This window comes from Cinclus cinclus, chromosome 3, assembly GCF_963662255.1.
Source record: "Cinclus cinclus chromosome 3, bCinCin1.1, whole genome shotgun sequence".
Classification (NCBI taxonomy): Eukaryota; Metazoa; Chordata; class Aves; order Passeriformes; family Cinclidae; genus Cinclus; species Cinclus cinclus.
This window is the reverse complement of record NC_085048.1, coordinates 5,843,084-5,964,897: the sequence shown is the minus strand read 5'-3', so window position 1 is coordinate 5,964,897 and position 121,814 is coordinate 5,843,084. Positions and strand designations below refer to the sequence as shown.

The 121,814-nt window shown below is 43.8% G+C and overlaps 7 protein-coding genes across 11 annotated transcripts; 5 read left to right on the top strand and 2 right to left on the bottom strand.

Annotated features, from left to right (window-relative positions):
* Positions 1-31,069: 31,069 nt before the first annotated feature.
* On the top strand, positions 31,070-72,601 carry ADGRF5 (adhesion G protein-coupled receptor F5). 5 transcript variants are annotated; one of them, XM_062489649.1, is made up of 24 exons: positions 31,071-31,451; positions 43,539-43,613; positions 45,921-46,029; positions 47,712-47,863; positions 49,194-49,321; positions 51,443-51,503; positions 52,061-52,225; positions 53,660-53,839; positions 54,207-54,334; positions 54,787-54,845; positions 55,527-55,669; positions 56,509-56,715; positions 58,362-58,595; positions 60,044-60,208; positions 60,340-60,555; positions 60,810-61,028; positions 62,215-62,367; positions 63,593-63,789; positions 64,367-64,546; positions 65,966-67,330; positions 68,262-68,303; positions 68,403-68,462; positions 70,299-70,383; positions 71,216-72,599. In XM_062489649.1, the coding sequence occupies exons 5-24, from the start codon at positions 49,220-49,222 to the stop codon at positions 71,293-71,295; spliced, it is 4,041 nt and encodes a 1,346-aa protein (XP_062345633.1). In that variant the 5' UTR covers positions 31,071-31,451; positions 43,539-43,613; positions 45,921-46,029; positions 47,712-47,863; positions 49,194-49,219; the 3' UTR covers positions 71,296-72,599. The 5 variants fall into 5 exon arrangements, with proteins under 5 accessions (XP_062345631.1, XP_062345632.1, XP_062345630.1 ...); XM_062489647.1 differs by lacking the exon at positions 51,443-51,503 and having other exon boundaries at positions 31,070-31,451; positions 71,216-72,601; XM_062489648.1 differs by lacking the exons at positions 43,539-43,613; positions 51,443-51,503 and having other exon boundaries at positions 31,070-31,451; positions 45,965-46,029; positions 71,216-72,601.
* Positions 72,602-73,008: 407 nt separating this feature from the next.
* On the bottom strand, positions 73,009-86,462 carry MEP1A (meprin A subunit alpha). The gene is made up of 14 exons (XM_062489650.1): positions 85,896-86,462; positions 85,787-85,811; positions 85,649-85,696; positions 84,971-85,011; positions 84,783-84,861; positions 84,336-84,453; positions 82,997-83,172; positions 81,075-81,296; positions 79,990-80,139; positions 77,203-77,418; positions 75,859-76,317; positions 74,298-74,468; positions 73,547-73,754; positions 73,009-73,179 (listed from the first exon to the last, which is right to left on the bottom strand). The coding sequence occupies exons 1-14, from the start codon at positions 85,962-85,964 to the stop codon at positions 73,032-73,034; spliced, it is 2,130 nt and encodes a 709-aa protein (XP_062345634.1). The 5' UTR covers positions 85,965-86,462; the 3' UTR covers positions 73,009-73,031.
* A 2,624-nt stretch (positions 86,463-89,086) lies between these two features.
* Positions 89,087-90,067, top strand: LOC134041582 (taste receptor type 2 member 9-like). Its single transcript, XM_062488426.1, has one exon. The coding sequence runs from the start codon at positions 89,087-89,089 to the stop codon at positions 90,065-90,067; it is 981 nt and encodes a 326-aa protein (XP_062344410.1).
* Positions 90,068-94,327: 4,260 nt separating this feature from the next.
* On the top strand, positions 94,328-95,300 carry LOC134041581 (taste receptor type 2 member 9-like). The gene has a single exon (XM_062488425.1). It carries the CDS (start codon positions 94,328-94,330, stop codon positions 95,279-95,281), a length of 954 nt encoding a protein of 317 aa, XP_062344409.1. The 3' UTR covers positions 95,282-95,300.
* Positions 95,301-99,242: 3,942 nt separating this feature from the next.
* LOC134041580 (taste receptor type 2 member 40-like) lies at positions 99,243-100,196 on the top strand. Its single transcript, XM_062488422.1, has one exon. The coding sequence runs from the start codon at positions 99,243-99,245 to the stop codon at positions 100,194-100,196; it is 954 nt and encodes a 317-aa protein (XP_062344406.1).
* A 9,375-nt stretch (positions 100,197-109,571) lies between these two features.
* Positions 109,572-110,534, top strand: LOC134041579 (taste receptor type 2 member 7-like). The gene has a single exon (XM_062488421.1). It carries the CDS (start codon positions 109,572-109,574, stop codon positions 110,532-110,534), a length of 963 nt encoding a protein of 320 aa, XP_062344405.1.
* Positions 110,535-113,041: 2,507 nt separating this feature from the next.
* ANKRD66 (ankyrin repeat domain 66) lies at positions 113,042-120,744 on the bottom strand. Its single transcript, XM_062488420.1, has 4 exons — positions 120,665-120,744; positions 119,156-119,316; positions 117,607-117,835; positions 113,042-113,222 (listed from the first exon to the last, which is right to left on the bottom strand). Exons 1-4 carry the CDS (start codon positions 120,742-120,744, stop codon positions 113,042-113,044), a joined length of 651 nt encoding a protein of 216 aa, XP_062344404.1.
* Positions 120,745-121,814: the final 1,070 nt, after the last annotated feature.

Genomic DNA, 121,814 nt, shown 5'->3' with positions numbered 1-121,814 from the left:
CTCAGTGGCAATGAAACACTTAGCTCTTGGTGCCTGCAGTTCTGAGGTGGAACCCAAAATCACCCTATTGGCAAGAGGTGTTGGGACCAGTGGTGGTTAATCCGCCTGGGCAAAAGATTGGTAAGGGGAGGGAAGGTATGCAATTCTGGGCTCAATCAATAGTTGGCTTTAAATTATCCTTAGCAGGTTCTTGGAGCAAGTCCAGCTGGGAAGTTAAAAATTGTCCTTTTCTGGTGGTCCAGGTTCTCCCACGTAAACACATGGGTTGTAAGCACTACAGCCATCATGCCACCCTCCCAGGGAACCACCAACCCCACCCTGCAGCTGTGCTTCCTGTCCTGGCAGCCACCCACATTATCTGATGAGCTTTGAAGATAAAGCAAGAAGAAGAACAATCCTGGGAAGAGGATTTAGCCAGCTGAAGAGACACCAAGCTGGTGGTAGTGTGGAGGTGCCTTGGCCTGGAGCTGCTGAGGAGGCACAAGGAAGCTGTTTGTCCCTGGGTTGTTCAGATGCATTTAATTCATCTTGATGGCAGGTTGTGGAACAGGCCAAGACCTGGGCAATCCTTGGCTCTGTGTGCTGTGCACACTTCCATGGTTTCTTTATTTGATTGTACTTGGATACTGACCTTTTCCCTGGCTCTGTCATTTCGGATTTCTTACTTTTTGTTGTATGCATATGTATATGTGTGTACAGTATATTGATTTATTATATATTTATCTATACATTATATATTTAGGTATACTACAGAAATATTTTAATATATTGTGCTATTTCTATATTTACATTTTTTCTATATTGTTACGATGTATTTTTATAGATGTATAGTATATAAATATCTTCTGGCTCTGGGGGTGTGTAGGGAAAAATATCTGAGAGCAGCTGAGCTCCAGGTACAGGCAGGGTATTTCCTGGCAGCGTGGGTGGTGTGAGGAGCCACAAGCCCTGTGCCCCCACCCTTCCTATGAGCCAGCTCTCTTAAGCCTTAAGAAAATAAACCAGGCAGGTGGGATCAATGGGTTCATGACCTGGAGGCATAACTCCATGGGAGCAGAGATTGTTCCTGTTCTCATCTTTGTCTTATTCAAGGCATCGTGGGCAATGCACAAACTGTGATGTGCAGCTCGAACGGGTGAAATCTTTGGCTAAAAAGGTAAAGGTGTGAATATAAAGATCTTTATAAATGTATGTAATATGCATAAAAATGCATTGTATACAAAATCTGCATTGCAAATGTACTTGTAGGTGAGAGGTCGGTTTGCCCCTCAATCACGGTGTTTGAAGGGTGGGATTTGGGTGCTGGGGTGGCAGTCCTGGGTGGTAGAGCCTGTGAAATCAGAGGGCACAAGGAGGCGTGATGAAGGCACAGCCTCCTCTGCCTGCTGTGGGTATCCTGCTTCAGAGCAGAGACCAAAATTTCTGGGGTGGGTTGCACAAAACATTTACTGCCCCCAGCACTGCTTGCTGGGCTGGGATATGAGGTGTGCATATCACATTTACCCTTAGGGTGACAGTGTTTGCTGGGACAAAGCCCTCCAGAGATGCCTCCAGCATGGCCTGGCATCGTCAGGATGGGCTGGCTCTGCTGATCGGGGCCTTTTAATTCCTCCAGTACAAATGAGCATTGGGTTGTATTTTTAAATTCTCTTTTCTTTTTTCCCCCCATGAATTGCAGGTGCTCTCTGCAGAAGAGCAAGACATTTTGTGCACTTTCCTTCTACCTTAGCCGAATTGGAGTTTATCCTAATGGGGAATTAATTGCAACCCTCTGGGTGTGGCTGCTTACATCCCGGTTGGAAAAGCACCCCGGGGTCTTCAGAGAGGTCACTCACCCCTCTGGCTCCTCGTATTTCAGCCAGTTCTCTGTGGATTGCAGCCGTGTCTGTGTAGGAGGGATGGTCTCTGCAGCCTTTGTGTGAACAACTTGTGGGGAGATGCTGAGGGTGTCCTGGGGGCTCAGTGTGGGGTGTGGGGTTATTGTGGGATGTGGAGGATATTGGGGGGTCTGTGCCCATCACTGGGGACACAGGGCCAAGCTGTGCAGTGTGGGGGAGGGAGGCAGGTTGGTACAGGCACAGCTCACTCCAAAATCCTCTCCTGGCATGCCCTGGCCACAAGCTTTACACCGTGAAGGGTTTGCAGCTGTTTTTTTCTCCTCTTGGAGTTTGCTCCTGAGAATGCCTTGAGGGGAAAAGTTTCCAGGGCAACTGTTAGGAAATGGGAAGATGGAAGAGAAATAAGAATTATCATATGTGTATTCATTAAGTACCTGCCTGATGGCAACCCCTGAGGTGTTTATCACACTCTTTAGGATGTGGCTGCTGCTTCTCTGTGTGAGCATCCATGAGCTTTATAGTTTCTTTTGGGGTATTCTAATTTAATTTTCTTTACTTTCTGGGGTGGAGGAAGCTGGGTGGATAATGGAGGACCTGGTTGTTGTGGAAGCCATGGGTGTTTCTGGCAGCTCACAGTTGTTGCACGGTGCCCCTTGTAGTCAATGCACGCTTGTGTCTCTGCCCCTGCTCCCCAGTTTCTGCTCCCTTGGCTGCTGAAGGAGCTTCACCTGTCTGCTCTCTGCTCTTTATGGATAAGATTGACTTTGCCTGGCTTTAATTTGAACACAGTAATCTATAAGCATGCTGGTCTCAAAATACATTTCTCAGGAGCTTCTGCCAGGACCTGTCAGGCTCAGTGAGAAACTGGGACTGGGGCAGGATGTTAATCTGCCTGATTTTGTTTCTGGCAGCTCTGATCTTTCCAGGCTAATACTTGGCAAGAATGATAGTAGCTAAACTACCGATATTCCAGGGTACCTCAATAGCTGATGAATGCTTTTTGTAGCTTCTTCTCTTACTGATAATTTATTTTAAGAATAACAAGATGTCTTACCACTCTCCCTGGTGAGCAGAGTTCCAGGTGCTTTTCTACTGATGGCAGTGTTACTGTCATTTTGCAGATGGCGAAACTTGAAGGACAGAGATCAAACTCCCCATAAGCAAACTGATCAGAAAAAAATTCAGGGTGAAATTCAGAGAAAAGTTGTGCCCCAACAGCTCCAGTACCAGCCTGATTTGAGGAGCATATGGGTGAGATTTGGGGTGTAATGATCCTCAGCAAAAGGAGAAGGATGGAGGCAATGTTCCCAAGCCATGCTTTCCATTAATTAATTTGCCCTTTAAATGAGATTTTAGAGCTGGGAATAAATCTATGGCCATGCTGTCTCCCTGGTTAGATCTTTTGCCTTCCTCTTGCCCTCCCTCAGCAAGTGCAGCTGGGAGGAAGGTCCAGCTCCAGAGCTGAGACAACAGGCCTGTCCTCTGTCTTCAGTCCCTGTCCCTCCCAGAGAAAACCACTCCTTGCCTTTTCCCCCGACCTGTCCTGTCTCCCCAGAGCAGGGATTCTCCTTCTCTCTGCCCTGTGCAAGGGACATGGCAGTGATGCCCAAAGAAAGACACAAAATTGGGGCATGGAGCAATTTGGCTTTGTAAAGCAAAGTAACCCTATGGGGCCAGGAAACTCATACCTGAAAATCATAACTGTCCACAAGTGGTGAAAACCCAAGTATTTCTTCCTTTTGTGTTTTTTCTCCTTTTCTTCCTTTCCTAAGGACCTTCCCCTGCACCTGGCCATCATTTCTGTGGCAGGAAGATGGTGGAGCAGGGATTGGAACTGATGGGAAGAGGATGCACTGATGCCTTCTTCCAGGAGAGGTGGCATCTCGAAATGGCTTTGTGGGCAGGGAGCACCCACCTGCTCCCTGGATGGGCCCTGCAAGCAGGCTGGCAGCCTGTGAGTTGTCCTGAGCTGAAATCAGGCTTGGGAAACACCCAAAAATTCAGCAGTCTGGACAGTAAAGATGAATTAACCCACCCACATTAGTCACATCCCCTAAGGAGGTGCAACAATGGGATTGCAATCCTTTACCCTACCCTTGCTGTTCCCATCTTATAAAATTTCCTTTTGAAAAATGCCATTTAAACTTTAAAATGGTTTTCTCTTTTTTTTTCTCTCACCTCTGTTTTCATCTGCTTGAATACATGGGAAGTTTCTTTTAATTAAATATATACATGGACAGATAATCCTGTTTTGTTCAAGTGTCAATATGGTCCTTTAGCTAAACTGAATATTTTCCCTGCCTGATAATTATCCTCCCCTGGCTGTCCCTTGGCTCCTTCCCAGAGGTATTTGAAGACTGTGATCCCATTCCCTAGCTTGTTTTTAATTTCTCTGTGCTCAGGTCAGGTTTTCTCAGGGTTTTGTGTCATGCCTGGGCATTTAAAAGCTTCCCATTTTGCTGCTGCTGCTGTGGACCTTGGTCCTCCTTGGTACATCCAACGCATGGAGACAGCCACATGCCATCAGCACATGTCACTGATAAAAGCTGAAATAACACCCACCTCTGCACTAACCTTGGATCTTGCAGAATCAGAAAAACACAGAATGGTTTGGGTTGGAAGGAACATTAAAGCTGCCACCCCCTTGTCCCAGCCCCCTTCCACTATCCCAGGTTGCTCCAAGCCCCATCCAGCCTGGCCTTGAACAATTCCAGGCATGGGGCAGCTTCTCTTGGCAACCTGTGCCAGGGCTCCACCACCCTCACAGTGAAGAACTTCTTAATAACTAATCTAAATTTCTGCTCTTTTAGTTTAAAACCCTGCCCTTTTGTCCTATCATCATCTGCCCCTGTAAAAAGTCACTCTCCCTCTTTATTATAAACCCCCTTCAAACACAAAAGGTCACAGTGAGGTTTCCCTGGAGCCTTCTCTTCTCCAGGCTGAGAAGACCCTGATTGTCCTCACGCTAGTGGCAATTGCAGCCAGGCTCTGGTGATGCTGAGTTTGTGAGCTTTGCCCTTGTGAAAGCAGGAGCCTTCCTTGCTATGGGTTTGCTTTCACTGTGCCTCCATCAATCACCTTGTCTGGACTAATCCAGCCTTCCCCTCCTCTAACTTTCTGTGATTGTGATAAATAATTTATGTAACAGGCTGAAACAGGGTTTGTTGCCTGGTATAAAGTGCACAGGCTTCTGCAAAATATCCCTTGGTCTTGCTCTTAGCCTAGAAATAGGGACTTTAATACAATAAACATGTAGTTGCCCCAGCTCTTCTCCCTCCTGCAGTGACACAAAGTGGCTGTGACACTTGCTCAGCAAATGCAGCTACTCAGTCATGCCATGAGCATGAGGGATGAAGAGCCAAAGAGTCGAATCAACGAGATTTTCTGCATCTGGCAGGGAAATAAAAGGTGGTCTGGCAAGAACCAAATTCTGCAGGCCCCTGGCAGACACAACCTTTGAACTCATGAGTGTGGGCACGAGCTGTGGAAGAAGCTTACTGTGTCCCTAGGACACCTGAGCAATTCCATGTTGGGGCTAAAAGAAACTCTTTTGATGGCAAAATTAAAAATAAACCTAGGTTTTGCGCACCTCGTACTGGAAGACCCTCAAATCATTACTTATGTTTTCCACTCCCTTTGTCTTGCTCTGTTCTCCCCTGCTCTGTGCCCTACATCTGCATCCCTGAGGCCTTCAGAGTGGAAGGATGAGGAGTGGAAGGGCTGGGAGGGGCTGCTTTCCTGCATCCATTCCCTAGGTGGTGCACTCCTGTACACAATCCCCATGGGTGAGTGATGCCAGCAGTGCCCTGCTGCCATGGATGGCCCTGTGGGTCTTGGACTGAGCTTGGCACCCTGATCCATAGGTGTTCTGTCCCATTCTAGACGGTTGTGAAGGAACCAAACTAGGATGGCAACCAGATTTCAGACGAAAAGATGTGTGTTAGTGGAAGAGGCAGTGATACAGCACCTGGTGTGCATCCTAAAAGAGCTCTTTTGACACACTTGCCCTAAGGTACAAAAACCACGGGGGACTCGACCCTCCAGTTTGGGGTTTGGGTGTTTGAAGATGTAAAAACATTCTCCCTAAGGCAGCAAACCCTCCCTTTGGGGTTAGCACCTCTGACACTGCCCAAGGAGGTCGTGGCATCTCGCTCTCTGGAGGCATTCCGAACCCACCAGGATGCATTCGTGTGTCAGCTGCTCCAGGTGACCCTACCTTGGCAGGGGGGCCAGCCTGGGTCCAGGTCTGGGACCTCCCCAGAGGTCCCTCCCAACCCTGACAATTCTGTGATTCTGCACTCAGTGCTGCCCTGGGGTGGTGTCCCCAGGCCAGGTCCTATCTCCCTTCTCAAGTGTCACCCACTGGGGTCTCCATACAAAACCCACGGGACCATGTTTCAAACTCCAGGAGCATTTCCCAGTCAGACTCATTGGTTAGTTGCCAAAAAAAATAGATAAAAAATCCACCACTGCCATTAGATGGCAAACCTGCACTGAGAGGGGATGAACAAACCCAGGGACACTCCATGACAGGCAAGTCACCTGAAATAACCCCTCATTTGTCTGGAGTCCCAGTAGCTCCTGGAAAATGAGCTGCAAGATCATCACTGTGGCGTCAGCACTGGCTGATGCAGCACTGTTAATTATAGAGCTGGGGCTCAAGCAAGCACAGCACATTTAACATCTCTTAGGTAAGGCATGAGAGCTGCTGGCTCTCCCAGAGCTCCTCCATGCTGGAGGTGACAGCAGGATGCCATCAAGAGCTGCCCCACCACGGGGGTGGTCCCATGGTCAGTGCATGGATTTACACCCTGCTGCTCCAAGGGTGGTTTGGGCTCACAGTCCAGCCTTTAATGCTGGAGCAATAAATTGCAGGTGGTTTTCGGAGGAAGGCCAGATGCTCTCCACTGGCAGCTCCAGCAGGAGGGAGGGAAGGGGTGATGGTGTGCATTAAGGTTTGCAGCACCCATCCTCTGTGTCATTAATTTACTTGTTTTTCCTGAGGCCTGGATAAACAGTAGAAGGTGTTATTTTCAGCACTGAAATGCTGGCATCTTACACCTCGTGTTTCTGAATGTGCAGCCATTTCCTTCCAGAGGGGAATTCCTCTGAAAATACAAAGAAATACATATTTTGACCAGAGTAAGCAGTTACTTTCCTGCACTTCTTGGACTTTTCTGGAGCATCTGGGAAGCTGGTGTTACCACATTAAAGCTGCTCTACAGACTCCCCATCCTCAGGCTCCAGAAAACCTGCATGGCCAGGGACACTAAAGCACCTGAAATTCCTCATTCAATTCCTCATTCGAGGCCAGGGACACTCCCTGTCCAATACACTCCCAGCACTGCCAGCCTGGGCACCAGTTCCAGGCTGGAGTCCATGAAGGTTAAGTGGTCCTTTTTAGAAAAGGTCCTGTTGTCACATAGAACAAAGGGTAATGTTTTAAAACCAAAAGAGGGTAGATTTAGACCACCCTCTTTTTACCATCAGGGTAGTTAAACACTGGAATAGGCTGATCAGAGAGGTGGTGGATGCCCCATCCCTGGAAAACATTCAAGACCATGTTGGGTGGGACTTTGAGCAACCTGGTCCTGTTAAAGATCCTGCTCAGGGGGTTGGACTAGATGACCTTTAAAGATCCCTTCCAGTCCAAACCATTCTATGATTCTGTGATCTCTGAAAGGGCTGAGTGGGATTTGCAGAATCTCCTTGTGGGATGTAGGTGCTCAAGTTCCACACCAAGGACCTGCCCTTGCTCTCAGCTGGGATGATGGTGCAGGGCCATGTGGTGTTTTGGAGGAGATTCATGCCCATTGCTGCAGTGAGCAGGGAAGGGATGCTGGAGAGGGTCCCCAGCATCCTCCAGCTTGGGACTTGGGTCCCCACGGGGTTTTGCTGGGCATTTCAAAGGAGCTCAAAGCCCAGCACATCACCACATCCCTTCCCACTGTTTCCCAGTGGCTCTTGGCAGTGATGGAGCTGGTTAATGGGTTCAACTGGAGAGTTTGATATTTAATTCACTTCCACAGTCAGCAGAGGCTGGAGAGGTGACTCAACAAGGTCTCGCCCTGGTTCAGCTAGGAAAATCACATCCTGTTCTTTTAGCTGGAAAAACACTTGGCCACAAACACATGTCATCATGTTGTACATGGAGGCATCTGCTCCTCACCCAGGCTGGAGTCACCTCCCCTGACCCCTACGATGAAGAGACAAAAACTGTCACCATCCCATGGGCTCTTTATTGATGTGCACAACTGCCCGGGCTGCTGCAGTTTCAAAGGCTGACCCTTATGGTGCTCAGAACTTTGAAGCAACCCACCCTGTGCCTGGGATTGGTCTCAGTCCATCTCACTCCAGTGACAGGTCTGGGTTTGTGCCTGTCCACATGTGTGACTGCACATCCCCACCACAACTGGTTTAAGGAATCTGAGGAAATGAGCACAAAACCATTGAGCTGTACTGATTTTGTGTCACTGCCAGGTTTTGCACTCAGCTTGGGAGCCAAGGAGATAAAATACAGTTCATTTTGTTGATGCCAGTGAGGTTTAAAACTCAAGACAAATTAATTGCATCTGTATTTTATGATCGAAAGGCAATTTTGTGAAGCATTTGTTAAAGATGCCACTTAAGGAGGAATTTCCTAACTGCACAAGTTAATAACTTTAAAACTGCTACTCAGGCTCCCTGCAAATGGGGCTTTGCGCTGCAAATCTCTTTGAGGCTCATAATTCAATCCTATTTAAAAGCAAATTTTCTTAGATTTAGAGCAATGAATATTTAAATACTACCAGTTGAACAATTTTCAATTTTGAGATCATTTCACAGCTAGGAGAGTTTATAGCATTCGGTTACTCCGCCTGCTTCAGTGTCTGAATTGATCTGAACCTTCACTGACTCTTAAGCAGCTTAAACAACTATAAAGGGTTAGAGTAGTTTAAAGGGTTAGGATAGTTTAAGCAGAATATCGTGTTTTCAGGGCTTTGGTTAAAGAAATGGGAGTTCATAAGCTGTCAAGATGAGCAGCTCCAGAAGAAGGACATGACAAGCTTTGCCAGAAAAACTTTCTGAAGCACTTGGCATACTCTCTGCCTTCAAACCTTGTCTGGTTTACTTTTTTCCTGAGAATAAATAAAGAAAAAGTAAGTGAAAGGAGCATGTTGAACATTGACACAAAATGCAGAACATAGGCAAAGTGTTTGGGAAATGCTGTGAAGGTGGGTTTGCACTGACAGCAGCCTTGTTTCGCTCCCTGTATTTGACACTTCTTCAGTACAAGCCACTTCAAAACACAGTAATACTCTGAAAAGCAGCAATGAAAAAAAACACACGAGCTTCACTGTGCTCATGTTTAACCCCTCTGATATCAGATACATGCAAATTAAAAACTGAAAGATGGAGCTTTTAAAAACTCTGTTGTGAGCCCAAGCCAGATCTGCACAAGCTTTTGGCCAGGGTGATTATTTCAGATGGGAAAACAGACAAGGGGAGAAGGAGGATTTGATGGGGGGTTTTTTGGTAAGAGGTATTTATGCCACTCCTAGCCATAGAAATGGCCTCTGTGCCCATTATAATTTATTCCTTTTGACTAAAATCCATGCATATGCCAGTATGGTTGCTCCATCTGTACTGTTAATGCTGGACTATGCAAAAAAAAACAAATCGGGTTTTGTTGGAAACAAGAGGCAGCTGAGGCAGAGGGAAGGCCCCTTAGCTTGGCATGTCACAGAAGAATGAACATGGGGAATCTATTTCCAGGAGTTTCTCTAACTGCACTGGCATCAGGACAGCATCTGTGCTCCCTCCTCCTGTGCCACACCTGTGCCACAAAAGCAAGGTGAGAAACAGTGCAGCTGAGGTGAGCTGCAAAGGCTCTGCCAGGGCTGTCTCTGCTGCAGTTGTTTTACATCAGCCAGAGGGTTATAGGAATGGGACAGGGCTGATGTACCAGGCTGCACCATGTCCCAGTCTCCTATGGTCCTGTCCCTGCCTCCAGAAGCAGATTTCTGGGAAATGCATAACCACAGGCGATATAATTTCCTCTGCAACCCCTCCTGTCTCAGTCTGTTTGTGGCCTGGGGAGAGCCTGCAGCTCCTGGGCTCTCTGGGTGCTGGGTCACCCTCTGTGGGTTTCTCTCCTGTGACCTCCCAGGGTTCTCTGGAGAAAACAGGACAAGCTCTTGCTATCCAAAACTTCTGTGTCAGACCTTGTACCAAACACTGGTTGATTTGTCTGTTTTGAGCCTGGCAACCCCAGCTGATGCCCTTATACATCTATTTATTTATTTTTATTTGTCATTGGCTGAAGCACTGAACAGCCTGTCCTCTCCCAGTTCCATAAGCCTCACCATGTTTTCACCCACCTCTTTTCGAGGACAAGAAGCCCTGACCTACTCATGTTTGATCATCCCCACAACCCTTCTTGGAACTTCTCCCCTTCTGCCCATGGTGAGCTGTGATGATGGATGAGGCAGGGCCACTTCCACATCATGATTATATCCTGACAGCATTATTGCTGCAGAAGAAAATGCCAGCCTGGACCAAATATCCCCTCTGAGGGTATTGCCAGGGTTTTTATCAGGGATGGGATATTTAGCATCACCACCACAGGATCCAGGCAATCACTCAACTGGAAAAATAACTCAGGTGCTGTGTAATGAGATCTGACAGAAATGTAGCAGTAAATTATTTAATTACTCAGCCTGTTTCAGTGATGGTGCCAGGGTGGATGCAGTGGTGCTGTGTCACTGCTGCTGATAGCAACATCCTCCTGTAGCCCAGCAGCATGCCTGGGACAAGCCTGTGGCTTGTGACCTCTCATCTCACCATAAATATACTCCAGAAGTGAATTATACTATTTAGAGTGGGTTTATTAATGATATAGCAGATGTGTGTGTGTGTGTATACACTCAATTATTCCTTACACTGAGGGCCTCAGCAATTCCATTACTTCCGTCTTCTTCCTCAGCACCATTTCTCTTTTCCTCCCTCCCAAACTACTCCTGTCTCTTTCCATCTTATCTCCATACTCTCTTAGAATACTTTTTTTCAACAATAACATCACTGTCCAATGCTATGATATTCCCACCAGTTCCTACTTTTTCCAGTTTCTCTGTAGACACACACAAAAGATCTGGGTTGGTTTTGGTTTTTTTTTCAGAGCAAGGACTCAGCACTTCCAGGAACTGGGTGTCTTCAACAAGCTGCAATATTGGTATGTGTTGTTTTAAAAGCATCCCGCCCTTACTTTAACTAACTTTTAATATGTTCCAGAACTGGGTGTTCTGAGACATGTTTCTTCATGGGTTTGGCCTCTGGGTTAGGGTTAGAGCACCAGGATGTGCTGATCTGGCAGGATTTTGTGCCCCCTTGGAAGCTGGCAAGTGGCAGATCCCCTTTTTGTCCACAGCACTTTGCAAGAATATTTGGAAGAAAATAACTTCTGCATCACCAGCATTAGGACATATCCTGCATTGCCTGGGGTTTCTGGTTTGTGAAGCATCTTTTGAGACAAGCCAACAAAAGACTTACCGCATGACAGAACACACCAGCCGGTTTCATCATCCCTAAAGCTTTCCAGGAAACCCCGACTCAGAAATTCATGCTCCTCTTCCCTCACCCCGCCCTGGACCAGCAGTGGTCAGGCTTGGGAGTCAGAGACGTCGTCACAGAAATGAGTCAGAAAATGCAGGAATTTGGGAAGGGGGATTCTTTATGATGGTTTTGCAAGCAGATCACCTCCTGCTTGTCTGGAGCGATTCCCAGCGTCTCTCCAAAGGGTTTTCGCCCTCTGGAGGCTGACATTAGCAAATCAAATGAAAAATGTAAAGAGAAAGAAAGTTCAAACCTTACTTACATTTGCAGAAACGCAGCCCCCATCAGAATTAATATGCAAAGAGCTGGTGAGCTCCAAAGTGCTTGCACTGAAAAGCTGGGCACAGACTCATGGCAATAACAGAATCACAGAATGGTTTGGCTGGAAGGGACCCTAAAGATCAGCTCATTCCAACCTCTCTGCCATGGGCAGGGACACCTTCCACTGTCCCAGGTTGCTCCAAGCCCCGTCCTACCTGGCCTTGGATAATTCCAGCGATGGGGAATCCACAGCTCCTCTCACTAGCCCATGCTGCCAGGGCCTTGCCACCCTCACCAGGAAGAGTTTCCTCCTAATAATCAATCTAAATTTCTCTTTGTTTATTTTAAAACCATCTCTCCTTGCCCTATCACTATCTGCCCCTGTAAAAAGGCACTCTCCCTCTTTTCCATAGGCACTGGAAGGGGCAAAAAGGTAACACTGAAAACATAAGCTCAGGCTTGTTTTGCACTAGGCTTGGTTTAGCCATATTTACTTATCTGTCTTACTTTATTTCCCTATGTATTTCTGCCATTGCTTCATCCCTGTTCCCTGAAGACTGTGACAACCTCCTCATGTTCCTATGAAGTTTTCTTCACAGCCTCTTCATATCCTTTGTGAAACTGGGCACAGCTCAGCCTCACGAGTCCCAGGAGAACAGAGAGAGGGCTGTGCATGGAGGCACAGTGCCAGGAACATGCCCTGTGGAGGCTGATGTCCAGGCACGGGTGATCTGATTCAGTGAGCTGGAGGCAGAGACACAGAACATTCCCTCCCAACCCTGTTCCCATGTAGAACACCCTGAAATTTGTGTTTGCTGTCTTCCAGCCAGCCCAGGTCCCTGCACTTCTGCCAAAAAAACAGCTGGAAGCCAGAAGCGTGAACAATAGCTAGCACCTAGCTCCTACCAGAGACAGGAATTCCCATGGGTGATGGCACGTTAGGAGCCTATATAGGAATGATGCTGCTAAACATATTTTTGGATAGAATTTTTTGTCTAGAGCATTATTGGAGGATAAACCTTTTAGCTGTGTGTGTTGGAATAGTACACACTATAGGAGGATAGATTTAAATTAGATAGAAGAGCTTTACAATTATTATGGTGGAACAGATTGCCCAAATAAGTTGTAGATGCCCGATCCCTGGAGGTGTTTAATGCCAGGTTGGACAGGGCTCTGAGGAAACTGATTTAGTTGAAGATATCCCTGCTCATTGCAGGGATCTTGGACAAAATGACCTTTAAATGTCTCTTCCAACCTAAACCATTCTATAATTATGTAACACAAAGAACCTAAGAGAAGTGAGGGGTACCAAGGATTATCAGATTTCCACAGCCTCAGAAGATTTTGCCCTTTGCTTCTGACACCTTCTTTCCTTTCACACACAAGAAGGAAATTCCCACCCATGATCTGTACACATCAAGAGCTCAGAAAGTTCCCATATTCCACCAATATGTCACAGTTCTACACCACCACCCATGGCTGGGAGAGAAGGGGTGCAACACCATGAAGCAGCACCCTCTAACCCTGCTCATCTTAATTCCCAGTCTTGACAAGGTGCCCACCTCCACCTCAGGAACATCTGTCCCTTCTGCATGGGGTCAGCTCTACCCTGCACGGCTCGTGAAGGGAAAGGCACACATCTTGTCCAAAGGGAAAAACAAAGACTGTGGGAAAACCAGGTCCAGATGGGAGAGGGATCATAAGGAGAACCTAGATGGGATTTTCCACATTCTTGGTCCTTGATCCAGAGAAGTCACAAAGGTTTACTCAGTGGCAACTGTCCAGTCCTGCAGACCAGGCCTGGGCTGGCAATTAACTTCTCCATGGGGCTGACCAGACTCCCCATTTCTGAGCTGGTCGAGGTTCTGCACTGCTGCCAGTACAAGGTCCACAGGTCCGTCAGTCACCCACAGGCTGCTCTGGGCCAAGAGCTCATCACTGTCCAGGGCCACACCAGCCACCATGGCTCCCTGGGGCCAGCACCAACAAGCCTGTGCAGGGCTCAGCTCAACAGGCTTTGGTTTTTTTCTTGGTCCCTCAGACCTGAACCCACATAACTAAGATTTCAGCACTCTGAGTCTTTCTACAGGACTTGACATGACATTCTTCAATGTCCAGGAGAGAATGTTCCAATGCTTAGATAGGTCTGAACTTGGCATAAAGTATTCTACAAGGCTAGCCAAAAGAAAATATTAACTTGCAGCTCCCTCTGTCTCAATAAAAAAGCAAGACCATATCCTGCTGTGCATTATCAGGGTTATTCTGTCCTGATGCCCATCTTAGGAGGTCTGAGGGCAGTTTTGGCAGGTTTGTTCCCTGGATGAGGCACTGGTTGTGGGAGCAAGCTGAGAGACAATCCCCCCCTATTTTCAAGGCTATTATATTGTGTCCATGAACCAAGTTAGATTTTAGCAAAGGAGAAGGACATGTCATCCCACAGCAGTGGGACAAAACTGAGTCAGGAGACACTTGTCACAAAACCCCCAACAGTTCTGAGTACCACGGACAACATCAAGAGCAGGACAACATCAGTTTGTTGCACTACCTGTGCAGCCCAGCACCTTCTCATTCCATAAACACCATTCCCAGCTCCTGGAGGCAGGAAATTGCTTAATAATTTAAAACTGTGCTCTAGAACAGAGGTAAACACACTTTGGTGGAGGAGTGGAGGTACATTCCAGTGCTGGGGTACATCTGGTGTCTGCTGAGCTTGTCATATCTAAGCAAAAGCCAGCAGGGGCATAGTTACAGTGTGTGGTGAGAGGGGATAGTCACAGGGGTGTGATCACTGCTGCAGATTTGGGGCCAGCTTTGCCAGTGCTTTGCACAGAGCCCAGGAAGGCGCCAGCGTTGTTTTGCATTCTGTCTGCAGGGCTGGGATTTGTACAGCTGAGCAAGTTTTAATGTGATGTTTTCCGAGGCAAGAGACGTGGAAGCCTAAAGTGCCGCTATTAAAAAACTCCAGTCCAAGCTGTGGCACATCTTAAATAAGCAATAAAGATGCAAGAGCAAGTCAGTACCAAATAGCAATTCCACTGTAAGATCACAGAGCCATGACCAGGCATAATCTGTTTTTTTATGCATGCTAAAGTAATTGGAAATTTGCCTTGTGCTTGTTCTTCATCTTATTAAAGAACTTGGTGCTATGAGGACATATGGGGTCATTTCCAATGTTTTTAGTGCTCTGCACAATTTCTTGGCCGGGGTTCACATTGTTCCAGTAAACAGTTACCTGGTTGTTTACTGGAAAAGCCAGGATTCCAGGCCTTCTTTGGAGGATGATTTAATCATCTTACACACCATTTTGCACTTGGATAAGCAGGTCAACAACCAAGGCTCGAGCCAACAACAGGGTCTGCTGTACCTTTACCTCCTGCCTCAAGCAGCATTGGTATGCAGGAGCAAGGAACCCAGGGAGTACACACGCATGGCTGGGTTTCTGCAGCTCTAGCATGTTTCCTCATGCCTGATGTGCACATGCCATATTAGCAAAATATGAACATTTGACTCAGCCTTGCCTGCACTGGACATGAGTTGGAAGCCCAGCAAGTAAACAAACCCGTAAGTCATCCTCCAGCCAGACTGCCAAGAGGCTCTTCAATACCCAGGCAGAATTCAATGGGTGCCACTCTGCCAGGCTGTATTTGCAGCCTGCCACTAATGGGGAAAAATCATCACCATCGAGCTCTCCTTTGGTTCATCTCAGCACATACAGACAGCTGATCCTGCAGGCTAATTCCCAGCTAGCCCAGTCACAGGAGAAGGAAAGGGAAGCTCACTTCAGATGCAGCAGCACAACCCTGCCTTGCTCAGCGCATGGTGACTCACGAGGCAGAATTGCACCATCTCAGCGTGACATCTGTGGGTTACACCAGACACAGACATGCCACGTGATGTTCAGCACATTTCAGGAAGCAGCTGGTGCCTCTGCTTAGCCCCAGAAAATGACTTTTGGCATGGTCATGCTGAGGACTGTGTAGTGCCTGGTCGAGTCATCACCCACTGGGTAGTCACGTGTGTATCTGTGAATGATAATTATAATCAAACTGGTGGAAAGTTCTCAGCTATAAAGTTCTTTGCCTGTGGAAGAAGAAGAGGAATTAGGCCTATGTGAGTCACTAAATCCAAACCCGGGGCAAAAACAAAAAATATTTTTTCCCATATCTAAGCTGCCTCTGACCTATTACCACTTTACAGCTGTCCCTATCTGTCCACCGTGAAAGCTGAGTGAAGACTGCTGCCTTCCTGGAATCATGGGATTCTAGAATGGTTTGAGTTGGAGAGGACCTTAAAGATCATCTAGTTCCAACTCTCCTGCCAAAGGCAGGGAACAGCTACCCCGGCTGCCATCACTCCTTGGCTGGGAGCTGCAAAAGTCAATACAGTTGGGCAAAAGCATTTTTTTTTTTAATATTTCAGCCACACCTGCCATTCTGCAGTCTCGGTACATCACACATGTGCTGTTTGTCAGCCCCATGAGTGGGGCACATATGGCACATATCCCACTACTTGAGAAAGAACAGGGACAGGAGGAAAATGGCATACCAAAGGTACAAAGGGTGATGGTGAAGAAAAGAGAAATGCAAAAGAAGCTATGAAAGATGGGAGCAATAAAAGAGACTCTCTCTAGAAAGCTACAGCAGAGTTCAACAAGATGATGGTACATGTCCCTCTGGGTTCATTAACCACTAATAGGATTTATGAGAAGGATTTGTCACAGTCTCAGGAGTATTTAGGAAAATAAAAAAAAATCTGGAAAAAATCTTACACCCTATAAAGAGCTATCCTTTCTAATGAACACTTAATGCTTGTTAAGAGTGACGGAAATAAAAGGAGCCAAGTGGGAGAAGAGCAAGCTCCAGTTTAAGATGAAGACCTTGAGGTGTGTGAGGACCTGGAGTCCTTGGCTTACACAGGTATTTAGGGTAAGGTACCCTGAGCACCTGTCCTGGCCCCCAGCCACCACTTGGTGCCTCACAGGTGGAACTTGGAGCTCGTATCTCTGTCTCTGATGCTCATGAACATCTCAATAATCCTTGATAGCTTCAGTAAAACAAAGCAACAGAGCTTCCACTGATTATTTTTTTTTTTTTAATGTGGGTGCTGCAAATCACGGGCCAGTCTCAAGGCAAGAAAGATCACATCCAGTTGCAGGGAATGCCACAAGAATGGACCCAAATCCTGCACTGTAGCAGGGACAGTCTAAAAGAGCTGCTGGGGATCCAGGAGTGCTCACCCTTGCTTGGGTAGTGAAACGTCAGGCAAGAACCTACCTGAAATAAGCAGTGCCACTAAACCCAACACTGGGGACGTTTGGGTGGTTGCTGTTGCACCCTGGCTCCTCCACAGAGAGAAGCTCCTGGAGGTTTTCTTCTGGACTTTAGGAGTCTTAAACACAAATCAATTAAGTAATGCCTGAGGCATTTTCAATATCCTGTGCAAAGCCGCTCTGAAAATCCCCAGGTTTGAACACGAGGTGGCAGGCTGGCCCCGAGATGGGGAGCAGCCAAGGCAGCAGAAATGCCAGAAACGGTCCTGTGTCACCACAGAAAGTTGGTGACACGGAAGCTCAGCTTCTTCTTGCCACCTCTGAGAGAAGAGAGAAAGGGTACAAGGTTCCTGTGTGTCTTGGAGTGTCTTAGGGGGAAGAGTATGAGCTGAATGACCACATACGGTGAAAAGATGTGAAAAGATCTTGCCTAAAATCACCTCCAGCTTGGGAGGACGATGACTGAGGGAGAGGTGCCCACTGTGTGGTCATGGGGATGATGGGATGCTGCCTGGAAACTAGGTATTGGCAGCACCCTCAGCTTGCCCACTTTAGTGGTTTGGCTCCCAGGGCTTGGGGTCAGACTGGAGATGGCACTGCCAAGAGCTGATCCCAATATTTGGACCTGCCTCATACATAGGGGTGTCCAATAGCACTAGAGGAAACAACACCAAGTTATGCCAAGGGAGATTTAGATTGGATATCAGGAAAAAAATTCTGCAGGGAAAGGGTGACCAAGCATTGGAACAGGCTGCACAGGGAAGTGGTGGATTCAGCATCCTTAGAAATGTTCAAAAGGCACAAGGATGTAGTGCTTAGGGACGTGGTTTAGTGTTGGTCAGTGGTGGCAGTGCTGGGTTAATGGTTGGATTAGTGACTTTAGCAATCTTTTCCAACCTTAAGGATTCTATGGATTTGTCTGGTCACCACTGGGCTGTTCCTAAGTCTGATTACCTTGACCTCCACCTTGATCCTGACCCTGACTCTGACCCTGCCCCTGCCCTGCAAACTGACTTTGCAGTTTGGCCTTAGACCTGCCTCATCACCTCAACTTGCCTGAGGAGTTGGACTCTTGACTGAACCTGGCCTTCAAACCTGCACCAAACCTGCACCAGCCACTTTGGCAGGGGAGAAATGAGGGCCAGGATGCTTCCCACCAGGCACTGGAGCAGGAACATGCCCACACGGAACACAGAACTCCCAGAGGAGAAGAAGCTGCCATGGTTCATGGGGCTCCTTGTCCTGCAGTTTATTCACAGGGTAATTTAGATTATACTGCAAGGAGTGCAAGCACGGTGGGACTGTGAAAGAACAGTCTAATCCACCGCAGCTGCTGGAGTAGGAGACCGGAGCTCTGCCTTTGACTCTGGTGTTGGCACCTGAACACATGGCACTCACGGCTTGATGCTCCTCCTCCCTCTTGTCAGCTGAGAGCATCCCCAGTTCATTAAGCAGATTAGCACCCAGCTCCGTGTGAGGTCGTTAGGAGGTGCCAGGCACACGAGTGAAACTTCTCAAAAGCTTCACCGGAGGGAACAATCCAAGGAAATCCCAGTGCTGGAGAGCTCCATTTTGCCCCAACAGAAGGGAATTCAATTAAGGGCTGATTTGATTTGTGTAGCTCAGAGTAACGCCAGCTGACTGGGTGTTGGATGTATTTTTGGCGCTGCATCAGCCATAAATACCGCGAATTGCTTTAAGCAGGCTAGAACAAACACACTGGACCAAGCCCATCCCTGGCTGCCAGCTGCAGAGTCAGGGCGGGCAGCAGAGGCAGAACTGCCCATGGAGGACTGATGTGTGACTCAGTGTGGGTTCCTCCCCACACACCGCTCTGTGGCAGGAGACTCTGCAGATTTTGGCTGTGCTAGGTCTGTCCTTCCCTCGGCTGCAGCTCATCCTTCCAGCTCTGCACTCCGTGTGAACCTCAGAGACCTGTGCAGCATGTCGCATTCGAAGCCCACCTTCCCACTTCCAGAGCTTTTGATCTCCAGAGCTTTTTTTGCCTCTCTGGGGACACTGAGATAAGGACAGTCACCAGTTAAGATCAAGCTTTGCAGAAGTGATTCGGTATCCTGTGCAACTCATTATCTTCCTGTTAACATTTTTCTTTTCTTCCTTTGAAAACCCAGTGTTTGTAAAATCAACTGATTCATCCTTTGCCAGGGCACCAGTGCCCAGTTTGGTTTCCTTCTCCCAGGTTTCTGACTGGGATGACTCAAAATGGGTGGTTTCTTACTGATCCACCCCATCTGAGCCCACCTATTAAATCCTATTAACCACTGGCTGCCCTAAAGCCTGGGTAACTCACCCTCCCTGTGGGTGCATAAGGAATTTTATCTCTTGCATTCCAAGAGCTGCTGTGCTCATAAAATGAATGAGAACTTTCCTCCCAGAAAACAAGAATCCCTGCACAGCTGTGCTGCTGCATAAACGCAAATCCGCTCACTCAACTTCCACAGGCACCTTGTCTGTCCCCAGGGTCCCAAAGGTGCTTATGGACTTGCAGCACAAGATAAACTTCAGTTCCTGCTCACGTTGGGAATAGAAGAGCTGTATGCAGCTTCCCAGGAGCAGGATGAGACCTGAAGGCACATCCAGAGCTGCTGCTTGCTCACTGCAGATAGTGCAGGGCATGTGGAGCAGCCCTGGGAAGCAAGGAGCAAGCATCACTCAGAGACTGGCACGAAAAGATGTTCATTAATTCCCTCAAAACTTCCCATATGCATGGGGAGTTAGACGGTCCTTCTTGATGGAAAGCTCATTTGCAGTACAAAGCAGTTCCCTGGGCTGACAGTGTGAAGTGCTTTCTCATTTGCTCAGGGAGCAAAATGGAATTACACAGCTCCCAAAGGGAGGAACGAGCTGATTTAAAAGGATTTGCCCTTCACATCTGAAGAAAGTCACTGGAGCTGTGCCTGAGGTCCCATGATGAGTATCTATGCAAACATCTTGCAGGTCTGAATACAAGGATTTCTTGGTAGCACTGGGCAAAATTCCTCCCTAAATACAATATTTAAATGGGAAGATACAAATTTTCTGCTGAAACCACTCAAGCAAAGAAAATTCATGTGGGTGAGTTCACTGGACTTTATTTCCTCTCCTCTGTTTGACACATGGGGGTTGAATGGAACTCCTCACACTCTTATAACCATGTCCGTTTCTTGTCCCTGACCAGTGGCATCTCGACCATCTGCCACTTTGCTTCATCCTGACGCAGTGGCTACAAAAACCAGCTCAGAAAACATCCCCAAGGTTGCCAGCCAGCTCCATGGGCTGAATCCACTGCTTCAGCAGGGCATTCTCTGGGTGCCAGGGAAGGGGAGAACAAAAGGAGCAAGAGCAGCCAGGCTCACTTACAGCAGTGATAACCTGCTAGGGCAACTTGACTGGAGCATGTCATGCAGTCCTGATGGGGCTTATACCAGCTAAAAACTCAGCTTAAAACTGGGACAGGGATCCAGGAAGGACTGAGCAATGAATGTGCTGTTTGGAAGAGCTGTGTCTCCCAAGGACTTTGAATATTGTTGGTAATTTACTGCTCCCAATGTCTTAGTTCTCCCCATTAGAAAGGATGGCTGGAGTTGTCTGGAAAATTTTGAGGCTGGTACAAAAATCTCAGGATTTCTGCAGCAGTTCTAACATAAAAGTAGTCAGACAACTTGCTAGACAACTACAGCTAAACCTATCATTTTCAATGCTTGGCAAAGACTGCACTTTAGTATTAAATAAATATTCCATTCTTGGAAACATTTCCCTTTAAAACAAGTAGGCTGGATAAAAGGCTTCCCTGACTCTCCCTACCACAAAAAAAAAAAAAAGAAAAAAAAAAGAAAAAAAAAAAGGCTAGATTTATTTTCTTGCTCAGCCAGCAATGCTGCTGGACACCCATGCCTCAGGTTTTCCTTCCTGCCGCTGTCCTGTCTGCTTATCAGAGAGTATCACCTGTTTACTCAAGACAAGACAAACAAAATTTGCTCATCTGAAGCCTCTCAGAGACATCCTACAAGCATGCTTTGTAGCTGAAACTGGACAACCCACAACTAAAAGGGGCATGCAGCTCAGGCTGGTCACATTTGCCATGTTTTGATCTGCACTGATGTGGATTTCTAAGCAGAGCTGAAGAGAAAGCTGGGCTGTGCTCCACCTGGAGCAGCTAACTGTAAAGCTTCAGAGCAGAAGGAGGAAGCAAAAGCTGCTCTTCCCATCAAGGTCAGGGGGGACCGTCCACCTGACCTTGATTTTTGGCCATGGGAGTGGACATTGTGGCCATGTGTGCACAGATTGGTGCTGCCCAGATAAACAATCATTAGCTGGTAGTGCTGTGTGGTCCTCGGCAGGACTAAAGCCGGCAGCAGGGAGAGGCTGTGCTCTGAGCCTGAGTGTGCTGAGCTGGATGCTGTGGAAAGAATCTGGGGAAAGGAGAGAGAGCAGGGAATGTGCCACATCCACCCAACCATGTTCCCCTAATCCACATCCCCTTCACCTGCTGCCACTGGCACAGCCTCACCCCTGAGAGACCCTTCCAAGGGGTGTCGGGGGACAGAACGTGTCCTCTGCATTCCTCACTGGGGTTAGGACAGGGACAGTGCTTTCAAGTGCAGACCGGTCCCAATAAATTTATCTTGCCAGCTTCCCTTTCGTAACAGGAAGGATAACGGGCAAACAATAAATGCAGGAAATGTGTGACTGACCCAGACAAAGGTAGAAGGTTTGCTCTGCATCAACCTTGTGTCCAGATGGGAACAAGGAGAAAAGCCAGTGCTGGGAGCTTGTGAGTCTTCCTCATGACTCATGGACTTTTTTAGCTGAGAAATGTTAGTTTGTCACAAATGGAGTGTTGTGGAAATGTGCCTGGCTCCACAAATCTATGGATGGAATACGGACAGCATTACACATGCTAGAAACCAGCTGGAAAAGATGAGATAAATCATCCGCACCCCTGGATAAAGGCTCTGCTTCAGCCCCAGTATCATTTATCAGATAATTAAAGGCTTTTTTATTTAAAAATATTTTCCTTATATTTCCTTCTCTTAGAGACCCTATTAGAGATTCTCATGTAAAGTCCCAGAGTGGGATATATGCTTTACAGTATGTGAAGAATTTCAGCTGGAGACAAAATCCAGCTTTCACCCACCTCTAATTTCAACTATATTCAGTCTCCATTCCCCAGTCCTTTTGACAGATTGGATAGTCCAAAAAATTGGGCTGAGAGAGAGCCTGTGAGGTATCAGCCCTTCTAAGGATCAGGATGTTCAGGGATGTGGGATTGAGGAGGAAGAATCCCAGAGGAGGAGCTCCACCTGTCAGTCCACAGGTGTAATAGTCCTCTCTATCCACCGTTGTCAGCGAAGGATTCTTCTGGTGCCAGTGAAGTTATGGTGGTGCAAAAGTGGAATGAGAGAAAATTCAAGCTAAATATTTCTGTCCTTTCTGTTCAACTGGGACCAGTAAGAAGGTCAAACCCATGCCCAATGTCAGCTGAGTTTGCTGAATGCCCTCTGTAAGCTAGGATTGGGGTTTATTTTCATATACACAGTCCACTGTTGATATTTTTAATCCATTTGTGTGCTAATCATTAAGAAAGAACCACCTTTGTGTGGCACTGAAAAAAGGGCCAGGTGTGTTGGTTAATAAACACAGAGACCTTTTAAATCCATAAATGGCATTTTTGGGATACATTAACATGACTGTTTGGTATTGTCCTGTTCTGTGTTCCTCTTTTTCTCTTGGACAGGTTTTTGGGATGTGCAGTGAGAATTTTCTGTCCAGATCTGTTCTGTACTGAGCCACAATCCCACAGGCTTCCCAGTCACTTCTAGAAGTGAGTTCTGAAAGGCTATTGGGGGAAAATAAGTCTGGAAGGAGCAGCCCAGGATATTTGGCTTGGCCAGGATCAGGATCAGTCTGTAATCTACATAAATGACTCCATGCATAGATGACACTTGGATCTGGTGAAGCTCCTGAGGAAGAGACTTTCAAAAAGCTGTAAAGTTGAACATGGATTTATCCAAATAAGTACTGAGCAGGCAGAGGTGTCTATAGACTTGGGCAATGGCTGATAAGGACTTTCAGAGAAATCAAGAGTGGTATCATTGATAAGGGACACAGAACTTGGCACCTGAAGTGACAAATAGGTACTGACATCCCTACAGGCACTTAGTTTTGGCCAGGGAATTGGTTTTTTTGAAAAGCACAAGCACATTCCAGCCAAAGCTGTTGTTGGACACAGCACCTCACCCCCACACCTGTTTTACTCAGAAATACCAACACAGTGCAGTCCCAGCAGATCCAAGAGATGTGAACGAGTCTGCACTACCGTCCTTATCTGGCCCAAACCCTTTCAGGTTCTGTTTCAGCAACCCCTACATCAGCTCTGCATGGGTGGCAGAGATGCCAAGCTTAGCCTAAGGGATCAGACTGGTATGACTCCATACCACAGAGGTGTTTTTGGTGCTGGCAAATGAGAGAAGGGCCAAACAAAAGCCAAACTTTGGTCTCAGATCTGGGAAACTGAGTTGCAAATCAGGATTGTGCATGACATTTGACCCCCTTAGCATTTACTCCTTTGTTCTCTCATACTGAGATGAGTATTTTCCTTGCTAAGAAACTAAATTTTTCATTGTTCTGATCTGTATTTTCCTACTGATCACTTTCCTCTTTTTCTTTCTTTTTCATCAAAAAAGCATGGCAAACTAAAGCCATTAGTGCAAACGAGGCCCCCACAAGGGGAAAAGCTTCCAAGTGGTGCTGCTGAGAGAAGGATCCTGTATCTAGCAAGACCTAGTAAGTGATTTGGTACTCAAATACCTGGTCTACATCACTTTGTTCTTCCTTTAGCTGGATCTGATCCCCAAGGCAACCAGTCCATCTAATGTGTAAAGGACACAGAACTGAGGGCAAAGTGTTATAGTAGGAGAAGGTGCTCAGAAATTAGGTGCTGCCTCTTGAGATGTTTGGTTTAGGTAACTTTGAGTTTTGCCCTGTAACTGCATCTCTATGCACTGAAATACCCCCAGTAGTCAATTCCTATAGATTCATACGTTTAAGGACAACTGTTGTGGTTCTGACAACACTAATTTAGGAAGCATTTATCCCACTTTGTTCCTCTGAGTCTTCCCTCCGCCCAAGGTCAGCCCTGCAAGGGTACAGCTGTGTAACCAGGGATCACACTGCTGGGCAGACAGCCAAGGTGTGAGGAATAGCTGGGAGACACCTCACTGGGAACCCTGCTTTGGACTGGAGCCACATTTATGTTTTCCCTCAGTCCTTGGCCAAGCCACATTTTATGTCTGCATGTTCCCTGCCTTTTACCCTGCTAATCCCAACAGGGAATCGCTGCAATGACCTCCCGGTTTCACCTTGGACCTGCAGCTTTGCTGTAGGCTCATTTGGTGAGATTGAGGCCTAACCTGGTCAGCAGAGGCCAGGTGCCATGGTGCTGTGCCCATCAGTGAGGGCACATGTGGAGCATCCAGCTTCTTCTGCTCCCTGGCACTGGGTCTTTCCTTCCCTTGTGGGTTAAGCATCTGCACAGGCTGCTGTAGTCCAAGTTCTAGGTCTCTTGGAAGGTGTCTTTGCCTTTTCATTGGTTTGTCTGAGGATTTGTCAGTTGAAACTTCCTTGGGAACGTGCTGTTGCAAGTCAACCAGGAGATCTCCTGGAGATTCCATGCCAATGGAACTCTTGGTGGTTCTGATCTGCAGTAGAATTCAGTTTCTTATGGCTCATCTATCTTGAGTAAAAATCAGCAAACGGACTCATGAACATCACGGATTGGGTGCAAAGCGAAGCCTCTTGGTGGAAGTTTATCCAACACAAACATGCCAGCACAAAATTCTAGCAGGTGGTCCCCTCTTGGGGGGAGTAGGAGTGGCTCTTGTCAGCATTCTCTTGATAAGCAGCTAAATTGTACCAGATTCCTTCCACTCTGTGAAGAAAATAAACTTTACCCTTCCTTATTGCTCTTACAGGAAGAGTTTCTTCATTTCATAGAGCTATAAGCAAACAAGGAAATCTGTTAGAAGATGGAATTCAAGTGAACTGCCTCTTCACCTCTAGTATGCAGATAAAAATCTGCTTAAATGCTCCTCCAGTGGAGCCAGGGTGCCTTTATCTGCTGCTCTGGCTCCAGGCTCATTGCTGCGCCCCATATTCTGGTTAGTGGCCTGGGTGTCTCTCTCCAGAGTCCTTAGGGTGCAGGAGCATTTGGGACTCTTCAGCAATCTCCCACCTGCTTAGCACAGAACTGTAAAAATAAAAAGTTGTTTTATGAACCACAGAAGTAAGGAATTTCCCCCCACATTTCTATTCAACACCTTCTACTGCAAGATCTTGGAGTCCCAGCAAATTTCCTACAATATTCACCATGGCAAGTCAAGCCTCCTCACCTTCCCTAGACTCTGCTTTAGTTCTTCTGTGTCCTCTCTAAGGCTCTGTTCCCAATTCTCTCCTGCATTTCCAACAGACCTATCCCTTACCTCCCAACGGAGCCTCCAATTAATTTGTGTACTTTCCATCCCTTCTTAACACCATCACTCAACCCCCATGACTCCTGCCTGGTTCTGTCTGGCAGCTGGCCCAACAGCTGTCTTCACCATGTAGTTGGCAAACACTTTGCTGTGTTTGACTATCTGGACAGCTTTACAAGCTGCTCAGCAACCAAATGAAACATATTTGTCCTTTAGGTGTTTGTTCTTTAGCCCCACCCTGAGAAGAAACATGTAGGTATTTATTAACTTTGAGATTACACTAAATAGCAAAATGTCTGTGTGGTGCTGCATCCCCCACTCCCTCTTGGAGTTCACCATGGTCTCAGAAATACTCATTAAAACTCAGCCTTGACAAATAGCCCCTGGGCTCAGCTGCTCTGAGCTTATCTGAAACACTGTCTGCTCCTAGGAGCTTGTGCTGGCTAAGGAGCCCCCTGGGAACTTAGTTTTCTTACCTCAATAACCACCCAGATGGAACATTTTTGGTTTTGAACTTTCAGAGAAAGTTACCGACCTGAATTGTGGCCAAGATGGAAAACTACTGTGACCAAAAGCAGCTCTGTTGTGACTCTCTAAACAGTGGTCCAAAGTGACACTTTCTGAGCTCTCCAGGACTACAGAGGGCTTAGACCAGCACTTCCCTCTGAGTGGTGCCTCTCTGAGCTACACAACTCCCAGGCTGGATATACCTGGGGGACCACAGCTGAATGACAGTGACAGGTCCTGAGCTGAGATCCCCACTCCTTGAGACTCAACCCTTCACCCACTGAGAAGGTACAAAGGCTTCTGGCATAAGTATTTCCCTGAAATCAGGGAATTTTCACAGGTATGTACCTTGTACACCCTCCTTTAGGTCTGTGTATTTGTGAGTGTGAATATGCAAACACGCTGTGAATGCTGCTCTCTTAGATGTTTAAGCACTTCAGATTTGCAAATACGTTAGGCCTATAAGTGAGTTACTGTTGTGTCTGTAGAAAATTCTATATTAATGTTTTTGTTAAATTGTTTAAATTAAGCTGTAGACAAGGTGCTGCTAAATTTCAGTGCTGTTAAACCTTTTAGGCCTAAACTGTTGGTCAAGTCCAGAGCTTAATTTAGAAAGGGGATCTACTCTGAACCTTGCGACTCAATGGGAAGGTCTTCCTTAGTCCTATCCTTACCCTTTTCCTCCACACAGACTCCCCATCAGCCTCCATGTAGATAATTTTGGGAATTTCAGGTTTAGATTGATTGATTTTTGGTTCTAGTTTGCTTTTTCTCTGTGTGCTTTAGCCAGAGGTCTGTGCTTTGCCTAGACATTTTCTATGCAAAAGAGTAATTGCCCTGATGAATCAATGGACTATTTATTTATTTATACATACAGACTCTCTCCAAGTTGGAATTCATAAATATTTTCTGAATTTGCCTTTCTTTGTGCTTGATTACCTCTAGTCATCCATGTGACTCCAAAGCTCCCATGGAGGGATCTGACCTCCATGGACATTTGGTGTATTGGACATTTGGGGCAGAGGGGTGACTGGAAAGCAGCTGTATGACCAGAATGTTCTTAACCAGCATGATCCACAAAGATGTTCTGACTAGGTCAAAAGGTCTATTTTCACTGGAAAGGATATGCAAATCTAAATATATACACAATGCCCTGATGTGTACTGCAGTCAGTGTGATAGGAATCAGATGTGGTTGCATAGCCCATGTTCTTTCATCTTGGAGACTCTCACAGATAGCTAATCACTTCTTCTTCATATTCTAAGCTTGCAAAACACTTTGAGGACCTGCCCAAGGTATTGTACCCAAATCTCATAGATGACAGTTGCTTCAGAGCAAGGATTTTAAAGGCACGTCTTCCTAGACAAGGTTCTTTCCCCAACACTTACCTATGCTTCCTCTCTCCTGTAAATAAATCAATACTGGGTAAATTGAGTACTGAGTGAAAGGACATGAAAACATAAGGAAAGGCAGTACACACATGATCTATCTCCCCACTTTTGTGCCTGTCATGGGGACAAGATGAGAAGAAGAGTTCATGGAACTATCTCCCTATGCCCTCCCACCCTTTACCCCAGGAGAGCAGCACCCTTTTTTGAATCACAGTTGAGCACATTAACTTCCCCACCATGTTGGACTATGTGCCATATCGATCAGACTTCAAAAGAAAGGTGTCGGCCTTGAAAGCAATCCCAGATAAATTCTTCATGTTTATGAGGTGCTCCCATGCCAAAGACTGTGCACCACTGAAGCTTAACACATCAAGAGATTCCCTGCCTGCCCAGCCTAAGTCCTGCAGGTTCTGCTTGACTCCAGCACCAGGAGATACCGTCTTCCCTCCATCTCCATGTTCATCTCACTGGTGGCATCTCCTGGATGATGACAATATTCTTCCATCTCCTTCTTCTGGTGTCTGCTCTTGCACACATGGTGTCTACCCTGAGCCTTCTCCCTTTGACACGTCAGGACCAGAACCATTCCTTGTGAGCACATCCTATTTGTGTATCTTCAGCTACTACTTGTCCCATTGTCTTGGAGCTCAGGGTCTTTATACCTTCAACACAAAGGTACCCTCCTGGCAGCTGGGTTTCTCTGTGTTGTTACTATTAATTCCATTAATTACATTTATGAGCCGATAATTACAATAATAAGTGGGAATTCCACATTGCATTGAAGCCCCATGTTATGTAGGATACAGCTTTTCAGAGCTCTCCACACCCAAGCCTCTAGGGTGATGATCACTTCTGCTTGGTAGTGCACCATTAAAAAAGCATTTCCTTCATTGTCCATTGTCAGATGAAACGATGGGAAAATAGGCCATTGCCTGCACCCATCCATTTTAAACAGGGCCCAGATAACCCAGAGGAAGCTGCTTGAAGTTTCAGAAAGGGATGGGTGGGTTTTGCTTTGTGGGAAGGGACTCAGAAATCCCTGGAGGAATTACAGCATGTATTCTGCTAGGGAAATCCAACAATCGAATGAGCACAAAGGCTACCAGTAACAGGCGTTTTCCACTTCCTTGATTGGCTTTCACAGAAGCTCAATGAGTTCTCCATGAAGTCCCTGCTTTGGCCTGGGTCTCTGCACTGGGATTTCCAATCAGCTACGAAAGCCCTTGGTTGCCTATTGTCAATAACTGCTTTTAGCAGATGAAGCTTTTCATAACCTCAGACAAAACGTGTTGTTAAAACCACAGACTACTGAGGCAGCCAGAGCCCTAATTTAATAATAAAAGAGCTCAGTAAGTCTAAAGGCTGAAAGAGTAAGTGCTTTGTTAAGGATGTCATGTAGCTGTATCTCTATCTGAGCCAAATGATGAAGAAAAATGAAGGAAAGCAGACAGCTGTTATACAAAAATGACAAGTATTAGTGAACCACATGGAGGTTTATATGTTTGATTGATTGCCTGGATTATGAGAAATATGGACCTTTGCTTTTAAATTAAATTTCTCAGCTTCAGTTTCCCACATTTTCTTTGTGCTTTTCTTTTTTTTCCCTAGAAGATTAAATATCTGTTTATCTTTTTGGCCATTCACATGTAGATGGTTGCATTACACATTACTGTAGTGATCATCCTGGTATGATGAAATTCATGCAAGTGTGGTAACTAGCCTAAAAAATCCTCATTATAAACCCAAATCACTTCAACCTAAAAGAAACCCATAAAGCTGAGTAATGACAGTGTACAACTGAAGTACTCTGAATACCCAAATTTGTTGTTCTGTCACTGCAATGAATTCCTGGTGCTTCAGGAAAAAAAAAAGTCATCTTCAGAGATATTGTTTATGAACATAAATAGTCTCAGTTGACCACTGGCTGCAGGGAGACAGTGCAGGGCATGTTTCTTCTTTTGGTGTGAGACCATGCAGCCTTCAGCACTAGAGTCAGTTCTAAATATATTCTTCAAGTCAGATGTATAATGAGACATTTCATTACTTCCTTCCTTCTCAGCACTTTACAGCAAAATGAGTGAGGATTTGCTCCCCCCGCTATGAGCAAAGGTAAGTTCTTTGGCATCTGCAGGATCACGAGGACAACTGAAATATCCTTTATTGTCCACGTGCACATTGGAGCGTTGCTAGCCATGACATTCCTTGATGACAGGAAAAGCTTGTGATAAAGCAAAATACCTGCTATATCTTCTTTCTAGTGCCCCATGGCAATAATGATTTATATTGGATATAGATAGTGCAATGCCCCAGATATAGAGGCTGCTGTTAAATAGAAGGAAATATGGATCCCACTCACTAATCAAAAGCACATAAAGACGGGGTGTGTTGCCCAGGCTCCCTCTCTGTCTCTTTCTGTCCTGCTCTGTTGCTAGAAAAAGTACATGTCAGTGAGCATGTGGGTAAGGTGTATTCAGCAGTAAAATGTCCAAATGTCCATTCTTGCTTTTGCAGTATGATCTAGACCAGGTAGAGTAACTTAAAAGTGATCCTGAGTGGAGATATCAGGTTGCTAAAATAAATTCTTGCTGTGTGCAGAAAGAAAGGTGGTATTATGTGCAGAATCTAGAGTGTCTGATGCAATTTGCCATTTAAAGACATCCTCAGAAATATGGTCCAGAAACACCCCATTCAGACCCTGAAACACAGAGGGACAAGGTGTTGTCATCTACTTGTACTGTCAAGAGGAAGAAGCTGATACCTCTCATCAGAGATGAGAGATGCCACAGGCCATCTGAAGGGTTGGTGTCAGGCCATGGGACTGCAGTTACCTTGCAAGAACATCAGAGATGGTGCAAAGCCAGGAGAGACAACAACAAAGAACACGTTGTCCAGGAAAGTGGTGGAGGGCCTTAAGAGATGTGGATGTGGTGCTTAGGGACACGGTTTAGCACTGGGCTTGGCAATGCAGCATTAATGGTTGGACTCCATCATCTTAGAGGTCTTATCCAACCAAAATTCTTTCATGATTCTGCGATTCTAAGGAAGCCATTACAGTGTCCTTCATTAATCAGCATAACCAGGACTGAGCTGTGGGGCACCTTCACCACCTTCCAGGGATGCAGTCATTTGGCTAATGCTTGAAAAACCCACTCTAACAGCCCCAGCTGGAGGCTAAAGGACTTGCACAGCACAGTTTATGGGCTATTCCAGGAAAAGTTGTTCTTGATGCATGAGCCTGCCCAGATTTCTTCTGCACCTTGACAAGGAGCCCTTGTGGCACAACTGCATTGCTGGGGTGCTGCTGAACACAGACTCCATGTGGAACGGCTCTCCATTATTGCTCTGCAGAGTATCTCAGCACCTCTTGGACTTTCACCATAGCTGGAAATCTGAGGTGCAGCTGTAGGGTCCAGATTATTCAACATAGTGAAAACTGAGACTCTCAGAATAGTTTACCCTGAGTTAAAAAACAAACAAACAAACAAACAAACAAACAAAAAAGAAATTTCTTTTACTTCCACATCCCTGATGACCAAGAAAGTGTTCTACTCATCTTGAAATCACACTCCCCAGAAGCTCTGTTAGCACCCCCACCCAAGTGTCCCTTACATCCACTTTCCCCCCTACAGCAGGAAATCGCTTAGAAAATATTTCCAGGTTCCTTCCTGGCCAGAGGTCACCTCCGTGTTTCGGAGCAGCAGGAATCACCATGTTCTCTGACACAACAAACGGAGGAGGAAGACCTGTCCTGCCCTTCCAGCTTTCAAGCTTGTGCTTTTTAGCTGCAACTCCACCCTGCACTGGTGGAGAAGGGATCAGTTCCCACTGATCGCAGGAAAGGGAGGTCACGGGGTTTGCGTGATTAAATCACCACAAGCCAAAAGGTTCTCTCTCTCACTCACAGGCTGTTTAATTTGTTCTGAAAAGAAAAGCAAAAGAACAAAACAAACCCCTAGCCCAAGAAACAACAGCACACAGGGAAAAGCAGGTGTGTCTGGAGATCTGGAAAAACAAAGGACAGAGCTGAGGGAGGAGGTGACACGTGGATGGGAAGTTTCCATCTCAGCACAAGAGGACAAGTTTGGAAAAGACTTGGACAGGACCAGCACTTGTTGCCCTACAGGTATGGATGCTGTGTGTGAAATGTGGCATTGCTTTAACACTCTGGGGCAGGCAAGGGTGGCTTGATGGAATTTTTGGGTCCGGATTCTGACGGTGTGTTACGAACTTTGCATCACCAGTAAACCTGCTGCAGGTTTCTGCCAGGGAACTGCAATCGGCACAGGTTTCATTTTGTGGTCATCAGTTGGCAGTTTTCTGTAGGAAGCTTTTGGCTGTTCAGGGTATGAATTAAGCCATTCAAGATCCTGACAAAGTGCTACTGCCTGTTCACTTGGCTAGTGATTGCCAATAGAGGTTATGACTGTTTTAGTTTAAGCTTGGGGCTGCAGAGGTAAAGAGGGACGTACACGGAAATGCTGTGCTAATCCTCATTGCATTTATTACCTCCTAAGTTGTACTGCAGAGTTTCAGAGGAAAATAGTCAACTACAATAGCATTTAGAATTTTTTCCCCACTTTGTTTTGTACTTGCAGTGGCTGGAATTTGCAACACGGATGCAGACACTGTATTTTGTTAGCTGTACAGAATGGTGGGTTTGTTTCTTTTACAAGCAATCTCCTTTCAGTTTCATATTAGGTGAAACTTTCTGACAGGGGAGAGGGACTTGGGGCACCCATGGCCACAGGCTGAGAAACTGCTGTATACTGTCTTTGAGCATCACATTCATTTTGTTTCCATTCTTTTCTATCTGTGTTTTCAGCTGCTTAAGTGAAAGCAAATTTTATGGTGTTGTGCTGGAGTGATGCTGCCAGTGTTCATTGTCAGGGGTGATACAGGCAGGTTTTTGATGCTTTCACCTCTGTTGATGTCTATATCCCCAAAAATTCTGCTCCATTTCCAAACATCCCTGGTACAGCAGTATCCATTTTGCTTAAATGGTCATGATTCAGATAAAAAGTAGCACTGTGGTGTGACCCTGTACAACCTTGTTCCTCTCTCCCCATCATGGGAAAGTGATGCTCACTTACGTGCACAAGGAGCTTTTGGATTTGGGGGAGAAAGTTGTTATTGTTTGAGTGCTGTAACTCACACTTTCAGTGAGAGTTTTAGGAGGCAATGAACTTGTGACAAGTGAGGGAATAGCAAGGCAAGGGATGTTATGAATTTGAAAGCCTGAGGCTCCATTTCTCCTGCTTTCATCACTTGCTGTTGCATGATGAAAATGGTATTTCACAACCCAGAGATTTTCCTCTCACCCAGAAAATTCCTCATCTGTTTCTGTCATTTAACCTGTCCAGTAATGTCTGGCAACATTACAGAATGAAATTATATTTAAAGAAATTTAAGGGCAAATCTTTAACACCTGGATAACAGTGACACTTATATCAGTGATGGGTCAGCCAGCTCAGCAGGAACCTGCTGTGACTATTTGGCATCTGTCACTATTTAACTTCCCTAAATTTCTCTGAGTTTGCCTCGGGTGATCCAGGTTTAAAAAACAAACAAAGAGAACATACGTAGGCACTGGGAAGATATCTTTGTCCTGATCTTCTTGGTTATTTTTATTTTTTTAACACCTCTTAGGTAGGCTTAATAAAGCAGTTCTCCAACTTCTGAATTGGAGACGTGGGAAATTCCTCAAACTAGGCAGAGCTTCCTCTCATTGTTATAACACAAAAGACCAGTACAGCCTTTACTAGAGTTCCTTTTTTTAACCCATTCATCTTGACCAAGAAACCTACCTGCTCAGGGCTGTGATTCAGTTTGTCAGAAGACAGCAGAGAAGCATGGAAGTGAATTGCATCATCCATAAGGACATGATTATTTTGGGGTTGTAGTGTGCTTGAAACTGAAATGGTTTGCTGCTGGAATTAATCTCAGCCTTCTGCAAGAATCATGGCTTTTTAAGATCAAATGGGATGAATCTAAAGTAAAACCAAACTCATTGCATAAAGCCATTTCCAGTTTTCTGTGAAACAGTTTCTAAGGGCTGTGATCTTCAATTGATATTCATGAGCAGATCTGCCCCAACTGCATGTTTATACAGAGTTTATTTCTCAAATGATCCTGCATGGGGGCAGTTACCGCCCATGGGTTAATCTGATCCTGCACCTGCCCTGCTGGTAAGGAGCAGCAGCTGTCCCCCTTATCTGTGCTGGGCAGCATCCTGAGAGGACTGAGCCAGCACTGGGTGAGGGCAGGAACTGTGGGGCTGTGATAGTGGCCCTGAACTGGTTGTATTAAGAATGTGGATGAGATGGAATGCTCAGGGTGGGTGTGTAGGTACAGGTAAAAGGGGAAAGAGTTAGCAAAAGATTTGCAATGGCTTGTTTTCTCTGATGGATAAATAATCAATTCCTAATTTGTTTGGTTGGGGTTTTTTTAGAAAATAGGAGTTCCTGCAGAAGAGATAATTCACTGTAGCAGTTGTCTAGTAATTAAATTGCTATATTTGCATGTTATAATGCTGTACCAGTGGACTTTGTTAAGGAGTTTTTGACTACATTTGCAGCCTATTCCAAGGGCTTATCTGCTGTTGATGGTGGCCTGGAAGAAATTTCCCTCTCCCAGCCATCCCATGACATGACATGAATGTTGTAGCCTTAATCCACCATGTCTACACACAGTTTATATATTTTCTAGAAATTTCTGTTTATTCCTGTGGAAGTCTGCAATGAATTCTGCCCCAAAACCTTCTCCTCTCCATCATAATTCCCATTTGAGCAATCCAAACAAGATGGGTGTGCTGCGATTGAATTAACTTTCCTCATAACGTTCTTTCTTTTGGATTTGTAGCTGAAACAGTGTTGATACCATATGAATGTTTTGGCTGTTGCTGAGCTGTGGTTTGAGAGCCTCAAGGCTTTCCCTTTCTTCCTACTGACTCTGTAGTGAGTGGGATGAGGGTTGGGAGGGATTACAACAAGAAAAGCTGACCTGAATTCACAAAAAGGATGTTTCAAACCATATAATATCATGTTCAGCAACAAAAAAAATAGTGGTGGAAGTCAGGGTTATCTTCCAGAACCACCCTTGCTTGGACATTTTTCTGGATATACATTTGCTTGTCGGAGGTAGTGAAGGATTGCCTTCACATTATTTTTTTTTCCTTCCATCTTTATTTCCTTATTAACCTTTATTTATCTCAATGCATTAGTTTTTTGCACTTTTTCTCATCCTATTCTCTCCTCCATCCCTGACAGATGGGCAGTAAGTGAGTGGCTTAGTGAGTGATTGTGTGGGTGTTTACCTTCAGACCAGGGTCAGCCCACAGCAACATGGGATGTAGCACACCCTTCAGACACCTTCCAGTGGAATACTTTTAAATAAACAGAATTTTTTTTCCCAGCCCTGGAAAAAAACCTTTAAACTCCCTTGTGTCATCTCCATTGGCTGATTTATACAACCTAATACTTGTTTCAGGAAGACCTCAAAGTTCATCTAATATCCTATTCCTGGCATTGAATTTCTTCATTCTGGATGAAAAGGGAGCCACATCTCATTTAGTTTCTAGGTACTTCCACAAGTCTTGCTTTATCTGATCATTAGTGCAATCACTGATGGGTTTTTCCTGCCCCAGGATCTCTCTAAGCACCCTGTGAAGCAGAAACAGCAAATATCTTCCTTGTTTGGCAGCAGAGAACTGAGGCACACAGATAGTTGGGGTCTGCTTACGTGGCTGGCTGTTGCCAACTCAGGGTCTGCTTAAACTCACCTCAACAGGACAGGGAATGCTGTGGCAGTCAGGTTTGAGGGTGCTTGTGAGCAGCAGAGCTGTGTGCATACCCTATTTAAATCTTAATATGAAATATTAATTTCCAAATGCCTTCCCTCAAAACATAATAGAACTGTGATCAAGTATGTAATTTACTGTCCTCGGAAATTCCTCAAAACGACAGAGCTTCCCCCAATTGTTCCTGCACAGAGGAAAAGCTCTACTAGAGTTCCTGCCTCAGCTCTGTCCTGTGAGCACAGGTTTGGCCCTCCATGACTGTTAGGCTGAGTGTGTGAAAGCCATCTTCATTCCGAATATGTCCCTACGTGCCTTAAGACAGGCTATTCACAGAATGCCCCTTGCCCCTGAAATTGTTTTACTGTGCCTCCTTGAGAGAGAAATCCTTTAAATCCCTGCACATTGTCCCAGAATTTGGGCTGGCTGATCCTAGGCCTGAGATCTGGATGAGCCTGTGCATGCCTCAAGTGTCTCTGGCAATAAAATGAGACTGATGGCACTTCCTTCCTTCCTTCCTTCCTCTTGTTATCCATCCTGGTTCAAGTCTATGGCTTAAAGGGTTCAACTGCTGTTCATGAACACTGTCTCTTATTTCGGTTAGAACACACAGCATGTAAAATCATAGAAGCACAGAATGCTCATCTCATACCAACCCTTTCCATGGGCAGGGACACCTTCCGCTAGCCCAGGTTGCTCCAAGCCCCATGCAGCCTGGCCTTGGACACTTCCAGGGATGGGGCAGCCACAGCTTCTCTGGGCACCCTGTGCCAGGGCCTCACCACCCACAGTGGGAAGAATTTCTTCCTAATAATTAATCTAAACCCATCCTCTGTTAGTTTAAAGCCATCCCCCCTTTGTCTTGTTGCTCCAGCCCTTCTGTTGGCCCTTTAGGCACTGGAAGGAGCTCTAAGGCCTCCCTGGAGCCTTCTCTTCTTGAGGATGAACAGCGCCAGATCTCTCAGCCTGTCCTTACAGGGGCTCACCTTCTGTGTTATTATTGAAAATCTGTTTTAAAAGATCACTGCCCTTTTCCTAAACACCTTGTTTCTGGACAGCCTTGCAATGGTTCTTCCAGCACTGTTCTAGCATCATAGTACTAAACTTGGCAAATGGTGGATCCTTCTGACAGCAGTTAATGGAAACTTCCCTTGTCTCTAATGGAAATGCAGGTGCTTTTGGGGGTGTTGAATCAAAGGAGGTTCCTACTGAAGCAAGACTTAGATTTCCTGTAGAGTCAGCAGAAACACAAAGGCCTCAGAAAACTTCTTGTGGGAGATACCACCAAAGTTCAGCACCAGCTTCATCCCATTGAGCTGTGGGATGGGGGAGCTGGAAGGGAACAGGAGAACTTTCCTGTTCTTGAAATGTGCATTTCATTTTAGGCCGTGCTAGAATTAGGAGAAGCAGTGTCACAGCACCAGGGCAGGGTGCGTTAACCCTGAGGCCATCGGTCAGGTCATGGCTCCCCTCCATCGGCCTGAACTCTCCTTTTTCCCTAAATGAGGAGCCCAGGCTGTGCTGCTGACTGGGAACAGCCCCTGGCCCACTCTGTTCTTTGAAGGTTCCTGTGAGCCTTGGCATTAGCATTGGCTGAGACAGGGAACATGGCTAATTATGGACTAGTCCTCCTAAAACAAGGCAGGAAGAGACCTCAACAGTTCATCTACTCAGGCCCTACATCTCATGGCAGGTGCTTGTTTAAGCTCTCCGAAGGCACCCTGTGGCTGGAGAAATGCCATTCCTTGGTGTTGTATCTCATGAGCAAACCTGCCATCAGGTGTAACTTGTCCTTGCATTGCTGTGTTTTTATGCCACATGAATCCAGCAAGCACCACAGGGGTTCACAAGTCTGGATCATCCCTGGTCTCAGTCTGAGGATAAACATGTCTAAAGTCTACTATTCCTTAAAATCTTGCCAACACTAGTAAAACAAACTAGTCCCATCTGTGTTGATGATACTGTGGCTTGATCTCACACCTGTTGCCAAAGATGAAAGTATAAGAGTTCTGATAATTTTGAAAATATTATAGACAGGTGCAGCCTTCCCAGAAGCTCAGTGGTAGCACTATTTAGCCTTTCTGAGTTCTCTTGTGCTCTAGAAGGTAGATCAGTACAAAAATAGTAAGGCTGGAAGTGAAATCAGTGGAACAAAATATAAATAACTATTTTTTTTTGCTCAGGATTTATTATTAGAGAAAGCAATTAAGAGATAGGGACAACAGAGGTCTGCCTTCACTGGTTCGAGGGATTTCCCTCCATTTATATAGTTCTGTGTGCAAAAGGTGGATGCTATTTTGTACTTCCATCTTTCTGTTGCTAGGTGTGACAAGCCAGGCCCTCAGACAGGAACCCCCCTCTGTCCAGAGCAGGATTGTACAAACTCCAAAAGGCTGACACCTACACAACTTACAGGAGCTTCCTACACAGCCAGCTGCAGTAATAACAGGAAAAAAAATCAAGAGGTTAATAAAATAAAATGAGCAGGAAGCATGCAGTCATCAGACTTTCTAGTTCTTTAGTCTGTAGAATAACCCATGTCTGGCCTGACTCAGGGACCCAATCCAAAACTCATTGCAGCCCATAGAAATTCCACTGCAATGCATATTGTTTTACTCTTCACTACATTGATATGGGAGTACCTGGGAAGTTCCTTCTTCCCCAGTACTCCCACAGTGCTGAGCTTCAAATATCTTGCAGTGTTACTTCTCACTGTGAATTAGGCCCACACTCCTCTGCAGATGCTTCAAAAAGCATAAGGAGAAGAAGAGAAGGTTCATGGGTACATCCCTTCTTCCATCTCAGTCATCAGAGGTGAGCTGGTGTGTGCTTTTCCACAGTCTTTCCAAACATGTGGTACCCAGCTGCATACAAAGGGCTGAAATAGGAGGGTGGAATTAATTGACTAGCACTTTTAAAAAAATTTTTTCTTTGTTCCTATTCTACAAAACTCCTACATGAAGGTCAAGGAGGAAGCCTTAACTGGAATAGAGAAAAGCCTGAGTGGAAGTGAGAAAGAACTGCCATGAAGAAGACAAGAACTGGGCAGGGCTTTATTTTTCCAGTAAAGTGCTGATTTAAATGCCATTTCACTTTGATTGCAGCTATCACTGTTTTCAGTCTGGCATATTAACCTGCCATGTGGCATGGGGAATGCTCATCCCTTTACTTATCAGTGCCATGACATCTGTTTGCACAAAACCAACAACAATAACAATTGCCCCTCTATTCCTCCAGAAAACGAAACCTCTGCTCATGCCGAGATATCCTTGAGCATCCCATCAAACTCAGCCCCCTGCACCTTGCTAGGCACAGAGCTGGAATAACACAGTTCCACAAACATCACAGAGAAAGCATGCCATAGCTTGTTTACTGCCTGTTTGAATCCTTATCACCAAGCTGTTCAGTTTTGTGTCCTTGATTAATTTCTGTTTATTTTATTTTTGTTCTTATTCAGATGTGTTATCTAAGGTCAGTGCAACTTCCCCTGTCCCCCCTTTCCCTTTCAGCCAACTCTCCCATGAAATATTGTTGTGCCTGGGTGTGTGTTTCTTAAAGTCATTGTGTGTTTTCTGTCTGAAACAAACATTGTCTGATCATCCAACTTATTACGCACTACCCAAAGGTCATGCTTTATGCAGAGAAAGGAAAGCTCTTCTGTTGTAGCTGAGGAATAACAAACTGGACAGGCACTGAAAACATGGCTTTAGCCCCAGAGTTCAAAACTCTGGGAAAATGTTCCATAGTTGTTTGCAAATGGTAACCAGGGTTCAGCTGCTGCAGGCTACTGGGCAGCCATGGAGCCAAACTGCCCTGTGCCAGCTGCAAATCTCTCCCTTAACACCTTCTAACCTCTAGCAGTTTCTGGTTCCTCTCTCCAGGCATCCTTCACCTCCACAGATCTCACAGCACCATAGATCTTTCATCCAAAATACCTAGAGGGAGGCAGAGTTGTTTAAGCCACAGGAAGTTGCTGGCATGGGGGTAACTGAGCTTAACTATGTTCCAAAAAAAAATACCGCCAAAGTGGAAAGATGTAGAACAAGTACCAAAGAGGCAGGAGGACTGCTGTGCTAAAATGGCATAGGACTCTTCATCCTCAACAGCTGATGAGGAATGTAAAAGTGACATATGTGGTACAAGGCCATGGAAGAATTTGTGCTATCTACTTTGACAATTAAAGATCAAACTTAACCATAGTGAGTGGTAGATTCAACGTAAGCGAAGGAATTCAGACCTCCTGGCTCCTGCAAATTATGTATTCTTCATGTTCTTGTAGGTTTTCCTATAATTTACTTCATTTTTGTCAGTTCAATAGGCCATTAGGGCTGTTAAACACCAATGACCTGCCTTTGCCTCCAGTAATCTCTGTAGCTCTGATAGCCAGAAGTGGAAAGAACATTCTGAACATGAGCTGCTGCAAACTTACTTCATTTTTGTAAAACTCTTCCCAAGGGCCTCTGCTATAGCCCTTGTTGGATAAGAACCAACTGGGCTAGGGAATCTTTGGATCCAACCGAGGGCAAATCTGTTCATGACATTAAGCAACCAGCGCCCATTAGAAAGGATGGAGAATGGCCTGTCAGTGTGAACAAAGGAGTAAAAAGCACAGAATTGAAGGCTTTTACAGTGAGGCTTTAAAGCAGAATATGGCTACCCAAACACACAGGGAGCTCTTGGCTTCAGTGGCCCAGGACATGTCTCACAGCCAGAGCAGAGGGCCAAGAAGTGAGGCTGTGGACTAATACCTCACAAAGCACAGCTGATTGAAGACGTGCTGCACCTGCAAGGTTGTTTGTTTTCCTCCTCCTGCTGATGCCAAAGGTGTATTCATCTCCATTTCAGCACAAGAGGGCCCAATTTCCCAGACACAGCATGTAGAAAGGTTACAGCCAACAGGAATAAAACACTTCTATGTGGTATAGCTACATGGGGATAACTCTGTGTCTTCTAAAACAGAACTGTTTGTTTCCACTTCTGCATTTATAACCCCTTACCAAAGAAGCCACTCCAGGGTGGGTGTAACTTTACATCCCCTCATCAGTTATTTTTAGACATTGACAAGATCCCCCTCTGCCTTTCCTTTTCTGGGCTAAGCAGGTCTCTCAGCCTCTCCTGGTATGACAGATGCTTCAACTCCTTAGTAATCTTCATGGCTCTTTGCTGGACCCCCCATGTCTCTCTTGTACTGGGGAGTTTAGGAGCTGGATATTGTGCTTAAGATGCATCCAGAATCAGTAAAACTTCTTTTTCTTAAGTCATAACATCAAATGAGAAATGTTGTCAGAAAGATTCTAGAAAGAAGACATAACTGGCAGGATAAGAAAGGCTTACAAATGTGTCTGCCTGTAAGAAACAGAGTTGGTGAGTCAGACAGAAGGATAAAGTGGAATAGGTCAGGTCCCTCTGGGTGAACAGAGGTTACCTGAGATGAGGAACCCAAGTAAGGAGCCACAGGTCTGAGAGAATGTCTATAGAAGAAGACCTGCTGCAAGGGATTATACAGAATGCCAGCATGTTATTTCTGGCTCTGGTAGAGCCCAGGTGTCTGTACCACGCTACACTGCCAGGGCCACAGAAACCATGAGCCATCACAGAATCACAGTATATGCTGAATTGGAAGGGACCCACAAGGATCATTGAGTCCAGCTCCTGACTGCGCACAGGACCATCCCCAAGAATCCTATGGGCATCACCTCCCTGCCAAAGATGCCCTTCCTGTCCTAACACAGTGATGTAGCTGTAAGTGCAGGTGTATTGTCACCCAGCACCGTAGGAGAGGCTGGCCAGAGGTCCAGCTTTGGTGTGGTACCTTCCCAGAGGGGTGAGCTGTACAGCTGGTCAGCAACCAGAGTGGTGTTTATGCCTCCCTGAATGTGCCAGACTGTTTCTTACCTTCCTCCTTCCCTGAGATAACACTTAGCCAGTTACTGTGGCAGTTGATGCTTATTCATGCAAGAATACCCTCACTGATCTGGCAGATTGCTGTTCTCCAGTGACAAGCAGTAAATCCAACTGTGAACTGTGATGGGAAGACTAGGAAAACTTTGTAGGGCTGGCTGGAGTTGTCCAGAATGTGTTAAAAACTCTCACTTTTGAAACTTTTGGCTGCTCTCAGGGTATTAGGAATGCCTGGAAAATGTGATAATTTGGACATTCAGCTGGGCAGTGTTTTCTGTGCTCTCGGTCATCCAGCTAAATGGTTGCTATTTCAGCTACTGTGCCCTGCAAACATGAGTCCTAGAGAGTTCTCTCCTTGCAGGAAGTCCTGCATGGTCATGGTATGATTTGAACCTGATTATCAGATAGCCAGGTCTAAATGATTTTCATTTTCCATGTAGATTATTTGGGTATGTACAAAGGTCATCAACAATTCACGGGAAGGCTGATGGAGAAATAGAGAAATCTAAAGTCATAATCATAGGTCAAAAGGAAAGATAAATACTGCATGAACAAGGGTGGAAAATGTGAGCTGATGTAGAAAAAGGTGTGAACCATAGCCCCCCTCTGGAAATACTGTTTTGGGGAAACCCTTGATAAGACTGTAGGTACAGTTTACCTTCTCTGCACTTAAACCAATGAGAATATTGCACTGAAAAGGTGCAGGAAGGAATTCCTAAACTTGTCTAAGGTAGAATAAGAGCTTGGAAAAGAACTCTAAGATCACTGAGACCAACCACTAACCCAACACTGCCAATCCACCACTAAACCATGCCCCTCAAGTCCACATGTGTGCATCTTTTAAATCCCTCCAGGGATGGTGACTCCAACACTGCCCTGGGCAGCCTGTTCCAGTGCTTGACCACCCCTTCCTTAAAGAAATTTTTCTAAATGTCAGATCTAAACCTCCCCTGGAGCAATTTGAGACCATTTCCTCTTGTCCTGTTTGTTACTTGGGAGCAGAGCCCGACCCCCACCAGGCTTCACCCTCCTGTCAGGGAGTTGTAGAGGGTGAGAAAGTCTCCCCTGAGCCTCTTTTTCTCCAGAATGAGCTACCCCACCTCCCTCAGCTGCTCCTCATCAGACCAGACTTGTGCTCCAGACCCTTCTCCATCTCTGTTGTACTTCTCTGGACATGCTCCAGCACCTCAGTGACCTTCCTGTCATGAGGGGCCTCAAACAGAACACAAGATTTTTGATGTCTCACCAGTGCCAAGCACAGGGGAACAATCATTGCCCTGGTCAGTCCAAACACAGCTCTGAGAATACAGATCTGTGGTCTTGCACATCTCCTCTGAATCCCCTTGAATTCATTCACTGCACAAATTGAAGAAGTGTAGAGATACACAGGTAATTGAAAGAGATCAGCAAACAATCTACCCATCACCCTACTGCCATAATCCCACATGGAAGCAGAATCAAAGGCTCTCCTCCCTGTCAGCAACTGTATAGCCTGTTCTTAAAAACCTCCACTGAAAGAAACTTTGCAGCCACCTGGGTAGCCTATTTTTGTGCTTCTGAAAGTTACAATTACGTATTTTCTATAACTGCCACCATACTTTTGCTTCAGATTGTGTGACTTCACAACATCCTTCAGCCAGCTGTAGCTGTGAACATCCATGTCAGTCATTTTTCAAGGAACAAACTGTTATTGTGTCCATACCTGAGTCTTGTCCTATCTAATCTGAACAACATTCAGCCTGTTCATGAGGTTATTGTCTTGTCACTGAGGTTATACAATGCTCTTGTCTTAGAATTCCCACGGCTCTCCTTTGGATGCTCTCCAATACAGCAATATCCAACACAGGGCTCCAGCCAAAACATCAACAGCATCACACAGTGCACTCTTGTTACCTCCTAGGTCTTCAATTAAAATATTTGCTAAAAAAATTAATAATTATATTTCAACATTGTTACAGTGAGTGAATTTAGGTAGCAATTTCTTAGGACTCCATCCAGAATAATTTCTGCAAGAGTGAGGTGGCCAAAACTATCTGAAGTCATGTGCTAGAGATAATAAATGGCATTGTCAGATTCACCCCAAAACCTGTTATCTCAAAGTAATCTACCTATTAGCTCCAATATGTTTGGGATTCATTCTGTCCTCTCATGTTAACACAACTTTGGGTGTCTGAACACACAAAATTCAGACTCAAGAATAGCAGATGATGTAAGAGCCTGCAGTGTTGTGTCCAGTTTCTGAGAGGTTCTGGCCTGTTTTTCTACATTTGGATACAATTGTCAGTGGGGTTTGATTACACAAATTGCTGAGATCAATTTCTAGAGATGAGACAGAAGTGTGAAGGTCCAGTACTGGAATGAGGATGGGTGAGTCAAGAGAGCCACCACAGTTTCATTTCTAAGTTGTTTCCACATTTGCTTTCTCTTTGAACAGTATCTCCCAGGGTGCAGCTGTGTGGGAACCTTACCCTGGTCCATCTTTCATGATAGATGAAATGTGTTCACTTGCTTTTGCAGCAGCACATTTCCAGTGAATTACAGGATCCCTCTAGCTCTGCCTTGGTTTGGATGAGCACTTCTGGTTCAAAGAAGGTATCCTCTAATATACCTCTTTCTTGCTTTCCTGAGCCTGTGAAGGCTAATTGCAGACTCAAATGTTTAAATAAAAAATGTTCTGGGGTTGAAACTTTAAATCTTTAGAATCCAGGAAGTTCACAGTTTCTGGTGACGTGACAGTACATGATGAATGAGTACAGGAAAAAACATCAGGATGATCAGGACATCCCCTGTGCTCACATACCAAGTTGATTACATACCTAATGCTCTGATATTGTATATTTTTCACATTCTTCTGCAAAGTAAACCAAGATTTCTCGTTCCTTTAGGCTGCAGTTTGATGATAAGCCTTGAGCAGAAACCCTCTTTCTAGAAAGCTTTGCTGACATTCTTTCCCATTCTCTCACCCCAGGATGCTCCTTCTTAAAATTCTTGAAAAACACAGCAAAATCAAAAACAACAAAAAAACCAACCAAAAACACAAAAGCAAAGAAAAAAAGAGGGGGTGTGGGGAGAGAGGGCTTAATACAGAGCAGATTTCCAGTCAAGGTCTGGCAATGCGGAAAGTGTGACTTCACCACAGGCACAAGTAACTCAGCCTAAGCCAATTCTTCCTTCTCTTCATTTCATCCTCTGCACTGGCACTGCTCTTCATTCAAACCTGCAAGCAGTCAGCTAAGGGAGTAACTTTGGGAGAAAATGATCAGTGTTTTCTGTAGGAATAAACCATAAATTTGTGTTGAACAGCTTGCCAGGGCAGAAAGGAAGAGGTCCTCCTTGTCCTTACCCTTCTGCCCTGTCTGCCAACCCTTGTTCCATCTCCCTTCCCTGCTTGGGGCCACTTAGCTGCTCCTCTCCTTGCTCTGGCCCTGGAACTTACTGGGACCTTCTCTAAGCTGATCAGACTGTGATGGAAGTGAGTTGGACACCTTATTGCTGCTTTAGTTTTCTGCAGGGACAGGGAGTTAAACTGAATAAGAATTTGGAAGGCACCAGTACAAGGCCATCAATAAAAGGAACCTGCAGAGAGAGAGGTGGTGGCATTAAGTGCTGTAGATGTAGCCTTGGTCTTCTGCTTGTTCAGATTCCTGAGCCTGCTGAGGTGGGCAATAAATGAGACCAATGCCACCACAACAGTGAAGACAAAGAACACACTGTAAGGGCAACAAGGGCATCAGTCATATCAGTTTAATCACCTTGAAACTGCTGCAAAAGGCTGAGGTCTGACTCACTACATTGCAGGGAGCAGCAGGTGACCAGGTTTGCAGAAAAGTGAACAAACCTGTCTCTTGAATAAATCAATGTTTAAAAAATAATTCCCCCACAACACGAGCTTAATCCCAGGGGTTTCCACAGAGCTCAGTCAGTCACTGCCTCACACTGCTGTGGAAACAAATTCCATTGATAAACCAGCTGTTATCAAACACTGTAGGAACAAGGGCTCCACTGTTACGTGGACAGATGTCCCCTATTTGCCCAGTGTGTTCTTGGCTCCAGATTTTGTTCAAGGTAGAAACATACATAACGCATCAGAATTTCCCCTGATTTCTGGGAATTCCCATAGCAATCAGAGCCACAGGTCTGCATTTCTGTGCAGCTTCTCCAAGGGTATAAATGTATTTCCACAGAGCCTTCCAGGCCCAGCCCACAGCAAGAGTGCTGCCAGCTCAGGTAGGAAAATTTTAGGGGTTTCCTCCTTTAGAGTTTAAGTCAAAGCCCACAGATATTTTGCCATAGCTACATGATTTTGCTGCTTTCAGTCCTCAACACCCTCTTTTGTTAGAATAAAGAAGGTGAGTAACAACAGAGGAACAAGTTAGTCCACTAATCTGCAGATAAGACACTGAGGGACTCAGATCAGTGCAGGAGGAAGTAATGAGTATAACCTGATGAATGGTATCAGGAAATATCTCCTCTTAAAATGCCTTGTGGGTTTTCTGCAGTGGCATATCTGCTCAGCCTCACACTTGATATTTGAGTGCAGGCTCTAGAGCCAACTTCTTTTCTGGGCAGTAATAACTTGTTCAACTAATTATAAAAGTTCCTGTGGTTTAATTTCTCTTTGAGAGAGCTATGGTAGAAGACAAATAATGTTTAGGATAAATCTAATTAGAAGATCTTCTCTTTGAACCACTTGAGAAGGTAAATCATTAAATCTCTGTGTGTTGTCTTTATTTTCTAAAATGTGTGATGGTGAGTGTTGTGCTGGGTGTATTTGCAAGAGAAGGTGCTATTATTTTAGAACATTCATGAAAAAGAGAAGTTTAGGAAAAAATTAAAAGAAGGTCATGGAGCTCCCCCCTATGTACTGGGTTAAAATGAGGCTTTGTTATTTACCTCTAGGAATCCTCTGCATTTTAGAATTAACTTCAAACAATATTTTCCAGTCTGGATGCTGTGGAGAAGAAGCATTTCGTAGCAAATCTGGACTTCTTTAGCTCTCTGGGAATTTGTAAGTTGAAGATACTTATTGTTTCCCAGGAGACAGTTTGTATGAGAAATGAGGAAGTGTCTGCACATGTGATTTGCCCACTGAAGGCAGACAGATACTTGAGAATCTGCTCGCTGAAAAGTTTACAGCAGTTCTTTTTTCATTGAGAAATTAAATGAATGAGGGGAACGGACACATTGCTTGGGAACATTTAATACTTTTCCCATTTACAATTTGTTTGTTGGTTTTCTGGCTTTCAAGATACTGGCTTGGGATGCTTTGGAGCTTTAAATAGCTACCAAAGCCTGAGTAGCATCCCAGCTCTCATTTACATCAGTTGTCCTCTAAATGGTGTCTTACATGTACAATTAACAGGGTGTTTGCTGTCAGCTACATAAAGGCACATAAAATAGGTGTTTGAAAATAGAGGCTGACCCACAACATTTGAATATGAAGGCAATTTGGGGAGCAGGGCAAAAGATAAATGCAAAACTGTGACAGATGTTATTTACCTTCATCATAAATTTTGTTTAATGATCTTTTTGCCCTTCTATTATCTGTTTAATCAACCTGCTACCAATGTAGCACAAACTCTTTGTGCAGATTAAGTTTTTCTACCATATGTTGTGGAAATATGTTGAATATGCAAAGCTACTAGAAGCTTTTGTTTAATTAGTGCTCCAAATATGAATTATTAATTGTTAATGATTAATTATTAATTATTAATTATTATTAATTATTAATTATTAATTTTTAATCATGTCACTATCTCAGCAACTTGTGTCACAGCTTATAATGCTTCCCTCATGATCCACTTCAATCAGTCGTGATCTTGGGATCAGCCAGATCCATGGAAGCATTGAGTTTGTTACAAGTGGATAATGTCTTCAAAACAGGAAAATAGTCTCTTTTGTAGAATTCTGGATACAGTGACAGACAGGCCCAGGAAACTGAATAAAATGCCCCCACATTTTTTTCCCCCAATCCCACTAGCCATTCATTGATTGGATTAAAAAAAGCCTGTAACACTCTTATTTTAATTGATTTTGGAGTGGGGTGGGAAGATACTCTGAATCACTCTGATGTCCTTCTTTCTGGTTATTCCTGTATAAGAGTATAAGAACAACTATACTATATTAGCTCAGATGTCTAGATAAAATAGTTTTCTTTTTTGCTTGCTTTGTTTATTTTACTGTGTTTTTATTTACTTTTGTTTTGTTTATGTTGGTTTGGAGGGTTTGGGGTTTATTTTGTTGTTGTTTTGGTTTTTACCTTCAATTCTTATAATAAAATATCTTAAAATTAATTTTCCTTCTTTAATTTCATCTCAGAATTCAGTTGACATTTTCTTCAGACCCCATTTCTGAGTGGTAATTTTCAGTTCAGAGTCCATCACAGAATACATAATGCCAGGATCATTTCTTTCTACCTTACATTTATCAGTTTTGAATTTCACTATCAAGTCACTCAGTCTCCTGTGACCCCAGTGCAGATCTTCACAGGCAGACATTGCTTTTGTTAGTCTCAACCATGTAAAATTTTCTATGGTGTTGCATCACTGATCTCTGCCTTTTCCACATCACCTGAGAGCAGAGAATAAGGTACAGGCTTACATCTCACTCCTGCAGAGCTCTAGCAATAACATCTCTGTATTGGAAAAGAAAATAATTTATTCCTGCTTTTTCTTCCTATCTTTTTACCAGGTCAGTAACCAGGTGAAATCCCACTCCAGATGGATCTCTTTAAGAACCACATTTGGTGAGAAAAGTCACAAATTTCTGCTGGGCACCCACATTGCTGATATCAAGTACATGCTTGACTGTAAACTCTTTGCCATCCTCTTCCAATTCACGAGGTGAGACCACAGATCATGTTCATATTGTCGATTTCTGTCATGGGCTCCTCTGAGCAGGAAAGTGCCAGCAAAGACCCAGCCTGCCTGGGAGCACCAGCTCTGATAAATGATGGTTGCAATATGCAGCCACTGATCTCAGGAGATGCTGATTTTTCTGTTTTCCCCTAGTGACTCACTGCCTTGGAAACTTGAGTTTGGATGATCAGCCTTTTCAATGCAAAAAGATTGTCATTTTATAAGAGTTCATGATTTTAATCAGGCTGATGTCATCCACTCAGGCACTGTTCAGTACAATGCTTAGAGTCTTTCCTCAATGCTGAAAATTATTTTCAAAAACCTCTGTGGTTCTGACTTTTTCTGTAGCTGTCTAGTAATTGTTAATTCTGGAATTAAAAAGGCACTTTGTTAGGAATAACCAGAAAGTGCATATTCATAGCAATATACATATATATATATTACATATCCATAAATAAGTAAATAATTCTTCACCTCCCTTTCTTTATTCCTTTTGGTTGCATAAATATGTCAGCACTTGTTATAAGGGTCCATGAATGTTTTACCTCTCCCTTTAATTTTCATCATCCAGTGTGCTGTGTGATGAAATTAGCTTGGGTATTAATGAGGTAGAAAATGTTATTGGGGTGTGGGTGTGTGATTTCAGGCACCACATTATATTCTTGTGTGTCATGGTCCTTAGATTCTAGATTACTTATTTGTTAACTTCAGTGCAATTAATGGAGAAGTGTGCTAAAACCTCAAGATAACACAGTTTATTTCCTCGTGATGCCACTCTTCATTGTGTCCATTGCTAGCCAAGGGGTTAAAAGCACACAGACATCTCTAGCTGAGCCCATGTTGATGCCACAGCCCTCTCCAGAGTGGGATACAGCTGGTAGCAAAGCTCTCCCTGCTGCAACAGGACAGGCCCTCACTTGTAGCAACATTCATAACTGCTCCCTCATCTCCCATTTTGCATTTCCCAAGTTCCACCGAGAGGGGTATTTGAAGATGCAAAGTCAATTTTTCTCTTTGCAGATTTTCAGCACCTCCTTTGTCTCTGTTAGAAACCTGCTCAGGACTCTGCTTTCTCCAAGCAATTTCCTTCTCCTGTTTTGAGGTGGTACAGCTGACATGAGGAAAAGGAAAGATAGGGGAAACAGTCTGATGGCAGCACACAGGAATAATTATAGGCCATGTTCTGTTGTGTGGACTGCACAAGCAGAGTTGCTGAAGGAGGCAGAATACACTGTTTTTGTGGAGTGGGCTGGTGTTTCCTACACTGTGAGTCAGATGAAAATTCCCTGGTCCTTTTGCTTCATTGTCTTTTCAGGCTGCGCAGCAAAGTCACAAGGCAAAATGCCATCCCCAAGCACTACAGGTCTTCACTGCCTCTTCCTGATAGTCTCAGCCTGCTGCCAGACACCACAGGGCTCAAAATTCTATCCACTCTCCTATGTGGTGAGTATCCTTTCCCAGCCCCATTGGTTTTCATTGTGTCTGTGCTTGTAGCATCCTGATGTTCTCCTTTACACCCTCAAAACCTTGGAAGAAGTCAGAATAAGACCAGGGGGGAATCTGAACCCTGAGTGTGTAAAAGAAATGGAGAAATCCAGGAACTGTGCTTTTCATGTTTTCCAGTCTTAAAGCCTCTCCAGAAGGCACAAACACAACTTGTTTCTTTCTCACTGTGTTGGTCTGCAAGGGATTTCAATTGGAAATAATAATAATATCCCTGGAGATTAGTCTACATTACAGTTATATTGGCATTGCTCATGGATGGAATTCACCCATCCTAAGAGAGAGGAACCAAATATATCTAGAAGTGATGTATTGGCAGGTAGGTGACAAGACTGTCTCAACAGCAGGAAGAGTGTACATGACCAAAACTCCACTCCTGAGTGATTTGTGTTTGAACTGAGATTTTACTTCAGTTCCCCACTTTTTCAATAATCCTCAGAGAGCCTTTCTGTTTCACCAACAATGTGAATTATGGAAAGGCATTTTGTGTTTCATTCTGTACATGCATTTGTTAACAGACAATTTCTGCACAAATTTTCCTTAACAAAAACCACAAAATATTAACAGAAAAACCAAGGGTCTAACCAAACTGAAGTGAATATAATCTGGTAAAGAAAACTAGTATACAAATCTACCAACTCTTGGTCATCAAAATTATTTTAGACCAGACAATATTTCTTTTATCTTCTCCATTGTGAGTGAAGGGAGAACCTCCTTTTTGGAGAAAGCTGAAAAAAAAAAGGAAATGTGAAGAGGAAGGTGGGGCTATTTCTAAAGCTCTCTCTACCACTACTCCATGCTTTGGCAAACCAAGATATGTCTGGTTGCAGCAGCCTCATCTGCATTTCAGCAGATGTCTAACAGCAGCCAAATACCTTGGTCTGTTTTTTCAAGCTGTCTTCATCTCAGTACTTAGGAATTTTCATGAAAAAGCAACACCTCTTTTTTTAGCACCACTGATCATGGGACAGTCTGCTGATGAGTCATTATTTAATGGTGTGAAATATGTGAAGTATTTAGCAACCTAGCAATACTTTGTGGATGTTTGGGAGAATAACTGAAAAACAAAACCACTGAGTTCAAACCTGGAGGAAGACTTGGGTCACAGTGCACTTTCAGTAACTCCTGCAGCCAACCTCTAACACAAAGGAACCCTCCCAGCAGTGCAAAAAGTGCCAGCACATCTTGGAATCCTCACCCCAGCACAGCTGTGATACAAAACCCAGCTCTAATCACACACCAGATGGTTCCTTTATGTAAACAGACGAGTCAAGAGTTGCCAAGCTATTCACCCCTTCTGTAAATAAAGGTTTCAGTAGGAACCGAGAAACTGGCAAAGCTGCAAATTTCCTGCCTGCGTCTTTGCTTGTTTTTAGCCTTTCTTGCAAACGGTGGTGCCAGTGTAATTTAAGGGCTCAATTTAAAAAAGATAAGATGGTCTGAATCTCACTTGGCTGCAGCCTGTGTAAACCCAGCCACAGTGAAATGGTGCCACCCCCGCCCTGGTCAGCTGTGTATTACTGATGGTCCCAAAATAGCTGACCTGGCAACTGAGCTGCAGCCAAGGCTTTTTAATCCCCTTTCTTCTCCTGCTCAGGCTGGGTCTGCTGCTGCAGAGGTGGCAGCTCAGAGCAAAGAGGAAAGCAAAAGGGGATCAGAGTCCAGTTTCTGGATTCAAAGGCCAAGTGGCCAGGTTTCCCAAGCAGTTCACAAGGCTGGCTCAGGACTAAGCACACTGTGTGAGCCCTGAAGAGGTCTTGAGGCTCAGACACAAAAATCCTCCTCAGCTGGGACAGTTGGTTTGCAGAGATATGCAAAGAGGTATCTGCAAACTCAGTACATCCCTCAGCTGGTGCTTAACGTTTCCCTGTTTGGAAGATAGAAGTTTTCTCTTTAAAGAGGAAGATGTGGTGGGAGGTTGGAGAGGTGAGGCCAAGATTAATGAAAAAAATTATCAAAATCAGTATTTTCTTCACTAATTTCTTTTGCCAACAACAGCAGCTAAAGCTTCACTTTGTTATTGCCACAGACCTTCACCTTTTTTTGTTTTTTTCCCCACAGATTGACAACACACTAGGGCATGAAAGCTTCTACCCAGAGATGCAAAGGCAGAAGCGAAACAGTACGTACACAAATGTATGGTAACAGAGCAAGTTAGGTGTGAAACCACTGTTAGGGACAGCATCTCTTGATGTACTGAACTGGGAACATCAAGGACGAGGTGTGGTTGTGGTTTAACCCCAGCCCAGCCCCACAGTGCCACTCATTCACTCTCCCTCAGTGCAATGCGGAGCAGAACCAGAAGCATAAAGTGAGAAAACTCACAGCATGAGATAAAGGCAAGATAATCCTCTATGGCTCAGTCTGTGGTTGGCAACCCATCAATGTACTGATTCTAAAGAGAGAAGGGATGAGACAGCTATTCTATGAATATATGATGTGATTTGTATCAGCCTCCTATGCTCTGACACCAAAGAAATCTGTCTTTTGTCAGACAAGCAGCAGATAGAACAGAAGGAGAATATCTGCTGAATGGGAAGCAAGAAGATTCCCTAAGCAGAATGCCACACTAAGCTACCATTAAGTACCAACAAAAACCCCAAATGCTAAACTAGAGGCCATCAGTTTGTGATCTACCCTCAAACACAGCTTTGCAGTTTCATTCTATTTCTCTTCCAGTGCTTATTCTTGACCTCCCCCTTCCGGAGTACACTGTTGACATTGAAGTAAGCCTACAGGATTCATCTTATCTGGAGCAAATTAAAGACTATTTCAAAAACATCAATCTTCCAATTAATATTTCAAGTGTACAAACAACAGTTTCAAACATCAGCATTACAACAGGTGGGTTGGTTATTGATTTGTTTATTCTGGATAATGTAGGGGTTTGTCAGTATTTGATGTCTCCCACTTTTACCACACATCACGCTTCAGAATCAGCAAAACTGAACCATCTCTGCTCCTGCTGAAAGACCCAGCAAGGCTGAAGCTGTAGCACACAACAGAGTATTTATCTGTCTCTCACCACTCCTCTTTATATAATGTTGACATTAGGAATATCACTGAATGCTTTTCTTTTGCTAAGGGAGGGACAAAGCCAGAGGAAGCCTGAGCCAAAGGATTTTGCTCCAGTTTGGCTAACAAGCAGTCTGAGTGACTTTCAAGTTTCAGGAAGCTGTGACAGCAGTATCAGACTGTTTACTTCCCTCCTCCTGTATCTGGAACATGGATGGCTGTAAGAGGCTGTACTCTGACCCTGACAGTGACAGGCTGCATGAGAGAGAGCTCACTTAACCTATTCTTCCAGGGCAAGATATCGGACAGGTTTTATTACACCAGTTGTGCTTGTGTAACATCACATCTGAGTAATACAAACACACAGCAGCAGAGGAGATTTGATACCTTCTTATCACTGAGCCATAAAACAGCAAAAGGAAGTGTTCAACAGTTCCTAAAACAACATGCAAATGCATCTTATAAAGGCCTTCAGGGTCACATGTAATGTGTGAAAACCAATTTGTTAATAACTTACTTTGCCAATGACACATTAAGAGCAGAAAAAGTTTCAGTGATGTGCTCTGTGTTGCTATTTTTTTCTTTTTTTCTTTTTTCTTTTTTTTTTTTTTTTGGAGGAGGAGGTTGTGGAGTGGTTTTCAGTTTTTTGGGGGAGTTGGTTTTGTTTTGGGTTTGTTTTTTGTTTTGGTTTGTATTTTTTGGTTTTGTTTATTTTTTGGTTTTTGTGCGTGTGGTTTTTTTTTTTTTCTTTTTATTGGTTTCTTTTTTTACTACTTTAAAGCACTTGGTGACAATGTTACTTTCTCTCACATAGCGTGTGCCAGGTGACAGAACAACACAACACCTCATTAGCCACTGGGACTCTGAATGATCTTACTCTTACAATCTTTAAAAGCCTATACACTTGCTTTAAGCTCAGGTGGCATAAAAATATCCAGTCTGGAAGGTTTTATAGGACCCTAGCCAATATGCCAGGTAAAGTTTTAGGATCAGACTTCACATCTCCATTCAGTTACTTGAAAGTAATTGATAGGACTTTTCCCTGTGCCAGTCTGGTTCCCATTTCTAATTAGTCATTTACAACTAGTAGAGTAAAATTTGCAAGTTGTCAGATTATCCTTTTGGCATCATTCAAGTGAACTCATAACAAGGGCAACATTTTGAGATCCCTGTCATAAAGACACAGAAATGTAAATATTTATCTTGGAATAGCTATGCCCCATGTACCGTTCTCATGGTATTTCTGTGTCTGTCTGACTCCAGTCTGCCTGCCCAGTGGTGAGAATAGCAGCTGCTGTTTCTGTGAAAATGGATATGCCTGGCCAAGCACGGTGTGCAGTGATGTGATGCCCTGCCCTTCTTTGAGCCTGGAACCAGCCCTGCCCTGTGGCTACATGCAGAAAATGCCTTTCTATGGACCCTACTGTGAGCCCCAGACTGAAGGTAAGAGGCACAGGGCAGAATTTCATCACAGCAGCTCATACACTGCTTAGAGGTCAGAACTGTGATAAAAAGTGTGGTAAAAAAGCACATCAGGACTGAGCTGGTTACCACACAGCCTGTGAATGTGGAAAGCCTGCAGAAATTATCTAAAGCTCTTCTTGTGATAGGGGCCCACCTTGAGCCTAACGCTTGCAGATATTTAGTTGCATTTGGAGCCCCAGCTTCTGGAGTCACTCCCATGCCTCTTTGGGACTTTCAGCTTTCGCTGAGCAAAGAAAGTTTCATCTAATCAGATTTTCAACAGATGTTCACCTCGTAAACATTGTTTTTTATTATCTTGCATTTGTTTTTATGTCTTTCCTTACAGAGTCATGTGGTATGGGAGAGCCCATTGTAATGAATATGTCAGTCAGACTTGACTCAGACTTCCAGGATGATCTCAAGGATTCTTCCTCTGCGTTATACCAAAAATACAAAGCGGACCTTGAAAAGGCGGTAATGACTTAAGTTTTTCAACTCAGAAGGTTGAGAGCCTCCTAAGAAATATGGTGTTTACCCCAAGTGCCTGGGTGGCCTGTCAGTGTCTCTGGGGATCTGGGAAGTGTGCAGCAGTGGGAGCTGCAAAGTGGGCCAGAGCTGCCTCCACTGATGGCAATGAAAATATTCCCATTCATTTTAATACACTGGAAAGTATTTAGGGATCTTTTGTATATAAAGCATGAAAAATAATTCATATTATTAGTCCTAGATTAAATCCATGTGGGTACATGTAGAATGAAACTATGAACAGAAATGTATTCCATGACACCAGGAGAGCACCAGGCCCATTGTATCAGATGTGCTGCCTGTCCTTCCTTACTCATGTGAGGAATGGAGAGTTTCCTATTTTAAGCACACTGTAGTAATACACAGAGGACTTACACCATGTCACCTGTCCTTGTTTACAGTTTAATGACAGCTACAGATGTTTACCAGGCTTTGTATCGGCAACAGTAATGGGTTTCAGGTAAGTAAATACTTTCATTTTCTCCTGGAAGACACAAATCTTTCTGTACAGTCTCAAGGAGACGCAAGTTAGCAAAAGTTACATTCACTCTGCCTAGAACCTGCTCCCAGCATGCACACACTGAATAACAGAATAATCACTGCAAAGCAAAGCCCAACTATGGACACGGAAATGAGATTGTGGGTAGAATTCACTGTGCAAAAGTCCAAGAAACATAATAATTCTCCATCTGGATCAAAGCCTTTTATGGAAAAGACTGAGCTTCACCCAAAGGGGAAAACGATGCAAATAAACCTAACATCATTTCCTAGGCCATGAGGAAGATGAATAGTACATTGACTCTGGATATAGCCTTGGATAAAAGAGACATTGCTGCTGTCCACACATATTTAAATGAAGCTGCATTTGAGTTTTCTGAGGAAAGTTTACTAGAAATAAACATCAGACAAGGAAGGTGTCACATAAAGTTATTACTTCTTAGGGAGGAGCTGTAGCACAACTTTCTTATATAACAGAGTAACTCTTGAGTCCCAAGAGGAGTCTCCACATGGGAGTCCTGCGAGGTCTTCCCATCCATGCAAGATGGGTTACCACATCACAGAGAACCAATAGTAACTAAATACAAAGTAATATACAAGGATATTTAATTCTGGTGCCCCTCTCATTCTTGTATCTGTTTAGCCCTGGAAGTGTTTTTGTGAGCTATGAAGTAAGAACAGGAGCAGCAAGCTTCACTCAGGTTGGAAATTCCAACAGAGCTGTACAGCATTTTCTGGATTCATCGTACCAGCTAAACCAATTCACCTTCACAAGAGTAATCACTAGTAAGTTTAAAGCTCTCAGTACATTCCTTCAATCTTTACTTTGGTATTTTTAGTCTGAATCATGTAGCTGCCCTATACTGTTGATGATACGGTACTGGGCTTTCAAAAAACATTTATTCCTTGGCTATTTCATTTTATCCTGTATCACCAAAGCTTAGGACTGAGAGGACCATGCATGCAGTTCCTCCCATGAAAAACCAAAGACTTCAGCTACTCCACTGATCAGTTATTGGTTGGACTTGATCATTTCAGGGGTCTTTTCCAGCCTAAATTACTCTAAACAATCGCTGATGTGGTCTGTCCAGGGGAGAGAGATTGAACACTCTTAATTCACCTCTAGAACTGAGACAACTCTAAGAATATCAGGCTGCCAGCATTTCCTATTCTTTAAAGCAAAACAAAGAACTCTTGCAGTTTACATGACAACACACATTCCCCTTGGCTGCCTTGGTACATTTTCCATGCTGCTGCTGGACAGTGTGTTACAATTCAGCTGCTGATCAAGTACCCTGGAGTTGTGTTGCTCTCAGAGCACTGAGTGCTGGACTGTCTGTCTCAGAGGATTACTTCAACCTGGTTGCTTCTCCTCCCAGCTTATCTAATTAGAAAATAGTGGTGGTGATAATACTATTTCTAACTCTTTGCATGAAACTTTTCTGGAATTTTTAGCTGAGAAGGATACTAAAAGGATATGTTGAGGGGAAAATCTCGTGGCCTGTATCAGAAGTGGTGCCCTGCAGCTGACATGAAGCACCTGGGACCCCTGGAAGATGAAAGACACCACAAAGAATGTGAGCTGAAGTGACAGTAATGCAGAATGTTGCTCTCTGTCTTTCCAGATCAGACAAACTTCACTGTGAAACCCTCAGACATTTTTGAAGGGGACACAGTAAGACTGACCTGTGAGATAAATTCAACATTCACCAATGTGACCTGGTACCATTTTGACCAGACCATCTCAACCAGCTCCCGGTATACAATAGAGACAGTTTTTGCAACCAGAAGATCAATCCTTAAAATTACCAACGTTACAATGAAGGATTCTGGTATGATTTTCCATTGTTAAAATAGCAGATGTAAATCTTTACTGTTGCTAGCTCTATAAAAAGCAAAGATGAATGCAGTGGCTGTATTTTCTGGAGGAAATGTGAAAAATTACACTGTCCGTCATAATTTTCCTGCTGTTTTCATTAATGATCTACACATTGACTGGTATTTCCAGTAAGATGTGAAGTGACTGAAGTGGTTGTATGTGACTGCATGTTCTAAGTGCCAGGCTTCATTATCATACCAGGGGAGATGGTGGTGACTGCATGACTGTGAGGCCTTCCCACCCTTTTGCTGTAGTACCTGAAGGCTGTGGTTGAATTTGTCCTTAATGCTCTTGCCCCCTACACATGACCTAACTAATCAGAGCTCCGAGTTACAGTTTTGCATGTTTAGGGATTTTTGAAAATCAGAAACTAGCAGTATTTCTCTGGGAGGAACTATCAGGGGAATTGTTATGCATTATCAAAGCTTGGGCTCAAGCTCCCACTCAGTTCTTGACGTTGGACCATTAATTCTATATTCAGCTTCAAAAAGGGTAGCATGTGACCAGATATTTGGGCACACATATGAAGATAGGAATAGTGGATCCAAAATTCTTTGGACTGAGGATGCCCTGACCCTTAGTATCTGCACTCCTATATAAGTGGTCTGCTCACTTGGCTATCCCAGTGGGGAAGGGAAATCCACACACTTAAAATATGGGGGCAATTTGGATCTCTGATTGCTGGTCTCAAAGCCAAGCCTGGCTACATCCAGGGGACTCCTGCCTGAGAGAATGGCTGATAAAAAGAAAAGGATCTGTGGGTCCTGGCTGATGCAAGTTGAATGTGAATCAGCAGTGCCCTGGCAGCCAAGTCCTGGGATGCATCAGGCACTGCATCACCATCTGGACAAGAGAGGGAATTGTCCTGCTCTGCTCTGGGTTGGGGAGGTCTCACTTCAAGTCCTGGGGGCAGTTTTGGGCACCAAAATATAAAAAAGTCATCAGGCAATAGAGAGAGTCCAAAGGAGGCCACAAGGATGGTGAAAGCCGGAAAGGGAAGCTGTATGAGAAATAAAAAAGGAAAAAAAGGAAAGCTTGAGATTCAAGAAGTGTTTGAACTGTGCTCCCAGGCACATGGTGTGACTCTTGGAATGTCCTGTGCAGGGCCAAGAGTTAGGCTCAATGATCCTGATAGGTCTCTTCCAACTCAGCATATTCTGTGATTCTGTGATAAATATTCTGCTCTGTTTGGCAATGCCTTCTGAGCAGCTTAAGAGCCTCCACTCTGAGGCCAGTTCTGGTGGACTCCACTCTGGGCACCTCTGTCACCTATTCCATGCAGGAACCTTTTGACCAAGACATACTGCTCCCAGGACTATAGGCAATATACAGATCCCAAAAGCACCTACTCAGACAGATTTGAAGTATTTCAGTCTGAGAACACTGATCTCAAGTACCCATCAGCAGCGAACCCTAATCTGGATGCATTTGGCACCAGGGGTCTGCAGAAAGGATTCTGCAGATGACCTGAGGGTACATACTGATCAGCAAGTAGCAGAGCTACTGCAGAGCAGGGACATGTGATAACTAGATATGGAAGTAGCTTCTAATCCCAAAATAGAGGCAAACTCAGCAAAAACTGTTGTTTATGCTTTGCAGGTTCCTATAGTTGTGTGTTCATAATGAGCAGTCCATATCACACAGAGATACACAATGCCACAGAGACAGTATCTGTCTTTCCACTACACGTCACTCCAAACTTTGAGGACATTGATGTCACATGTAACAGTCCTGAAGTGCAAGCAAAGGGTCTTCTGCTGTCCTGTTGCATTGACAGACACTTGACATCGCTTAAGGTTTCCTGGAAAGTAAATGGAACAATCAACATTACAGGTAAGATTAACAAAAGGTTGTCTTTCACCTGCTATGTTTGTTCATTGCTCAAATGCACTATGAGGAGACTCAAAGATCTCCTCCTAAGTGGCTGTCCCAAAGTCCTAGGATGCTCCTAGGTATACAGGGCATGCTCCAGAGGTGTGAGTGGCAGGGGTAGGATAGACTCTGTGTGTGTTGTGCAGGTGCCCGTGGGGTTTCAGGCATCCCCGTACACTGATGCCTTAAACTGCACCATCCTGGATAGAAACAGCTACCTGGTCCAGCAGCACACCAGCTTCTTCCAAAAACCTCATTTCTGCATGGTCTAATTTTGAGAGCAAGGAAGAATGTATCAGTCTGTTCTGCTATCTCCAGAATCACTCTTGGGGTGCAAAGATCTTTCATGTACCACATACTGAGATTTGACAGTTGTGAGGTACAGGTGCTGCACTGTGAAACAGCTGCAGTACAGATAAATATGAGCACTGTTTGCCTCTCCACCTGTAGCTGTTTCACATCACATGCCAGTTGAGTCAGAGGCATCCCATAAGGCTTTCCAATATAAAGATTTAATAAGACACCAAGTAAATGTGCTACAAAGAGCTGCAAAGTAACATGAACAGATACGCTCATAAATGTCTTTGAACCCTCACCCTAAACAGTCTATTTAATATTTAATATTAAATAATATTAATATTTTTAATATTTTAATACTTTTAATATTTTATGAGTATTATGTAACTGTTGATTGTTAACTTTGCCCGTAATTGAAACTTAGCAGAAAGCAGGACAGCAAATGAGGTAAAAATCTTTAAAGCTCATGCAGGCAGTCACTTCTACAGAGGACAGTTACCAGAGTGCAGCAGGGCTTGCAGGGAGAGGCAATCCAGGCCTACTGCAATGGGCTGCTCTACCCCAACTCCCTATGGCCAGGCTTTCCCCCAGGAACTCTGTTCTGCTCTCATGTCAGTTGTGCAGTCATGTCAGCTGCAGTGTGGGACAACTTTAGTGCTCACAGCTAAACCAGCACTCTTCAGATTTTAAGTTGAATGACTGTCAAGTGCCTCCACACTTTTATTTAAAAATTAGACAACATTAAAATCTGTGATGTTTACTCCTTTTTCACTTTCTTTTACTCACCCTAAATATCACAGATAATGAGGTTAGGCTTAAACAGAATACTCTTCATTTTGGTGGACCCTGAGATTTCCAAGCATTCCAATGTGTTGTTGCATTCTAACTGGTTTTGGTAGGAGGAATCTCAGCACAGAGCTGAGTGCTGCCACTCGGTGAGTGTTGCCAGAATAAAATATGTGAATGAACTTCAGCAATAATGAGTTAAAAGTGTAATGATGTCAATTACATCCAAACCCACAAGGGCTTCCATAGCTGGAGTAATTGCTCGTGCTTTCCAGAGGTATTTTTGGACATCCATAGCCCTTCAAACAATGTTGATTTCTCTCTAGGAGAAACCATATTGAATGGAAACTGCACTGACTACCAGCTCAACATCAACGAGTCCCTGTGCCCACCTGAGAAGTCAGGTGCAGTGACCACATACACATGTGAGCTGGAGACTGGACACGGAGCCAGGCGCGCTCGAAGCATCGGAGTCACGTACCTGCGGAAAGGTGAGGGGCAGGGACTTGTGACAAAACAACAGCTCTTTAATGCACAGATGGCCTCTGTGGCACACAGAATTTGCAAGAAAACGATTAAAAGTAACTCTCACTAATGTGATTTTTGTCCTGTGTTGTCTCAGCCCACATAACAATATCTTCAACAAACACACCAGTTTCTGAGGGATACGGGTTCAATATAACATGTGAAAGTGATGTGAGCAATTATGACAAAATCAGTTGGAAAATCCAGTCTGGAAATATCACAAAAACAGTAAACTGTGTTACGTGCATCAACAATCACCCTTTCCCAGTCAAGTCTGTGCTCACAGTGAAGTCTGCCTCACAGGAGTGGAGAGGTGAGTGAATATGGTCTCATTGGCTACAAAGGCTATAAAATACCTGCGCCAGATAATTTACATCATCCCTAGCCCTGCAAATCACTGTGCAGCCTGGCCACAGTAAATAAAAAGCCCCCATAGTTATAAGTGTTGGAGGACAGCAAGGCTTGATGTTGCCAACAGCACTGTAAATGTTCAGCATTCGTGAGCATATGCAAAACCCGAGGAGCACTTCTCTGAACTGAGACATGGTTTTGTAACACTTCTTTTAGGCACCTATATCTGCACATTCTCCCAGAAAAACCTGGACAGTTCTGCCAATGTGACCATCGAGGTGATTTCCTTGCCCCTGAAGAAGAACATCCTGATAGACCCCATTGCATCATCGGTACAGTGCCAAGTGCCACACGCCCTCCAGTGCTGCATAAGTGCAGAGACCATGAGTAACTACAACGTTACATTTTGGGTTCAACAAAATGAATTTCAAGTTGGTAAGACATAATAAACTTGCAGAATAATTAGTTTCACTCTGTGTCACAACCCAGTCTCTGGGTTTTTTGTTTTCAGTTAGGTCTGTGTAAACAAGTCATACTTATTGCTTTCATTACAACCTAGGAGCACTTCTGAGGGTGCAAAAAAAGACAAATGGACTTTTTTTTTTTGATGGTGAGCATGCCTGGGGGACATGGATGGGATTAATACTGAACTGAAGGTGCTGCTGTAGTGATAAATACATAGTAGGCAAACTCAATGTTTGGTTTGACTTGAGAGGCAGGGAGAAGTGAGCATCCACCCTTCTTCATATTGGAAATCACTGAACTCTTTATTTGCTTGTATCTTCCATTCTGCCCCTTTTTAAAATGAGAAAACATTACTTAAGAAAATCTACTCATTCATGAAAAATGTTGAGTAATCCGTTACAAATGCAATTCAAAAAATACTCCATTTTCTTCAAGGATACAGGGAGCACATTTTTAACAATATGAAAGCCTGCGCTTCTATGTCTTCAAACTTAGGGCAATTCTGCAACTTCCCTGACATGTTTTTATATACTGTAAGTTTTCAAGTGAGTTTTTTTTAATATACTAACATTTTTCAAGTGAGTTACAAAACAGTTAATTTGAAAAAAAAAAAAAAAAAGCAAATGCTATCTACCAAAAATAACTCAGGAAACATGCAGGAGTGCAAAAACAACAGGCTGAGGAGCAAAGCAGGTGGAGACTGAGGAGGCTTTCAGTAGCTAAGAAAAAGGCAAGGTTGTTTCTGGAAGAGACTGAAACTGGAGACTGAAAAGCAGGGGGAGTGTGGCACACACAAAAAAACCACAGAAGAACAGCAAAACAGTATCACAGCCTAAATGAAACACGTGGGGTAAAGGCTGGAAGAGTATTCTCAAAAATTATTTTCAAAGCAAATTTTGGTTACTGGAAAGTTAAGAGGGTTTGGGAAGGATTTGCTCACACACCAGTAAATGAAAAGGTATTGATCATGCAGCAGCAACCAGATTAATTACAGTGGGAGTAAGACACAGAGATCAGCATACAGAGATGGAGATTTTCACAAAGGAAGGTTGTCTTTTCCAGTACCCACAGAAAAGAAAGTTTCACCAATGTTTTCTGCTGGTTTTAGTTGACTGACCCCAAATCTGTGTTAACCTGTCTTCATCCATCCATACAGAGGAAAAGAAAAAAGGCAATTTGCTTTGCTACGTGTACAATCACACGCAAAAAGAGTGTAACAAAGATAAAGAGTTCGTGGCATATTGCAAGTTTATCAACCGCATCAAAGAGGGAGTTGACAGTGAACATATAAGACTGCACTTGATACCTGGTAAGGAAAAAAGTTACTGTTTATAGCTGAATATAGGACATCCCAATATTTTGTTAAATCAGGTGCCACAAATTCATCACCAGTGACATCTGACAGGAACAGCTTTTTCTTATCCAAGAACTTTTGTCTCCTTTTCTGATAGGAAATTTTTATACACAGCGGAAAATATCAATTTGGATGTCATTTAAAAAAATAAATAGACAAGATGCATTGTCTTTGCTGTACTTCAGAGTGGTCCCACTATGCTCCAAAGCAGTGACAGTTTAGTCACTACTGCAGGCTGCACCACCAAGCTTCATCCCTCCCAGCTTGCACCAACAATTTAACAAGGATCAATGACTGTGGTGCCTCATCCAGCTCAGGAGGGCAGCCTGTGGGAGAGCATTTTCACTTTGAACACAGGAAGGGCAACCTGTGCAACACCACTCTGAGGTGCTGCAGAGACCAGAGCAGTTTCCAGCCAGCTCTGCAGGGAATATTTGGTAATTAGAATTCAGCATTGTTAAATCCAGCTTTGACATTTAGTTCTGAAAAGAGTTTGGGTACTTCAGCTCTTTTATTCTAAATTGGAAAGGAAGAAATGTTGGACATCCCCCGGTTGCAAAAAAAAAAAAAAAAAAAAAAAAAAAAAAAAAATTCTGTTTTCCACAGCAGTGATACCTACAGTTGAATCACTGTAACTGCCAGATTTCACTCTCTTAGGCAATAAATAAGCAGACACTTTAATTACTTTAATCACTTTAATCAGCAAATACTTACTGATACGACTAAGCCAATCAAAGACAATTAGCAACACTCACTGCTCATCAAAAAGGTGTTGAGGTCTCACTATCAAGGTCTTAATGAATTTCCAGTTAGTGCTACAGCAGTATTGAGTACCTTAACTGAATAAACTTTGTATGAATTAATGTTCACTTAATGGTCAATATAATCCCATTCCAGCTGTTTAACCCTCTAATCTAACAGATAAATCTAAGTTCTTTGAGTGTTGATTTGTTGATTTGATTTAGTACTCAAAAATAAGAGCTTTATTAGATTTCCTTTTTAATTTCCTGATTCATAAAAATTAGGAATGTGAGACATATACATACTGAAAGATCATAATTAATGAAGACAGTAAACTGAAATCCTAATTTAAAGATCTTTGAGTAGATCACAAGTTTTGTGGGGATAATTGATTAATCTCCCTGCTTCTTATGTTCTATCTCTTCTCTTATTTGTACAGAGAAGGAAATTTCCTGCTCAGACAGCTTGGGCATTGGAACAGAAGGGGCCATATTAATAAAGCCATGCTCTTATGTAAAAAATCAAAAAGGTTTTATTCGAGGCAATGTGACTTACCAGTGCATCAACAGGTCATGGGAGGCTAAAAGGAATGACTGCCTGTCTGGACCAATAAATGACCTGCTGAGTACTGCTGAGGTAACCCTCAAGGGTTTGTGGAAGTTGGGGGGGGGGAGGTAGGTGGAGAGAAAGAGCAAAAATGTTGGTAGCATGAGCTTTGCTTATCACCATCTAAAATATATAAGGCATTTAAAAGTTTCTTTTAAAAGATATGAAGAATATTTGGCTCTACACCAGCCAGCGAAAGAGCTGAGAGGGCCTGAGGCACTGCAGGGATAATGTCCATACACATGAATGCTCTGTCTCCCAGGCAAGGTGACCTTGTCCATGGCATCCATAAGGAGCAGTTGCTGGCCTGGAGCATTCCCTGGGCTGTGCTCAGGCACAAGCCCAGAGCACGTTACATAGCACAGCAGCAGTGTAGGAACAACAATAGGAACAACTCTGGGCCACTGCCCAGCCTCATCCCCAGGCCCTTCCTACAGTGCCCAAACCCCTTGGCCACTGCACTTGACAGATGTGTGCCAGGCCTTGGTTTTCAGCCTTGGTATTATCCCACTGTGCTCTTCCCACCCACAAACCACCCAGAGTGACCTTTCTCTCAGTGAGGTTAGAGGATTTCACACATGTGATCTGCTGTTATCTTCTGTTCCAGTCCTTGGTCAACAGCCCTGAGGCAAAAACAATACTACCCTCCTACCTTGAACATCTTAAGAATCAGACAGAAAAGGAGCTAACCACAATAACGAATTCTTCAGCAGATGTAGGTGCAATTGTTACCATCCTGAATATGATCTCCTCTATCCCAGCAGAGGCAGAGGAGTGCACTATGAAGGTAAGGTTTTATTTTAAGTCTTATATAAACCTACCAAGACGTTTGGCCCCTTTTGTCACAGGGGGTGATGTTTTCCCTGAAGAAGTTTCGCACTTGCTTAGGATCAAGATGCTAAGAAAGTGTTAGGGGAATGAGATGAAGTGACAGCAAAGATACAGAGGAGTTTATGAAAATTCAAAATGAGGATGACAAGGAGTCTATGCATGAAAGAGAAGCAGCTGTAAGCTTAACAGCTAGAAATAGTCTAGGAACAGATGGTTCAGCATTCTAAGACTGGAAAGGACAAGGGATGATGGATAAAAAAATTAGACATGGACCAGCAATGTGCTCTTGCAGCGCAGACACCCAAAAATGCCCTGGGCTGATTAACAAGGAGTGTGACCAGCAGGTCAAGGGAGGTGATTCTGTCCCTCTGCTCTGGTAAGATCCCACCTCGAGCACTCCATCTGCCTCTGGGATCCCCAGGGTAAGAAGGATGTGGACATGCTGGAGTGGGTCACAGAAATGGCCAGAGGGCTGGAGCAGGTCTCCTATGAGGACAGTCTGAGAGAATTTGGGTTGTCCAGCCTTGAGAAGAGAAGGCTCAGGGAAGAACTTATTGCAGCTTTTGAATACTTAAAGGGGGTTTTTAAGAAGACTTTTTATCAGGGCCTGTAGTGACAGGACAAGGAGCAATGTTTTAAACTGAAAGAAGGCAGGATTAGATTATGTATTAGCAATAAATTGTTTGATGTGAGGGCAGTAAGGCACTACAATAGATTTACCAGAGAAGTTGTGAATGCCCCAAACCCTGGAAGTGTCCAAGATCAAGCTGGATGTCCCTGCCCCTTGGAAGGGAGGTTGGAGTAGATGACCTTTAAATGTCAAAACCATTCTGTCATTCTATGATTCCATTAGTAGACGTAGGAATAGGAAAAAAAAGTTGACATAGGAATAGGGAGAGTAAATTCCAGGAATCATGATCAAGCAAGGAAAATAAGTTGGATGTAACAACAAATGAATAACAAAAGAAACCTTAGAAATAATTGGAAACCTTGATTGTGAGGTCCAGAGGAAAATCACTGCTCTTCTGAACAGAAAATTGCCAAAAGGCTTGATGGTTTGTAGATAGAGAGCCCTACACGAGACACCAAAAAATCAAAGACAGCACAACCACAGACAAAGAAAGGAAAGAAGGCTGGAGATGTAAACATACCAAATAATATATAAAAAAATAGTCACAAAGCTCTGCTTTTGGAAACCTTAATTTGCAAACAGAGTATGAGGAGGGTTAACAACTGAAGACTTCATTATTGATCAAAATAAGAAAATTATTGGGTTTTTCAAAAGACACTTCTAGGACCACACATAAATTACCAAAAGAAACAACAATTAATTGTGTGGGATTTCAATACGTACATTATTCTGTTGTTGTTCCAGAATTTCCTGTCCACAGTGGACTTAATTGTTGGTGATTCCACAACTGCTGCTTGGGAAGACCTGAATAATAAGACACGACAAAGTTCTTTGTTACTGCAGTCAGTAGAAAATTTTTCCCAGAACCTCCAACCAGTTAATAACACCATTCCTTCTGTCTTTGCAAACACCGTTGAGCTCAAAGGGATAGTTGTCAAGGAAAATAACACAGATTATAACAAGGAATTCGGCATTTCAAAAAACCTCACAGTCAGCGTGCTCATTAGTGAAACAGAAATCCAGACTCTAACCCAAAATTCAACCATTGTCAGTGTGATGTACTCAAAACTTGGACATATTCTGCCACGGGATGCATCTGAATATGTGAACGGTTTATTGATAACAACAACTTTGAGCAGAAACAGAAGCCAGAATTTTGAAGTTAATATGACATTTGCAAAGAAAGACTTGTCTCTAAAGATGCCCAAGTGTGTGTTTTGGAACTTCACACTCAACGATTACAGGGGGAACTGGGATAATCGTGGCTGCACACCCACAGAGTTAGGTGATTATGTCATTTGCTCCTGCAATCACTTGACATCATTTTCCATCCTGATGTCACTTGATAGATCCTCCATTTCAACCTTTGAAGATTATATTTCCTACACTGGCCTGGCCATTTCAATCGTGAGCTTGGTGGTCTGCATCATAATTGAATCCTTGGTCTGGAAGTATGTGACAAACAACACAACCTCCTACATGCGCCACGTCTGTATTCTCAACATTGCCACATCCCTGCTGATTGCTGACGTTTGGTTCATTGTCACTGCCTCCATCACAGATCAAAACCAGCAGATGAGCAGAGACATCTGTATCATGGCCACTTTCTTCATCCATTTTTTCTACCTGTGTGTCTTGTTCTGGATGCTGAGCCTGGGCCTCATCCTTTTCTACAGACTGGTTTTCATCTTACACAACACGAGTAAGACTGCTCAGAAGGCAGTGGCATTCTGCCTGGGATACGTGTGCCCCTTTGTGATTGCAGTCACCACCATCACTGTCACACTGCCAAAGAACAGTTACACGAGAAAGAATGTCTGCTGGCTCAACTGGGAGGACAGCAAAGCTCTCCTGGCCTTCATCATACCTGCTTTGATCATCGTGGCCACGAACTTATTCATCGCCGCAGTTGTTATAATAAAAATACTGAGGCCAACTATTGGGGATAGGTCAAGTGGGCAGGAGAGGAAATATCTGTTTCAGATTGGCAGGAGTGTGGCCATCCTGACGCCACTGTTAGGCCTCACCTGGGGTTTTGGCCTTGCCACTGTCATCGAAAGCAGACATCAAGCTTTCCGCATCATCTTTAGTGTGCTCAATGCTTTTCAGGTGAGTTGCACATATTTTTATTTCCCCTATCATGATTTAACATAAAGACATTATTGCAGTGCGGTGCTTGGCAGGGCATAAGAACACCAGGGAAAAGCTTAAATTTGCCTTACACATCCTTATTCCAAAAGGGCTCTTTGGGAGAGCTATTCCAGGAATTCAGCAGCTTTTCATATTCTCAGTTTCCTTAGCAGAGGTGCTGTATAGACAAAGCTGACCTAAAGATAACTCCCTACTTTGCCAGTAGTTTTGGGAGCAACTTCACTGCTGAGGACCAGGAAAACAGCCCTGTTGTGTGCAGGTGGGCAAACTTGAGCATCCCTGTTTCCATTTGTAGTGCAACTGGAGGCATCATGTTTTGCTTTTGTGGGTTCTAGTATAAACCACAAGAAAGTCACAAAGGTCAGCTGAGAAGTACTGATGATAAAGAGAAAAAATGACAAAAATAGACATGACTTCTGTGACGTATTTAGGTGGCCAGTAGGATCCCAATACAAAGAGATTTCTTAAGGACAAAATAGTTATGTGTACCGTCTCTTTAAAGAGAATTCTTAAGATTTGGCATTGTTAAGAATGGCATCAAAACTGTGTTCTTCTCACCAAACTCACTTGCCTTTTTCTTGGAACCTACTAGTTTGCCTGGAGAGCATAGGTAGGACATGCCTTCCATACACAAACATTCCTTCTTGCAAATACATTTAGTGCTACCAAACTATCAGTCAGTTTGCAGACCAGATCAACACAGAATTTAAATATACCAGGCCTGGGACTGCCAAATGAGCAGTCCACTATATGATATGCAGTTAGAAAAATGTCCCGTATCAAAGAATTCAAAGTTTTAATAGTACCATGGACAATGTTGAAGATACTTATGAGACATTGCAATTAAAGAATGGTGTCATCAAAATGCATGTAATTATCTGTCTCCTAGGGATTGTTCATTTTGGTGTCTGGGACTCTCTGGGATAAAAAGGTAAGTATTCCAACTATTTCTTACATTATGTCAAAATACTTTTGGAATCTGAACAGAATTTCTGTATTTATTGATTGACTAATTTTTTTGAACAAATAGATACAAGAAGCCCTGTTGAAGAGGAATTCATCATCCAAATGGAGTTCACAGCAATCAAAGGTTAGAATCTTGACCTAAGAATGTATTTCAGTTACTGCTGAGTAGTCAAATATTATCCAGTGCACTTTAAATTCTGGATTATTTATTAGAACAAGTCAGAGAAGACACTAAAAACATAAATATGATTATATCCCCTTTTTCAAAGTTCATTGTTTTCACTATAATTGGTAAAAAATGAGAAGGTGGTTAGTGGACATTTGCTTTAAATTCCACAAGAAAGAAACTAGAAAATGTAACTGAAAATTTTAGTTAGAAAACATAAAAATTTTTTTGGCACTATTATTTATTCACAATATGAGAGAAATGCAAGGGGGACTTCTTGGGGAATTACTGCTTCAACTTACACTTCTGCATTTATAACACCTTACCAAGAAAATGCCAGAACGTGTAAGAAACTTAGAATGATTTGGGTTGAAAGGGACCTTCAAGATCATCTAATTCCAACACCCACCTTCCCCTCTTCCCAAGCTGCCAATTGCGCTGGCATCACCCTTAATGACAATAAAGCTTGATTTTATATTGATACCTGAACAGGGTTTATTTAGAAGAGCCTGTACAGGTATTGCTAAAGAACTAGGAAGCAGACTTAAAAGCAAGGATAATTAAGAAGATGCGAGCACAGGCTCAAAGGAATTAAGGAGTCCATTAAGGTTGAACTGTCAGTTCAGAAGAGCAGCATTGGATCAAATCACTCCAGTTTCCACAGGAGTTGCTGAAGTTGGAAAGTACTCTCAGAGATCATCTTGCACCACACTCCTATCAGAGCATGGTCTGCTAGAGCTCAGAGCTGTGTCCAGTTGGGTTTGAGTAGCTCCAAGGAAGGAGACACCACAACCTCTACGTGCAGCCTCTTCCTGTGTTTGACCACCCTCACAACAAAAAAGTTCCATCTTGAGTGGGATTTCCTGTATTTCTATTTATGCTCAAAGCTTCTTGTTCTTCCACTGGGCACCAAGGACAAAAGCCTGGCTCTGTCTTTACTCTGTCCTAGTCAGACAGCCCCAAGTATGTTCTAGCTTTGGGTTTGTCCCTCCTCTCCAGGGACAGGAAAACTTTGAACTTCCCTTTGCTGAACATCAAAAGATTTCTGTCATTCCATTTCTCCAGCCTTTTGAGGTCTGAGAATGAGCAAATAAAGCAATATCAAAGCGTTTGATTAAGCTTTGATATGTGATTCATTTACTTTCTATCTCCACCACTTTATGATGCAGGTGACAATGCACAACACTGCCTAATTTGCCCCACCAAAGTACAACTAACTAATGAAGAAGGACTGAACAGAAAAAGATGTGGTTTTCCTACCTTTTTAAAATACATCTTTGAAGAAATCCCGTTACATTCTCAAACCATTCCAAAACCAAAAAAACCCCCTTAATTTTAGCAGCAAAAAGTTCCTTCCTTTGTGTTCCAATGCCCTCTAGCGTGTCAAGTTAAATTTGCCTCAGATTATCTCAGGCTGTTGGCTGTCAAGAACAATCCCCATTCACATAAATTTTAATTTTCGTGGCTACCTTAGTGGCCATGTTGGCACAGATAAGGGAACAGGATCCCATACTGCCTGTTAGGATAGACTCTGGAGCCTAAGCCATCCACCCTAGCCAAGAGTTAGAGACAAGTAGTTTGTGCCCTGTAGTTTCTTTTAAAGTTGATGTCCTTCATCACCACCATAAACATGCAAATGTGTGAACTGGATATCTCACAAACATCTAGCTTTGCCTTCTTTGGATTGTTTGCTCATGCTGCTGAAACAAGTTTATTGAAACCTTTTTTTTTTCCTACTGAAAATGGGGCTACAAAGAAAATTCTCTTGCCAAAAAGCAATTTTCTCTCTTTCAGTCATCCTCGCTTATCCTGGTGACACCAATGCTTGCTATGAGCTACCCATTTTCAAGAACCTTTAACAACTTATGTGGGAAAACAGGTATGTGACAACAGATCACCCTTACTGAAACACAAACAAGGTTTGGTCTTCATTCTTGCTCTCAGGGTCCTGATATCCATCAGGATATTTATTTTTCTCTCCCTGCATCCATGGATGGTTTTTAATCTTCTAATGCAAAGGAGCTGCAACATGTTGATTGTAGCATAATGCTAGCAGCAACATTTTCTATCTCTAAAATAATTCTTGGATGTTTTACCAATTCTTAACTCCACTAAATGACCTTTGTTTTGAGCTTAATGAGATCACGGAGATCATGGCACAGTTCACCCATCATTCATGTACTCTACACCACCTTGAAACTTCATTTCTTCAAAGATTCTCTGGCTGTCATTTTGTGGACATCACCATTTCAGTTATGACTTTATCTTGCAAAAAAGTATTTCTGGAAATAATTAAGTGTCCAATCTTTGTATCCACACATTGTTCAGAGAAGACAGTGAACTTGGGTCTTAGTTTAGAGCCTTGTGGATGTAAGAGGGAGGGAGCTGGGATTCATGTCAGGAGCCTGTGGATGTGTTGTGTTCTGGATGTGTCCCCATGGCACAGGAGAAGCACTAAGTGCCTCCATTTGTGTGAGAAAATAATTTTTCTGTGGCACAGTTGGCAATTGAAGCTGACGCATCCTGGCTGTGTCACCAAGCATACTGTTGAGTTCTGTGGTTGTTGGTCTTGCTGTAATCCAGGTGATGCCAGAGCTGCAGGGCAAGGCAGAGCCACGTTGGCCACCTGCACAGGTGTCACCATCCTTACTTTGTAGTGACAACATCCCAGGCTCTCTGTCCTTGTCTAACCCTTGTGCTTTGTTTTGCAGGCAAATACAGAGTATCTTCTTCAGAGCCATCCACCTCTTCCACTGAAAATACTTCCAAGGCATATTCCTTGCTTAACTGAAGCACTGGCAATGCTAAATCATGTAACTCTGAAAGGACCTCTTCCAAGACACACACAAAAAGTACCTGGGAGTCACCAGGAAGTGGACTGCTTCATTTTGACTAAACTGTGCCTTGGTGAATTCTTCTGGAATAATAATTTCTGGTTAATGTGTAAGGCAGGGAAGCTGAGAGAGGTGGAGTTTTACAAGGTCTGCCAATCCCAGAAGAGATAACAAGGATTTGAAGGCCTTTGTGTGCAAGAAAGGATATTGGAGTGAAGAATTCTCAGCCTTTACATGGGTGCTTAGCACTATGCAGTACTGAGAGTGAATTGTAGTGCTTCCCACAGTTGTTGTCCAATGGATTTGGTATTTCCAGTGATCCCCAAGGCCTCTGTAGATACACAAGTACCTCACAGCTTCTCTCCTGCCCTTGTATTGGACTCTAGAAAGGCTGTAGTGGTTTCCACTTTCAATTTAAGACTTTCTGAAACCAAAAATTCCCAACTGAGAAGGCCCATTTCAGATCTTCACTTTTGACTTACATAAAATGAAGACTGTGATGATTCCTGCATGGTCTTCTTTCAGATGGAAAGACTGAAAACTACATGTGGCACTTTTTTGAAAAAAAAAGGAAGCTTTGTGCCCTTAAAAATATTTTTCTTTCCCTTGATATGTAATGTGGTAAGACAGAGATGGTTGCTGCCCTCTTCCACAGAGGGGACTGCATTTATTTAATGCATAGTAGTGTTAAGAATGCAAGGAGTGCCTTGGGTAAAGTCTGTATGTTTGGATCTTCTCTCAGAGAAGAAACACACTTGAAGGACTCAGAGAATAAGCTCCGTAGTAAATATAAATCACCATGTGCCAGGCAGGATGAATGGTTTTATATAAATTATTGCTCTAATACTACTTTTGTGGAGCCATTTATTTCAAGCCTATACACCTTTAAAGGCAAGACTCCTGTCTTGATAAGAACCTGAGAAGTATTTATAATGACAGAAATGTTACAAAATTTAATGTACTATATGGCAGAATCATGAAGATTTAGATTTGAGGTCGGTATCAAATACTGCAGCCAGGTGGTACAGTTCAATTTGATTTCAGGGAATCAGGCCTGTGTTTGCCAAGGGCAAACCTGTCCCTGGAACTTTGGGGTGAATCAGGATGGGAAACTGTTCTCTACAGTTAGAAGCACTTATGGTTTGGTATGAACAAGGTGGTATGGGCTTATGAAGAGTTTATGAATTCTGTCTAATAGCTAATCAGTGTAAGTAAACCAGCCCAGCCTCAGGGAAAGTGAGTGATGATGTATTGACTTACATAAGTATCTGTACCTTTTAGAATTCTTGAGCAATTTTTTTAGGAACATTTCCACAATCTTAATACATATGTTTTGGTGTGATTTTTAGCAGTGTTTTGAGAGGTTCAACCAGTTATTTAATCTAAGTTTGAACCATGGCTGAGAGCAAACACATAGGCTCTCAGCACTGCTGCTTGCTTTGGGATGAAGAAACAAAACTTTCAAAAAACACATAAGAAAGGCAATGCATGAATTTTCATCAAACAGCTCTTTTCTCAAACATGATATACTTTAATTGCCACATCCCTCAGAAAAAAAAAGAGATTGCTGCCAAGCTGTTGACAGAACTTTTCATCCATATGGTGACTGGTTTTCTCCAAGTTATATTCATCATTTTTCACTGAGAATGGGTATCTTATGAACCAGGTTGAATATTGTCCCCCCTACAGTTTTTTATTTTCTAGCCATCATGGAAGTGAGGACAATAGTTAAGACAATGGTTCCAGCAATTGCACCAATCAGCATTCCCAGGATGCTCCCCTGGAGCTGCCTTGACTCACACCTCTCACCAGTGAAGAAGAAGGCTTGTCCTGATGGGCACCTGGGAAAAACAAAGCACATATTTAGTGGATCAGGAGCCTTGTCATGCCCTCACCCCAAGGTCCTCACATTCACTATCCCAGATGAACAGTTCCCATTGGAGGGGTTCATGTCACAACATTCCCACCCTGTTAGAAGGCTATTTACACACCCTGGAAGCACCACAGAATGGGGCTTCTTTGCTTTATGCAAAGCAACCTGCTCCCCTGGCTGCTGGTAGGAACTAGTAACTGTGGTAAACTATTTCTTTTCTAACATTCCTTGAAGATCTGGTGGCTTAGACCTCTGAGGTCTGTAGCTCTGAATACTTTTTAGCTGCATCACTTGAAGAAGGAAGCCAGGGCAAGAAGGGAGAAGGTCTGTGGTACCTGCAGCTTGCTTCTCCTTTCACATTCACACAGACTCCATCATTATGACAAGGGTTTGAGTCACATGGGTCTGGCAGATAAGGCAGCCAGTCTTGAACAGGCTCCATGTCCTGGGCTGTTCTCCTCTGCCTTTCCAGAACAAGGCCTTCCATGAGGGCAGATTGCACAGGTTCAACAGGAACTTCAGTGTTATTGAGGTGAATTATGTCTTTAAAAAAAAGGAGAAGGACATCAGAACCAGTGAATATTGCTATATGTAGCGTGCCTCACATCAGGGGCTCACAGGGTGCTTTCTGGACCAGAGGGTGCTCCTTGTCCATTTTCCCTTTACAGAGCTCTTGTTGTACCACAATAAGGTCTGTGTATTTAAAGCACAAGATAGAAAATAATACTGAAATAACAGAAACTAGTTAGGTAAATCTGCAATGCTCTATGAGGCTGTTCTATTTGGAAATAAACACAGTGGTGATGGCCCTTAGTATGTTTGGTGCTTAGAAATGGATAGAGCTAGTGATCAGGGTGCTTAAAGGTGTGTAAGAAGTTCACATTTTAAAACTTACTACCATTTAGATCCCTCAACTCACAATAGCTTTAGTCAACCTCACCCACCCGACACTAGGACACAGAAATGTTTTTTAAAGTTGATCCCCATTAGAAGAGATCTTGGAGACAGGTGCCAAGAGTTATTTGAATGCATGAAAATAGAAAGAATCACCTATTTTGTAAGGAGAATCAGGAAAGGGATTATTACCATTAAATTCTGCAAAAATAATCAGGTCATCATTTTTCAGAAAGCTTCTCCGTCTCATCTGGCTGTGGGATATGAAGTTATTCCACCCCCAGGTTGCACTTCTGTTGCAATTGCATGACTCATCAAATCTTCCAGCAATTGATGGTTTATCCCATATTATAGTTCCACTACCTGCAAAGAGAAAATGAGAATCACAAAACTGTGCAGCTCAAAGTATGACATGACTTTTTCCTGCATTTGTATGCTAAAGGGGATTTATGCTGTAAAATCAAGTCCAGGCCTGAAATTCCCAAACAAATCCCAGAGGACTGACAAACTAAAGGTGCCAGGTGATCTTCAGGTTAGGTCTGCATGAGGATTCTTAGTCTATATGAGGCCACTGAAATTCCACAAGTCCTCTTTCACTGAGAACTAAACAAACACAAATTGACTCCTCATTATTACCAGCTAAGAGTTCCCTCCAGAGTAAGGACAGTCCCCAACCAGTTTGTAAGTAGCTGTGGTTTAGAATTTAGTTGATTTTGGTCATTACTGTGATTTTGTTAAACATATTCATATTTAGGGTTGAAAAGCTCCTCCTGTAAAAGTATGCACTTAACTTCCACTAGAAAATGTAGAAAGGGATGAAGATTCATGTGTAGTATTTTATTATTGTGTACCAAACTCAGTTTTGTCCTATTATACTTATTTCTATCATAGAATCACAGAAAAGTTTGATTGGAATGGAGCTAAAAGATCATCGTTGTCCCAACCCCCTGCTATGGGCAACGACACCTTCCACTAGACCAGGTTGATTCAAGTCCCATCCAGCCTGGCCTTGAATCCTTCCAGGGATGGGGTAGTCACAGCTTTTCTGGGCAGCCTGTGCCAGTGCCCCACCATCCTCACAGTAAAGACTTTCTTCCTAATATCCAATCTAAACCTGCTCTCTTTCTGTTTAAAGACAATTCCCTTTTGTCCTGGCACTCCATGGCTTTGTAAATAGTCGCTCTCCATTTTTCTTGCAGGCTCCTTTCAGGTACTGGAATGCAACAGTTAGGTCCCCCTGATTGTTCAGCCTTCTCTTCTCCAGGCTGAACAATTCTGAATTAACACATCCGTGAGAAAGGGTGGATGTTATGCATTCAGACCATGAAGGCTGAGGTTCACTGAATATGTTGAAGTTGACTAAGGCTCCAAAATGCAGTTTTAATTGAAGTTATTTTTAGCAACAGAATATTGCATCCTGTTGGCATTCCATCAACCTGTGTCACCAATATGTCACTTATCACAGTGGACAAGCCACAGGTGGAATTGCCAGCTCTTGAAAAAAATCTACATTTAGAGTCAAGCTCAGATATCCCAGGGGTTGTTCATAATAACATCAACTTTATATGTGTCACTTTTTCATGTTATACAATCTTCCACAGGTAGGAATTCTGAGTCACACACAGGGAAGATGTATACGGGAAGGTGTCCCAAATTGGGAAATATGGCTGAAGTTTCTCAGCTCTGAGTCAGTCCTCTTACTCAGATTCCTTGGCTGTCATTGTCAGCATTCCTCCAGGCACACACCGCTTACCTGGGTCAACATGGTCCTTGCTTGTGGTGAAGCTTTTGCTGGAGGACATCCTTTTCAAGACATCGGAGTCCTGGTCCAAAACGGTGAGTGTGACCTGGCGGTTCAGAGCTGGCCACTCCAGAACTGCATCGTTCTCTCCACTGCACAGGTGGAAGGCAACACGAGCATAGCCACTGTTTTTGTAGTTGGGAGACACGCTGATACCAAATCCATAACCCTCAGGGCTGTAAAACCGGGGGCTTTCAATAACGCTGGTGGATGAGTTCTCAAGGATTTTGCTGAAGTTGCGAATGACCCACACAGCTGTGGGACAGGGCATTTCTGTCAGAGCCACATCATCAATAGCAATCCCCCCCAATGAAGAGCTGGGGCTGCCCTTCAGTCCTTGGAAGAGGTAACGGAACTTCTTCTGAGCATTGAGGGTTACGTGGGCAATTTTCCAGTTGGAGTCACTGTCCGCTTTGGTAAAAGGGAAGAAAAACATTATAATCAGTGTAATCAGAGATTTATAAAGCAAGTTACCCCTAGCCATCCATCCCAGCTGTACCTTTATACAACTAGACCCCTCACCGAGTCCTGAAGGCCAGAGATCTTAAATTGATGTTGTGACTATAATATATCCACATTGTTTTGTCATCTAAATGCTTTGAACATGTTGTACAAGGAATTCTTCACATGTTAGGGAAAGACAGCCTCCAGTATAAAGGGCACAGTCTAAGGACTAAGATTAAACAAGAGGATGGGAATCCATGACCCAATGTGCTCCCGACATTTTTTCATAGATTTATCCTTCACTGCAAACTGCTGCAGCCTGATGTAGGCAGGTCATGACAGGTCTTGTGTTTTGAATAACACAAATCACGTGGAGCCTCAGTGGCTGAGTTTGTCCTATTTAGCAAATCACCCAAAGTGGGAATCTAGTTCGCCTTTCCAAAACCACATATGCTTTTATATTTTCAACTATCTAAAAATCAGTCTGGTGTTCTTATTGACTACAGAGGAGCACACTCTAGCTCACAGCTCACTCTTAGATCACACAGCAGCCAGTGGAGACACAGTCAACTGGTCTCCACCATGGCTTGGGGTCCCTCTCAATTACTGAGTGAAATATAATATTAGGACTGTTGTGACTTCTGCTGTGAAGCACCAAAATTGCATTATTACAACCCACAGTTTCTCTGCTGAATGTGCTTATGTAATACCAAAATCCTTATAGCTGTATTGCAAGATATTCTGGTAACTTGGGAAAAATCTTCTGGTTTCTGAGCCAGTCTTTTGCATTCATTGGCACATTAAGGCAACTCCTCCTCTCTACCCAAATATTTATCTTATTTCCAGAATTACCTTGAAAGGTTTGAATTTTCCTCATCTTGCGAATGTTCCCAGTCCCATCATCCTCTTTAAGCCAGATGATCAGCTTGTCAGAAGGGCTTCCAGTGGTCCTATAGAAGAACTGGAGGCACTGCTGAGTTCTCCTTGGATAAAGGATTCGGGACTCTAGGACTGCCACCTCACGTGCCTGGCCAGAATTGGTGTTGAAGTACATGAAGTAGCCAGCATCTGGGAAGAAAGGGTAGTTTGTCACTGCCTGTTTACACATTTCCTGCAAACCCGCATGGTGTAAATTCATCATTTGTCTGCACTCTTTTAGCAAACAGAAGAGTAGTACTTAACATGAACAATAAAGGAAATGATGTGACAACCATCCAAGACAGACTGTGATAAGAGCAGGAGTAGCAGTTCAGCATATATATGGAACTCTCTGCTGTCAGCTCATGTCAGTTTTGCACTAGTTGGTCTAATTGGAATTTGGATTTCTCAGGAATGTCAGAGATATATGAGGCAGAGAATTCAGTGTTGACCACAAACATTTAGTATATACATTTTTTCCCTTGATTTATGCTGAAGATAATCTAAAAATGACGTCTTAGAGATCATATGCTATATTACCTTGTAAAGAGTAAGATAATTTCTTATCAGCAATAAAGACAATAAACATTGGTTGTACACAAAACACTGACCTTGAACATGCAGAAGGTCTTTTTTTACAGCTTGCCCAAACACTTCAAAACTCAATAACTCACCATAAGAAAATTACCTAAAAATTCCCTCTCCTCTATATCTCATTAATGTTTTTAAGTGTTCCTTACTTTAGTTTTGAAGCATCTATTTTTGTCCTCATATTTACAAGGATTCACCATTTGCACATCTACTTCTTGGTATCACACGAAGTTGTCATGCCTTATCTGCGCTTTTTAGTTACTCAGTCAATGATTAAATTACTAAGTTAATTTTTTAGCTGTTGTATGCATGTTCCATGGACTCTTGTTCAAGATAACATATATTAGAATCACAGGATGGTTTGGATTGGAAAGAACCTTAAAGATTATCTTGTTCCAACAGTTATACCCGCAGCTGCTTAAAGGCAGTGCAGCTTCCTGCAGGGTTAATGAAGTCTTGAGATGTTTATCAGGTTCTCTCTAACCAGTCAGGGGAATTATCTTCATTCCCTTCCACATGGTAGCAATAGTTTGAACTCATATCCACAGAAACCTTGTCAGAGGTTGCTTTATGCAATGTATGACACTTGACCATCAATTAAACTTATTTCAGCTTTAAGTGTATTAAATCCAAGTATGATCACTCTTGCTCCAAGTCAGAAGCAGAGCCTGTTGTTGCAATTGTTACGGTAACAAACCCCCAAAATGATCTAGACTCTACCTCCTTTTTGATAAGGAATAAAGGCAACATTAAGTAGCTATAGCAATTAGAATATGGCCTTGGCAGACTTCAGCAGACTCCCTAAATGTTAAGCTGTACTTTCCCTCCTTCAGTTTAGCTGGCAATAAGTCAAAAAACCCAGAATAACAAAATCGTCTGGGGAAAATAAGATCCATCTATGCTAGAAACTTAGAATTTGCACCCACTTGAAATGGTTGCAGTTCTCAAAAAAAGTCAGAAATTTCTGATTCTGAAATCAATTTTCAATTTCTGATTGAAAGGAATCAATGACCTTTTGGAGGTGCCAAAAGGAGAGACACTCCCTATTCATGCAATTAATTTCTGCACTCTGGAGATCCTCAGAGACACCCACCCTTCTCCATCAGTTCTTCAAAAAAATTGATACTTATTTTATACTGAGTCACTGGATATTAAAACCTAAGTGCACATTAAGTGCCCAGTTCAGGCAGATTGGATTTTATGTGATGAACTCAAAAACTGAGTTAAATTGTCTTTGCCAGCTACAATTGTACTGGACATGGTGAGAAAGAGGAGATAAAGAATTAATAAACAGTTGAGGGTTAGAAGCATGTATTTCTAGAATTTCAGGTGGTTTTCTTAAGTTATATTTTTGGGCCTGATCAATAATTACAAGCATTACATAAGGTTGGACATCTGTTCTTTTCAGTGGGCAGGTTACTTGAGGGGAATAAACTACTCCTGAGTGCAGCAAGTAGAAGAGTAACAAAGCCCAAGTTAATGTGCTTTAAGTCAGGAGTCCTTCCCTCTCTACTGAGGGAAAATTTACCACAGAAGTCACTTTTATCTTGGAATTGTGTCATAGTTTACCCTGTCTAAACAGCAACAAATTAAGCTCTTGCTTTTCAGAACTTCCTGTTGGGATTTAATCTTTATTCTCACCTGTAAACTAGCACCCCGTGACTGTGACTGGGGCTCACTACTCTATTTTTGAGAATGTCTTCCTTTGAAAAACTGGTGAAATTACTATGTCAACATAAAAAGTATCCCTGAACTCCTATCATAAAATCTTTGCAACCTTCTTCTACTTCCAGAACTAGAATTCCACAAGCTTAACTTCCCATTTGCATTGCAAACACAACATTTATGAGTGGCTACAAGAGCTGTTTGATTCTTATCATGAGGTAATATAACTCTTACACAGACTTTGGAAGTTGCAGTAAAGTTTTCCATGTTATATTTAAAACACCTCTAGCTAAGATTGGTTTTTTTTGTTTCCTTTGATCTTGCTGGTGTGGACAGCATTCCACTAATTTGAAAAAGTTCAGTGAGAGTGGGAATGCAAACACTGTCTACAGTCTTTAACAACTTCTCTGAACCCATCATTGCAGTCAATCCAGCCTCAGAAAGTGTTTTGTTCCTTTCTTTTACCTCTGCAGCGCCCAGAAAGTGTGTGGTCCTCCTGCCCCATCATGCTGCCCTGTTGGTGGACCCAGCCTTGGTCATGGTTGGTGCCCTGGATCATGCCACAGATGTTTTCAAGCTCAAAAGAACACTGGTCCAAAAAGGTGTGAGTTGAAGCTGAAAAAAATGCACACATGGTCATCTCAGAGTGAGCTATTAGCTCATTAAAATTTCTGCTCTTAATTTTGGAGTGAGGGGCAGGGATTGTTTACAGTAGTATAACCATCCTGGAGAGAAGACAACCCTTACATTAGCAGATGTGAGCCAAATTACTCAAAAGAGGAAACATTTGATTCCTGAAGGGATTCCCTGGAAAAAGACAACAATCTTTGACCTCTTTGTAGAAGGTTAATAAGCCCCCTGTGGCATCGACAGATGATGTCTGTCTTTGTGCATCTTTGCCTTGGTGCATTTAACCATTCCTCGGCTGAGGTTATTGTTCTTCATGGCCGTTCTCTCATGGAGCTCTGCCCTTCCACTCCAAGCAAAGTCCACCCAGTTACCTTGGGCTGCTTCAGCTGTGTTTGCCTGCAAGGTGATGCTTCTGCTGGCAGCACCGGGGGGACAATAATTTCTCGGTAACAACCATGATCAGTGATAACATCTTCAACCAGCTCAGCAAAAATCTAAAGTGTGAGACTCTAGACCTAGCCAATCTCAGGTCCAAAAATAATCTGATTCAGTCCAAATGCCACTAAAAGAGGAGAAAATGCAGTTGCATTCACCTCAGAAAAGCACAACAAGGCTGCCCATATACCACAGGCAGAAAACACAACCACAGGTCTGAACTCCTGGGAGCAGCATGGAAGAAAAAGTGTAAATGGTTTGACTTTCCTTGACTATTTTTTACAAAAATAATGACAGGGAGGAGAGCCAAAAAGGAATGAGAAGGGAATAAACTGATTATGTTTATCTGCACACCACAGGTCCTGTCCATACCTCTTCAAGCACGTTTGAGAAGAGTTTTTGAGTTTAGAGATATAAGGGAGGTGAACAATCCTGGCTCAAATATAACCAAAGAAACTGTTTGCCATGGTTAAATTCTGACTTACTGCAGTTGTACATGCGATTTAGTCTTTCCAGGTCAATGGCACTGAGGTCTAGACGTTGTCCAATTATGTCATCAAATGCTGGTATCTTTGCTGTGATTGTGGGGACACTTGCATTTTTGTTAAATGAAAATGGTGCATAGTGCATCACTGATTCGTAGTCATAGGGGGTGTTCAGATCAGTGATGTAGGTGTCATCATACTTCACAAAATTGTGCTCTCTGCCTGGTAAAAGAACAGAAAAGTGCTTCCTCTTTAGGGAAAATAGAAAGGAAATGGCGTTAGCATGTGCCCTTGGATACAGCTTTCTAAGGCACAAATTATATACTCAAAAGCAATTTCTTCACAACAAAACATTAAAACTTAACAAGACTTGTATTTGTCATTTGAACAACAAAGCAGTGCCTTTGGATTGCAGTTCTGTGCTCTCACAGGTGACTTCAGTAAATTCAAAAATTAATACCAGTGAGCTGTAAAGAATGAGATATATAGCAGGTCAGATTAGAATTAGTAGGAATGGTTTAATAGTAATGATCCTGAAGGATTAAATTTAAAGATTAATATACTACATTCCAGAATCTGTGAATATTGATGCAAACATTTCCCAGGGTATTAGATCATATATGGAGAAGGAGAGGCCCCAAAACTCAAAGTAGACAAATATGACAGCCCTGAAGTGTCTTCAGGTTCTGCTCTTCTCTGAAATAAATAATGCCCTAGCAGTCTCTGGGGAAAAAGAAAGATATATCTGCCCTAGATTTATGATAGTGATTGATATTTCTATTGGAATGGCTTTTGGAAACATGTCTCTCATGGTTTCTTGGTGAAGTAAGTTGTCTTTAGTGAAAGTTTTTCATTATGAAGGTGTCTACTAGGGCAAAGAGAGGGAGCCATTTCACATACCATGCTTTGGTATAGATATAGAAGTAAAAGGTGCTTGCCAGCATTTACAATTGCAAATAATGTTTTCAGAATATCTGGCTTTCTTTTTCAAAGACAAAACAGCACATGAGTGTGCTAGTGGGTAATTACATTTCTCTGCTTAACAACTGCCCTTCCCTTCTGCAAATCACAAAGGTCTTCAGTTCAAGGCTTGAGATTATATAAGAGCTTGGAGATATATATATAAAAAATATAAATTAATTCTTTATATAATATATATATATATTGCTTTCTTACAGAGACTTGAATTGCACTTTTTATAAAAAACAAAAAACAAACACAACAAAACTGCTTCTAGTCAATCCTTTCAAATAAATCACTTATGTAATACAGAATCAGGTCTCACAGCAGACAACAGGAAAAACTGCCTAGGTATCTGGGGGGCTGTGAAGAGTTTGGTGAAACTCATAAAGCTCAGGAGTGTGGTGATACTAAATCTGAAGGCAAGAACCTGTAGAGACACACCTGGGTAGGAGAGAGCAGGAGAGAGACCTATTTCACATTCCTTATCTGATGTAACAATTTTAAGGTTTCTTTCCATGTGAAAAATGAGTATTTTCAGTTTCAGGAAAGCCTGAATCATTGCATAAAAAAACCTTTGAAAGGATTTTGAAAGGATCTTTGCCTACAGAAAAGCTACCTCAAAAATCATTATCTAAATAAGTTTACAATTTGCATTACATGGTAAAAGGAAATAGATTCAGAGAGGGGAAGTAATTTGTTTAAAATAAGAGAGCAGAGTAGTCCAAGAGCCAAGGGGAAATAAAAATCCTGATTTCCAAGCAGGGTGTCTCTTCTGGCCTTCAGTAATATCTGGGTTTGACCAGAGAAGCTGAACCAAAATATCTTAATTTACTGTGGTCTCAGGTGTGGCCTACTGTTTCTAAAATTCTATCTTTAGGAAGGTCTTTAAATTTAGAAGTGAAAATGGGATATTGATAAATCTACACTTTGTAAAACCTAACTTGAACGTTAAAACCCACCTTCAATAATTTCATCCCACCAGATATTCACATAGTCATCCCGGTCCATCCTTGACTGCTCATGGTAAAATCCTAAAGCATGCAGAATCTCATGTTCCACAATTGCTCTGTAGTCACACCCTGACCCAATTGAGAGGTTCTGTCCAGTCTGCAGGTTCCCCACCATGGACCAGCACCTGAGAAAGAGGAAGAGCTTACTCTCTTTCAGTAGTTTTCTCTGTACTTAACTTTTCAATCTGCTCATTGGATTTAGAGTAAGATTTTAATAAGAAAGGAGTCACATAAATCATTATTTAGGTTCTGACCACATGCCTTGATACTCTAAAAATACTCTAGACTGAAAACAGACTAACCCCCAGAAACTATAACTTCATTACTTATCCTCTGTGTCAGAGAAGCTCACGTTGCATTTTTGAAAGCCACAGAAATTTCATCCTGCATCAGCTGCCACTTGGCCAAGAAACATAAAACATACAACATACATGGAAACAGTAAATTCAGTAAATCAGCTGAGCAATTTTGCATTAACTTGGGCTAGAGAAAAGACCCAGGAGTATTTAGAACAGCAACATTTGGTCCTTTTTAACAGCAATCATGCTTTGCATTGGCCAGGGGTGTGAAAGTACATTTCCAGTACTAAGAACTTCAACACTGACTTGTCAAAAATCATGTGGCTTGTAAACTTGTAATCGAAGTGTCATAGGACCCTCAAGGAAGAGCTGAAGGCAGAAATATGAGCTTCTGGGAAAAAAAGAAATATTCACAGCTGATATAGTGAGAAGATTTTTGTGCTTTTCTACATTTTCTTTCAAAACATACTGTAGCTGTAGGAAATAAATCCCTTCAGTACTTGAAAATTTGAATCTCTGTACATTAAACCCTTTAAGATTTTGAGAGACCATTCATTTAAGAAGAGTCATGTCAAAACAATAGAAATATTACAATAGATTGTCTTTCCACTGCCTTTTTTTGGGTCTGTCTTCCAAAAATTTCCAGACTTAAATTCTAGCTATTCACATTCACATTCTTGGTAAGTTAAAAGGATGTACATGGGGGTCTTCATCAAAATGGAAAACAAGCCTCGATGGAAAAGTGGAAGTATTCAATGAAAACTCAGAAATTCTGGGATTCACCTTCAGAGCTCCTCCTCTAAGTATGTCAGCAGAGGGAGCAGCTGCTTGCAAGCTCTTTGTCTAAGAATGTAAGTAAGATGAGTTGTTTTCCTGATGGCCTCTTTTTCTCTGCTGACATCAAACCTTGAGACTGCTGAAGTAGAATGGAATGAGTTCCCAGCTGATTCTACACGGCAAAACTAAACAGAAATTGATGTTACCCTTACCCATTTTGTTTGCTAAAGAATATGTAGGTTCTTTCTCCTTCATATGGCTTGAAATCAATGCAGGACTTCAGGCGGAACATTTCAAATGCCTGGAGAATGACTCCTTTGGCATTCAGGTCTGGAAAACAAGGACAGAACCTTTAATACATTGCAGTTTGGTCGCCTTGGAGTGGTAAGATATGTAGAGATACACATGTGGAACCAAAGGAAAAATTATTGAAAAGAGAAATTACTGAATTTGATTAAATTGTGGTTTGCTATGTTAGCTGTAGAAGAAAGAAAAATAGTTGCGACATAAACAAGACTACAATACAAGTAGTAGTAGTTATTAGTGAAATTCAACATTTTTAATTTGAAACAGTGCAGAAAAAGGCAATTTTTAAAGTCACAGTGACTGCAGTGCAAATAAGGACTGGAGTTAAATTCTGAATAAAGTGTCTGCATTACCTAGGTCATCACCCAGAATATAGGGAATAGGGAACTTCCATCTGTAGGTCTCATTTCTTAAGGCATTTCGCTGATTTTTCTGAAAAGGGAATTAACAGCTGGTGATGAATCTACTGTAGGGAGATGAGCTGATTTGTAGCAATATAAATACAATTAGGACAAGCAACAGAAAGCTTTTAATTACTCACAGGGAGCAAGATATCACCCTGAAAGAGGTCCAGTCCAGCAGCTGAAATGCAATTTAATCAAAGATAGTGTAAATGAATTTCAAATGTATTTCCTTTAATAAACCACATTGAACCTGCTGATACAAAGTTAATGTCCTTGGGCATCTACAGAAAATAAATAAGGACCAGCCTCTACACACTGAGGTATAGGTAATAACAAAAGTGACAGCAGTTTCTAGTTTCTACTCAATATTTACTTCTTAGTGATGTCTGCCTTTGTGGTGGCACCATTACCCATGGTCACCTTTGATGAGCTCTGCTTGCTCTCAGTGACAATGGGATAGTGATCAATAAACACCTAAGCTGTTTTCTGTGTTTTCAAAACTTTATAAAAATCATATAGAGATAGGGAGGAAATGCAGTTGGGACTGCAGAGTCCTTCTGAATCATGCAGTGTTTTTCTGCCTTAGCACCATGGGTCTGTCCAAACTTCAGAAACAAAAGACTTCTGCATCCCTTATTTACACAGATTTACAGTCCTGGAAATATTTAGGTGTCACAGAGACAGGAAGGTAATTCTGAGCTCACTTGATTTTATTTCTCTTGTTACCATGAGCAACCTGACCATCAGCCTCCTTTACAATACTGAAAATTCAGCATTATGTTCATAACTCTTCAAGTGTCATGAGAATAACTCACCCAAGTTGATTTGGGGAATGTCTTTGAATATCTCACCAGCTCCAGCATCTGCAAGATAGTCAAAATATAAAGTGCTTGGATGTGGTGGCTCACAGGAAATAGAAGGAAATGCTTCAAAACTCAAACCAGCTCACTTACCAGCTTCGTTGGGGAGGTGTCCCACCTGGAAGAGAATGGAATACAACTAGTATAAGGTACAAGATGCCTCTGGACTGAGAGGAGCCTGTAGAAATCAGGTTTTACTTACAGAGACTGGAGAACCATAGGCAGAACATAGCAGAAGCGTCAGGCATAGTGGGAAGATGCTGGAGCCCATTTTTGTAGTGGGAACAGAAGCTGATCCCTCTCATCTCTGGCAATATATAGGGCACGTCGCTGAGATTTCCACGGAGCATCAGCCAACCAGCATTAGACTCTCCACCCTTGAAACATTATTATGAGAGATTTCCTTCTGGATGGCACCTGATGGCATTGCTCTTATCAGCTACGTAAGTTCACTTGGAGGAACATTGCAGAGAGGAATGTCATAACTTCATGTCTTCAGTGCCACTGGTGAGAGACCCACCCAGACTTCCCATAACAGCTTCTCCATCTGGTCCAAAGCTGCTGACTCCTTCCTTTGTGTTTTTTATCTGCCAGCATTGTGATCTCGACCACGTGTGAGAGAAGCCATACTCTTAAGCAGAATTATTCCAGGTTTATAGCACTGCAGTGCCTAATGGCCCAGTGATGCTTTCGATTAATAATTAACATCACAGTGTAAAGATTAAGAGAGATATGATTATGAATGCCCTGACAGTGTTCTTCCTCAGCTGCTCCCATCCCAGACTGATGCTCCATGCACAGCCTGCCACCCTCTGCCTCCAGAAGCAGTCACTTACAGCAGTAATCCTTGGTCTTCCAAGTGGGTTTCAGAGATCACTAACTCTTGTCCTGCACCTTGCTATCTTCTTTCTCAGGGACATGGGTCAGGAAGGGCTCCATAAATCTCTAGTTTGCTGTGCATCAGTGCTCCCATATGCTCCACAGCTCCCATGTGCCCTGGAGTGCCTGAGTGCCTTTAGCTTAGGCATGGAATCCTGCTCCTTCATTTCACATCTGAAATTACAAGTCATGGAAGTGAGGATGTTCACCTCTATGTTCAGCAATTAGATAGGAAAGAGCTTCTGCCATGACACCACTATCAACAGCACAAGCACAAGGTTTTGAGTAGGAAATGGGCCCGTCCTAGAAAGAAGTCAGTCCTTCAACCGAAGCAACATATTTTCTCTAAACAAATCAAAGTAGGAAGCTGCTCATAAGAGATAACATTGCAGAGGAAAAAGTACAGAGGTATTTTCTCATTTGGAGAAGAAGGGTCCCAGAGCACTAATCTTTCACCTAACATAAATGAATGTTCTTTAACGCTTTCTTGTAGGAATTATTGTTTGACACTTCAGCTGAGTAGTACACACTACTAGTAAAATAAACATGTTTCAAGATACATCATGTCAAAGCTGTTTTCACAGGTAAGCAAAGACAGTCAAAACACAGCACCAAGGCCATATTTCCAGATGTTTGGCAGTGAATGTGAGAAAGGAAGCAAAAAATTGAAGTAAAAGTTTTTTAGTACCCTTAGCTTTAAAATAACTCAAGGATCTGAAGAGGAGGTCTGAAGTCATTTTGAGGGCATATATTTTTTTTCATGGATATATATAGGGGGTGTTTTAGACTCCTTTTAGGGATTGGACTAGGCTCTAAGGTCTTCCTGGAGCCTTCTCTTTTCAAGACTGAACAGCCCCAGCTCTCAGGCTGTCTCCATAGCAGAGGGGCTCCAGCACCAGTTTCATTTTGTCCTCCCTGGAGGGCAGTGCATGCACATTATTCCATTGGCTACAGCTCTGTAAAAAAACTTGATGATGGGAAAAGCAGTTGCTCTTCCATTCTGGGTAGTACAGCAGATGCCTTTTGGTCTCTTCTACCACAGTGCATGAAGTGCACAAAATTCCTGTGCATCAGTATTCCCACACCCAAGGGCAGATCCACTCCGGATTCCTAGACACAGGCACTACCTGGTGTCACTAGATGCACAGATAATACCTTTTGTTAATCTGCTTGCACTGGTTTTAACTCCACTGTAACACAGATAAACTCAGAGACAGAAATGTGGGAGAAATTTATGTCCTACATAAAAGCAAGAATAAAAACAAATGTCTCCTGAGATGGAAAAACTCTGGAGTTTTTCAAAGTGGCACCAACCACACTTTTAATGAAAAGTTACCCATCCAGCTTCCCATTTTTTAGGTAAGTCTGTTTACCTTTGCAGGGTTCTAAATCCACACAAGACTGAACTTGTCAAATGCCTCCAGGTTAACAACTTCAGCCTTCAGATGTGAAATACATAGCAGAGGATAACAACAGCTGTTGCTCTGCTTTAAAAGTATTATAAATACCTATAATTCAAGATAGAAAAAATGAATAAGTGTAAATTAGAAATAGGAGCATATAAAAAAATATCTGTCTGGATGAAAGCGCAGGAGGCTGTCAGAAAAATTCCCTACCTGGAGTAATTTTGGCAAAGGTCACAGAGACACAATTTCTCATTAGATAAATTGAGAGGACTAAGACAAACAAGCAGACTTAGGACATCCAGGGCATTGTTCCGGTACCATTGGAAAATTTTATTGCCTGTTATAATGTAACCTGAAATGTTGCAAACTTTGAGCCCAGGACCAGTAAAAAGAGATACAGGACAAATACATATGATTGTAAAAGCAATTTATTATTTATTCTCCTCCTGTATTATTCAAAATAAAAATACCATCTAAAGTCTGATGGCAACAAGGATATTGTTCTGAACTGCTTTACTAAGAAAATACCTAATTATCCTATCAGCCTGCAATGAGCTGGGACTGGTAGGAAGATACAAGACACAAAGGGTAGAGAAGATCAATCTGAAGGTTTTTCAGAATAGGATGTCCTGAACTGATTACTCATCTCACTGACCTAGCTGTGCTTTCCAGTCTGCAAAGCCCAGTCTGAGAGATCATCACTGGTGACAAAGGGACAGAAGAACTCAGGTGCTGAAGCCTGACACTGATCAAACTGGGCTCAGTCTCAAAAGCACAGCACTCTCCTCTGCAGAAAAACATCTCCGCTCTTTGTGTCACCCAACACAGCCCCCTTGAAGCAACATGCAAATACCCCAGAGTGACACTGGCCCCAGGTAAGGGGATACCCAGCACATTTACATCCCTGCACCTGCCCTGCTCCCAGGAGCAGCGGCACCAAAATCCCCCCCAGCAGCAGCAGCAGCAGCAGCAGCAGCAGCAGCAGCAGCAGGTCTCTAAAGGTCCTCTTGCCATCCCTGACACTCCAGCAACAGCAGCCACTGACCTGCCTCAGGCACTGCTGCCACAGCCCCCTTGGCCAGCACAGCTCTGCTCCCCAGCTCGCAGCATGGAAGCTTGTCACTCTCCACAGCAATCCAATGTCACTACGTATGGGGATGCAACTTTGGCCATCATCAGCCTGGAGGCATTTGCTGGCATGTGGATAAATGCTTTCATGGTCTGTGTGCTTTGCATTGGCTGGGTCAACAAGAAAACCCTGAACTCTAATGAGAAGATCTTGCTGCTCCTGGGATGCTCAAGGATTTCCTTTTTAAGCTTCTCATGGGGATACAACTTCCTTTATATAATTTATCCCAATTACCTTCATGTTCACATCATACTTCAACTACTTGCATCTTTTCAAACCTTTTTTAATTATTCCAACTTGTGTATTTCAGCCTGTCTTTGTGTTTTTTATTGCATAAAAATTGCCAATTTCAGGAACAGCTTCTTCATCTACCTGAAAGTAAAAATTGACAGAATGGTGCCATGGCTCTTGTTGGGGTCGGGGATTTTAGCTTTGGCTATGGGCATCATTACTTATGAGCTCACTGAAACTATGCAGAGGAACAACCTCCATGAAACTCTGCAGAGTAACAACCTCAATTTCACGTGCCTCAGAAATTTTTGGGAAGCAAGTATCAAAATGGATAAACATTTTTTCCCTTCATTTTTTTTCATTGGGCTTGGATATGCTGCTTCATTCATGGCGGTCATCTTTGCTGCTGTTTCCCTTCTCTTTTCTCTCTGGAAACACAAATGCAAGATGCAGACAAACTCCATGAAGGACCTCAGCATGGAAGCCCACATCAGAGCCATGAAAACCGTTCTCTCTTTCTTAGTGATGTACAGCATCAACTTTGTATGCTTGATCATGTCAATAATTTATACCATGATGAATGAAAATACCATGACACTTCTTATATCCATATATGTGTATGCTTTTCCAGGTGTTCATTCCCTTATTCTGATTTTCAGCAATCCCAAGCTGGAAAAGGCACTGCTAAAGATTCTCTCCTGTGTGAAGTGTGGGTTTTTCATGAAGTAGGAACAGTAATAAAAGCTGGAGCCCATGAAAATTGTTGGTCTTTCACTGTAGAAAGTAAGTAATTTAAAGTCCAATGCAGCTCTCCAGGCAATATAGATGATAGTGATCTTCACTCTTCAACATCTAAGTTAACAAAATGTCATTCATATCTGTTGCATTAAATGATTGTGAGTTAAATACATTACTATTGTATTTACATTTAGCTAAATTTTTGAGATATATTTTTGTTGCTAATAAAGTCATTTCGCCCTGATTTTAGGAAGGATGCCTAACACCCTGTGTCTTGGAGGGATTAATGTGGGCATGAGAATGGGCCGGTGGGGTGATGGATTATCAGGCACATAACCCCTTTAGCTCTGCCTGAGCTCAGTGGAAGAGGGACTGATGCTAATTAAGTGTTCAGCCCCTGCCCAAGACTCTCAGCCTTTGCAATCAGAACCCTGGGGATCCCTCATTTCCAGATCAGCTGGCTGCCCACCACTATTCACCATGGCAGCAATAGGGTATTTTGGCAGCAGCCCCACCTGCACTTCTCCCAAAAGTTTAGATCTGGCATTTGAAATCCTCCCTGGCAGAGATGTGTATATGACCTTACTGTGCAGACAGGACATCAGGATTGCTTCACGCCCCTCCCCAAAGCAGGGAACACTTCTTTGCTAAGATTTTCTCTTCAAGTGTGTCAGATTGGACCCAGGTGAAAATCTGTTTATAGGCCTAATTGATGGTAAAGTTGAGCTTCATGTGTTATCCATTGATATTATTAATTTGTTCACATCTATTTAGAAGGATTCCAGTGAGTGTATTTACTACGGGCAATTCCAAAATTTTATTTCTGCAATAAAATGCATTATTTGTGATTCTTTGAATGTGAAAGATTTTACTGAACATGACAAGTCTGACATGTTGAATTTGCAATAATCCAAAATCAAACTGAGCTGCACACGACCCTTTGATCTCTGAGGAGCAGCAAGGGGTTCATTTTCTGCTAAATTTCTATTCTCTCAATGTCAATGATAAGTATGCAACACTGGTACACAAACTGGCTGCAAAAAAGGAATAATAGTACTGCAAACCTGCCTTAAACGCTTTGTATTTTCACTGATTGAATTGACTGCATGAAACAACAAGTTTATCTCTAGTTTGGTTCACCTTCCTTTCTGCTGTGGCCCTGTGCTCTGTGATCTATTATGGGCTGTATCACTGTCTGGCAGTGGCCAATAGCTCTGTGTGAACATGCTGACCCCTGGCACTCACCAGAGGTGGTCACTGAGGCACAAACAGCGAGGCAGGAACAGCCCTGGGGAGCTCAGGGGGTGCAGAGCCCCCTTCCCACGCCAGCCCCGCGTGTCCTCTCTGCCCCACTGCCTGCAAGGACAGGATTCCCTGCTCTGTGTGACTGCTCTCCTGGCCTGCTTTGACCTGGTGATGAGATTGCCTCTGCCCAGTGCACTCTGGCTCACGAAAACATGCAGGTAACAGGCTTTGCTCTGGATCAGGGGAACAGCACGAGGAGGAAGGAATGGAGGAGACAACTTGTTAAGTGCTGACTGAATTCCTTATTCTACTTCCCCCTGTGCTGCTGTGAGAGTAGAGTTGGAGGAGCAGGGGAGGAAGGAGTGAAGTTGAGCCTGGGATGAAAGGGATATGGAGGGAGCAGGTTCTAGTTTTCTATATATTTTTCATTATACTATTGTATTTTCAATAGGGAAGAAATTAGACTCCATTTCCACATGTCAGCTCTGTTTGTCTGTGAGAGTAATGGGTGAGTGATCTCTCTGCTTTGACTCTGTCTGTGAGTTCTTCCATACTGTCTTTCAGTCTTGCCTTGCCTGTGCATGAGACAGACGGAAGAGCTGGGTGGGCACCTCACTGCTCCCTAAGGTCAACCCACCACAGCAGGTGAAATATGAAATAGTTCCAGCATGAACACAGCAGAACCTGAACTGGTCACTTCAGACACCAGGTCCAGAGGCAGATCTTAAGCATCTCTTCTGGAAACAACTCCCCACTGAAAGGCCTTGAAAGGACAAGAACAACCACACCTCCCTCCTTCCCCTGCTGCTGCTGCTGCTGCTCATGAAATTCATCCTTGAACCTGACTGTCCCAACCACTTTCACAGCAAAGCCCTGGAAGATCCATCTGATTCCCTACATCCAGTGCAACATCATCCCTTACAACCTCACATGCCACAAGACCCAGCAGGCAAAACCCAGCACCTTGCATGTGTGACCACACAAAATACCACAGCCCCAGCAAACCACATTGCAGATCCCTTCTTCCATTGCTGTGAAATCCCTGACAATGTGACACCCAGATCAGTGTCATTGCCCTGTGCACCAGCCCCACTCAGCTGGCACTGCAGGGGATAGGGGTCCATCAGCACAGCCCCACTGCCCAGCCCATGGGGACAGATGCAGGATGTGCCCAGCTTGGAGAAGTTGACACAATGAGAGATGTCAGAAGTCAATGGGAATGCTTGCCCAGTGCTGGCTTGGTATGGAAAACTGCTCTGGGTCACATGCCAACTCTTCAGGATTTCAAAAAAAACTAAATTAGGAGGATGAGACATGAATATTCACGTAACATACTGCTGGCACTTATATCACACAGAAATCATGGCTATCATCTGAGGCCATCTCCTCCTGCTGTGAGGAGAGAGAATGCTGGTGATTCATTTCCTCTAGCCATAGAGCTCTTTGTTGGGTTTTCATTTTTCCTGGTTCCACCACAGGATCAGGTGAGATCTCCTTGGTTACAGTCATCCTGATGTGCAAGGCCAAATGGGACAGGTCCTGTACTAACCCAAAGTACACGGGCAGTCCATGCCCTACAGAGCTTGACTCAACTTGCCTGTTAAAAATACCTCAGAGCTTTCAGGATCTAAATTATTTTGGATGCTTTAGGGCACTGCAGTTTGTGAGAAACTCATCATGGTGCCATCCTTAAAAGCCATCACTTTCCTGGAAGATGAGATTGGGACCTTGGCACAGGGACTTGTCCCAGTTTTTACCCTTTTTCCTCCATATTCTTCACTTTAGCCTTGTAAAAATTTCCAGCTTCACTTTCTTCCTCACCTACCCAAATATGTGGCTCTTCACTTACTCTTAAATCATTGCGATTGGTAAAACGAACACGATTTGCAATGCCTGTGTGTCCCAGGTTAAAATGTAAAGATGTGCCCAAAAGTCTGTCTTCTATAACCGACTCTTGAAAACAAGTGGGACAGTGATCCTTATCTCTGTGAGAGATATTCTCTGCTACTGGGCTATCTGCTAAAAGCCAGGAGGGGTAGTGTTCTTTATCTTTTCCACAGGCCATTCTACCTCCACGACAATATTTTCTGTTAATGGGTCCTTATGTTCCATTGAATGACTGATAAAATTACATCATCCCATTGTGAGACTTCAACCGGGGGGAGGAGACAAACATTTCTTACCTAGATAAAAACTGAGATTTGGAACACCAAAGCAGCCCTTACCCACTGGCTTCCACAGGACAAGAGCTTACCAGAGCTTTCTACAGAATCACTACGTCAGCACCAGCACTTCATTTGGACTACTAGCACCACCCAAAACAGAAGCGTGTCAGGTTGTATTCTAACTCTGCCAGTGGTTTTCTTTTGTACTATTGCATGCATTTTATTTTTTTTCCTCTCTTTTTTTTTTATTAAACTGTACTTCTGACTTGGAGTCTCTCACTCATTTTGTTTCCAAACCAGCATACTGTGAAGAATCAAACTAAACTCATTTTCTTGCATCTTGGTTGAACTTTGCAGCTCCCGGTCTCTGAAATTAAAAAGAACAGGGAGTGCCCTGACCATTCTCTGATAAGCACAGCCAGGGCTCTGCATAATCCTTATAGATGGCCAAAGGACAGAAGAACTCAGGTGCTGAAGCCTGACACTGATCAAACTGGGCTCAGTCTCAAAAGCACAGCACTCTCCTCTGCAGAAAAACATCTTCGCTCTTTGTGTCACCCAACACAGCCCCCTTGAAGCAACATGCAAATACTCCAGAGTGACACTGGCCCCGGGTAAGGGGATACCCAGCACATTTACATCCCTGCACCTGCCCTGCTCCCAGGAGCAGCGGCACCAAAATCCCCCCCAGCAGCAGCAGCAGCAGCAGCAGCAGCAGCAGCAGGTCTCTAAAGGTCCTCTTGCCATCCCTGACACTCCAGCAACAGCAGCCACTGACCTGCCTCAGGCACTGCTGCCACAGCCCCCTTGGCCAGCACAGCTCTGCTCCCCAGCTCGCAGCATGGAAGCTTGTCACTCTCCACAGCAATCCAATGTCACTACGTATGGGGATGCAACTTTGGCCATCATCAGCCTGGAGGCATTTGCTGGCATGTGGATAAATGCTTTCATGGTCTGTGTGCTTTGCATTGGCTGGGTCAACAAGAAAACCCTGAACTCTAATGAGAAGATCTTGCTGCTCCTGGGATGCTCCAGGTTTTGCTCTTTGTGCTTCTCATGGATACATGGCTTTCTCTCAAACATATACCCTGACTTCCTTCTTGTTCATTCCATACTTCAACTACTTCAAGGTGCTTATAGCTTTTCTAATTGTTCCAACTTATGGTTTTCAGCCTGTCTTTGTGTTTTTTATTGCATAAAAATTGCCAATTTCAGGAACAGCTTCTTCATCTATCTGAAAGTAAAAATTGACAGGATGGTGCCATGGCTGTTGTTGGGGTCAGGGATTTTCTCCCTGATTATTGGAATTCTCGTCTACAACACTATTGATTTAGCTCTCTGTAAAAACCTCAATTTCACCTGCAAAGGAAGACTTTGGGATGCAACTATCAGAATAGAGGAACATTTTTACCCTCTTTTTTTCCTCACTGGCTTTTTATATAGCACTTCATTCATGGCAGTCATATTTTCTGCTCTTTTCCTTCTCTTTTCACTCTGGAGACACAAATGCAAGATGCAGACAAACTCCATGAACAGCCTCAGCATGGATGCTCACATCAAAGCCATGAAATCTGTTCTGTCCTTCTTCATAATGTATAGCATCAACTTTATGTGTTTGATCTTGACTCTAATTTATGTAACCAAGTACCAAAATCAGGTGATATTTTGTGTTAATTTAATTCAACATGCTTATCCAGGTGTTCATTCCCTTGTTCTGATTTTCAGCAATCCCAAGCTGGAAAAGACACTGCTTAGGATTCCTTCCTGTGTGATGTGCAAGGTTTGCATGAGGTAGAAACTGTAACAAAAGATGGAGCCCATGCAAAATATCTTTAGATAAAACAAATTCAATTCATTTTCATTGCAACTCTCCAGGAAGTAGAGATCGTAGACATGATCAGCTATATATATTTTAAATTCTTTGAACTAATATTATTATGAGGTAAATAAAGTATTATTTGCATTTAATTAAAACAGCTCTTAGACTTAACCTTTTGTCAATAGCAAAGTGATTTAGGTCTTGTACAGGGGCTGGATGCAAAAGGACAATAATCATACTGCAAACCTGCCTTAAATGCTTTGTATTTTCACTGATTGAATTGACTGCATGAAACAACAGGTTTATCTCTAGTTTGGTTCACCTTCCTTTCTGCTGTGGCCCTGTGCTGTGTGATCTATTATGGGCTGTATCACTGTCTGGCAGGGGCCAATAGCTCTGTGTGAACATGCTGACCCCTGGCACTCACCAGAGGTGGTCACTGAGGCACAAACAGCGAGGCAGGAACAGCCCTGGGGAGCTCAGGGGGTGCAGAGCCCCCTTCCCACGCCAGCCCCGCGTGTCCTCTCTGCCCCACTGCCTGCAAGGACAGGATTCCCTGCTCTGTGTGACTGCTCTCCTGGCCTGCTTTGACCTGGTGATGAGATTGCCTCTGCCCAGTGCACTCTGGCTCAGTTAAATCCCCAGGAATGTGGGTTTTGTGCATGGTGCAGTACTGAATAATGTCAGAATTTTATCTCACAATGACTGATGAGCAGATACATGGGATGCCTGGGCCAGGTGCTGCAGCTGAGAGCCTGTGGGGTCTCAGTGGGGCAAGGTCAAGGCTGTCCCATGCTGGGAAAACCCTTTTCCAGACAGTCCAAGGGACCCAACACAGGACACTGCTCATCTCATCAGCAACTGTTGTGGCTCCTCTGGGAAAACTCCTAAAGGACTACAGGCCATGGGAGGGAGCCACGCTGGAGCAGAGCAAGAGTGCAGGAGTCAACTTTGTTATGCACTGACTACAACTCCCATTCCTTGTTCTCCTGTGCTGCTGAGGAGAGGAGGTGGTAGAGAATCTCAGAATGAGTTAAATTGAGCCTTAGATTGTTGGGGGATGAAGATAAAATATTCTAGTTTTGTGCATGTTCTGCATCATCCTTCACTATTTTGAATAGGCAATAAATTAAACTGATTTTCTCTGTCGAGTCTGTTTTGTCTGTGAGAATAATTGGTGAGTGATTTCCCTGTCTTTATCTAGACTCATGAGCAGTTCCATCTCGTCACCCTGCCCTGTTGCAGAGTGAGAGTGAAGGAGTGACTGAGTGGGGCTCTGAGAGCTGCCCAAGGTCAACTCGCCATGACAGGGCCTGCAAATGTGAAATAGTTCCAATGTGAAGAAATACATTCAGTGCACACAGCTCAGGGAGCAGCTGCAATGTGAGCTGAAGGTCGTGGGGAAGTGCTCAGAGTCCAAGCATTTTCCCAAGCCTCGCACAGCAAAGGCCACAGGGACCTGTGGCACCAGCCAGGTGACTGCACACTTAAGACACTCCAATCAATCACCATGGGCATGGACTGGAAGGACAAAAAATCCCAGGGATCCAATTGCTTGGGTTACCTCCTCAGAGGCACCCAGCTTGAGCTGCTTCTGGTTACTGTGCCATGATGAAAGTGCTTTAAAGATCCAGAGGCCTGAGACTCTGCTATGGCAAACCCAGTGCCAGGCTGGTGAGGAAACCTGGCTCTGAGTGTGGTGTGTGTGTAGGGAGTGGAGTGGGATAGCTGCCCACTCTGAAAGGGCTTTGGTCCCAGCAGTGACAGTCTCTGGTGGTGGGGTGTGACTGTCAGAGGGCCTCCTGGGTGCTGAGACAGGAAAGTTTCCTTCACACCAGCATGAACCTTAAAGCAGAACCTGAACTGGTCATTTATTTTACCAGCTCAGGCTCTGAGGGTCTTTTTACCTCATGCCCAGTGCCAGCTGTGCAATTCTCATCTCCCCTTCAAAAAGCTTTCTTCCTGCTTCTGAATTGAGAGATACAACCATTTAGGCCAGAGCAACCTCTCAACCATTGCAATAGATCTCTTTTTTCAAAGACCACAAAGTCTAGTCTCACCAAACTACCCAACTCTCCTTAAAGAGCAACTGACCAGAAACAAGCAAACAAATAATTAATGCCACTTTATAACACACCAATCCACCTTCTGAGGCTAAGAAGGATTTGGAGTTGAATTAATTTTTCCGTAACAAGCATGGCCTTCTGGGCACTGAGGTTCAGTTATGGATGGAATGGATTTGCTCTGAAGAAACTGGGCAACTAAAAGCCTAACAGGTTAGCTAACCAAGGCACATCATCTGGGATTTCCTATAATAAAGAAAGAAGATAAGGATTCTGGAGAGGGAAGATGTACAGCCGAAATCAAGCTCAGATGAAGCAATGTGTATGTGATGGCTCTCAGATCCCAGTACAGCTGTGTGGCCCTCCATATGCATAAAATCAGAGGTCTGATGCATTTTGAGGTGCACAAGCGCATCAAAAAAATCCAGTTAACTTGGTAGATACAAATTCTTGGAGAATCCTTCCCCTTCTTGAGTAATGCCAGTGGGGATGGATTTTAACCAAAAGCAGACCCATGTCTTTCAAGCACCTGATCCCTATCTTCTTGATCTGAAAACCCAGCATTGGAGACTCTGATTTGTATACACCTTTATTTCTTTTATGGTAGTAGATTCCCCACACAGAGCTGATTGCAAGCCATAGACACGGTGTGGTCCTGCTATTGTAACATTTTGTCCTGGTTTTGACCAGGACAGGGTTAATTTCAGCAGTAGCCAGGAGAGAGCAGGGCCAGTAGTCAGGGGTTATTCTATACCACCTCATTGAAAAGGGGCAAGCAAAAGGGTTTGTCTTCTGGGGAGAAGGGGTTCCTTCTGATATTGTCTATTATTGGGGAGTTATTACCATGTGAATAATTTCTTCTCTTATACTCTCTGACATCAGTTGTGTCACTGTTACTGTTCATTTTCTTATTGTATTGCTGTTTCCAGTAAATTGTTCTTATCTTAAGCCATAATCTTTGCCTTTTTTCCTGGAATTCTCCTCTCCAAAGAGGAGAAGGAAGGTGGGAAAAAGGGGATTGAAAGAGAGGGGCAGCGTGGTTTAGAGAGTCGAAGTGGGGGCACAGAACTAGGGAGGACCATTCTGAAACCACAACAAATACTCACTTAATGCCTCTGTACAAGTACAGACCCAGCACAGACAGTACGTCTTCACAACTGTTGTAAGAGAAATAACTTCCATTATTCCCAAAAGCAAATGGAGAGAAGAAGAAATAAAAAGAAAAAAAAAAGAAGAAAAAAGATAAAAGAGTAAAAAACACCAAAATCTACACAGTGTTTTCTGTCAGCAAAATCAGAGAGGAGGAAACTGGCATCAAAGTATAAAAGAGTGAACAGGAATATCAGGAGATTAAAATTCTCTCAAGGCAATGCTCTGCCCACCATCAACATAAAAAATTAGCAAAAGAAATAATATTTTAAATTAGTATATCCAAAACTAACTCGGTCAATGTAGGTGACCAAAAGACAGAAGAACTCAGGTGCTGAAGCCTGACACTGATCAAACTGGGCTCAGTCTCAAAAGCACAGCACTCTCCTCTGCAGAAAAACATCTCCGCTCTTTGTGTCACCCAACACAGCCCCCCTGAAGCAACATGCAAATACTCCAGAGTGACACTGGCCCCGGGTAAGGGGATACCCAGCACATTTACATCCCTGCACCTGCCCTGCTCCCAGGAGCAGCGGCACCAAAATCCCCCCCAGCAGCAGCAGCAGCAGCAGCAGCAGCAGCAGCAGCAGCAGCAGCAGTAGCAGCAGGTCTCTAAAGGTCCTCTTGCCATCCCTGACACTCCAGCAACAGCAGCCACTGACCTGCCTCAGGCACTGCTGCCACAGCCCCCTTGGCCAGCACAGCTCTGCTCCCCAGCTCGCAGCATGGAAGCTTGTCACTCTCCACAGCAATCCAATGTCACTACGTATGGGGATGCAACTTTGGCCATCATCAGCCTGGAGGCATTTGCTGGCATGTGGATAAATGCTTTCATGGTTTGTGTGCTTTGCATTGGCTGGGTCAACAAGAAAACCCTGAACTCTAATGAGAAGATCTTGCTGCTCCTGGGATGCTCCAGGTTTTGGTATTTAGGCATCTCATGGGTATATTCTTTTCTTTTAATCATAAATCCCTATTGCTTTTGTGTTCCTCTCCTACTTGAATCTCTTGCAGGTATTCAAAGCTTTTTTGATTGTTCAAACATATGGATTTCAGCCTGTCTTTGTGTTTTTTACTGTATAAAAATTGCCAATTTCAGGAACAGCTTTTTCATCTACCTTAAAGTAAAACTGGATAAGATTGTGCCATGGCTCATGTTAGGATCTATGCTTTTGGCTTTTATTTTCAGCATTCTTGTCTACCACATCTCTAATGAAACACAGTGTAACAATCACAATTACAGCAGTCAAGGATATTATCTGAAACACATTATCAGAGTGGATGAACATTTGCTGCCTATTGTTTTCGTCATAGGATTTGTATTTTCCATTTCATTAACAGCAGTCATCTTTTCTGCTCTTTTCCTTCTCTTTTCACTCTGGAGACACAAATGCAAGATGCAGACAAACTCCATGAACAGCCTCAGCATGGATGCTCACATCAAAGCCGTGAAATCTATTCTCTCCTTCTTAGTGATGTACAGCATCAACTTTCTATTTTTTATTTTGACACTGATTTATGCAAGGAAGAAAGAAAATCATGTGGCTTTTCTTATTTTTGTATTTCTGTATGCTTTCCCAGGTGTTCATTCCCTTATTCTGATTTTCAGCAATCCTGTGATGGGAAAGGCACTCGTAAGGATTCTATCCTGTGTCAAGTGCAAGGTTTGCATGAGGTAGGAACTCTAATAAAAGCTGGAGTTCATGAAAAATATTGGTATTTCATTGGAAGACAGAAGTCAATTTCTCTCTAATGGAAATCTCCAGGTAGATGATACAGATGTTCTCTCTTTACCACTGAAGTTAAGAATAAATCTTTCCAGTTCTTTGAACCAAAATTAATATGACTTAGATTATTGTTAGCAGTTCTTTTGGGTAATTTAGACAATTCATCCAGGTAATTCTTTGAGTTCAATTCTTGTCAATAACAAATGCATTTAGACCTGGTACATGGGCTGGATGCAAAGGGGAAATAACAGTACTTCAAACCTTCCTCAAATGCTCTGGCATTTGCTGATTGAAAAATTACTGAACTCAGCATCAGGTTTATTTGTGTTTGGATTTACATTTCTTTCTGCTGTGTCTCTGTTTTTTTGCAATATTACCGCTTGTAACACTGGTTGGGATGGGTGCAACTTGAAAGACTGCAGCCTATGGAGTTCCCATGTCGGAGCTGCCTGATCCTGAAGGACTGCAGCCCATGGATGGGATCCATACTTGATCAGGGAAGAGAGTGTGAAGAGGAAGGACTGGAAGAGAAAACTTGTTGTGGACTGACTGCAACCCTCATTCCCCATCCCCCAAAAGCACTGTGGCAGAGGAGGTGGAGCAGCCGGGAATGAAAGAGTGAATTTTTATTTGTGAAGATGAAGAGGGGAAGGCAAAGGGTTCTAGTTTTGTGTTTTTCCTCATGTTATTCCATTAGCAATAGCCAATAAATAAAATTAATTTTTCTCAACTCGAGTCTGTTTTCTTCATGCCAGTAACACCTTCTATTCCACCCCTGGCCTGTTGTGGAGCAAGAATGAAAGAGCAGCTCGGTGGGGGCATGGCACTTGCCCAAGCTCAACAAACCACAGCCTATTATCTGAACATAATTCTCTGAAATAATTCCAGCATGAAGAGAGCAGAATCTGATTTGTTCATTCTGTCACCAGCTCAGGCACAGAGGGACAGCTCACCCTACGCCTGGTGCCTATGGTGCATTTTCCATCCACTCTTGGCAGGGTTTGTTTCTTCTCCCATAAGGAAAATAATCTGCCAGTTCTGGAGACAAAACGTCTGATGCCTCTCTCAGATGAGGGAGGAGCTAAAGCCCAAGATCTTCTGGAGACAGTATTGCCCTGAGCAGAGACAAAAAAGGGGCTGTGGGCACTGCTATAAACAAGGCACTGCTCCAACACTATTGGAAATCACAGGGATATGAAAGAAGTGATGAGTACCTGTTCCCTTTTGCTGGGCCAGGAATGGGAGTTAGAGCTTGTTAGACCCACATGTCCAGAGAAAGGCCAACATCAACACCTCCACTTCAGCCAGAGGAAGCAGCTACAGCCCAGTTACAAATTAATGATAGAGATTGCTTCAAAAATTGCTGGCTTGTGTAATAAGCAAGAGCATGATGAAGTTTGTTGGCCAGATTCACTCTACTAATTACTGGATAGATAAGGCACACCAAGGGAAAAAAAAAACCAGGGGAAAAAATCCCATCAATCAAAAGAGAAATGGGACCAAAGAATCAGTGTGTGTGTTTGTGTGTGTGTGTGTGTGCGCACTTAGGTGTGTAACTTTTTCTTGTGTCCCCTGCCCTGTTGTTGTTGGGCAGGGGAAAGTTGTAAGGTTTGTGAGTGCTGGCCTTTCAGGCACTCAGCTTCATGGTTTCTCACAGAAACCTGTAGTTTCCAGCTGGCATAAAATGACCGGGAGAACAGCTCAGACTTTTTCCACAGGCTTTATTATCGTCTGTGAAGGGGTCAGGCTACAAATCCAAAGATGGGGGATCACACGTGTAATTTTATAGAGTTTGGGGGGATCACAAATAAACCAATGGAAAACAGGGTTAACACATTTTGGCCAACTACATTATCTTTCTTTGTTTGGGACAACCGATTATAAAGAATCAAACCTAACCAATAATATTCTAAAAAGATAAGAAGAAGAGCTTACATTTTTTCTAACATGAGTCATTCTAAGCAAGTAGTTTTTCTTATCACAAAGGAAGTTCCAGGGGGCCCTCACAGGAATGTCTGCAGAGGGATTCATCTCCTCTACAAGGTGTGCATGACAAGATGACAGAAAGGGCAAGGATAAAAAGGAATATAGCCTCAAAGCTTAACAGCACTCAAAAGTACTTAACTTGCATCTTAAACTTAACAATTTAGCAAAGGAATAACACTTAACAGCATTTAACTTGGCTTTCAGCTTATATTAAACTTATTTACAGGCCTAACTTACTTAAATATTTGAGGTACTTAAACATCTGAGAGAGCAGCCTTTCTCCTATATTTGCCAAAGCATATTCACATGGGTATGCACACAGACAGAAAGAGTCAGTGCAAGGTACCTGCAAAAAATTCCCCTCAAAGGCAGTGAAATATTCCCTGTGGATGCCTTTACATCTCATCACCAGGCCAAAGGTTGAGCCTCGAGGAGGAGGGAGATCAGCCCAGGATGGGTTGTTGTTCAGGGATTCTCTGAGTACAGAAAACTTGAGAGCTCCCAGCTACAAGAGTCCCCACTGGTCACAGCCTGATAGGGTCCAGGAGAACTCAAAGGGTCTCATTTTGGACCCTCATTTTTGTTTAGAGGGCTGCAAGAAACAGGGCATTAGTCACAACAATGTTTCATCCTGGCTGCTCTTGGGTTCCACACTCCTTCTTTGAAATTATGAGCACCATGATGCAAAGCCATTCAGGCAAAAAGAAAAAAGTAATTTCTTAGGCTGTTCATAAAAAACCCAGGATGTCATTAGGCAGCAGCAGCTCCTGGGAGCAGACACTTGTGCTGTCCTGATAGTTCTGATAAGCTCAGGAGGAGCTGGGTCCAGGTGCTGCTCATCAAGGCAGAGGCCTAAGGAACATTTCTGAGATCACAGCCTGAAAAGGGGAAGGAGGAGCACCACCATAACCCCAATACCAAAAAAAGACAGAGACACCACCAGAGGCTACCAAAGAGACACAACACACTACTGTTTCCCCCTTCATGTTCCATTTTCCTTCTGAACAGAGTTTGTGCAGGCTGTGGATTTTCCTCAAGCTCTTCTTTCTGGAGTTCCCAGTCTCCATCTCTCTGGTCTAAGAGCATTCTTCTCACTGGGACTGTCCTCTGGCAGTTTCTGCTCTTCACCTGAACAACACAGCCTAGCACACACACAGCTGCACTCACAGGGGCTCATCTACAGGGTCAGAGGTTTTGTCTTGCTCGGGTCAAAACCCTTCTGCCACCAACACTTGACAAAACTCCTCAGTGTGTCCAGCATGCTGCAGCCCCAACCTCCCCTCACAGGGAACCCCTGGACCACAGCACTGCCTGGATTCAGACATGGACATTGCAAGTGTAGGTCTTGCCCATGAGAAGGCAAACTCTCTCTTCCTCCTGCAGGGCTCTGAGTTTTTAAGTACTAAGGATTCTAGAATCTCTATCAGAAATACTACCCAATGTCAGGAAAAATTTTCTAATTTTTTTTTTTTTAATATGGTAGGTCTGTCCCATCAGTGCAGTGCTGTTCCAGCTGAGAGCAGGGAACAAAGCCAGCAGTTTCACACAGATGAGCTACTATGCCATGTCAGCCCATGTCATAAAAGGAGAAAGAAACAAATGATGGAGAGAGAAGAAGGCTGGTCTTAATCAAGCTCTGATAGAAAGAATTCAGTCTGTGTGCAGTATGACTCAGATCTCGATACAGCTGTGTGTCCCTCCAGATGCATAAATGCTGGGGTCTGCTGCCACCTGAGTGACACAAGGACTTCTGAAATATGCACATGGGGTTTTAGAAACAATCTTGTCCTTCTTGAGATGTAAGAGGGGATTGATGGGAAGGAGGAGCACATGTGTTTCAAGTACCTGATCCATATCCACCCAATATGAAAACCGAGCACTGGAGATCCTAATTTTTTTTCCTGATCCACTGTGTTTTTAAGGCACCAGATTCCCCATGCCAAGCTGAGCCCAAACGTCGGGCACAGGACAGTCCTGCTGGAGTAATATTGTCAATTCAGTTCCTTGGACAAGTACAGACAGTTCATCTTCAGATCTGTTGTAATACAAATAATTTCCATTTCTCTGACAAGCATATGGAGAGAGGAAGAAAGAAATAATGATATAAAAGAAACACTGATATTGGAAAGCCATGTTATTACTTCTGCCAGCAAAACCAGAGGAAAATCGCATTAAAACAGAGAAAAGGAATATCAGAAAATTAAAATTTTCTTCAGGAAGTCCTCTACCCTACATCAATCTCACAAATTAGCACAACAAATAACAGCTTTGAGTGAGCACATCCAAAACTAACTTGGTGATTGTGGATGACCAAAGGACAGAAGAACTCAGGTGCTGAAGCCTGACACTGATCAAACTGGGCTCAGTCTCAAAAGCACAGCACTCTCCTCTGCAGAAAAACATCTCCGCTCTTCGTGTCACCCAACACAGCCCCCCTGAAGCAACATGCAAATACTCCAGAGTGACACTGGCCCCGGGTAAGGGGATACCCAGCACATTTACATCCCTGCACCTGCCCTGCTCCCAGGAGCAGCGGCACCAAAATCCCCCCCAGCAGCAGCAGCAGCAGCAGCAGCAGCAGCAGCAGTAGCAGCAGGTCTCTAAAGGTCCTCTTGCCATCCCTGACACTCCAGCAACAGCAGCCACTGACCTGCCTCAGGCACTGCTGCCACAGCCCCCTTGGCCAGCACAGCTCTGCTCCCCAGCTCGCAGCATGGAAGCTTGTCACTCTCCACAGCAATCCAATGTCACTACGTATGGGGATGCAACTTTGGCCATCATCAGCCTGGAGGCATTTGCTGGCATGTGGATAAATGCTTTCATGGTCTGTGTGCTTTGCATTGGCTGGGTCAACAAGAAAACCCTGAACTCTAATGAGAAGATCTTGCTGCTCCTGGGATGCTCAAGGATTTCGGTTTTTTGCTTCTCATGGGGATACAACTTCCTTTATATAATTTATCCCAATTACCTTCATGTTTACACCATACTTCAACTACTTGCATCTTTTCAAACCTTTTTTAATTATTCCAACTTGTGGGTTTCAGCCTGTCTTTGCGTTTTTTATTGCATAAAAATTGCCAATTTCAGGAACAGCTTCTTCATCTACCTGAAAGTAAAAATTGACAGAATGGTGCCATGGCTCTTGTTGGGGTCGGGGATTTTAGCTTTGGCTATGGGCATCGTCACCTACAACATCCATAAAGCTCTGCAGAGTAACAACCTCGATTTCACGAGCCTCAGAAATTTTTGGGAAGCAAGTATCAAAATGGATAAACATTTTTTCCCTTCATTTTTTTTCATTGGGCTTGGATATGCTGCTTCATTCATGGCGGTCATCTTTGCTGCTGTTTCCCTTCTCTTTTCTCTCTGGAAACACAAATGCAAGATGCAGACAAACTCCATGAAGGACCTCAGCATAGAAGCCCACATCAGAGCCATGAAAACTGTTCTCTCCTTCTTAGTGATGTACAGCATCAACTTTGTATGCTTGATCATGGCAATAATTTATACCATGATGAATGAAAATACCATGACACTTCTTATATCCATATATGTGTATGCTTTTCCAGGTGTTCATTCCCTTATTCTGATTTTCAGCAATCCCAAGCTGGAAAAGGCACTGCTAAAGATTCTCTCCTGTGTGAAGTGTGGGTTTTTCATGAAGTAGGAACAGTAATAAAAGCTGGAGCCCATGAAAATTGTTGGTCTTTCACTGTAGAAAGTAAGTAATTTAAAGTCCAATGCAGCTCTCCAGGCAATATAGATGATAGTGATCTTCACTCTTCAACATCTAAGTTAACAAAATGTCATTCATATCTGTTGCATTAAATGATTGTGAGTTAAATACATTACTATTGTATTTACATTTAGCTAAATTTTTGAGATATATTTTTGTTGCTAATAAAGTCATTTCGCCCTGATTTTAGGAAGGATGCCTAACGCCCTGTGTCTTGGAGGGATTAATGTGGGCATGAGAATGGGCAGGTGGGGTGATGGATTATCAGGCACATAACCCCTTTAGCTCTGCCTGAGCTCAGTGGAAGAGGGACTGATGCTAATTAAGTGTTCAGCCCCTGCCCAAGGCTCTCAGCCTTTGCAATCAGAACCCTGGGGATCCCTCATTTCCAGATCAGCTGGCTGCCCACCACTATTCACCATGGCAGCAATAGGGTATTTTGGCAGCAGCCCCACCTGCACTTCTCCCAAAAGTATAGATCTGGCATTTGAAATCCTCCCTGGCAGAGATGTGTATATGACCTTACTGTGCAGACAGGACATCAGGATTGCTTCATGCCCCTCCCCAAAGCAGGGAACACTTCTTTGCTAAGATTTTCTCTTCAAGTGTGTCAGATTGGACCCAGGTGAAAATCTGTTTATAGGCCTAATTGATGGTAAAGTTGAGCTTCATGTATTATCCATTGATATTATTAATTTGTTCACATCTATTTAGAAGGATTCCAGTGAGTGTATTTACTACGGGCAATTCCAAAATTTTATTTCTGCAATAAAATGCATTATTTGTGATTCTTTGAATGTGAAAGATTTTACTGAACATGACAAGTCTGACATGTTGAATTTGCAATAATCCAAAATCAAACTGAGCTGCACACGACCCTTTGATCTCTGAGGAGCAGCAAGGGGTTCATTTTCTGCTAAATTTCTATTCTCTCAATGTCAATGATAAGTATGCAACACTGGTACACAAACTGGCTGCAAAAAAGGAATAATAGTACTGCAAACCTGCCTTAAACGCTTTGTATTTTCACTGATTGAATTGACTGCATGAAACAACAAGTTTATCTCTAGTTTGGTTCACCTTTCTTTCTGCTGTGGCCCTGTGCTCTGTGATCTATTATGGGCTGTATCACTGTCTGGCAGTGGCCAATAGCTCTGTGTGAACATGCTGACCCCTGGCACTCACCAGAGGTGGTCACTGAGGCACAAACAGCGAGGCAGGAACAGCCCTGGGGAGCTCAGGGGGTGCAGAGCCCCCTTCCCACGCCAGCCCCGCGTGTCCTCTCTGCCCCACTGCCTGCAAGGACAGGATTCCCTGCTCTGTGTGACTGCTCTCCTGGCCTGCTTTGACCTGGTGATGAGATTGCCTCTGCCCAGTGCACTCTGGCTCACTAAAACATACAGGTTTTGTTCTGGATCAGGGGAACAGTGTGAGAAGGGAGCGGAAGAGACAACTCACTATGAACTGACTGCAGCTCCATTTTCTTTCCCCCTGTGCTCCTGTGGGTGTGGAAGTGGAGGAGCTGGGGATGATGAAGTTGAGCCCAGGACGAAAGGGTGGTGGAGGCAGTAGGTTCTAGTTGGTATTTGTTCCTCATCATCTTATTGTACTTTCAGTAGGTAAATAAATTAAATTAATTTCCTGCAGGTCATGTCTCTTTTGTCTGTGACAGTAACTGTTAAGTAGTCTCCATGCCTTTATCTCCATCCGTCAGCTTTTCCAGCCTATTTTCCACCCCCTGCTTATGGGGGACAAAGATAAACAGCTGGGTGGGCACCTCACTGCTCCCTAAGGTCAACCCACCACAGCAGGTGAAATATGAAATAGTTCCAGCATGAACGCAGCAGAACCTGAACTGGTCACTTCAGACACCAGGTCCAGAGGCAGATCTTAAGCATCTCTTCTGGAAACAACTCCCCACTGAAAGGCCTTGAAAGGACAAGAACAACCACACCTCCCTCCTTCCCCTGCTGCTGCTGCTCATGAAATTCATCCTTGAACCTGACTGTCCCAACCACTTTCACAGCAAAGCCCTGGAAGATCCATCTGATTCCCTACATCCAGTGCAACATCATCCCTTACAACCTCACATGCCACAAGACCCAGCAGGCAAAACCCAGCACCTTGCATGTGTGACCACACAAAATACCACAGCCCCAGCAAACCACATTGCAGATCCCTTCTTCCATTGCTGTGAAATCCCTGACAATGTGACACCCAGATCAGTGTCATTGCCCTGTGCACCAGCCCCACTCAGCTGGCACTGCAGGGGATAGGGGTCCATCAGCACAGCCCCACTGCCCAGCCCATGGGGACAGATGCAGGATGTGCCCAGCTTGGAGAAGTTGACACAATGAGAGATGTCAGAAGTCAATGGGAATGCTTGCCCAGTGCTGGCTTGGTATGGAAAACTGCTCTGGGTCACATGCCAACTCTTCAGGATTTCAAAAAAAAAACTAAATTAGGAGGATGAGACATGAATATTCACGTAACATACTGCTGGCACTTATATCACACAGAAATCATGGCTATCATCTGAGGCCATCTCCTCCTGCTGTGAGGAGAGAGAATGCTGGTGATTCATTTCCTCTAGCCATAGAGCTCTTTGTTGGGTTTTCATTTTTCCTGGTTCCACCACAGGATCAGGTGAGATCTCCTTGGTTACAGTCATCCTGATGTGCAAGGCCAAATGGGACAGGTCCTGTACTAACCCAAAGTACACGGGCAGTCCATGCCCTACAGAGCTTGACTCAACTTGCCTGTTAAAAATACCTCAGAGCTTTCAGGATCTAAATTATTTTGGAAGCTTTAGGGCACTGCAGTTTGTGAGAAACTCATCATGGTGCCATCCTTAAAAGCCATCACTTTCCTGGAAGATGAGATTGGGACCTTGGCACAGGGACTTGTCCCGAGTTTTACCAATTTTCCTCCACATGCCTCACCTTAACCCCGTAAAAAATTCCAGCTTTACTTTCCCTGTCTCGCATCTCCTGCCTCACTATGTGACTCTTCATTTACTCTTATGGCAGTGCCATTGGTAAAACTAACATGGATTTCAATGCCTGTGAAGAATTAAACTAAACTCATTTTTTTGTATCTTGGTTGAACTTTGCAGCTCCCGGTCTCTGAAATTAAAAAGAACAGGGAGTGCCCTGACCATTCTCTGATAAGCACAGCCAGGGCTCTGCATAATCCTTATAGATGGCCAAAGGACAGAAGAACTCAGGTGCTGAAGCCTGACACTGATCAAACTGGGCTCAGTCTCAAAAGCACAGCACTCTCCTCTGCAGAAAAACATCTCCGCTCTTTGTGTCACCCAACACAGCCCCCTTGAAGCAACATGCAAATACTCCAGAGTGACACTGGCCCCGGGTAAGGGGATACCCAGCACATTTACATCCCTGCACCTGCCCTGCTCCCAGGAGCAGCGGCACCAAAATCCCCCCCAGCAGCAGCAGCAGCAGCAGCAGCAGCAGCAGCAGCAGCAGGTCTCTAAAGGTCCTCTTGCCATCCCTGACACTCCAGCAACAGCAGCCACTGACCTGCCTCAGGCACTGCTGCCACAGCCCCCTTGGCCAGCACAGCTCTGCTCCCCAGCTCGCAGCATGGAAGCTTGTCACTCTCCACAGCAATCCAATGTCACTACGTATGGGGATGCAACTTTGGCCATCATCAGCCTGGAGGCATTTGCTGGCATGTGGATAAATGCTTTCATGGTCTGTGTGCTTTGCATTGGCTGGGTCAACAAGAAAACCCTGAACTCTAATGAGAAGATCTTGCTGCTCCTGGGATGCTCCAGGTTTTGCTCTTTGTGCATCTCATGGACATATTCATTTCTCTCAATTATTTATCCCAATTACCTTTATGTTCATACCATACTCCAAATTGCAATATTTTTACAAGCCTTTTTCAATCATTGCAATTTGTGGTTTTCTGCCTGTCTTTGTGTTTTTTACTGTATAAAAATTGCCAATTTCAGGAACAGCTTCTTCATCTACCTGAAAGTAAAAATTGACAGAATTGTGCCATGGCTGTTGTTGGGGTCAGGGATTTTAGCTTTGGCTATCGGAATCATTGCCTATGACATTGCTGATAAACCGCACTGCAACAACCTCAATTCCACCAGACAAGGAAATTTTGGGAAAGCAAGTATCAAAATGGATAAACATTTTTTCCCTTCTTTTTTTCTCGCTGGCTTTGGATATGCTGCTTCATTCACGGCAGTCATCTTTGCTGCTGTTTTCCTTCTGTTTTCACTCTGGAGACACCAATGCAAGATGCAGAAAAACTCCATGAAGGACCTCAGCATGGATGCTCACATCAGAGCCATGAAATCTATTTTCTCCTTCTTAGTGATGTACAGCATCAACTTTGTATGTTTGGTCTTAGAAATGGTTTATGTCACACAGAAGATAAGTCATATGACATTTCTCATTGTAGTATTTCAGTACACTTTTCCAGGTCTTCACTCCCTTATTCTGATTTTCAGCAATCCTAAGCTGGAAAAGACACTGCTAAAGATTCTTTCCTTAGAAAGTACTCTGAAGCACAAGATTTGCATGAGTTAGGAGCTGTAATAAAAACTGGAGCCCATGCAGAATGGTAAGATTTCATTACAGAAAAAAGTTATTTAACCTCTACTGCAACTCTCCAAGCAATGTAGATAAAAATGTTCAAATCACTGAAATTAGAATATATCATTCAAATACTATTAACTAAATTAATGTGACATATTATCAATTGTAATTTTATTTAGGTAATTCTCTGAGTTTAATTATTGTCAATAACAAATTTATTTTCAGCTGGTACAGGGGCTGTATGTAAAAGGGAATAATCATACTGCAAACCTGCCACTGACACTCTGGCAATTTTGGATTGAAACAACTGAAATTAAGCGCAGGTTTTATCTCTGTTTTGGTTCACCTTTCTTTCTGCTGTGGCCCTGTGCTGTGTGATCTATTATGGGCTGTATCACTGTCTGGCAGTGGCCAATAGCTCTGTGTGAACATGCTGACCCCTGGCACTCACCAGAGGTGGTCACTGAGGCACAAACAGCGAGGCAGGAACAGCCCTGGGGAGCTCAGGGGGTGCAGAGCCCCCTTCCCACGCCAGCCCCGCGTGTCCTCTCTGCCCCACTGCCTGCAAGGACAGGATTCCCTGCTCTGTGTGACTGCTCTCCTGGCCTGCTTTGACCTGGTGATGAGATTGCCTCTGCCCAGTGCACTCTGGCTCACTAAAACATACAGGTTTTGTTCTGGATCAGGGGAACAGCGTGAGAAGGGAGCGGAAGAGACAACTCACTATGAACTGACTGCAGCTCCATTTTCTTTCCCCCTGTGCTCCTGTGGGTGTGGAAGTGGAGGAGCTGGGGATGATGAAGTTGAGCCCAGGACGAAAGGGTGGTGGAGGCAGTAGGTTCTAGTTGGTATTTGTTCCTCATCATCTTATTGTACTTTCAGTAGGTAAATAAATTAAATTAATTTCCTGCAGGTCATGTCTCTTTTGTCTGTGACAGTAACTGTTAAGTAGTCTCCATGCCTTTATCTCCATCCGTCAGCTTTTCCAGCCTATTTTCCACCCCCTGCTTATGGGGGACAAAGATAAACAGCTGGGTGGGCACCTCACTGCTCCCTAAGGTCAACCCACCACAGCAGGTGAAATATGAAATAGTTCCAGCATGAACACAGCAGAACCTGAACTGGTCACTTCAGACACCAGGTCGAAAGGCAGATCTTAAGCATCTCTTCTGGAAACAACTCCCCACTGAAAGGCCTTGAAAGGACAAGAACAACCACACCTCCCTCCTTCCCCTGCTGCTGCTGCTGCTGCTCATGAAATTCATCCTTGAACCTGACTGTCCCAACCACTTTCACAGCAAAGCCCTGGAAGATCCATCTGATTCCCTACATCCAGTGCAACATCATCCCTTACAACCTCACATGCCACAAGACCCAGCAGGCAAAACCCAGCACCTTGCATGTGTGACCACACAAAACACCACAGCCCCAGCAAACCACATTGCAGATCCCTTCTTCCATTGCTGTGAAATCCCTGACAATGTGACACCCAGATCAGTGTCATTGCCCTGTGCACCAGCCCCACTCAGCTGGCACTGCAGGGGATAGGGGTCCATCAGCACAGCCCCACTGCCCAGCCCATGGGGACAGATGCAGGATGTGCCCAGCTTGGAGAAGCTGACACAATGAGAGATGTCAGAAGTCAATGGGAATGCTTGCCCAGTTCTGGCTTGGTATGGAAAACTGCTCTGGGTCACATCCCAAATTTTATGACGGAGAAGTTAAATGTTAAAAATGCTTTCGCCACAGAAAGTGTTGATGAGCAGAAGAAGAGCTCAGGACCAGTTGCACAACCAATACCTATTTGCAGAGACATAAAAATGGCTGGGTGCAATGCTAAAAAACATGGCAGCACTCCAATGCCCTTGGTAGTCACAACTGTCTGAAAGGAACAAGGAGGGAGTACTTTTCCCTTTCACTGAGCTAGGAATGGAAGATCCAGGCTGTTGGACCCAGGTGTCCAGTGAAAGCTCAACATTAACATCTCACCTCCATCCAGAAGAAGCAACTATATCTCTCTTCCAAGAAAAGAGACTGGCATCATCAGTGGCTGCAAGTCCATGTAGAGCCTCCTTGTTGACTCAGTGACAGAAGCAAAGGCCTACAGACATCAGTAGACCAAGATGATCCACAGTGCAAGATGCTTTTGTGAATCAGGTAGGATCAAGACTATTTATTCCCTGACATAGGTACTTACCCTGAATATGGGTAATTGCTGCCATTGCAGTAACTTTAAACATTGCATTGATTTAGAGTACTGGTATATTTAAACATATTCTTCAGATGTTTTTATTTTTAATTTGAGATCAGATAAGTAGAAATACAGAGAGAGGTTGAAGCATGTCTAGCTCTTAAGGAAATTGTTTACAATATATCTCTAAGGATGCACTCCTGTAGCCATCTGCTTCTTCCATTCACCTAAATATCACACTGCAGATCCACCTGCGGTCTGCCAGTGCCTTTGCAAGTGCTTGGAGGCACCAAACAGGCAGGGCACACTACTGCTTCCCCTTCTTTTTCCTGTTTTTCTTTTGAATAGAGGCCGTGCACTTCTCCCAAAAACATGGTGGATTTTTCTGAAGCTCTTCTTTCTTGAGTTCCCAGTCTTCATCTCTCTGGTCTAAGGGAATTTTCCTCAGTGCAGCTTTCCTGTGGTAGTTCCTACTCTCCACTTCTGCTCTGGGAGAGAAACCAAGAGTGAGCACAGCACACACACATCTCCATTCACAGGGGCTCATCTACAGGGTCAGGGGCTGTGTCTTGCTCTGGCCAAAACCCTTCTGCCACCAACATTTGAGAAAACTCCTCAGTGTGTCCAGCATGCTGCAGCCCCAACCTCCCCTCACAGGGAACCCCTGGACCACAGCACTGCCTGGATTCAGACATGGAGACATGGACATTCCAAGTGTAGATCTTGCCCATGAGAAGGCAAACTCTTTCTTCCTCCTGCAGGGCTCTGAGTTTTTAAGCACTAAGGATTCTGGAATGTCTGTCAGAAACACTATCCAATATCAGGAAAAATCTTTTTTTTTTTTTTTCTGTAATAGAGCATTTCTGTCACTTGAGTGCAATGCTGTTTCAGCTGAGAGCACAGAGCAAAGCCAGCAGTTCCATGTTGATGGATCACATCACATGGGCTTTTTGTATCATAGAATCACAGAATGGTTTGGATTGGAAGGAATCCTAGACATCATCTCATTCCATACCTCCCTGCCATGGACAGGGACACTTCCCTTAGACCAGGTGCTCAAATCTCCACCCTGCCTGGCTTTGAACCCTTCCAAGGATGGTGCATCCACAGCTTGTCTGGGCAATCTGTTCCAGGGCCTCACCACCCTCACAGTCAAAAATTTATTCCTAATATACCTAATCCTACCTACCTAAGCCATTCCCCCTTGTCCATCCCCTTGTCCAAAATTCCTCTCCAGCTCTCTTGTAGGCTCTCTTCAGGTACTGAGAGGTGCTTTAAGGTCTCCACAGAGCTTATGTTTGAAAGTGGTGGTTGATGCCCCATGGCTGCTGGTGTTTAAAAGGCATTTAGAAAATGCCCTTCATAAGATGCTTTAACTTCTGGTCAATCCTGAAGTGGCCAGGCCACAGGACTAGTAGGTCCCTTCAACTGAACTACCCTATTGTCTTCTATTAAGTATCTGCTACCTAGGGCAAGAAAGGTCTTTCTATAGACTTTTGAATATAAACCTATATATTTATTTATTTATTGTTTTACACATGAGTATATATATGCCCTGGTCTTAGCTAGAAGGACTCTGGTACAGTTTTGAGACCTGGCACTTTGCAAAGAGGCTGGCAGCAGACATGGGCTGAGGGTCTCTGCCACTCGTGGCAGGTCTCATAGCATCCAGAATAATGCCCTTCTCACGCAAACCAAATCTGATGCAAAATATGCATTTGCTATTCCAAAGCAGTTGTTTTGAAAGCAGCTGTTTCCTAACTTTTGCATGTTCATGCAAACCTCAGTGAGTGGTACTGATACTTGGCAGGGGAATATTCCTAATATTTGCACGTCAATAATGTTTCCATGTTGATATACGTAATATTTCCATGTGGCTGCAGTCCTTGGCACAAGTCAGTGGCCCAGCCTGGGTAGGCAGGCAGTTCATGCAGCTGGCAACACCTGGGACCAACAAACAGCATGCAAGGGTCATGGTGGTGCTGGAGGGGACTGAATTTGGATGCTCATAGGCTGGTGTAGATATGTACATCAGCCCTGCATTTGGTACAGACCTTCAGACGGTTTTAAAAATTACCTTTTCTCTCTTTTTGCATGACAGGTAAATATCCAAAGCTGACAGGGATGCTGTGTAACAAAATGTACTTCATATTTATATCCCATACACACCACTGAGTGGAGGGCAGAGCTGCTCTGTGCTTCACAGTATTTTGTGCAAACGCTCTTAATTCTCTGTCTGGTGGATAGCACATACAGTACTGCCCTGTTCCCTTTGGGACTGCCTGACTCTGGACCTCACCTCTGGAACCTGCTGCACATCTGAAGGAACAGATGATAATCGAGATTACACTACAAGTGACAACCATTCCTCTTAGTTTACTCCAAGTTTGCTGATGTGAGGTGGTGAGGCCAGTGTGTGAGGGTGAAAGCATCCATTGTGGTCATAAATTATAGTGGCTGGTCTTAAAAAGTATTCCTCTGTCTCAGTGATAAACTCTTGGCTGCCCACAGGCTGGGGTATGGCTGTAAGGTGCTCATACAGACTTTGTGTGTCTTATAAAATGTTCTAGACTGGCCATTTGAAGCATCTTCCTAGTCATTAGATCTCCCATCCACGCTGAGCCACGCAGCTGTGGGGTGAGTCAAGCCAGCAGGTGGTTCTGAAAGACAAGTTTTCCACCTTAAATCAGTCATTCACCTCAGAAAGACCTTCATCATCTGACCTGAGTCACCATAGGCTGTTGCTAAGGTGTCTCAGACCAGGATGTCAATCATTCTGTCAATCATTCTCCCAGTCACCTCGGCCTGCCATGGGCATTTCCCTTTGACATCATCCAGGCAATTCCCCTACCCCTGCTGTCAGCTCACTCCCATGGCTGTGGAGAACATCCAAGGGCACAGCAAATGCTACAGACTTGGCAGGAATTACTGGTGAGATTAGTGCAAAAAGGACAACATTGAATAGGCAAGTAATTGCTATAAATTATTCATCCAGGGGCAGAGGTCTGCAGACTTTCACCCTCTAGGTTAGACAATATTTACCTGTTCTGGTACAGAAACTAAGTATATCAAGAGCTGAGAACAGCATAAAGTGAATCTCCACTGGAAAAGGAAAAATCTCCATTCTCAAAGGTCTGGCAGACCTGAGCTTTTAGTACTTTAGTAAAAAAATCCGATTTGCAAAGCTTGATTATCAGCTGCTGCTTGCCTAAATGCCTTTAATCTGAAGATCTGAGGGTAAGAAGGGCTGATACATCTGTGTGGAAGCAAAATGGTGAATAGTGAGGGATTGCAGCATGTTAGCTTCAAAACCAGAAAGACTTTATCTCTAAAATGGTCTGGATGCCCCATTCTGGCAGTGTTCAGCTTCATCACATTGAACGGGGCTTTGAGCAACCTGGTCTAGTGGAAGGGGTCCCTGTCAAAGGCAAGGGGTTGGAATGACATGAGCTTTAAGGTCCCTTCCAGCCATTCTATGATTCTGTGTTGGGTGGGCAGGTAAAATACATAGCTATCAGCAGCTTCTGTAACAGCCAGAGCTTGGAAACCAGAGCTTGTGGCTTCCCTAAAAAGTTTTCTGGGCTTTGTACAGAGGGATTTTGCAGAGTTTGCTTGTCTTTTCCTATGGAAGGACTCTCAGGCTGTGTCAAGATGAGGTGGGCATGGGGCATTTCAGCAGGAACCAACAAGCTGTAGAAGTACAGCACAAGGACAGCAATACCTACAGAAGGGTTTATATGGATTAATGGAAAGTGGCATTTGTAAGGCAGTGGCCTCCTCAGATATTTGCCTGCCATCATGCCTGATTTTGAACTTGGCAGCTTGCGTGCTGCACTGGCAAGCTGGAGACTTTGAGTTGGATAAATGCCTATTAAAAAAAATGCATGGGATATACATGGTACCAAAGCAGTCTTGAGAATGTGAAAATGGTAAAAGAGATGCCAGTGAAGGATGATGGTGTGACTGTAAAGCCACAGAAAAACCTAGGGAGAAAACACTTTTGGGAGCTCTCAGCACTCCAGGGTCTGGCATGTATAGCTTTCATTGGCAGTGTATATAAGTAAAGTAGTGTTGGGACTGTGGCTTGCACTGAACAAGCTGGTTGGTCCTCTGGTGATCTGTCCCACTGCTTAGAGAGATGCAGGATGGGACACACCTCAAAACTCTGCAGTAAAGCATCCTGATCCAGGGAAACACCTTTGCAAGGATGAAAATACCCGTGAGCTGAGACAATGGCTGAGAAACAGGAATGGTAATAGGGAACCATTAAAAAGCATATTTCTTATGGCATATGCTGCCACAGTGCTAACGGTAAGCAATTAAGGCAACAAGGATTTTCCCAAAATTTGGAAGTAATCTGTGACCATTTCATTAAGTGGTCTAATTTTCAATGATTATGTAAAAAGTAGGGTTGCTTTTTTTCCTTTATTATAAGAAAAGCCAAATGATATACACAGAAATATATATATACATACACACACACCTGAAGGCTGAGGGCTGTTCCTACACAACTCAAACTGTGTATTTGCTATTCACCACTGCAAGGGGTTAACACTTATCAGCTGTTGCTTTCATTTCTGTTTCTCAATAAGGGCTCTGCAACATCGTTACAAAAACAATGATGTCATGAAGTGGTAACGATTTTGAAAACATACCAAGGGAAACCGCAGGAGGCGGGGGAATAAAGGAATGTCTTCTCACGGCTTCCCCGTGACAGGCCCGTGTTTGCTCATCCACTACAGCTTGTGCATCAGGGCTTTAGCAGGCTTTGGGTGGGAAGATAAGTAACACACTGTGTTTGTTCCGATCCTCTGTGGAGCAATGAGATTAATTTTCACTGGAGCCGCAGCAGGACCTGCCACCGCTACTCACTTTTCCAAGAATTTGGAGCACTCCTGGTGTCCGTAGATCTCCGCGAGCCTCCGGGGAGTGTCTCCGAAGAGGTCGGCGGCATCCATAGCAGCGTGCAGGGAGTGGAGGGCGCGGAGCACCCGCAGCTTCCCCGCCTCGGCAGCGAAGTGAGCCGCGGTCCAGCCCACATCGCTCCGCAGGCAGGGCCGGGCACCGTGATCCACCAGGAGCCTGACCAGGTCCGACCGCCCTGGCAACGCACAGCAAAACCACCAGAGAACACGCTTCAGAGTTCTTACCTTCAGGATGCAGAAGGCGGGCACACGCAGCTGGTCATAATTCCCTCCGTCACGGATTTCACCCACCTGACTATTTGGTTTATCATCTAAATGATACTGAATAGGAAATGTGGGTTGTTTTCTCCCAGGCTAGACTGTTTCCAGAAGAAATTTACAAGAAAAACAACAACCAAACCAAAAAGCTTTCTAATTTCTGAACAGCACATTTCAATTAGTCATTGGCCAGTTGGCTATTTCATTGCTTCATTTTGGTTTTTAGTTCAATTGCAAAACAAAATTTAAACATTGAGAATGTGAAAACCTGTGAACAGCTTTACTAAAACAAAGGTTTTTGGGATAGCAGGTAGAGAAACTACTTCTTTTTCATTCACCTTCATATTTTTCTAACCAGTGGAATTACTTAAAGAAGAAAAAAAAGTTATTTCTACACCACTTCACACTGCCTTGACTGAGATAGACTTGCAGATCTCATCTAGGCTCCATCAGCTTCTCACCATTTTTATTAACTAGCTCAGTCCCCTTCGCTGATGTTTGAATGCCTGATAATCATCAGGACAAAAGAAAAACATGGTCTTAAGTGTAAAACAGGAAATCGCACACTCGATTTCTGAGCAAAGACAGGTGCGATGACATGAGATCCCAACAAACACTGTAGCATGGAGGAGAGTAGAGGTCCCCTTTCCCATTTTACACGGTGTATAATTACACAGTATATATTGTTGCATCATCTCTTTTTCGGGCTGCAAAGGGATATTTGACTTTACCAGACACTTCTGAAGGTGAAGGACCAAATGGGAGCTGCAAACAGCTCTGGTCCTGCACTGTTCATTGAAGCAGGTGAGATATAAAGGGAGAACAAAGTAAAACACAGTTACTATTTTGTTCTATTTGGTTTGATAAATACCTGGTGTAAATACAGTGGGTTTGACTTCCTGGTCTTTCCCACAGGTGTGCATGAGACATAAACTCATGGAGTCATCTCTTAGAAAAATAATGGGGAACAGCAGCCATTCCCTATGTGCACATCATGTAAATTTCAAATTGTTGTGTGATGGAATAAAAAAAAAACCTAAAAATTATTTCAACAGCAGCCCCATAAACCATTTAGTAGGCAAAGTTCCCATTTAAATGGATATTTAACCTTTGCTCATTAGGGTCAAAATTACCAGATACAAGCTGAGATTTTGCCAGCCTAGATACAATTATAGGTGATCAACATCACCTTTTATGATGTCCATTCACAGAGGTAACAGAGCTGGGGGTGCCCTTACCTTTGGCAGCAGCCCAATGCAGGGGGGTCCTGTCATGCCAGTCAGCATCCTTCTGGTTTGGGTCGCAGTGACCTGCCTTCAAAATCTTTTTCACCAGGTCGTAGTCACCCACAGCCACGGCTTCATGGAGCTCTGTCATGCTGTACTCTTCAGGAAGGAGCCTGGTAACAGAGGGATGGTCGTTTAGTGGGTGTTCACTGATGTATCAGCTCCTCTCAGCAGTTTTAATAAGTCAAGCAGTACTTGGATTAAAAATGAGACAGGCACTGTGAGAAAACAAGATTTGTCCAAAAATAGGGGGAAAGGAATGACAGAGGCAAAAAAAAAAAATATATATATATATATATATAATTTATCTTCACACTGGTGATCACAGGCTCATGGTGACGTTTGGTCTGTAGACACAGAAACCTACAGTGAAGTGCAGTCCTTTTTATATAAAGGACTTGTAGCTAAAGCCACATTGAACATTTGCCGTGGGTTTGTTGTGATCACTAGCCATGGGAACTAGCTCCTCCCTTGCCAGTGCTGCAGGTCTCTTACTGCTAGCATTTTATTGCAATGACAGAAACATCTATGCAAGCATTCTCTGATGTTCTTTGGTGAAAATTATAAAAAGGGATAATAATAATTAAGCTTATTTAAAAAAATAAAAGAGATGTTAGGGCAAGGAGGAATGGTCTTAAACTAAGATTCATGGCCTGTTTCACACCTGGGTGGTTGGACAGTATAGATAAGATCCAGAAGAAAGACCCATACTTGTCTTCTACTGAGTTTAACTCCTGCACATCTGGGAAAATCTGAATATATTAAAAAGAAAATTAAATTTTGGACTTCCTAGTGGGCCAAAGAAGTATCATGGGATCTCTGTTACTCTAACCACCTGTGTACTGCTTCCTCCTCCTCATTGTTTCTCACTAACCTTGAAGAACCTGTTCCTTTAGATTAAAAAGAGACCTTCTGACTTGTTCTCCAACACCTTTCAACAGCATCAATCTATCCCGAAATGTCAAACCTTGATGCCTCCAGCCCATCACTGAAATGAGGGCTAGACAGCAGTACAGGGGGGAAAAAAAATCTTGGACCTTTTCATAGAATATACACCCAGAGGGAAGGGAAGCTGCTGATCCCAAGGCAGGAGCTCAGCAGTTCTCCAAGGGCACAGTCCACAGAGGTAACTTCATAAGCAACTTAAACCAAGCCAAATTCTACCTCCCCTGCTGCCTCCCTTTGCTAGCACTGAAGCTCACAGGGGCATTTCACAGCTGTTATCTCTCACAAAATTAATCTTTTATTACCGGTGCTGTTTTCCAGGTGAATGCCCTGAATTCAGCGTTACTGAGGGAGCAAACGCCAGGGCTGTGCAAAGGGGGGTGAGCACATATCTGCCCCAAAAAATCCACTTTCAGCCACCCTAGATGTTGTACCCAAAAATGAGATCCGCCTCCCTAGACTGTGGTTATCCCCTTCTCATAAGGACAAAGGCAAAGATGTGTATTTTTACAGCACAAACTTGAGCCAAAGCGCCATCCCTCGCCGCTCACCCGACCACAGGCACTGCGGCTCCTCCGCGGGGTGTTGCAACCCATCCGGGGGAATTTTCTCGTGGGGTTCCTGCTGCTCGACCCAGCCCCAGCCGGGAGATCCAGAATTCACACACAAGGAGCCCACACATGACCCTGTCCCTGCCATACCGGGGCACGGCCCAGCACCTCGGCGGCCGCGGGCTCCGCTACCAGGCGCAGGGTTTGTTGGGCATGGCTCCATGCCAGAAACTTGTTTTCCAGGCGCAGGGAAGATTTCCTCCAGAAAGATTGTCTCAGCTTGTAAAGTAAGGCAAAGTTTGGTCCCTCCCCTTCGGGGAGAGCCGGGCAGTCGCTGTGCCTGTGACAGAGGAGGCCTCCTGCGGGAGCAGGCGGTGCTCGGCCGGCTCCGCGGGGCCGTGGGTGGCCTGAGGGGACAGCGAGCTCCTCCAGACAGCGGGACGGGAGCGGGGCACGGCCAGGACACCGCACTACAGGTACGTGAGGCCCTGCAAAGGGCAAAAGAAGGGTCTGGGGGGACCACGGGGAGGAGCAGTGGTGACGTGAGGGGGATTTAAGGAGCTGAGTAATTTCTGCGCAGCACCTCACTTCCACAGGCAGTGGACACTGCCTGTCCCCAGCCCTCGACGGATCGCGCTCCTCGGCTTCCTTCCTTCCTTCCTTCCTTCCTTCCTTCATTTCTTCCTTTCTTTCTTCCTGTCCTTTTTCTGGCCCCAAATCCCTGGGAAAGGGTGGGATTCGCTCCGGATAAGTTGAGAGGGGTAACGGGGGACATGTCCCTTTGCCTGTCCGTGTGTGGACAGCATTAGGGAAATATAATCCACCTCCTGGCACGGCTGTGGGGATGAGAAGCAGCAGTGCCAGGCTGCAGCAGGGAAATTTCCCACTAGATGGAAGGGGAAAATGTAACTCACAGCAAGGGTGTTTAAACTCTGCTTCAGGTGCCCAGCACTGAGACATGCAGACCGCAGGCAGCCCCATGTGTGCCCTGATTCGAGCAGGTGTTTGGGCTAGGTGATTTCCAGCGGTCCTTCTCCACCTAAATTCTTCTGGGAGGCTGACAGGGACAAAGAGTAGGAAGTTTGAGTGCTCTGCCAAGCAGCATTCACCTCCTC

Coding starts and splice junctions, on each gene's coding strand:
- LOC134041580 (XM_062488422.1), top strand. CDS start 99,243: ATGGAAGCTTGTCACTCTCCACAGCAATCCAATGTCACTACGTATGGG.
- ADGRF5 (XM_062489645.1), top strand. CDS start 47,820: ATGCTTGACTGTAAACTCTTTGCCATCCTCTTCCAATTCACGAG. Junction 56,716..58,361: donor CGTTACAATGAAGGATTCTG/GTATGATTTTCC, acceptor TATGCTTTGCAG/GTTCCTATAGTTGTGTGTTC. Junction 60,556..60,809: donor TGCCTCACAGGAGTGGAGAG/GTGAGTGAATAT, acceptor CACTTCTTTTAG/GCACCTATATCTGCACATTC.
- LOC134041582 (XM_062488426.1), top strand. CDS start 89,087: ATGGAAGCTTGTCACTCTCCACAGCAATCCAATGTCACTACGTATGGG.
- MEP1A (XM_062489650.1), bottom strand. CDS start 85,964: ATGGGCTCCAGCATCTTCCCACTATGCCTGACGCTTCTGCTATGTTCT. Junction 77,419..79,989: donor ACTTTCTGGGCGCTGCAGAG/GTAAAAGAAAGG, acceptor CTTTCTTCCCAG/ATGCTGGCTACTTCATGTAC. Junction 74,469..75,858: donor CAAGGACCATGTTGACCCAG/GTAAGCGGTGTG, acceptor TTCTCTTTGCAG/GTAGTGGAACTATAATATGG.
- LOC134041581 (XM_062488425.1), top strand. CDS start 94,328: ATGGAAGCTTGTCACTCTCCACAGCAATCCAATGTCACTACGTATGGG.
- LOC134041579 (XM_062488421.1), top strand. CDS start 109,572: ATGGAAGCTTGTCACTCTCCACAGCAATCCAATGTCACTACGTATGGG.
- ANKRD66 (XM_062488420.1), bottom strand. CDS start 120,744: ATGGGTTGCAACACCCCGCGGAGGAGCCGCAGTGCCTGTGGTCGGGTG. Junction 117,836..119,155: donor GCATTGGGCTGCTGCCAAAG/GTAAGGGCACCC, acceptor GTGCGTTGCCAG/GGCGGTCGGACCTGGTCAGG. Junction 113,223..117,606: donor TGCTCCAAATTCTTGGAAAA/GTGAGTAGCGGT, acceptor TTTCTCTCCCAG/AGCAGAAGTGGAGAGTAGGA.